The following is a 144,179-nucleotide window of genomic DNA, read 5'->3' as shown; positions in this document are numbered from 1 at the left end:
GAGTTTTTAGGGAAAAGCATAGATTTCCAACTGCAGCACTGGAATCAATCTTAGAATACCTCTCAGTCAGCCTTTATATTTTTCAGATATGAAAGCTGAGACCAAAACTTAGCAGCCTTTACTATGGTCACATAGACACACATCAGAGCTTAGAGTCCAGCTTTCTAATTCCCAAGCAGTGCCTGTGTCTAAATGAAGGAACTTTGCTGGAAAATCCTCAGAAAATTATATTGTAATTTTTGATGAACGTAAAAAATGCAACTGAAGCTATTCTCCTCCCCAAAGAAATGCTAATATTTGTTATACATCAGAGAAAAGCTTTGGAAATCTCCCCTTCCCTCTCATTCACAAAAACGTTTTCTTCTCACACGGTTCAATTGGTCCATATAGATAATCCCAGGATGAGAGGCAAACAGCAATTCGTCTTAATACAAGTAAGACAAAGGGGATGAGAGTTTCACATTTGCCTCAATAATGTTTTATTGACATCAAAATGGCTTGCTTTGGAAATTCCTGAGCCATTACTTTTTGCTATAGATGGTTTCATCAAATTTTTCGAAATTAAGAAATTGTTGACATTATATATAACGGTAAATATTTTTACAAATTAGGTCTTTCTTTAACTTTATTTTTTTTTCCATTGTTTGTCATTCCGTGGCTTTTTTTTTTTTATTGGAGGCAAATTACTTTACATTAATATATTGGTTGGTTTTGCCATACATTGACACGAATCTGCCCCGGGTGTACATGTGTTCCCCCTCTTGAACCCCACTCCCACCTCCCTCTTCCCCTTATCCTCCCTCCAGCTCATCCCCGTGCACCAGCCCCAAGCATCCTGTACCATGCGTCGAACCTGGACTGGCGATTCATTTCACATATGATAATACACATGCTACAATGCCATTCTCTCAAATCATCCCACCTTCACCCTCTCCCACAGAGTCCCAAAGACTGTTCTATACACCTATGTCTCTTTTGCTGTCTCATATACAGGGTTAAGGTTACCATGGACAAATGATAAACCAGAGCAGAAACTATCTGGAAATAGCCAGGTCTTTCAGTGAGCACATTTGGGCCCAGTGGTGGCGTACCAGTCTCTTTGTTATTCCCCTTCATTTAGCCCCAGAGACCACCAAATCTTCCTGCATAAGTCTTCTTTAACTCTTGTTCACTCTTCCCTCGAAACTTACTGTGACCTTTCTCATCTTACTGTGATCTTTCTCGTGTTTTCTTTTTTGCAGGTATCAGCATAAATCTAAGATAAGACATTGTTCAGGCACCCCACGTGTTCATATCTCATAAAACAATCATCTGAGAAAAAATCAATAGCTCACATTTATTCTGTATGTATTGATGTTATATAGACCTCACCAGACTCTACCTGTATTTTGAGTTGGATAGGAAGTGTTTATTTTAAAAAAAAGCTCCCAGTGAGTAGGTTCAACATTTTCGACCTAATTATGAAGAAAATACCTAGATCTTTCAAAAACAGTCTAAGTCTGACTCTCAGACAGAAATGCTATTGGATTAAATTTTACATTTTGGGTACAAACTCTGGAGTCTATTCACTTACTCTTCTCAATGGGATTTGCTGATACTTTCCTATGGTTCTAATGTAGCCTGGAGTCATGTCTTTAAGACAGCTTTTAAAAAATTAGACAGAGAAAGCAAAAAGTTAGCCTCAAGGATATAAGCAAACAGGCCAGATTCATCTTTTTGGCAGATTGAGAAATCTCCATTTGGCTATGGCAACAAGCCTAAAGAGAAAAAAAGCCTTTAATTGAATAAACAAAACATCACAGTTTGATCAGAGGAGGCAACACAGTCAACATTACCTTAGCCAACTTTAAGCTTTTTTTAGGAGATAATTACGCATGTTCCAATGATTTGGTTTGGTGTTACCCACCACAATCACTACCAGAAATAGAACTTCAGAGTATATGCTTCTGAATCTTTGAGCTCATCCTATACTTGGGCTTTATCTTAGAGGTGAAAGTTAACTGTGATATCTTGGTTGCATTCTATCTACATGAGGACAGACTGAAAGACAGAACTGTCCCAGGCTCCAGATTTCAGGAGATATGTAGCCTAGAACAGTCCCTTGGCTCCCCTCACCTGCTGGCTCCCATGTGCCAGTGTCTCAAAGCCCCTTGGGAAGCTGAGAACACTCCACTTTGGGTCCTGTCTTCTCTCCACTACACTATTCATGGCGGAGACAGATGATATGAGAAGCTCTGAATACTTCTATTATCTGGTCCCTAGCACAGCTGTGGTGTCTCATTGGAATCTGGCCTAATGGTTTTATGCAGTCAGATAATTAATTATTCATAGGACTTATCTTCATTGAGCACATGCTGGGGAGAAAAATAGTGGCAGGATATAGGAAATATAATCTGCCTCAAATTCAGAATTGGCTTGCAAAGATTTGATTCTGGTTCATGTTATGAAAGGAAAATGAATGGTCTGTCTTTCTTGGATATGAATGCAATTGCTGAGCCCCTCCCCATAACTTCACAACCATACAACAGAAAATGCATGAGCTCCATACTGTTTTCCAGTTATGTAGATGAATAATAGAACCATGTATATTACTGCCATTAGTCCTTGTTGAGACCAGTGTTATACATTTGGACCATGATATTGAGAGAGGGAAATCACATCCCTCTTTGAGTTTATGTGCTATGATTCCTAGGAATGTTACCTGGAATAAAGACATGCTGACCCATTGACCCCCAGTGAGCAATTTAGCAGGTTTGGTTAAGATTAGGTAGCTTGCATCCAAATTCATAAAGAAAAGCAAGATATTTTGATAGAGGAGGAAATTAAGAAAGATTTCTTAGTTCAGATCTTTTAGGTTGTAAAATAAGGGCACTATATACATACTCAGGGTGTATCACTCAAGGTCTGAGAGCCTACATGATGTTAGAAGGAAATGACTAGAAGTCCAGGAGAAGGGAAACCATAGGGAAAGTTGGGAGGGGAGGTATGATAGTGATGACAGATAAGGTAAAATGGTGCCACAGATCAATCTTAAGTGAAGCTCACCTTTGATTTGAATGCAAACTTTGAGGAATTCAAATGCCCTTAAAAAGAATAAATCTTGTTCAGATAGATTATTTGAAATTTGTATGTACACTTTTTAAAAAGTTGAATAAACTTAAAGTGACAAACATCTTGCAGTCAACTTACCTGAAGTTTTCATTTATCTTTTTCAAATGGAACAGTGAGTGGGACTATTGACCCATAAATTATCATTACACGGTCACCTGGTCTATAGGTCACTGCAAGAACTATAAGTGCTTCCCTGGTCAGTTGTTAGGGAGCCATCTTCATGAAATCATCTTCTGCTCCTCTGCTAATTCTCCATCTTGGTTGCTTCAAAATTACATCCCTGTGAATGACTTCATGCTTCAACCCAAGCCCAACTACAAAAACAAAAGCAACAATGACCTTTATACTCCAGCATTTCTTATTGCAATAATTTTCCTTTCTTCCTCAGATTGTGGCCAAATGACAGCATCTTAGCCAAAATCATTTTTAAGGCTTTTTTTTTTTAAAAATATGGACCATTTTACAAGTCTTTATTGGATTTTTGTTACAATATTGCTTCCGTTTCGCACCTTGGTTCTTTGGCCAAGAGGCATATGGGATCCCAGCTCGCTGATAGGGGAAGGAGCCCTCACCTCTGTATTGGAAGGTAAAGTCTTAAACCCTGGACCACCAGAAAAGTGCCATTAGCCAAAATTATTTGAAAAATAAAATTGATTATTTTACCTCCTGGTCCATGGATAAGGAATCAAGTTTATTAGAAAAGCCCCTTGTTTGGAGGACTATCTTTTAGATACTTGATAAAACTAAAAACATTTCACATTTATACCTTCTATTGGATGTTCAAACATATTTATCATCATAAGCCTTTTCATAGTATTGTAATGCCAGTTTTCAGAGTGACTCCAACAGCAGTAACATATGAAGTTTATTCCCAAAACAGGTGACAGTACTAAGAGTAAAATTTCTAATAATCTCAGTTTTCCTAAATCAAAGAATGTCTTCCAAGTTTCTGGTGATGACTAAAAAAGAAAATATTAAAAAATGATTGAAATTTGTTCCAAAGTCAAAATATGAGTTATAGAAGCACTCTCCATAGACACACACCATCTTAAAAATGATCTTTTAAATTATCCCAGAAAACTCAAACTTGCTGCTCTCTCTGAGTACCAGGAAGTGCTTCAAAAGAGTGAAGCAGTAGAACAGAGGTAAGGATGCAGCCGGAAGCAAGATGTGGAATAGGAAGTTTCTACACTAAGTTTCCTGAGTTTCAGGGGACGAGTTCTTCCCTGGTCTTCACACCCCACAAAACAAACCAGAGCTCCTCTCCAGTTTAAACGTCTTCAAGCAGCTTCTACCACCTTGAGTACAGATGTAGTCTAGAAGTTGTTTGCCACAATTTCATCCTTCTTTATTTTCTGATTGTATTTTCCGCCGCCTCCTCTGCCCACCTTAGTTCTTCAGTTCCAGTTATGTGAAACATACTTTAGGAAAAGTGGATTTTGAAAGGAAGAAGGGCAAAAGAAGATGGAAAGGAGGGAAGGAAGGGAAGAGGGAAGAAAGGGAGGGAAAGAGAAGGAAAGCTAAAAGAAAGAATTTGCTTGCTCACTTATATTGATGGAACGTGTTTTGGTAGCAGTTCTTGTTACCCCAAAAGGTGTTTTGCTTCGTACAGCATTTAGCATATTTCATTCAATGTGATGTTTTTAATTCAAATGTTTTGTATTCCAAAAGCCTGTCAGAAACACAGAATTTGAAAGGTATTATGTAACTGAGTCACAAAGTTGGGCTTTTAAGTGTGCCTGATCAGCTTACCTTTGGTAACCACTTCATTTGCCCAGACTGAGAATTTAAAAGATATTCAACTTGAGTTTAGGGTTTATATTAAGCTCATAGTAGAATAAAAACAAAATGCTAGCCTGAATTACTTTCAACAAAAATACTAAGCTATAGAAAATTTTTGTTGTAATTTGTGAATAACCTAGAAATCCTTATTCATAAGTAAATAGTAAACAGACAGATTTTTTTTTTAAAAACTCAGTTTTTCTTCCTCTGAGATTTCAGTTTCCGGTTGGGGTTAGTTTGCTCACTAGAGGACACTTGGAAATGTGTGGAGGAGGTTTCTGATTGGCATAATGACTGGAGACAGCCCCAGGCACTTAGTGAGTACAGGTCAGAGATGGGAAATAACTCTCAATGCATACAAGACATTCTGGGTTAATGAAGAACTGTCACATCATGATGCCAACAGTACCTCTGTTGAGAACCATTGGTGTCCTTCTTTACAGGTATGACATATGGGTGATATTTGGAAATTAGAATGGATAACACTTTCTTTTCTTTTTTTATTTTTGGGCAGAGCAGCCACAGGCAGATACAATGAACTAATTATGAAACAGAAACTTCCTCTTCCTAAAATCATAGTTAATACCCACTGTAAGCAATTGATAATTTAAATTTTCAAGAGTTATGCCAAGGGGTTTGCTGGTTTTGTATAAGGTGGTGCTGCACTGGAAACTGCTCATCTTATTATAGGAAAATAGTAAAAATATCTCAGAAAACAAAAGATTTTCTGTGATTCCAAGTGGCTCAAAATTGGGACAACTGTGAAGGTTTAATATTGTTGAACCTGAAAAATAGGATTTAAAATTAAAGTTAACCCTGTTAAGAACCCAGACATCACTGTTTACATTGATAATGGAGTAAACATGAGACCAAATTTCCATAAACATACCAAGGAGTTATGCATGACTCTTTGTGACCCCATGGACTGTAGCCCACCAGCTGTCTCTGCTCATGGGATTTTCCAGGCAGTAATACTGGAGTGATTAGGGATTGAATCCAAGTGTCTTGCAACTCCTATATTACAAGCAGATTCTTTACCACTAGCACCACCTGGGAAGCCAAAAGTAAAATAAACCATGTATTTAGTTCATTCTTGACCAAGTAAGCATTTTTATCATTAGTTTCCTTCATTAAGAACTAAGGTTGGATTCATATTTTTTTTGAATTTCATCAAATCTTTGATTTAATGGTTTTTCAAGTCAAGTAAATAAGTAACTAACTTCTTCAAGTCCAATAGAGCAGTATCCCCTAACTGAATCCCCTAAAGGCAACATCAATTTATTACCCTCTTTCTTTTTTTAAGCTTTTAAGATGCAATTTCTCACCTGTGATAGTGACCCAGAATCCAGTTCTTTATTACTGAACTAAAATTCATGAACATCTTGATTAATCTTGTTGTTTGTGTTTAGATATTGTACTTCTATCCAATAAGTCTTTATCTTTAAAACTGTTTAATGTAAATAGACCTCTGTGAGCTTTCAAAATGTTGTAAATCCTTTATGGTGAGGTTGGGTTAGTGTGTGCGCATGTGTTTAATCACTCAGTGGTGTCTGACTCTTTGTGACCTTGTGGACTGTAGCCCGCCAGGCTCCTCTGTCCTGGGATTCTCCAGGCAAGAATACTGGAGTGGGTTGCCATGCCCTCCTCCAGGGGATCTTCCCAACCCAGGGACTGAACCCAGAGATCTCCCGCATTGCAGGTGTATTCTTTACCATCTGAGCCACAGGGGAAGCCCATGAGGTTGGGTGTAGTTGTGTATTTCTCAATTGTTTGAGTTATGCTGGAAAGTAAAGTAGATAATACTTGGCTTTGAACTGCGTTTTGGCTATTTTATTACAGTAGTTGAAACATTCTTTAGTTTTGTGTTAGAAAGTTCTTTGGCATTATCTTAATCCTCACAACAACCATCTAGGTCGATGGTATTATTTCCAAGCCTCATCATTGGATGTGAAGAGCCAACTCATTGGAAAAGATCCTGAAGCTGTGAAAGAATGAAGGCAGGAGGATAAGGGGATGACAGAGGATGAGATGGGTGGATGGCATCATCGATTCAATGGACGAGTTTGAGCAAACTCTGGGAGATGGTGAAGGACAGGGAAGCCTAGCGTGCTGCAATCCATGGGTTTGCAGAGTCAGACACAACTGAGCAACCAGACAACAACATCACTGGAACACTTGAATGACTCGGTCCCAGGTCTAACATTTGGAAAGGCACAGGTCTGCCGTCAAACCTGAAGCTTTTCTTATAATTTCAAAGAAAATTCCCCACTTTCATTTAAATGCAATTACCTTATATGTTAACTAATAAAAGATTTAAATAAAAATATGAAACTACTACAATGCAGACTTGAAACTAAAAAAAAAAAAATTGAATAAGGGACAAAATCCTTATCCATTCCATGTGGAATAAAGAAATTAATAAAATTTGACTTCATAAATCTCTTTTGGACATTTAGACTCAGTAAGGCAATACAAAAATACTGGTTTTCAACTTTGTTTTCTTTTTCTTTTTAATGAAATACATTAGTGTATGTGGGAATGCTCGGTCACTTCAGTCATATCTGACTCTTTGTAACTGACATTTTGTAGCCTTCCAATCTCCTCTGTCCATGAGATTTCCCAGGCAAGAATACTGGAGTGGGTTGCCATTTCCTTCTCGAGGGACTCCTCCCGATCCAGGGATCGAATCCGTGTCTTCTGCGTCTCCTGCACTGAAGGTGGATTCTTTACTGCTGAGCACTGGGGAAGCCCTAATACATTAGTAAGAACTTTCAATCAAGATTTGGATGATACCACAAATATGTTATAGAGTGATCAGGGGAATTAAAGCAATTTAAATTTTTGCTTTTGAGGACCATCTCTCTGGTGTTTTTCTTCTTTTTTTTTCAAAATCATATCAAGTTTTATAATTCAGTGGAAGCATAGTGCTTTATAGAAAACAAAATGCTAATGTTTATGTAAAAATGTTTTCCTGTGTGAAGTTTTCAGTTTGATTAAAAAGTTTTTGTGCTGACAGTATTTTCTTTGTTATTTTCAATCATTGTATCTGTCAAAGAAGAAGAGGAGAGTAAATGATGAAAAGAGAAAAACTTGTGTAAAAACAGGTGACATCAAGTTTTGACAAAAACATAAGCAAAGTAATGGGAGGGTAGCTGGAGGTTAAAATGAGAGGGATTGCTTTATTTTGTTTTGGTTTTAAACTGGGAGAAATAAGAGTATGTATATGTGTTGATAGGAGCCATCCAACAGAGAGAGAATTTAATAATTAGTAAAAAAGAAGGTAGAGATATCAAAGGAATCTTCCCAATTAAGCAAGAGCAGGTGAAATCTGAACTTACATGGGAGAATAAACTGTTAAGACAATCAAGAGCAGTGAGGGCTGAGTATGGGCACACAGATGCAGACAGATGGGTAGAGAAGGTGGCAGCTATTTGTGGACATTCAATGCTGGTGACTTCTATTAAGATTTTCTTAGTGGTAACTCTTCCTTACAATTAAAGAAGTCTGCTCTCAGATACTTTATTTATATGAAAGTATAATTGTATGTCAGTTGCTCAGTCATGTCCGACTCTATGCCACCCCATGGATTATAGCCTGCCAGGCTCCTCTGTCCATAAGGCAAGAATACTGGAGTGGGTGGCCATTCTCTTATCCAACATGAAAGTATGCTGTTGCTGCTGCTGCTGCTAAGTCGCTCCAGTCGTGTCCGACTCTGTGCGACCCCATAGATGGCAGCCCACCAGGCTCCCCCGTCCCTGGGATTTTCCAGGCAAGAACACTGGAGTGGGTTGCCATTTCCTTCTCCAGTGCATAAACATGAAAAGTGAAAGTTGAGTTGCTCAGTCGTGTCCGACTCTAGCGACTCCATTGACTACAGCCTACCAGGCTCCTCCATACATGGGATTTTCCAGGCAAGAGTACTGGAGTGGGGTGCCATTGCCTTCTCTGAAGTATAAAACTCATTAAAAGTTGGTGAAGTATTACCTGCTGTAGTATTTGTTGGGTAAAGATGAAAGCTTTCATTTGAATTCCAGAAAGCCTATCTCATTTAGACAACCGAAAGAAAAAAAAAAATTGAAGCTGGTCTGACAGGGAAGGGGTATAGGAAACTCCACTGATACTACATCATGAGGTAACTGTTCCTTTACCCACTTGTCAAACCTGTACTGTTTTATCAAGAAATTGGTTGGCCTTCAGTTTCTCTAATAACAGCTCACAGGTGCAGAAGTTCAAGAAAAAAAGGATTGGTACGGAGTATGCTAAGATTATCAATGTCACTAGAAGCATGATATCTTAGCATAAAACCAGAAAAGCTTAATGCCAGACCATTTCAACTCAAGATTGAGAAACTCCAATGTATCACATACAGCTTCCCTGGAGAAGGAAATGGCAACCCACTCCAATATTCTTGGGAAATCCCATGGACAGAGCAGCTTGGCAGGCCACAATCCATGGGGTTGCAAAAGAGTTGGATATGACTTAGCAACTAAACAACAACAACAATAATGATAAACAGATTAGCTGCTGCCAAACCACAACATTTCATCAGCAGAGAAGCCGTCTGATTTCAGTCAGTGAAGGGGTGAGAAATGAGAGGACCTTCAGTTCAGTTCAGTTCAGTCTCTCAGTCGTGTCCGACTCTCCGCGACCCCATGAATCACAGCACGCCAGGCCTCCCTGTCCATCACCAACTCCCGGAGTTCACTCAAACTCATGTCCACAGAGTCGGTGATGCCATCCAGCCATCTCATTCTCTGTCATCCCCTTCTCCTCTCACCCCCAACCTTTCCCAGCATCAGAGTCTTCCAGTGAGTCAACTCGTCGCATGCAACGACGAGAGAGGACCTTAGCTGACTGGATAATACAGTCCAGTCTGAGGACTTTATACAACTGTCAGATTCTTAGCCCTAAATCAAATTTAACAGATTATTTCTTTTTACTGCACAGCATCCTCATGATATTAACTTTTCAAATTGATAGCATAACCCTCCTCTTCCCTTTCCATTAATGCATTTCAATTCATAGGCACAGAGACATTTTCTTCACAATGATCTTTCCTTCAGGAACTACTCCCTATACAGATAATAATCTGAAAGGATGAGCTCTTCACAGTAATGCAATCCCCCATGGGACCGTAAGTGAACTGATCAAGATGGCTACTCACATTCTCTTTTCTGGGAATTAAGACTTGGGATTTGACATTCTCTCTTCTGGGAATTAAGACTTGGGACTGCCAATCTGTCCTGGCCTTTGGGTGACTTGTATCATATGAGTTCAGTCATGGAATGCTGCCTTCCTCTTCAAAGAGTGAAGACAGGGGAAACCAGTCAGCAGACGTATGAGAACACATATAATAGCTGAACTTAGTTGCTAAGTTGTGTCGGACTCTTTGCAATCCCATAAACTATAGCCTGTCAGGCTACTTTGCCCATGGGATTTTCCAGGCAAGAATACTGGAGTGGGTTGCCATTAGAAGTGGAAATGTCCACTGGATTCATGGCTGCTGTTGATTCCATGAGAATCAATGTGCTTGTCCCATCATATGCAATTTCCTCTGAGTAACCATTGTTTCTGTTACTTGTAGACCAAAGAGTCCAACTTCCCTTCTTCCAAGAGTGTGAAATACTGAAAGTGTATCCTTTAGGATCATCTCAAAACATCGATTCTTTGTTAAGCCTAATTTCATAAGCCCCTCAAAGCACCCCTTCTCTGGAAAAATGGTGTAGGCAAACATCTGTGTGATGAAACTCTAAATGATCCCCAAATTTTCTGTAAAATTTGAAGTAATCCAGTCTTTCTATGGGCCTCCCTGATAGCTCACTCCATAAAGAATCTGCCTGCAATGCAGGAGACCCCGGTTCTGTTCCTGGGTAAGAAAGACCTGCTGGAGAAGAGATAGGCTACCCACTCCAGTATTCTTGGGCTTCCCTGGTGGCTCAACTGGGAAAGAGTCTGCCTGCAATGCAGAAGACCTGGGTTCTATCCTTGAGTTGGGAAGATCCCCTGGAGAAAGGAAGGCTACCCACTCGAGTATTCTGGCCTGGAGAATTCCATGGGACTGTATAATCCATGGAGTTGCAAAGAGTCAGGCATGACTGAGCAATTTTCTTTCATTCTTTCTATACTGTCTACTCTGTTGTAAAAGTATTCCGGGACACTGAAATGCTGTCACTGAGAATCCAAAGTAGCAGAAATTACATAAGCCCATGACAGGTCCCCTCATTGTTTACTCCCTACATAACTTTCTTTCTAGATTGCAGCTCTTAGTCAAAAATTCTTAAAAATTTAGCATTATTAAATTGAATAAAGTCTATTCCAACACTATGTTATGATTGTCTTACTAAGGGAAATTCTTAACCTTCATACTGAGCTAAAATATTCAGTGATAATCTCTGATCCATCAGACAATCATCAAATTAATTTTAAAGATGTGGTGAATGAAGTAATCAAGGTTGTCTGCTCTTGGTAGATGTATAATGAGGCTAGAGATACAGTCTATAAGTAATATCTTTTTTGTTTGTTTGTTTTAAATTTTTATTTTTATTGGAGGCTAATTATTTTACAATATTATATTGGTTGGTTTTGCCATACATTGACATGAATCCGCCCTGGGTGTACATGAGATCCCCCTCCCGGACCCCCCTCCCACCTCCCTCCTCCCCTTATCCTCCCTCTGGGTCATCCCCGCATACCAGCCCCGAGCATCCTGTAACATGCATCGACCCTGAACTGACGATTCATTTCACATATGATAATATACATGTTTCAATGCCATTCTCCCAAACCATCCCACCCTCACCCAAACTTAAGAACTGAAGCTAATAAGAAAGAGTGAAATAAAGTCATTTGCAGCAATATGAATGGATTAGAGATTACCATAATAAGTCAAGTGAGTCAGACAGAGAAAGACAAACATATGATATTACTTTAATGTGGAATCTAAAAAAATAATAGAAATGAACTTATTTACAAAACAGACTCATAGACATAGAAAAAAAATTTATGGGGAAGGGAGGGGAGGAATAAATTAGGAGTTGGGGATTAAAATGTACACACTACTATATATAAAATAGATAACTGGCAAGGACCTATTATATAGCACTGGGAACTGTACTAGTTATCTTAACCTATAATGGAAAAGAATCTAAAAAAGAATGAATATATACCTGAATCATTTCACTATATCCCTGAAAGTAATAGAACATTGCAAATCAACTATATTTCAATAAAAAATTTAAAATAAAGAAATTTAGGCTATAAATTTATGTACTTTTTCAAAAACTCTATTTTACTGGTTGAGAGAAAGAAGTCATACAGCTATTCTTTCTATTTTATGTAATATATACAGAGATTTATTTGCATGTCAAATAAAGCCAACTGTGTGAAATTTCCCCATCCTGCAATGGTTAAGGGTGATGGTGAGGGTCTATGCTTAGATAATAAAAATGTTACAAAATTCTTACACACATTGCCTTTGGGCATAGTCATCAAATATATTTTTTTCACTGCTGCATTCAATGGATTTTCACAAATCTAAAACACCGTCAAGAAGCACATCAATTTAATTACAGCTTTGGAAAAACAGCAACAATATGCTTTTAAAAACACGCGCTTTTCATTGTTGTTGTTGTTAAAGATAATAACACAGATTATTTGCACAATTACAATTACATTCAGTTTGGGGCCCAGAAGGAGTAATAGGGACTATGTGAAACAACTAAAAAACAGGCTAAATAAAACAATAGACCTTCAGATTTTGGATTCCAGGCACGGTAGGAGCATGATAACTGAGAGAGGAAAAGTAATGACGTGGGCCCAGGTTACAGCCAGGATATTCTGGCCTCAAGACAGAGAGGAAGACTTGAGTGAAGACTGGCAGTCTCCCAGAGCTCAGGAAGCAGAGTTGGGAGTCCAGAGATGTCAGGCCAGCAGAGTTCACCAGGCCCAATCTACTGCATCTGGAGCATGGGAGGGAAAACATGGTTCTAGAGGTGATTCAGTGTACTGATTCAGGCTGTTCTGGGCTTGACAGTTGAGTCTGTTCACTGCTTAATTGAGCTATTAAAGTCTCTTTAAAATAAATTGCTTTTGACTCAAATCAGCCATTGTTAGTTTCTCTAAGAGCCTGCATGTATAAACCTAATTGAATATATAACAAGTAAAATGCTTATGCCAGAGGCAAAAAGATAATATATAATATGAACCCAGAGTTTGAATTCAAAACTCAGAGGTCCCAGATTTGAAACAAAGCTCCTCCCACTCTAAGTGGGGAATTTGAGGCAAGTAATGCACCTTTTTTGAGTTTCAAGTTTCTTCAGGTATCAAGTAGAAGGAAATCATAAAAGTATAATCAGAGTAATTAAATCAACTAATGTAGTAAACCAGTCCAGATTAAGATCTTAAAGGCTATAAATATAAAAAAAATCTTTTCATATTAGGTTAAAATTATTTATGGGAAGATGATATTTCTCCCTACTAGATTATAAACTACTGTTTTAGCCAGTTTCTTCTGCAGCCAGAAACAAACACAGAACCTCGTGATTTATAGCAGTAAATATTTATTCCTCTTTCTTAGGTCTGAGAGTTGACTGTGGCTTGTCTGGACTCACCAGGGTCATCTGACTGAGTCAGAAATGCTCCATGCTCTCTTATTCTGGGGTCCAGCTAGAGGGCAGTGGTTCTCTTTGGATATAATGGATGATAAGCCTGTGTACTTTAGGTCAGTTCACATTCCACTGATGTGGGTACACAGAGTGGCCCCTGTACCTGGAGATGAAGAGATTGAGGAAAGAGGCAGATCACTCCAGATCAATAGGTGTCAGGGTTAACAAGCGAGGGAACTTAATGGGAGGCTTGTTATAGGTGGCTGCAAGATGAGTCAGTCTCCACACCTGCCCATCAGCATCTTAAGAGTTTACATAAAGGCCTTTACTGGGTTCAGTCACATATACCCGTCCAGGGGGTCTCTCAACACCAGATTGCTCCTGCAAGACTGCATCCTTGAAAATGGTTCCCACTGTGGGAACAATGTGCAGAAAGCACATTTCAGGGATGGAAAAGGAGGGTGAGGGGCCTCTGATTGCCTGGATCCTGCTCATAGATTAACTAGTGATCACATCCCCTCAGTGACCTCCTCCTGAATGGGACATGAATATGAACGGGTCAGGGAGGTATCTTCCTTATACAGAGTGGTGGAATGGGAAAGTGGGTCCACTTTTATTATTTTTATTATTATTTGCTAATTAGTAATACAATCTATCATGGCTACCAATAAATAGAGACAAGTCCTTTTACTTTTTTTTATCACAGAGTCTCGAATATAACTTGGTACAAGTTAAGTGATTAAAAGGTGTTTGCTGAGTGGAGTACCAGGGTCATTTATGGATTGACAACAACTCTAAAATAGTTCTTAGAAGTCACTTAAACTTTCCACTTAATTTTAAGGATTGGGAAGCTGAGATCCATATGTTGGTGGTTTTTCTATCAGAGAGCATAACTTTAGGTTGCCCCAAGCCTGGGGTTGAGCAGGAGTGGAAATTGCCCATTGTGGAGTGTACTGTTAAATAGGACAAAATGCCAAAAAAGCCAGATCCACATATTAAATGTTTCTGTTAACATTCAGTTTAGTTCAGTTGCTCAGTCCTGTCCGACTCTTTGCAACCCCATGAATCACAGCACGCCAGGCCTCCCTGTCCATCACCAACTCCCGGAGTTCACTCAAACTCATGTCCAGACAGTCGGTGATGCCATCCATCCATCTCATTCTCTGTCGTCCCCTTCTCCTCCTGCCCCCAATCCCTCACAGCATCAGAGTCTTTTCCAATGAGTCAGCTCTTCGCATGAGGTGGCCAAAGTATTGGAGTTTCAGCTTCAGCATCAGTCCTTCCAATGAACACCCAGGACTGATCTCCTTTAGAATGGACTGGTATTAGCCCCTGATTGAAAGTTGTTGGCTACAAGGTGAAAAAGAGATCAGCTCTGCACATGTAGCTGAATTAGTGCAAATCAAGAAAACAGGTGGCACTAGTGGTAAAGAATCTACCTGCCAATGCAGGAGATACAAGAGATATGGGTTCCATCCCTGGGTTGGGAAGATCCCCTGGAGAAGGGAATGGCTACCCACTCCAGTATTCTTGCCTGGAGAATCCTATGGACAGAGGAGCCTGGTAAGCTACAGTCCATGGGGTCACAAAAAGTCAAACATGACTAAGTGACTGAGCACACACACACACACAAAACAAAAACATTATTTGAAAAAATATGCACTCCATGTTCATAGCAGTATTATTTGCAGTAGCCAAAACATAGAAATTTTGTCATTTGCAACACCATGAATAGACCTAGAAGATATTATGCTGAATGAAACAAATCAGACAGGGAAAGAGAAATAAGTGATATCACTTACACGTTGAATCTTGAAAAAAACACACAAAGAAACAAAGCAAAATGGAAAGAAACTCATGGATAAAAATAACAAATAGGTAATTGCCATGGGAGGAGAGAGGTGAGAGGTGGGGTGAAACAGATTAAAGAAACTAAGAGGTACAAACCTCCAGTTATAAATAAATAAGCCAAGGGAGGTAATATGCAGCATAAGGAATATGGTCAATAATATTGTAATAATTTTTCATAGGAACAGATGGTTTCTAGATTTATTGTGGTGATCATTTCATAATGTATGCAAATGTCAAATCACTAGATAATACACCTGAAATTAATATAATTGTACATCAACTACATTGCATTAAAAAAAAATCAGTCAAGGTGATTCAACATTTTAATAGAATAAAGGGGAGAACACATGATCATGCTGTGATTTATGTCGGAGAGTGTTTCGCCTATGTTCTCCTCTAGGAGTTTTATAGAATCTGGTCTTACATTTAGCTCTCTAATCCATTTTGAGTTTATTTTGGTGTATGGTGTTAGGAAGTGTTCTAGTTTCATTCTTTAACAATTGGCTGACCAGTTTTCCCAGCACCACTTGTTAAAGAGACTGTCTTTTCTCCATTGTACATTCTTGCCTCCTTTGTCAAAGATAAGGTGTCCATAGGTGCGTGGATTTATCTCTGGGCTTTCTATTTTGTTCCATTGATCTATATTTCTATTTTTATGCCAGTACCATACTGTCTTGATGACTGTGGCTTTGTAGTAGAGCCTGAAGTCCGGCAGGTTAATTCCCCCAGTTCCATTCTTCTTCCTCAAGATTGCTTTGGCTATTTGAGGTTTTTTGTATTTCCATACAAACTGTGAGATTATTTGTTCTAGTTCTGTGAAAAATATCATTGGTAGCTTGATAGGGATTGCATTGAATAAATATAAATTACTTTGGGTAGTATACTCATTTTTACAATATTTATTCTTCCAATCCATGAACACGGTATATTTTTCCATCTATTAGTGTCCTCTTTGATTACTTTCACTAGTGTTTTATAGTTTTCTATGTACAAGTCTTTTGTTTCCTTAGGTAGATATATTCCTAAGTATTTAATTCTTTTTGTTGCAACAGTGAATGGAATAGTTTCCTTAATTTCTCTTTCTAATTTCTCATTATTAGTGTATAGGAATGCAAGGGATTTCTGTGTGTTGATTTTATATCCTGCAACTTTACTGTAATCATTGATTAGCTCTAGTAGTTTTCTGGTAGAGTCTTTAGGGTTTTCTTTTTTTTTTAAGTCTTAGATAATTTGTACATTTTAATAAGTTTTTAATTATGGTAAATAAGTCACCAAGAAACATGTAAAATCAAGTATTAAACATCTATAAAAGGCTGTGGAGTAGTTCATATACAAAAGTATGATAAAATGGTTTGTGAACAATACAGTCAATATCTTCATAGTATGACATGATGTAAAGCCTCCTATAACTAAGCTGGACTCTTTTCCCCAAACTTATTTTTTTTTTTTTTGATCTTTATTTATTTTTTTTTTATTTTACAATATTATATTGGTTGGTTTTGCCATACATTGACATGAATTCGCCCCAGGTGTACATGAGTTCCCCCTCCTGAACCCCCCTCTCACCTCCCTCCTCCCTTTATCCTCCCTCTTAGTCATCCCCGCACACCAGCCCCAAGTATCCTGTAACATGCATTGACCCTGAACTGCTGATTCGTTTCACATATGACAACATACATGTTTCAATGTCATTCTCTCCAATCATCCCACCCTCACCCTCTCCCACAAAGTCCCAAAGACTGTTCGATACAACTGTGTCTCTTTTGCTGTCTTGTATACAGGGTTATATTTCCATCTTTCTAAATTCCATATATATGTGTTAGTATACTGTATTGGTGCTTTTCTTTCTGTCTTACTTCACTCTGTATAATAGGTTCCAGTTTCATCCACCTCATTAGAACTGATTCAAATGCATTCTTTTTAATGGCTGAGTAATACTCCATTGTGTATATGTACCAAAGCTTTCTTATCCATTCGTCTGCAGATGGACATCTAGGTTGCTTCCATGTCCTGGCTATTATAAACAGTGCTGCGATGAACATTGGAGTACATGTGTCTCTTTCAATTCTGGTTTCCTCGGTGTGTATGCCCAGGAGTGCGATCGCTGGATCATATGGCAGTTCTATTTCCAGTTTTTTGAGGAATCTCCACACTGTTCTCCATAGTGGCTGTACTAGTTTGCATTCCCACCAACAGTGTAAGAGGGTTCCCTTCTCTCCACACCCTCTCCAGCATTTATTGCATGTAGACTTTTGGATAGCAGCCATTCTGATTGGTGTGAAATGGTATCTCATTGTGGTTTTGATTTGCATTTCTCTGATGATGAGGGATGTTGAGCATTTTTTCATGTGTTTGTTAGCCATCTGTATGTCTTCTTTGGAGAAATGTCTGTTTAGTTCTTTGGCCCATTTTTTGATTGGGTCATTTATTTTTCTGGAATTGAGCTGCAGGAGCTGCTTGTATATTTTGGAGATTAATCCTTTATCAGTTGCTTCATTTGCTATTATTTTCTCCCATTCTGAAGGCTGTCTTTTCACCTTACTTATAGTTTCCTTTGCTGTGCAGAAGCTTTTGATTTTAATTAGGTCCCATTCGTTTATTTTTGCTTTTATTTCCAATATTCTGGGAGGTGGGTCTTGGAGGATCCTGCTGTGATTTATGTCGGAGAGTGTTTTGCCTATGTTCTCCTCTAGGAGTTTTATAGAATCTGGTCTTACATTTAGCTCTCTAATCCATTTTGAGTTTATTTTGGTGTATGGTGTTAGGAAGTGTTCTAGTTTCATTCTTTTACAAGTGGCTGACCAGTTTTCCCAGCACCACTTGTTAAAGAGACTGTCTTTTCTCCATTGTACATTCTTGCCTCCTTTGTCAAAGATAAGGTGTCCATAGGTGCGTGGATTTATCTCTGGGCTTTCTATTTTGTTCCATTGATCTATATTTCTATTTTTATGCCAGTACCATACTGTCTTGATGACTGTGGCTTTGTAGTAGAGCCTGAAGTCTGGCAGGTTAATTCCCCCAGTTCCATTCTTCTTCCTCAAGATTGCTTTGGCTATTCGAGGTTTTTTGTATTTCCATACAAACTGTGAGATTATTTGTTCTAGTTCTGTGAAAAATATCATTGGTAGCTTGGTAGGGATTGCATTAAATGTATAAATTACTTTGGGTCGTATACTCATTTTTACAATATTTATTCTTCCAATCCATGAACACGGTATATTTTTCCATCTATTAGTGTCCTCTTTGATTACTTTCACTAGTGTTTTATAGCTTTCTATGTACAAGTCTTTTGTTTCCTTAGGTAGATATATTCCTAAGTATTTAATTCTTTTTGTTGCAACAGTGAATGGAATAGTTTCCATAATTTCTCTTTCTATTTTCTCATTATTAGTGTATAGGAATGCAAGGGATTTCTGTGTGTTGATTTTATATCCTGCAACTTTACTGTAATCATTGATTAGCTCTAATAGTTTTCTGGTATAATCTTTAGGGTTTTCTGTGTAGAGGATCATGTCATCAGTGAACAGTGAAAGCTTTACTTCTTCTTTTCCAATTTGTATTCCTTTTATGTCTTTTTCTGCTCTGATTGTTGTGGCCAAAACTTCCAGAACTATGTTGAAGAGTAGTGGTGAGAGTGGGCACCCTTGTCTTGTTCCTGACTTTAGGGGAAATGCTTTCAGTTTTTCACCATTGAGGATAATGTTTGCTGTGGGTTTGTCATATATAGCTTTTATTATGTTGAGGTATGTCCCTTCTATTCCCACTTTCTGGAAGGTTTTTATCATAAATGGATGTTGAATTTTGTCGAAGGCTTTCTCTGCATCTATTGAGATAATCATGTGATTTTTATTTTTCAGTTTGTGAATGTGGTGTATTACGTTGATTGATTTGCGGAAATTGAAGAATCCTTGCATTCCTGGGATAAAGCCCACTTGGTCATGATGTATGATCTTCTTAATGTGTTGTTGGATTCTGATTGCTAGAATTTTGTTAAGGATTTTTGCATCTATGTTCATCAGTGATATTGGCCTGTAGTTTTCTTTTTTTGTGGGGTCTTTACCAGGTTTTGGGATTAGGGTGATGGTGTCCTCATAGAATGAGTTTGGAAGTTTCCCTTCCTCAGCAATTTTCTGGAAGAGTTTGAGTAGACTAGGTGTTAGCTCTTCTCTAAATTTTTGGTAGAATTCAGCTGTGAAGCCGCCTGGACCTGGGCTTTTGTTTGCTGGAAGACTTCTGATTACAGCCTCTAGTTCCATGCTTGTGATGGGTCTGTACAGATTTTCTATTTCTTCCTGGTTCAGTTTTGGAAAGTTGTACTTTTCTAGGAATTTGTCCATTTCTTCCAGGTTATTCATTTTATTGCCATATAATTGCTGGTAGTATTCTCTAATAATCCTTTGTATTTCTGTGTTGTTGGTTGTGATCTCTCCATTTTCATTTCTAATTTTATTGATTTGGTTTTTCTCCCTTTGTTTCTTGATGAGTCTGGCTAGTGGTTTGTCAATTTTATTTACCTTCTCAAAGAACCAGCTTTTGGCTTTGTTGATTTTTGCTATGGTCTCTTTTGTTTCTTTTGCATTTATCTCTGCCTAATTTTTACGATTTCTTTCCTTCTACTGACCCTGGGGTTCTTCATTTCTTCCTTTTCTAGTTGCTTTAGATGTAGAGTTAGGTTATTTAGTTGACTTTTTCCTTGTTTCTTGAGGTGTGCCTGTATTGCTATGAACTTCCCCCTTAGCACTGCTTTTACAGTGTCCCAGAGGTTTGGGGTTGTTGACTCACCTCCCAGAATATTGGAAATTAAAGCAAAAATAAACAAATGGGACCTAATTAAAATCAAAAGCTTCTGCTCAACAAAGGAAACTATAAGCAAGGTGAAAAGACAGCCTTCAGAATGGGAGAAAATAATAGCAAATGAAGCAACTGATAAAGGATTAATCTCCAAAATATATAAGCAGCTCCTGTAGCTCAATTCCAGAAAAATAAATGACCCAATCAAAAAATGGGCCAAAGAACTAAACAGACATTTCTCCAAAGAAGACATACAGATGGCTAACAAACACATGAAAAAATGCTCAACATCCCTCATAATCAGAGAAATGCAAATCAAAACCACAATGAGATATCATTCCACACCAATCAGAATGGCTGCTATCCAAAAGTCTACATGCAATAAATGCTGGAGAGGGTGTGGAGAGAAGGGAACCCTCTTACACTGTTGGTGGGAATGCAAACTAGTACAGCCACTATGGAGAACAGTGTGGAGATTCCTCAAAAAACTGGAAATAGAACTGCCATATGATCCAGCAATCGCACTCCTGGGCATACACACCAAGGAAACCAGAATTGAGAGACACATGTACTCCAATGTTCATTGCAGCAATGTTTATAGTAGCCAGGACATGGAAGCAACCTAGATGTCCATCTGCAGACGAATGGATAAGAAAGCTTTGGTACATATACACAATGGAGTATTACTCAGCCATTAAAAAGAATGCATTTCAATCAGTTCTAATGAGGTGGATGAAACTGGAGCCTATTATACAGAGTGAAGTAAGCCAGAAAGAAAAACATCAATACAGTATACTAATGCATATATATGGAATTTCAGTTCAGTTCAGTTCAGTCGTTCAGTCGTGTCCAACTCTCCGCGACCCCATGAATCACAGCACGCCAGGCCTCCCTGTCCATCACCAACTCCCGGAGTTCACTCAAACTCATGTCCACAGAGTCGGTGATGCCATCCAGCCATCTCATTCTCGGTCGTCCCCTTCTCCTCCCGCCCCCAACCTTTCCTAGCATCAGAGTCTTTTCCAGTGAGTCAACTCGTCGCATGAGGTGGCCAAAGTATTGCAGTTTCAGCTTTAGCATCAGTCCTTCCAATGAACACCCAGGATTGATCTCCTTTAGAATGGACTGGTTGGATCTCCTTGCAGTCCAAGGGACTCTCAAGAGTCTTCTCCAACACCACAGTTCAAAAGCATCAATTCTTCGGCGATCAGCTTTCTTCACAGTCTAACTCTCACATCCATACATGACCATGGAAAAAACCATAGCCTTGACTAGACAGACCTTGGTTGGCAAAGTAATGTCTCTGCTTTTAAATATACTATCAAGGTTGGTCATAACTTTCCTTCCAAGGAGTAAGCATCTTTTAATTTCATGGCTGCAATCAGCATCTGCAGTGATTTTGGAGCCCAAAAAAATAAAGTCTGACACTGTTTCTACTGCTTTTCCATCTATTTCCCATGAAGTGATGGGACCAGATGCCATGATCTTTGTTTTCTGAATGTTGAGCTTCAAGCCAACCTTTTCACTCTCCTCTTTCACTTTCATCAAGAGGCTTTTGAGTTCCTCTTCACTTTCTGCCATAAGGGTAGTGTCATCTGTATATCTGAGGTTATTGATATTTCTCCCGGCAATCTTGATTCCAGCTTGTGCTTCTTCCAGCCCAGCGTTCCTCATGATGTACTCTGCATATAAGTTAAATAAGCAAGGTGACAATATACAGCCTTGACTTACTCCTTTTCCTACTTGGAACCAGTCTGTTGTTCCATGTACAGTTCTGACTGTTGCTTCCTGACCTGCATCCAGGTTTCTTAAGAGGCAGGTCAGGTGGTCTGGTATTCCCATCTCTTTCAGAATGTTCCACAGTTTATTGTGATCCACACAGTCAAAGGCTTTGGCATAGTCAATGGAGCAGAAATAGATGTTTTTCTTGAACTCTCTTGCTTTCTCCATGATACAGCGGATGTTGGCGATTTGATCTCTGGTTCCTCTGCCTTTTCTAAAAGCTGCTTGAACATCTGGGAGTTCACAGTTCACATATTGCTGAAGCCTGGCTTAGAGAATTTTGAGCATGACTTTACTAGCGTGTGAGAATTTAGAAAGATGCTAATGATAACCCTGTATACGAGACAGCAAAAGAGACACAGATGTGTAGAACAGTCTTTGGGACTCTGTGGGAGAGGGTGAGGGTGGGATGATTTGGGAGAATGGCATTGAAACATGTATGTTGTCGTATGTGAAACGAATCACCAGTTCAGGGTCGATGCATGTTACAGGATGCTCGGGGCTGGTGTGTGGGGATGACCCAGAGGGAGGATAAAGGGAGGAGGGAGGTGGGAGGGGGGTTCAGGAGGGGGAACTCATGTACACCCGGGGCGGATTCATGTCAATGTATGGCAAAAGCAACAAATATAATATTGTAAAGTAATTAGCCTCCAATTAAAAAATAAAAAAATAAACCTTTAAAAAAAAAAGAACCACCTGATCATTGCATTAGACGTAGAAAAACCTCTAAAAACAACATTAATTCATGATTAAAGCTCAGATAATAGAAACAGAAGGTAATATCCTCATATTTTTGTGTTTGCACTGGTTAAATGTTGGCAATACTAACTAAAATTTGGTATGTAGAAGAGAATTAGATTGCAGGGAAAAATCATTTGTTTGATTTCTAATATATCCGGTTTGAAGTGCTTTGGCTTTGGCTTTGCTCTCATCTAAGAAGAGAATCCAAGGGGACAGATGGTTGGTATTTCTGAAGGTTATAAACAGGTATGAATAGGACAATAATGTTGGAGTCATGGTTGACAAGAGATTATTGAGGGAATGGTTACAGATACAGTTGGTTGCACAGAGGTTTCATAGCATGGTGTTTACGAGCATGCATTTTGAAATATCACTGCTTGAGTTTTCCGACATTTAATATTATGATTCTGGGCAAGAAATTCAACTTCTCACTTTACTTCCTTTTTTAATTAATTTTTATTGGAGTGTAGTTGCTTTATATATTGTGTTAGTTTCTTGTTGTATAGCAAAGTTAATCAGCTATGTGCATACATATATCCCCTCTTTGTTGTATTTCCTTCCCATTTAGGTCACCACTGGCTTCCCTTGTGGCTCAGCTGGTAAAGAATCTGCCTGCAATGCAGGAGACCTGGGTTTGATCTCTGGGTTGGGAAGATCCCCTGGAGAAGGGAAAGGCTACCTATTCCAGTGTTCTGGCCTGGAGAATTCCATGGACTGTATAGTTCATGGCTTCACAAAGAGTTGGGCATGACTGAGCAACTTTCACTAGATCACCACAGAATATAGCTCACCACAGAACATTAAGTAGAGTTCCCTGTACTATACAGTAAGTTTTCATTTGTAATCTATTTTATATATAGTATTAATAGTGTATATATGTCAATCCCAATCTACCAGTTTATCTTACCCCCTGCCCCAATTTGTGTCCATATCTTTGTTCTCTATGCCTATATGTTAAAATAAGATCATCTATACCATTTTTCTCAGAGAAGGCAATGGCACCCCACTCCAGTACTCTTGCCTGGAAAATCCCATGGACAGAGGAGCCTGGAAGGCTGCAGTCCATGGGGTCACCAAGAGTCGGACACAACTGAGTGATTTCACTTTCACGTTTCACTTTCATGCATTGGAGAAGGAAATGGCAACCCACCCCAGTGTTCTTGCCTGGAGAATCCCAGGGACGGGGGAGCCTGGTGGGCTGCCATCTATGGAGTCACACAGAGTCGGACACGACTGAAGTGACTTAGCAGCAGCAGCAGCAGGTTGGTCATAACTTTCCTTCCAAGGAGTAAGCGTGAGACGTTGGCCCCGGCGGCGCAGGCGCAACCGACCACGCAAAGAGGCGCGGCCCAGAGGAGCTACCCAACGCCTGAGGCCAGGGCCGGCGGCCGAGAGGAGCTACCCCACGTCCAATAGGCGGTGGCTGCACGGGCGCAGGAGGGCCGACAGGAGCTACTCCACGTTCAAGGTCAGGAGGGCGGCCTTGAGGTGATACCCCTCATCCAAGGTAAGGTGCAGTGGCTGCGCTATCTTGGAGCAGCTGTGAAGAGATATCCCACACCCAAGGTAAGAGAAACCCAAATAAGATGGTAGGTATTGAGAGGGGTCATCAGAGGGCAGACACACTGAAATCATAATCACAGGAAACTAGTTGATCTGATCACATGGACCACAGCCGAATGTGGTCCACTGGAGAAGGGAATGACAAACCACTTCAGTATACTTGCCTTGAGAACCCCATGAACAGTATCAAAGGGCAAAATGATAGGATACTGAATGAGGAATTCCCCAGGTCGGTAGGTGCCCAGTATGCTACTGGAGATCAGTGCAGAAATAACTCTAGAAGGAATGAAGGGAGGGAGCAAAAGCAAAACCAATACCCAGTTGTGGATGTGACCAGTGATAGAAGCAAGGTCCGGTGCTGTAAAGAGCAATATTGCATAGGAACCTGGAATGTTAGGTCCATGAATCAAGGCAAATTGGAAGTGGTCAAACAGGAGATGGCAAGAGTGAACATAGACATTCTAGGAATCAGTGAATTAAAATGGACTGGAATGGGTGAATTTAGCTCAGATGACCGTTATATCTACTACTGTGGGCAGGAATCCCTTAGAAGAAATGGAGTAGCCATCTTGGTCAACAAAAGAGTCCAAAATGCAGTACTTGGATGCAATCATAAAAACGACAGAATGATTTCTGTTCATTTCCAAGGCAAACCATTCAACATTACAGTAATCCAGGCCTATGCCACAACCAGTAACGCTGAAGAAGCAAAGTTGAATGGTTCTATGAAGACCTACAAGACCTTTTAGAACTAACACCCAAAAAAGATGTCTTTTTCATTATAGGGGACTGGAATGCAAAAGTAAGAAGTCAAGAAACACCTGGAGTAACAGGCAAATTTGGCCTTGGAGCACGGAATGAAGCAGGGCAAAGGCTAATAGAGTTTTGTCAAGAGAACACACTGGTCATAGCAAAAACCCTCTTCCAACAACACAAGAGAAGACTCTACACATGGACATCACCAGATGGTCAACACTGAAATCAGATTGATTATATTCTTTGCAACCAAAGATGGAGAAGCTGTATACAGTTAGCAAAAACAAGACCAGGAGCTGACTGTGGCTCAGATCATAAACTCCTTATTGCCAAATTCATACTTAAATTGAAGAAAGTAGGGAAAATCACTAGATCATTCAAATATGACCTAAATCAAATCCCTTATGATTATACAGTGGAAGTGAGAAATATATTTAAGGGACTAGATCTGATACATACGGTGCGTGATGAACTCTGGACGGAGGTTCGTGACATTGTACAGGAGACAGGGACCACGACCATCCCCATGGAAAAGAAATGCAAAAAAAGCAAAATGGCTGTCTGAGGAGGCCTTACAAATAGCTGTGAAAAGAAGAGAAGTGAAAAGCAAAGGAGAAAAGGAAAGATATAAGCATCTGAATGCAGAGTTCCAAAGAATAGCAAGGAGAGATAAGAAAGCCTTCCTCAGTGATCAATGCAAAGAAATAGAGGAAAACAACAGAATAGGAAAAACAAGAGATCTCTTCAAGAAAATTAGAGATATCAAGGGAACATTTCATGCAAATATTGGCTCGATAAAGTGCAGAAATGGTAGGGACCTACAGAAGCAGAAGATATTAAGAAGAGGTGGCAAGAATACACAGAAGAACTGTACAAAAAAGATCTTCACGTCCAGGATAGTCACGATAATGTGATCACTGACCTAGAGCCAGACATCTTGGAATGTGAAGTCAAGTGGGCCTTAGGAAGCATCACTACGAACAAAGCTAGTGGAGGTGATGGAATTCCAGTTGAGCTATTTCAAATCTTGAAAGATGATGCTGTGAAAGTGATGCACTCAATATGCATGCAAATTTGGAAAACTCAGCAGTGGCCACTGGACTGGAAAAGGTCAGTCTTCATTCCAATCCCAAAGAAAGGCAATGCCAAAGAATGCTCAAACTACCACACAATTGCACTCATCTCACACGCTAGTAAAGTCATGCTCAAAATTCTCCAAGGCAGGCTTCAGCAATATGTGAACCATGAACTCCCAGATGTTCAAGCAGGTTTTAGAAAAGGCAGAGGCACCAGAGATCAAATTGCCAACATCCGCTGGATCATGGAGAAAGCAAGAGAGTTCAAGAAAAACATCTATTTCTGCTTCATTGACTATGCGAAAGCCTTTGACTGTATGGATCACAATAAACTGTGGAACATTCTGAAAGAGATGGGAATACCAGATCACCTGACCTGCCTCTTGAGAAACCTGGATGCAGGTCAGGAAGCAACAGTCAGAACTATACCTGGAACAACAGACTGGTTCCAAATAGGAAAAGGAGTACGTCAAGGTTGTATATTGTCACCTTGCTTATTTAACTTATATGCAGAGTACATCATGAGGAACGCTGGTCTGGAAGAAGCACAAGCTGGAATCAAGATTGCCGGGAGAAATATCAATAACCTCAGATATGCAGATGACACTACCCTTATGGCAGAAAGTGAAGAGGACCTCAAAAGCCTCTTGATGAAAGTGAAAGAGGAGAGTGAAAAGGTTGGCTTGAAGCTCAACATTCAGAAAACAAAGATCATGGCATCTGGTCCCATCACTTCATGGGAAATACATGGGGAAACAGTGGAAACAGTGTCAGACTTTATTTTTGGGGGCTCCAAAATCACTGCAGATGCTAATTGCAGCCATGAAATGAAAAGACGCTTACTCCTTGGAAGGAAAGTTATGACCAACCTTGATAGTATATTAAAAAGCAGAGACATTACTTTGCCAACCAAGGACCGTCTAGTCAAGGCTATGGTTTTTCCCGTGGTCATGTATGGATGTGAGAGTTGGACTGTGAAGAAGGCTGATCGCCGAAGAATTGATGCTTTTGAACTGTGGTGTTAGAGAAGACTCTTGAGAGTCCCTTGGACTGCAAGGAGATCCAACCAGTCCATTCTAAAGGAGATCAATCCTGGGTGTTTATTGGAAGGACTGATGCTAAAGCTGAAACTGCAATACTTTGGCCACCTCATGCAACGAGTTGACTCACTGGAAAAGACTCTGATGCTAGGAAAGTTTGGGGGCGGGAGGAGAAGGGGACGACTGAGATTGAGATGGCTGGATGGCATCACCGACTCTGTGGACATGAGTTTGAGTGAACTCCGGGAGTTGGTGATGGACAGGGAGGCCTGGCGTGCTCTGATTCATGGGGTCGCGGAGAGTCGGACACGATTGAGCAACTGAACTGAACTAAAGTGACCTGAATTTCCACAAGGAAGTAAGTGCACATAATTTACTTGGGAGTTGATCCCAAGAAACATTGGTAGGGCAGTTGAGAATGAAACAGAGTAAGGAATTAGGTTAATATCATCTGGACACCTTGCTACTATTGTGAACAAATGTGACTTAATTCCACCTTTGATCTCTAGAAAATAATGTGGAACACATCTTGGGATTATCCCAAATGAGAATAGAGAAATTTAGAGTATCTTTCCATCAGCTCCCCAACTGTCCAAGGTGGAGGACTACTCCAGCAGCATAAATTTTCTGGGGCATTTCTGCCTTGCCTTTCCATAGGCTGAGTTTTCCCAGGGTTAGAAAGAGCCTTCCAACAGAAAGCAGCAGAAAACTCATTAAGAAGGCTTTGGTGTGCAGAGCTAATCGGGTATGGCTGGCCCTACATAGCTATTGCTATACCCACACTCCAGATAGGAAATACTAAATAATAACTGTCTAATTCAGTAACTAGTCCTGTTATTCCCCAAAGACCTTTACAAAACAAAAAGAAGTTTTAAAATATATAAAAAGAAACTAAAGAAATTTTACTTTAAAAGCTGATGCATTATGTAGCATGGTACCAGCTTAAAAGGGCCAAGGACAAGAATTTTTTTACATAATGGATCATCAAATGAGGAGTCATTTGTAATGCCTATCATGCTACAAAAATAGAAAAACAATGTACCCTTAAACCATAAGACGTATCAACATAAAAGCCATTCCATATATTTTTCAAACAACACTTAGTCTAGCTGTTTGCCTGAATCCTAAGTAACTTCCTTGTCCATCACTCATTGATACATGGTACTCAAAGATGAGTCCTTCATATGTTTTAGGTTAAATACTTCCCATTTTAAACAAGCCCTCTTATGGCCTTAACAGCTTTGTTATCTCCTGTCCTTAAAACCAGGCTGTCTCCTGACCTTTCCCTGGTCATAGCTGCTACTCACTAACTTTCGAAGAAGGTCAGGGAATAGAACTTAATGCTTTTCTTCCTCTCCTGCTTTCCTGACTCCCTCTGTTCTTCTTCCAGATCATAACTCTTGTTCTTCTGTAAATTCTATCTCCTGTAGATTAATTCCAGCGCCAATCCCATCATTTAAGTCTCTCCTTTTCTCACCTCCTAAGGAAACGTCCCTAACTCTCTCCGCCCCTCCACTGTCGCCCTGCCCTGCACTTCTTCTTTGGCCGTTAGTGATTGCTATTAAAATTCCAAATGTATCTATTCAACTTAATTGTCAGTACTTTAGAGAGCCCGCTAAGTACTAACAACTTTCATTTTTCAAATTTGACTTTCATGATGACCAAATTTATTCCAAGTTTACAAAGGAAGAAAGTAAGGCTTGATAAGGTTAAGAAATTTGCCAGCATCACAGTTAGAAAGCCTTGAACCTGACCAGTATCAAACTCAAGTAGCATAACTCCAGAATTTGCTCTTCCCCCCCATACTCCTCCAAAGTTCTAAAGTATTTTGATTTGTTTTTTCAAGAATGTTTACTGTTTATCTTCTTGAAAAATTCTAAGCTTTGTGAAAGAAGGGATCATATCTATGTTGCCACATAGGTAAGTCATAGACCCAAGTTTGACACAAAACAGGTGTCTGGTTTATCTTTGCTGAATAAGTGAATGAACAAACTGGTCAATATCTAATTCTGTATCTTAAATAACTTAAAGAGATAGTTGAAAGGTTGGTAGTGATCAGTATTTTTATTTTCCTAGGATAAAATCAAGCATATTGACCAAAATGGAACCACAATTATAAACCACTTAGTAATTTATAGCATGTCTTTAGATTTTTCTTTTAAAAATTTTCCATTTCCATGTAAAATTGAAAGTTGCTCAGTTAACTATCTCAATTTAGACTTGTTAGAAAAAGGACAGGTTCAATTAATAAAATATCCTTAAAGAAATAAAATTTTATTACTTAAATGCTTATCGCAATAACCATGTCAATACAATTTGCTTTATGGATATTTATTGGTTCATTAATAAAGCAGTTATCATTTATTTTTCCAGTAATTTTTCAGAATATCAATACATATGCCCAAGATTATTCTAAGTGTTACAGAGACGATATAAGAAGGAGAAGACCTAAGCTTTGTTCTTAAGTACTTTTCAGTCTAGCATGATAGATGAGACAAATAGTGGACAGTTTTAAAAAATCTCTAATCAAGTGTCATTTTGTATGACACATACTGAAATGTTACAGACATTCCAAGTGGGACTTCTTCCTGAGAGCTGGAGAAGGGAGGATAGTTTAGAGGAGGAGGTGACTGTGAAAGAATGTAGGCTTTTCATTTGTAGGAGTAAGAGAATTTTAGGAAGACAGGGAAAGCTAGAGAAATTGGTCATAGGAGGTGCTCAGTCCTATCCGACTCTTTGCAGCCCCGTGGACTATAGCCTGCCAGGTTCCCCTGTCCATGGAATTCTCCAGGCAGGAACACTGGAGTGGGTTGCCATTCTCTTCTCCAGGGCTTCTTCCTGACCCAGGGATTGAACAAGTGCCTCCTGCATTGCAGGCGATGTCTTTACCATCTGAACCACCAGGAAAACATAGGAGGTAGAGGAGTAGAACAAAAAGGCAAATTGTTAGCCATAAAAGCAGTTTGTGATAGGAAAGAATTGCAATGCTCTGTTTGAAACAACAAACTGGCTGATGGAAGGCAGTGACTGCCACGCTGAGCCCTTAGACTAATGTAAGACATGACAGAGAGCCGTTGAGGATTAAGAGCAGGGTGATGAGCAAGGGTCAGTAGGAAGATCACAACAGCATTATTTGTAGAGGGATGAAGGAAGAGCAGAGACTGAAGGTAGAGAGCAGCTAAGTTGCTATCAGAGTTATTTAAACACTAGATGAAAGGGATCTGGATCACCATTAAGACAGAAGGAACTGAAAGGAATGAAGAGACGAGTCACCATGAAGGCAGAATTGAAAGGGCCTGTTGACTGAGAGAATATACAGATCTCACGAAAGGAAGAAATAAACAGTTGTATTAAAGTTCTAAGTCAGGAGAATCAGGACAAGCATGGCACCCCTATTATACATGGAAGAATTAGTTGTGAAATCAGTTGGTGGGGAAAAAATGGAGATTAATACGTTCGGATTTTAGACACACTGCTTTGGAGGTCACAGAAAGCACAATCATGAGATTTTTTTTAAAAAAGCTTTTACAAACATAAGACTGAAATGTAAAGGAAAATCTTGGCCAGAAATTTATTTGGGAATGAAAACAAAATTTACTATTTTGTATTTAAAATTTATTCCTTTAAATACATAATTTATAGAGAGATTTTTGAGAAATGACTTGTAAGGAAACATTCTCCTCAACAATGGGTGCTGATTATAGTGGAATTGAAGTTTACCTGCCAGAACTCAGAGGTACCTCAAAAATGTAACTTTATCTTCTACTAGTTCTTCCTGCCTTCCTGCCCCTTATTCAATGACTAAAGAAAAATACCCTAAACTTTTCTATTAGTAGTATTGTTTAAGGTAAGTACTCAGTAGCTTAAAATTTAAACTCCCTATCAAAACTGTTTGTGCTCTGGTCATAGGGCTTCTATTCTGCCTTTACCATTTCAAGATTCATCCAAATATTCATAGAGGTAATGGGGTGGGGTCAATGATCCAGAAACTGCCTTTCCACATCTTGCTGGCTGCCACCAGGAAACGCTTTCTCTTAGCGCGTTACTAAGCATCTTCAACAGGTATTCATCTTGAACCGATTTCCATCTGTTCTTTTGCTGCTTTACCCTAACAACCGTTAGGAAATATGTGTTCCTGTCATAGCATCTAGTCAAGGCCTCTTTTGTTCTCAGTTTTCTCAATGTTTTCTCATCACACTATATAGTCACACAGAAACTTCTGGACACCACAAACAGGCTTCAGGCATTGAGAAAATTATTCCTGGTGCATTCAGTTCCTCCAAGAACATCACTGCTTTTACTAGCATTTTTCTAATAAAATAGACTTCACTAATATCTATACCTTCTATATCTATATCTTCACTAATCACTATACTTATATAAATAACCTTGAGGTTATTTATGTGGATTGTATCTTCCCAGCTCTCCATTCAATGAAATCAGATTGGTAGCTTGAAATTTTCCATAAAGTATTTACAGAACAGAAATTGGCAAATGTAACGGTAAACATTTACTAACACGCCACTGCTCATGATTTTATCTCTTGCCATTATTCCCTTGAATTCTTCATCTCTTCTCTTTTTTTTCCAGTGGTCTTAGGGTTTTATTACTTCTGCTTCATGTGTGAAAGGCCTGCCTTTGTATTTTCCTCTTCTTCAAGGTTAAAAAAAATTTAATAATGACATTTATTATATATTTTGAAAGAAGGGCATCAGAGGACCTGGGCTTTCAAAATATTATCCTCATTGCATGACTACGAACTTGCTTTGCAAACTTTATCTTCCTAACGAATGACAGGAAAAATCTCAGCCAAGATTCCAAATCATCCCAAACCCCAAATTAATAGAGTTCCATTCAGTTCAGTTCAGTCACTCAGTCGTGTCCGACTCTTTGCGACCCCATGAATCACAGCACTCCAGGCCTCCCTGTCCATCACCAACTCCCGATGTTCACTCAAACTAGTGTCCATCGAGTCGGTGATGCCATCCAGCCATCTCATTCTCTGTCATCCCCATCTCCTCCCACCCCCAATCCCTCCCAGCATCAGACTCCTTTCCAGTGAGTCAACTCGTCGCATGAGGTGGCCAAAGTATTGGAGTTTCAGCTTTAGCATCAGTCCTGCCAATGAACACCCAGGATTGATCTCCTTTAGAATGGACTGGTTGGATCTCCTTGCAGTCCCAGGGACTCTCAAGAGTCTTCTCCAGCACCACAGTTCAAAAGCATCAATTCTTCGGCGATCAGCTTTCTTCACAGTCCAACTCTCACATCCATACATGACCACGGGAAAAACCATAGCTTTGACTAGACAGACCTTTGTTGGCAAAGTAATGTCTCTGCTTTTTAATATGCTGTCTAGGTGGGTCATAACTTTCCTTCCAAGGAGTAAGCATCTTTTAATTTCATGGCTGCAATCAGCATCTGCAGTGATTTTGGAGCCCAAAAAAATAAAGTCTGACACTGTTTCCACTGTTTCCCCATCTATTTCCCATGAAGTGATGGGACCAGATGCCATGATCTTTGTTTTCTGAATGTTGAGCTTCAAGCCAACATTTTCACTCTCCTCTTTCACTTTCATCAAGAGGCCTTTGAGTTCCTCTTCACTTTCTTCCATAAGGGTAGTGTCATCTGCATATCTGAGGTTATTGATATTTCTCCCAGCAATCTTGATTCCAGCTTGTGCTTCTTCCAGCCCAGCGTTCCTCATGATGTACTATGCATATAAATTAAATAAGCAGGGTGACAATATACAGCCTTGACGTACTCCTTTTCCTATTTGGAACCAGTCTGTTGTTTCATGTCCAGTTCTAACTGTTGCTTCCTGACCTGCATCCAGGTTTCTCAAGAGGCAGGTCAGGTGGTCTGGTATTCCCATCTCTTTCAGAATGTTCCACAGTTTATTGTGATCCACAGAGTCAAAGGCTTTCGCATAGTCAATGAAGCAGAAATAGATGTTTTTCTTGAACTCTCTTGCTTTCTCCATGATCCAGCGGATGTTGGCAATTTGATCTCTGGTTCCTCTGCCTTTCTAAAACCTGCTTGAACATCTGGAAGTTCATGGTTCACATATTGCTGCAGCCTGGCTTAGAGAATTTTGATCATGACTTTACTAGCGTGTGCTGCTGCTGCTGCTAAGTCACTTCAGTCGTGTCCGACTCTGTGTGACCCCATAGACGGAAGCCCACCAGGCTCCCCTGTCCCTGGGATTCTCCAGGCAAGAACACTGGAGTGGATTGCCATTTCCTTCTCCAATGTGTGAAAATGAAAAGTGAAAGTGAAGTCGCTCAGTCGTGTCTGACCCTTAGCGACCCCATGGGTGAGATGAGTGCAATTGTGTGGTAGTTTGAGCATTCTTGGCATTCCCTTTCTTTGGGATTGGAATGAAGACTGAGCTTTTCCAGTCCTGTGGCCACTGCTGAGTTCCATTAGTAAAGATTTATTTTAGCAACAAGTAGCAACCCACTCCAGTGTTCTTGCCTGGAGAATCCCAGGGACGGGGGAGCCTGGTGGGCTTCCGTCTATGGGGTCACACAGAGTCGGACACGACTGAAGTGACTTAGCAGCAGCAGCAACAGCAGCAATAAACTATGAGTTATTCTGAATAACTCACAAATTTAAATGTCCCTCCATATTTTACCACTTTGTCATTCTTGGTTCCTCATAACTTTCTTAATCTTCTCATGATAATCAAGCTGATTTGATTTAACTAGTAATTGATGAACATAAGTAATTGTGTTCCCTTGGCATCTTTAACAAATGGAATCACCTAGAACTACTGTCTCAGAGCAGAGGATTTTCTGTGTTTCTGTTTCCAGAAATGGAATGGAAAAGGTAAGAGATTGCTTCATTAATCACTAACAATTATTTTTTAAATTGGAGAAACCACAGACTAATGAATGTTCCCGTTTCTTGTAGCTCCTATATTCAGTCTTAGTTAATTAAGCCCTAGACTAAATCTCTATTTTCTCACTCTGTTGATTAAATGGCCACTTTGCCAGAGAGAACTTAAAAGAACAAGCTTTGGGAAAATATATTTATTGTCAAATTCTCTGATGAAATGATCCCAGTTCCCTGAGTTATGCAATATTTTCTAACCAAAGAAACAGAACAACAAAGTTTCATTCGTGGGAAAATGCTAGAATTTTTCCCTGAACACAATGAGAAAATGGAATTTCTATTTTTAAGACAAGGAATTTAGTTACTTTGGACCACATCAATATCAATACCTTGCCATTATAATATACAGTGCTTTCTACTTTACCCTTTAAAAGAAATAATGTTATGCTCACCCAGGAAGAATCATCTTTATGGAAGAGTATTCTATACTGCTTACTTGGTTTTGTAAACTCTGTCTACCAAAACCTTATCTCTATTGGTTAAATTAAGTCTATCCATCCAGGTATCATATATAGGAATACTTGAAGGTTTAATTTACTTTCAGGGATCTATCAAGAGACAGAAATATTTCTGGAAATTACTGAAGCAATGTTCAATAACATTACCACACACATCAGTTCAGTTCAGTTCAGTTCAGTCGCTCAGTCGTGTCCGACTCTTTGTGACCCCATGAATCACACCACACCAGGTCTCCCTGTCCATCACCAACTCCCAGAGTTCACTCAAACTCATGTCTATCGAGTCAGTGATGCCATCCAGCCATCTCATTCTCTGTCGTCCCCTTCTCCTCCTGCTCCCAATCCCTCCCAGCATCAGAGTCTTTTCCAGTGAGTCAACTCGTCGCATGAGGTGGCCAAAGTATTGGAGCTTCAGCTTTAGCATTAGTCCTTCCAATGAACACCCAGGACTGATCTTTAGAATGGACTGGTTGGATCTCCTTGCAGTCCAAGGGACTCTCAAGAGTCTTCTCCAGCACCACAGTTCAAAAGCATCAATTCTTTGGCAATCAGCTTTCTTCACAGTCCAACTCTCATATCCATACATGACCACTGGAAAAGCCATAGCCTTGACTAGATGGACCTTGGTTGGCAAAGTAATGTCTCTGCTTTTAAATATGTTATCTAGGTTGGTCATAACTTATCTTCCAATGAGTAAGCGTCTTTTAATTTCATGGCTGCAATCAGCATCCGCAGTGATTTTGGAGCCCCCCAAAATAAAGTCTGACACTGTTTCCACTGTTTCCCCATCTATTTCCCATGAAGTGATGGGACCAGATGCCATGATCTTAGTTTTCTGAATGCTGAGCTTCAAGCCAACCTTTTCACTCTCCTCTTTCACTGTCATCAAGAGGCTTTGGCGGTCGTGAGGAGACACCCCTCATCCAAGGTAAGGTGCAGTGGCTGCGCTTTGCTGGAGCAGCCGTGAAGAGACACCCCAGGACCAAGGTAAGAGAAACCCAAATAAGATGGTAGGTATTGCGAGACGGCGTCAGAGGGCAGACACACTGAAATCGTAATCACAGAAAGCTAGTCGATCTGATCACACGGACCACAGCCTTGTCTAACTCAGTGAAACTAAGCCATGCCGTGTGGGGCCACCCAAAACAGGCGGGTCATGATGGAGAGGTCTGACAGAACGTGGTCCACTGGAGAAGGGAATGGCAAACCACTTCAGTTTACTTGCCTTGAGAACCCCATGAACAGTATCAAAAGGCAAAATAATAGGATACTGAATGAGGAATCCCCCAGGTCAGTAGGTGCCCAATATGCTACTGGAGATCAGTGGAGAAATAACTCCATAAAGAATGAAGGGATGGAGCCAAAGCAAAACCAATACACAGATGTGGATGTGACTGGTGATAGAAGCAAGGTCTGATGCTGGAAAGAGCAATATTGCATAGGAACCTGGAATGGTAGGTCCATGAATCAAGGCAAATTGGAAGTGGTCAAACAGGAGATGATAAGAGTGAACGTAGACATTCTAGGAATCAGTGAACTAAAATGGACTGGAATGGGTGAATTTAACTCAGATGACCATTATATCTACTACTGTGGGCAGGAATCCCTTAGAAGAAATGGAGTAGCCATCATAGTCAACAAAAGAGTCTGAAATGCAGTACTTGGATGCAATCTCAAAAACGACAGAATGATCTCTGTTTGTTTCCAAGGCAAATCATTAAATATTACAGTAATCCAAGCCTATGCCCCAACCAGTAATGCTGAAGAAGTTGAACGGTTCTATGAAGAACTACAAGACCACATGCATAGTATACTGCTAATGCTGCTGCTGCTGCTTAGTCATTTCAGTTGTGTCCAACTCTGTGCAACCCTATGGACTGTAGCCTGCCAGGCTTTTCTGTCCATGAGGATTCTCCAGGCAAGAATATAGGAGTGGATTGCCATACCCTCCTCCAGGGAATCTTCCCAACCCAGGGATCAAACCCGGGTCTCCCATATTGCAGATAGATTCTTTACCACTGAGCCACCAGGGAAACCCATGCTTAGTATAACCAGAATCAAACAACAAATTAAGTTAGTGAAAAAGCTAAGTAAACTGTAAATGTATACACAGGTAAAGTTCTCATATCACCTGATGATAATCTAGCATAGCTAGACAAAATGATCTGGTCTCACCTGGATATTGCTGTTTCTTTCAAAGTGTTCTTTCAAATCTTTAAGATGGGAGAGCTCTTTTTCCTTCCCATCCTTTATTTTTAAAAATGCACTAATTTATTTTTGCTCATGCACTTACTTAGAAGCAACTGAGTATTTATCACATTTCTGCAGATGTGTTTGCCTCCCTCTAAAGTGCACTACAAAAAGTTAATTGCCTACTTTAACAAGAATAGCTCTATGCTCTTTTCTTACATTATTGGCCTGTGATACTCATCCCTCTACCATGATGTGAATGTTCTACCAGTGAAGAGCTTCTCTATCTATGATGTCAGTAGAAACAGTTATACCTTCTTTAGAGATCTGAGGTGAGCATCTCTCAAATCAGATAGTCCAGTTACAGTGGTAGCAGCAGTTTGTCATCATTGTTTAACTACTTCATATCCAGTATCTTTTATGCCACCATCTCCTTACAGATCAGTGGTTTCATTTACTTTTGACAACTATCAGAAAGAGTTATCATTTCCTTATTTAAGATGAGATAACAGCCTTAAAAATGTTAATTTACATTCCCAGGTCAAAATTGGTGACTGAGCTGGCATTAGAAGAAAATTTGCATATAGATAAGTGTTTATGATATTGTCAAATGAATTTTAAAAATATAAAAATCCAGACAAAAATTATATGCATGACAGAATATTAATTTAAAATATACACAAAAAGAAATAAGACTGGTAGAAAAGCACATTTTATTAATATCAAATATCTGCTATGTTCTAGGTGATGATAGGTACTATTTACAGAGAGGAGCAGAAATATGGTCCTTACCACATGTCCACTGATAACTGAATGAAAGACAAATTCTAATAAAATAAATATAAAAATAAATCTATGATAACACATTGTGGAAAGTGTTAACAAAGTGCTATGAATAGTATCTAATTTAATATGAATAAGGGCTGATTAGACTCTGAAGGAGTTAATCGAGGTTGCAAGCAGAAAGATGACTAGGAATTAACCAGGTGAAAATGTTGGATGATTTTTAAATTTTTCTCTTTACCTTTCTGACTTTCCAAATTTCTACAAAACATGAAGTTTACTTTGCCAGTTAGGAAATAAACATGTGTGACTTTTGATTTTCTCTCTGGCAGAGTACTTCCCATCAGATCAAACTCTTTTAAAAACAATTCTAAAAGCTAAAATTAAAAAAAGAATAAGCAAGGCAAGAAATACTTCAGCAATCAAGAAGACAGCAAGGAAATCCACTGTGGTAAAACAAATTCTCGGTCACTTTTCCTTTTAAATAATTGTCTGACATATGATATGGGCTATTGTCTTAACAAAAAGTGGGAGATCAGAGCTTTCTGGAGTCTTAGTCCTAGAGAGCCAAAAGCTAGTAGACTTCTCAGAGAGCCAGAACTCAAGGGATAGGCAATGATATGGAAGATTTTAATGCACTGCTCAGTAGTGACTTATAGGACAAGCAACCAAAATTCAGTAAAGATGTAGAAGATTTGAAGAATACTATTGGTAGGCTGCAGTCTGTGGGGCCGCTAAGAGTCAGATACGACTGAGCGACTTCCCTTTCACTTTTCACTTTCACGCATTGGAGAAGGAAATGACAACCCACTCCAGTGTACTTGCCTGGAGAATCCCAGGGACGGGGGAGCCTGGTGGGCTTCCGTCTATGGGGTTGCACAGAGTCGGACACGACTGAAGCGACTTAGCAGCAGCAGCAGCATTAATAAATTTGACTAAATTGAAATAGGTAAAAGATTACAAAAATTTTTCATATACATTTTTTCAAGTGTATGTGAAACATTTGTCACATGTTGGTAGATAAAAGCCTGGCGGGCTAAAGTCCAAGGGGTCGCAAAGGGTCAGACAGCACTGAGTGATTGAGCAGGCACACATACACGCACAATCACTTATTGGATCAAATCACAAGCCTCAAAAATTCAAAGGGGTGGAAATACATAAATATATTCTCAAACAACAATGGTATTTATCTATGCAAGTATATTCTAAAATGTTTGGAAATAAAGTGATACAGTTCTAAATTATCTATGGATGGAAGATGTAATAAAAATGGAAAATAAAATTTTAACTTGAAAAGCAAATGCAACATATCAAATCTTGTAGAATAAAATGAAATCAATGTGTAAAGGTAAATTTAAAACCTTAAATGTATGTGTTTAGGATGAAAAAACTGAAAACAAATAATACAAGTTTATTAAAACTTAAAAAAATTAAACCCAAATGAAATGAAAAGAAAATGATAAAGGGCAGAGATGATAAAACAGAAAACAAGAATGCTAAAGAGAAATTAATAAGACCAAAAACTGGAGCTTTGTAAAGACTAATACAATTGAGTAAACTTAATCAATACTGAGAGAAAATAATTATTAATAACAAAAAATATTATTCCTATTTTATTAGGAATAATAAAAGACATTATTAGAGAGCCTGCAGAATCTAAAATTATCATACAGGCATATTTTGAACAACTTTATGCCAAAAAATAGAAACAGAGAAATAGACAAATTCTTGAACACAAGAAAAGGAACAGATAATTTGCATAGTCTATTTTGATTAAATAGATATTATATTTTATTAAATTCTTTACCTTTCCAAAACTTAGGCCCATATTGGACATACTTGCAAATATTTTTAAATAACATTAATCTTAAACTCTGCCACATTATTTACAAAAAAAGTTTAACATGGCCAATATAATCTTATTAATGACATTTGACCAATACATTAGAAGAAAGGAAAATTATAGGCCAGTCTTTCTCATGAACATAAATCTTAAATATATATAAGCAAATTAAATTCAATTAATATCTTATTAAATTATTTAATAAATACAATTTATTAATCTTAAATTAATATTTAAGACATAAATCTTAAATATATATTAGCAAATTCAAACATTTCCAAAATGCACTTAGTCTCAAATGCAATGGTAGTTTGAGAGTCAGAAATCAATTTGATGTTATCTGTCTTCAGGTGTGGTACTTTTAGACAAACCCAAAGTGAGAAATATTCTAAAATTAGCTGGCCTTTATTCCTCAAATTAATTAATGCCACAAATGACAATGAAAATTTAGGCATCTCTGTTATGTTAAAAGAGGGAATGAAACTAAATGAAACAAGATTTGGGGCTGGATTCTAGGCTGGAGAGAAAAAAGGCCATAAAGGATGGTATTGAGACAATTAACAGTATTGAAATATGAAAAACGTAAACTGTTCATGTCATAAACAATGTAACAAAATTAGACAGAAGTACTGTATTAGTTACTAGCTTTTCTAAATTTTATAAATGTACTTGGATCAACAGTACACTGGATACAACTCCTAGAAGCAGAGAGGAGAAGGGTGGTTGCCAGGGACTACGGGGAGTGGGGTAATGGGAGCTCTTAGTCAAAGGGTGCAAACTTTCAGTTGTGCAAGATGAATAAATCCTAGAGATCTGCTCAACACCATAGTGCTTGTAGTTAAGAATACTGTATGCTGCTGCTGCTGCTAAGTCACTTCAGTCGTGTCTGCCTCTGTGCGACCCCATAGACGGCAGCCCTCCAGGCTCCCCCGTCCCTGGGATTCTCCAGGCAAGAACACTGGAGTGGGTTGCCATTTCCTTCTCCAATGCATGAAAGTAAAAAGTGAAAGTGAAGTTTCTCAGTTGTGTCCGACCCTCAGCGACCCCATGGACTGCAGCCCACCAGGCCCCTCCATCCATGGGATTTTCCAGGCAAGAATACTGGGGTCGGGTGCCATTGCCTTCTCCAACAATACTGTATAGTATACTTAAAAATTTTGTTAAGAGGCTAGATCTTATGTTGAGTATTCTTATAAAGAGGATGGAAAGAAACTTTTAGAAATGATGGCTGTCTATGGCATAGATTGTGGTAATAGTGTATATTTATCTCCAAACTCTTCAGGTCGTATGCATTAAATACACACAACTTTTTGTGTCAATCACAGTTCAATAAAATGTTTGTTCTTTTTTTGAAGTAGACTGGTTAAATAAACTGTGAAGTTCCTACAATGGAACTTATCTTTGTTGCCCTCTTTGTTGTCTTCTATGCATTGAAGCCTAAGGGAACACTGTTTTCATTCAAATAGACTACTTCACTTTGGGTTTCCATAGAGGCTCAATGGATAAGAATCTGACTGCAGTGCAGGAGTTCAGTTCAGTTCAGTTCAGTCTCTCAGTCATGTCCGCCGACTCTTTGCAACCCCATGAATCGCAGCATGCCAGGCCTCCCTGTCTATCACCAACTCCCGGAGTTTACCCAAACTCATGTCCATTGAGTCAGTGATGCCATCCAGCCATCTTATCCTCTGTTGTCCCTTTCTCCTCCTGCCCCCAATCCCTCCCAGAATCAGGGTCAGGAGACATTGGTTCAATTCCTTGGTTGGGAAGATCCCCCAGAGGAGGGCATGGCAACCCACTCCAGTATTCTTGCCTGGAGAACACTAGGGATAAGGATCCTGGCAGGCTCCAGTCCATAGGGTTGCAGAGAGTTGGGCATGACCGAGGCAGCTGAGCACTCCACTTCACTTTACCTGTTAGAAAAGACTGAGTCAATGCAATCATGCAAAAGATCAGTTAGGCACATTCCATGGTGCCAAGAAAACATATTCTGAGATCTCTTTTCCTGAAGGGTAGGACTATGCTTTCATATTTTTATCATATCTCTGCATCTTGAAAGTTTCACTTGGTAACCTGGCACCTGGGATTGCTCATCCACCCAGCCTGTTGTGTAGCTGTATTCCCCGTGGATCCCCATGGATCACTGGAGAGAAGAGTGGAAAAAGTATGTTTAATCAAGCACAGTTTCATTCAACCATCTAGTCACTCTAAAACAATAAAATCATCACAGTTTTGTAACTAATTCTCTGTTACTCTCTTTGTTTTCCTGCCTCACCTAACATATATCTCCCCAGTACCCAGCAGGGTAACAGTAACTGTTAATTCATAAATGTCAGCTATAGATGAAACCATAAAACGCAATGCCTTTATTTATCACAGTAGTACCTGAGGTGAGTTCAGCTTCAGGCTGAATGCAAATTTTTCCCTTTCAGTTCAGTTCAGTTCAGTTCAGTCGCTCAGTCGTGTCTGACTCTTTGCGACCCCATGAATCACAGCACGCTAGGCCTCCCTGTCCATCACCAACTCCCGAAGTTCACTCAAACTCATGCCCATTGAGTCAGTGATGCCATCCAGCCATCTCATTCTCTGTCGTCCCCTTCTCCTCCTGCCCGCAATCCCTCTCAGCATCAGAGTCTTTTCCAGTGAGTCAACCCGTCAAATTGTATTCATTATGTCTGTATTTAAAACAGATTGAAAACCTTAATTTGTGATAGAAATTCGAAAGGATTTACACATGTTAAAATTTCTTAGGATGAGGAGAACAGGGAAAGTATCTGGTTAAATTAATACGATTAAGAGATTAAATGTATTCTCATTTGAAAGGCTATGTGAAATTCTACTGAATATAGCAATTGGCCATATGGACTTACTTCATCAATTTCTCTTTATAACAGGAAAGAAACAAAATGTTGCAAATTCGAAGATGTAACATCTTAGCATCTTTTAGAAAACAAAAAAACAGATGGAAGGATAGTACCTGACTTAGAACAGAGGAAGCTATACGCTAAGAGTCACAAAGAGAAGAATTCTGAAGAGAAGACAGTCCATTTTCTGCAGAACCCTGTGGAGGAAAAGGACTAGGAAGCACCAACTCACCTCACTCAAGATATAAAACTTTAGGTTTAGAAAAACAGATCTTAACATGTGAGATGGAGAACATTGGAAATACACAAAAATAGTGGGGGGTTTTTCCTCTTAATTTCTTAAAAATATATACAATAGCTTAAATCAGTTTTCCAACCTTTGTTTTCCTTATTGCCCCTTTGAAGTCTATTTACACACTTTTTGCCTAATCATTCCCTCAACTCCTGCAATAAAATTTTAATACTTGACATATATGGTACACCTGTTTATATGTTGTACATATATCTGCTTTACGTACAAAAAGAACAATCTGAAGTTTATTCTTTTTGTTTAGTATAGTGTTTAAAATGACTAAATTTTTAAGGCAAAAATTACATTAAAAAATTTAAAAGTGACATCACGTAACCTAAATTTATAACTGCATAATTGCACACTTGCTAACTCGCTGCCCTTGTGTCCAACTCTTTGCAACCATATGAACTGTAGCTCTGCAGGCTCCTCTGTCCATAGGATTCTCCAGGCAAGAATACTGGAGTGGGTTGCAATGCTCTCCTCCAGGGGATCTTCCCGACCCAGGGATCAAACCTAGGTCTCTCCAACTCGATGGACATGAGTTTGAGCAGGTTCCGGGAGTTGGTGATGGACAGGGAAGCCTGGCATGCTGCAGACCATGGGGTCACAAAGAACTGGACACTACTGAGCGACTGAATTGAACTGAACTTGCATCTCCTACAATGGCAGAGAGGTTGTTTACTACTAGCACCACCTGAGAAATGCATCAGTTCAGTTCAGTTCAGTCGCTCAGTCGTGACCGACTCTTTGAGACCCTATGAATCACAGCACGCCAGGCCTCCTTGTCCATCACCAACTCCCAGAGTTCCCTCAAACTCATGTCCATCGAGTCGGTGATACCATCCAGCCATCTCATTCTCTGTCGTCCCCTTCTCCTCCCGCCCCCAATCCTTCCCAGCATCAGAGTCTTTTCCAGTGAGTCAACTCGTCGCATGAGGTGGCCAAAGTATTGGAGTTTCAGCTTTAGCATCATAACTGCATAATTATTGCTAAGTAAATTTTAATGTAATTTATTTAGTTCTGCAAGTTGTAAAAAAAAAAGCAAATTAGCAAAGTATATAATACATAGTAATAAGACCTTTTGAAGCAATACATTTTTTTAAAAAGTAATATAACATTACTTTGTCAACAAAGGTCCATCTAGTCAAGGCTACGGTTTTTCCAATAGTCATGTATGGATGTGAGAATTGGACTAGAAAGAAATCTGAGCACCAAAGAATTGATGCTTTTGAACTGTGGTGTTGGAGAAGACTCTTGAGAGTCCCTTGGACTGCAAGGAGATCCAACCAGTCCATCCTAAAGGAAATCAGTCCTGGGTGTTCATTGGAAGGACTGATGTTGAAGCTGAAACTCCAGTACTTTGGCCACCTGGTGCAAAGAGTGGACTCATTGGAAAAGACCCTGATGCTGGGAAAGATTGAGGGCAGGAGGAGAAGGGGACAACAGAGGATGAGATGGTTGGATGGCATCACCGACTCAATGGACATGGATTTGGGTGGACTCCGGGAGTTGGTTATGAACAGGGAGGCCTGGCGTGCTGTGGTTCATGGGGTTGCAAAGAGTCGGACATGACTGAGCAAGTGAGCTGAAGTGAACTTAAATATTAAATTTCTTAAAATTATTTTTAGTGAAATCAACTTTTAATTTTTACTTGATATGTGACAATAACTGCCAGATATTTATTTGAATATTGTTGATATTTTTTCTTTTTAGTTCTTGACATGTTAAATAACTTTTATTGAATTCAGTAAAATAAACTGAAATAATTTTTATTTAATTCTCAAGCCCAAATCATACACAGAGATACTGAGGATAAAACAATGATCCAATGGCAGCCAAAAACACGAAGATCACTTCTTGCAAATATGCCTTGAGATAAATCACATAATTGAAGAAAAGAAGCCATTTACTCACCACAGTTTCTTAGCACTCATCTTATATTTTGTATATCTTCCTCAAATCCAATGTCATTACTGCTCATGTGCTACCCAAGAAACCCAGCAAGTGAAATTAAATCCTAATGAATAAGGTTCTGTTGGGTGAATTTTTACAGACTATTGTGATAGCCAAGAATTTTTCGCCATCTTCACCAACAACCCTTTTCATCCTCTTTAGGACAATGTCATCCCTGTCATAAATGTATAATTTAAAGCAACAATTATAACAGTGTGTTACTTAGTTTACATGAGGACTATAGTATAAATGCCTGGGATTAGGATACAGGCAGTTACGTGGGTGCTAGTATTAAGAAATGCTTCCCGGATGGCTCAAGCGGTAAAGAATCCACCTGTAATGCAGGAGATATAGGTGGGGCAGGTTTGATCCTTGGGTTGGGAGGATCCCTTGGAGGAAGAAATGGCAACCCACTCCAATGTTCTTGCCTGGAAAACCCCATGGACAGAGGAACCTGGCAGTTTACATCCATGGGGTCGCAAAGGGTTGGACACTACTGAAGGGACTTAGCACACACACACATTCCTCTGACACAGCTTAGACTAAATGTTCATCCTTCATCCTTTTCCAACCTCCAAATCTAAATTCCATATCCTTTATACTTTCTCCTAGCAACTTATTATTTTTATAGCACTCTTCATGTTTAATTAAACAGTTTTAAAGTTATTATTTCAAAAGTTATACACTTTATGTGTGTGCTTATTTTTTAATATGCTTTGCCTAATATACTATAAGTAAGCTCATGACAGCAATATCTATTTTAGCCACAATTATGTTCAGGGTTGAATTCATTCACTATTATATAGGTGGCACTCCAGGGATATTTTCAAAATGAACCTGGAAACAGTTTATTTAAAATATTTCCAAATTGAATTCATTATCAACAAAATCAAATTTTAATATATTAGTAAGAAACAGTGGCTTTTATTGGGTCATAGAAAGAATAAACACAGTTAAGCGGTCAGTGTCACTTTCATAAGTGTTTGAAAAAAATCATGAAATCAAGAAACTTCTTTGTCTTTGCATCACATACTATACCATGTCAGTTAGACTGTCTTTTGTCATCATTTATTAAAAATTACAAATATCCACCAGAGTTTAGTATTTTTTAAAAGTGCAACCCTTGACAATTGCGGGGGAGGGAGGGTGTTCTTTATCTTTTTTCTGTAATGCAGGTGCCTGACTTAAGCTTTGATTGCCAAGGCATTCACTGCAGAGTCCACTTCAAACACAGCTATCACGAATAAACACAATGCAGTCATATGACTAGATAAAGAGTCAGGCCACCTTCTCCACTGAGGCTCCTTTGTTTTGGGCCACTGTTTTTCTCTTCTCAAGCTTTAAATTCCAGCTCTTATATTTTAAATTCACCAATAAAAAGTGAGCCTGGGAAACCTTAGGCCTCCACCCTTGATCCCAATAAAAGAAGAACCCCTGGGGCTTGTTCACTCACTCTTGCACTCCCTCTCTACCCAAGACTTCACTGTGTGGTTCCAGGTATGCTGTAAAATTTCCAGTTTCTGTAAGTAATAAATTTGTATTTTTTCTCAAAGTTTACTGATGGTTACTGTTAAAGGGCATTTTGCAGTCATAAAAACCACAAAGCTAGTCGCACCACAGCGCGGTAATTGATGGACTCAGACAGCTACATAACACCTCTCCAAACACTTCAATTCATTCCACTTCTTTCTTTCATCTCTACTTTTGCTGCGTTGCCCTGCTCTGGTAAAGATGCTATATATATCCTGTTCATGCCCTGTTAGACTTCCAAATACTTAACTAAAATAATTCCTCCCTGAAAGATCTTGAAGAAAATGGGTATTTATTTGTGTGATGCAAATTGTGAAGAGAGGATGTATGTGCTCTATTTCTCATTGACTTTTACTCTTAGCCTGTTGTTAAAAACTGGAGACGTTGAAGTGCTCCAACAAAACATTTCTTCCTTTGCCTTGAAACCTCAAACCTAGCCAAGACCTCACTGATCTCTTACTTGGACTTATTCTTTGTTCCATGCTTCATCTATTGCCTTAAGCCCAGAGGATCACATCAGTGATCGTTATTAATTTTTCAGTATTTTTCCACAGCCTCAGTATCAGAATAAAAATGTTCCCTTAAAGCACGTCATCAGAACTATCTCAAGGACCTCACATATCTGTTGCTTTTATTGCTTCACTCCTTAACTACTCACAACCCTGAAGATAAACAGAGTTCAATAGAGCCCACTCACCTCTTTTAACAGTCGCACTTGAACTTTGAATGGCCTTTTTTTCTTGGCCTCTTCCGTTCTGTCTTACAGGTTGATCCTAGATGGCACTACCTGAAGGAAGCTATCCAATTTATAGCTTACTCTTTCCATACAACCCTGGGGGGGTGGGGAGTAAGCCATTTTTAGCAAATATTTAGCTGATTTGTTCACTTCTACAAAGTTTAAGAAGGAAATAAATTTGGATTGGCCTTAGCAGAACAGATGCACAATACACTAATAATTCAGAATTTGGAATTGAGGGGGGAGAGTTTCAAGAAAGAAATACAATGGCAGGAGAAATTATATGACATTTTGAAGAAGAGCTAGATTTTCCAATCTAGCTGAATGATGGTATATACAAATGGAAGAAGAGAAATACGTCTAAAGAGCTAAGGTAGGGTCAAATTGCTCTGGGCTTAAAAAAATTAGGTGTTGGGACTCTAGTCCTAATCCAACATCCTTTTGGAAAAGAGCAACACTGAGATTTTGCATAGTGTTGTGCCACTGGGAGGTGAAATATAGAACTGAGCTGAGCTTCTGAACTACTCTAGCAAAGTAGTTCAAAAGGAATTACAGGAAGGGTCCTAGGGCTAGAGACAAATTAAGCCACTGATAAGGTCTTGAAGGTGTAAGTTCATCATGACTGGAGGGTAACTGTAGACCAGGTGAAGAGGTGGAAAAGATGCGAAGTGCATAGACAAGAGTGAGGTACAGGATTTAGAACCTAGCTTCATGACCCAATAATCACGGTGGTGTGATCACTCACCTAGAGCCAGACATCCTGGAATGTGAAGTCAAGTGGGCTTTAGGAAGCATCACTATAAACAAAGCTAGTGGAGGTGATGGAATTCCAGTTGAGCCATTTCAAATCCTAAAAGATGATGCTGTGAAAGTGCTATACTCAATATGCCAACAAATTTGGAAAACTCAGCAGTGGCCATAGGACTGGAAAATGTCAGTTTTCATTCCAATCCCAAAGGAAAGGATTGCCAAAGAATGCTCAAACTACCATACAATTGCACTCATCTCACACATTAGTAAAGTCATGCTCAAAATTCTCCAAGCCAGGCTTCAGCAATATGTGAACTGTGAAATTCCAGATGTTCAAGCTTATCAGGGACCAGCCTCGATATGGCCCAGGGTATCCTCAGGATGAACGGCGTCGGCGTCAGAGAGAGAGAGAGAGAGAAGGAGAGAGAGAGAGAGATAGGGGCTGATGATTCCTTGGTTTACGCAGGAAACCAATAAAACCCCAGCACGGGGTTTGCTCTGTTTACGTAGGCCGCAGGCGCCCTCTCGAATCACTGGAGGTACCCCACCAGGGCACCCCCTCGAGTGGGTCTTAGAAGCCCAGGCAGATAAGTAAACTCAGAGGGCCCAGCGCTCCAAGGATCTCAACCAGAAAAAGGAGAATAGAGAAAAGGACGGAAAAAGAGAAAGAACGACACGGGGAGACCAAGCTTCAGTGAGCAAGGCCCAAAAGTTTATTTTCCAGTGCTGTTTTTATACCCTAAGTTGTGCACATAAAAAATAGAGAAAGAGAGGTATAAAGTCACGCCAAAATCATGCGGGGTCAGCAGTCTTGACCCTTATCAGGATCAGGGCTTATTTTTCTATGTCTCGTGATATACAAAAGTTTTAGGTGGTTTACATCATCTTCTGGCCAGGTGGCCTGCTAACAGTCTATGGCCCTCTCTCTTAACAAAGGTTAGTTAGCTAGAAAAAGTCTTATATTCTTTTAAGGTGATTTTCCTAAAGTCAGGTGCTAGACATATGACAAAGTTACATTCCTATAAGGCACAGGTGTAGTGAGCTACAAGAAAGGAATTTATTAACTTAAGATCTGATGTGGTTAAATCAAAGGCTACTACTTATTTTCTCTATATGTGATTAATATATTTCCAAGGATACAATAGATAGAGGAAACTTTGCAGCAAGCATTGATTCAACAATGAAATCTTTTTTAGTACTATTCTAATGATTTTAACTTCTTCAACAAATTCCTGTATTTTAGAATATTAGGCTTTCTGTCCTCGCATGGCTGGGAGGCTGTAAACAGTCACATTCATAGTTGTAAGAGCCCGGACCAACTTGTCATGCAAGTTAGAAAGCTATCAGAGGGGCTTGGATTGGAACACTCCTATTAAGCCAAGGAGAACTTTTTAACTATAGCTCTGAATTAATGTTTTCAGAGAAAGGTGGTTGGGGGGAAGCCCCATAAGTATTAGAGGACTTGGTAAGAGGTGTAAGATAGTAAGGCAGTCAGACACCGGTTTTCTTTGGGGTAGATGCTCAGGTAAGTCCAGGGGGTCCCTCGAGTCCTGATTAGCCTTTGCCCGTCAGGCCTCTTCCCCAATTGACCTTTGCCACAGGTAGGATTTCCCTCGCTGGCTCCCGGCACAAGCTGGTTTTAGAAAAGGTAGAGGAACCAGAGATCAAATTCCCAACATCCGCTGGATCATGGAAAAAGCAAGTCCAGAAAAACATCTATTTCTGCTTTATTCACTATGCCAAAGCCTTTGACTGTGTGGATCACAATAAACTGTGTAACATTCTGAAAGAGTTGGGAATACCAGACCACCTGAGCTGCCTCTTGAGAAACCTGTATGCAGGTCAGGAAGCAACAGTTAGTACTGGACATGGAACAACAGACTGGTTCCAAATAGGAAAAGGAGTACGTCAAGGCTGTATATTGTCACCCTGCTTATTAAACTTATATGCAGAGGACATCATGAGATACGCTGGACTGGATGAAGCACAAGCAGGAATCAAGATTGCCGGGAGAAATATCAATAACCTCAGATATGCAGATGACACCACCCTTATGGAAGAAAGTGAAGAAGAACTAAAGAGCCTCTTGATGAAAGTGAAAGAGGAGAGTGAGAACACTGGCTTAAACTCAACATTCAGAAAACTAAGATCATGGCATCCGGTCCCATCACTTCATGGCAAATAGATGGGGAAACAATGGAAACAGTGGCTGACTTTATTTTGGGGGGCTCCAAAATCACTGCAGATGGTGATTGCAGTCATGAAATTAAAAGATAGTTGCTCCTTGGAATGAAAGTTATGATCAACCTAGACAGCATATTAAAACTCAGAGAGATTACTTTGCCAGCAAAGGTCCATCTAGTCAAGGCTATGGTTTTTCCAGTGGTCATGTATGGATGTGAGAGTTGGACTAGAAAGAAAGCTGAGCACTGAAGAATTGATGCTTTTGAATTGTGGTGTTGGAGAAGACTCTTGAGAGTCTCTTGGACTGCAAGGATATCCAACCAGTCCATCCTAAAGGAAATCAGTCTTGTGTGTTCATTGGAAGGACTGATGTTGAACCTGAAACTCCAATACTTTGGCCACTTGATGCGAAGAGCTGACTCATTTGAAGAGACGCTGATGTTGGGAAAGATTGAAGGCAGGAGGAAAAGGGGATGACAGAGGATGAGATGGTTGGATGGCATCACTGACTCAATGGACATGAGTTTTGGTAGGTTCCGGGAGTTGGTGATGGACAGGGAGGGCTGGCATGCTGCATTTCATGGGGTCTCAGAGTTGGACACGGCTGAGCGACTGAACTAAACTGAACTGAGAATAAAGAAAATGGAATAGAGGCTGTCATTGTTGTAATAGGATGTTCTCTTTGGATACTATTAATGAACGTTAGAATACAGATTGGTGGGCGAAAAAGCAATCAATACAAAGGGGATAGATAATGTCATGGAAGGAGATAATGGTTATTGTCGTTGTTCAGTAGCTAAGTTGTGTATGATTCATGCAACCCCATGGACTGCAGTATGCCAGGCTTCCCTGTCCCTCACCATCTCCCAAAGTTTGCCCAAGTTCATGTCCATTGAATTGATGATGCCATCCAACCATCTCTTCCTCTGCTGCTCTCTTCTCCTTTTGCCTTCAATCTTTGCCAGCATCAGGGTCTTTTACAATGAGATAGGTGTTTGCATCTGGTGGCCAGAGTATTGGAGTTTTAGCTTCAGCATCAGTCCTTCCAATGAGTACTCAGGGTTGATTTCCATTAGGATTGACTGGTTTGATCTTGCTCTCCAAAGGACTCTCAAGAGTCTTCTCCAGCACCACAATTTAAAAGCCTCAGCTCTTCAGCATTCAGCCTTCTTTTTTTTTTTTTTTGTAGTTAATTTATTTTTTATTGGAGGCAAATTATTTTACAATATTATATTGGTTGGTTTTGCCATACATTGATATGAATTTGCCCCGGGTTTACATAAGTTCCCCCTCCTAAACCCCCCTCCCACCTCCCTCCTCCCTCTATCCTCCCTCTGGGTCATCCCCGCATGCCAGCCCCGAGCATCCTATAACATGCATCGACCCTGAACTAGTGATTTGTTTCACATATGACAACATACGTGTTTCAATGCCATTCTCCCAAATCATCCCACCCTCACCCTCTCCCACAGAGTCCCAAAGACTGATATATACATCTGTGTCTCTTTTGCTGTCTCGTATACAGGGTTATCATTTGCATCTTTCTAAATTCCATATATATGTGTTAGTATACTGTATTGGTGTTTTTCTTTCTGGCTTACTTCACTCTGTATAATAGGCTCCAGTTTCATCCACCTCATTAGAACTGATTCAAATGTATTCTTTTTAATGGCTGAATAATACTCCATTGTGTATATGTACCAAAGCTTTCTTATCCATTCGTCTGCAGATGGACATCTAGGTTGCTTCCATCAGCCTTCTTTATCATCCAGTTCTCACATTTGTTCATGACTACTGAAAAGACCATAGCTTTGACTTTTAATATGCTGTCTAGATTTATCATAGCTTTCCTTTCAAGATGCAAGTGTCTTTTCATTTCATTGCTACAGTTACCATCCGTGGTGATTTTGGAGCCCAAGAAGAGAAAATCTGTCACTGCTTCCATTTTTTCCCCTTCTGTTTGCCATGAAGTGATGGGACAGGACACCGTGATCTTCATTTTTTGAATGTTGAGTTTCAAGGCAGCTTTTCCACTCTCCTCCTTCACCCTCAGCAAGAGGCTCTTTAGTTCCTCGTCACTATCTGGCATTAGAGTAGTATCATCTGTGTATCTGAGGCAGTTGATAAAATGCCTTACCAAAGAAAAGAAGCTGAATATAGAATACCAGATGGGAGTAGGAAGAGAATCATAAAAAGAGAAAAGAGAGGAATTTCCTGAGAAAAATATGTATTGTACCATGTCCAGGTACAATACAATACATCTTGTACCTGGACATGGAATGAAATGGTTGGATGGCATCACCGACTCGACGGACATGAGTTTGAGCAAGCTCTGGGAGTTGGTGATGGACAGGGAGGCCTGGCATGCTGCAGTCCATGAGATCGCAAGAGTCGGACATGACTAAGTGACTGAACTGACTGACCACATCCAGGAGCCAATAGAGAATTGAAAAGTTGTGATTCAGTTTGGCAATTAGGAAGTTGCTGATAGTCACTGTTCTTGTAGGATGGTTATATTTATGACAATTGCAAACAGTGAAGTTAATAAGGAGTAGATGGTAAGAAATTAAATGTAGTGAATTTAGACTATTCTAATAATTTTAGTAGCAAAGGGAAAGAGAAAAAGATCATAGTAGCCTGAGGTCCAAAGTAAACTTCTATTTTCTCCACTTGAGACTTTTTGTTTATGATGCTCCATGTGAAATAATTTAATTTGCATTTCACTTTATTGACTCACACATTAACTGACAAAGTACACTCTAAAGGGCCTGTGAAATAGACGGGGTCATTAGTCTTGGCGCTAATGAGAAATTACAGTATTTTTCCTATAATGATAAGTTGGCGTGTGAATATTTAACATATGAAAAAGCCTTCAGAGAGTCAGCAGCTCACACTGTTCATTATCTTATGTGTGGGGTTATTTTCTTGGCAGAAAATACCATTTGGTTGTGAATCTATCATCATTAGGAGAGGAATAAAGATTTTTAACAATACACTTTCTCCTTCTGGAAAAACGATAATTGCTCCCTCTTAAGTTTCCATGTCCTGGCTCTAAGTTCCTCCCACACCCTTCTGTTTCTCTACAATTAAAGCCTTTTTTACTGGTCAGTCAAATTTAAGCTCACCAACAAATTTCTACATTATGAAAATATGGAGCATTTTGTGCGAAAAGATATTTCATGTCACCAGCCAACACTTTATAAAGTCTGCAATTGCTTAAAAAGCTCTGGTAAACTTCACAGTATGCTTTGTTTCTCAGCAGCATAAATCCAAATATCATTTAGAGAACACTCATATTCTCACCCAGAGGCAGACCTGAACATAATTGTACACAAACATTCAGTTCCTAGCTCTGAAACAACACCCATTTATTAGATCCAAGTAACACCACTGCTACTTCTCAAAGCCAACTGGACATAGTGTTTGCATTGATCAGACTAGAGATCTTTCCCTTTGGTGTTGTAGGATTCAGAAAACTTTTTCTGTAGAGGGCCAGAGAGTAAATATTTTTGGCTTTGCAAGGTATGTAGTCTTTCTTGGGACTACTCAATCCTTCTGTTGTAGTACAAAAGCAGCCATAGACAATGACTAATTGTGTGACTTTATTCCAGTAAAACCTTATTTACAAAATAGGCATCAGGCTAGAATTGTCTCCCTGGCTTTAGTTTTCTAATCCCTGCTCTAGAAAAGGACCCTGAGTGGGATATGTCATTTAACCATCCATGAGAACACAAGATGGAGAATCCAAATACATCATTGAAAAGATGCTAAATTCTCTTTGATGCCAGGTCACTCTTGCATCATAGACATTTTCACCTTGTCGCAAGAATTCCTCTATACAGCCTTCAGTTCTTTCAACCTGTGTTTTTCCTGTACCATGACACACAATATTTTTACTTCTCTATTTTTATTATAACACACATTAATTAATAGCTCTATCTAGCCTCATTCTATTGGGTCTGGACTCTTACCTCTCCAGGGTCTGACTTTTAGCATTTTCCCTTAAGTCCCAACACAATACCTTAGGGAAAATGCATTTAATTTTAGGCCCTCAAAGAACCAACTAGAAAAAGAAGTACTCACACACAAAGGATATATTTTCTTACCCAGGCATAAAATATTTTCTCTCTTGTTCATTGTCTCAGATCCTCGTGGTTGAAATTGCTACACTAGCCCCAAGTGTCCTCAACACTGGTGTGCAGTGCACCACTTTTCCTTCCTTCTTAGCTTGAATTTTCAGTCTTTAAAGTCTCAATACAATATAGGGGAAAGGAGACAGACTTGTATTCTGGGTCAACTTGCTTTGGTCTTGGGTAAGTTATTAGAATGCATGTGGAAGCATGATATCTTGGAGTACTGGCTCTCTGCTGTGCTCCTATGAATCTTTACACTACTGAGGTAATCACTCCCACCACTTGGTGAAAATTTAATTTTTCTGAAGAATATTTGTTTTAGATAATTTCCATATTGAGGATATAATTGGTATTTTAAAAGACATTTTATACTGTTTTAAAAAAATTTAGAAAAACATTTATTTTACAAATGAGGAAACAGCTTCAATGAAGTAAAGTAATTTGTTAAAAATCACCTAGCTGGTGATTGCCAGAATGGAGTGAAGTGAAGTCACTCAGTCGAGTCTGACTCTTTACGACCCCATGGAATGTAGCCTACCAGGCTCCTCCATCCATGGGATTCTCCAGGCAAGAATACTGGAGTGGGTTGCCATTTCCTTCTCCAGGGGATCTTCCCAACCCAGGGATTGAACCCGAGTCTCCCGCATTGCGGGCAGACGTTTTAATCTCTGAGCCATATATCTCCATATTTTTTCTCTCCATTAGTTTTCTTTTTTCCTATTATACTACTTTGTTTCACTTCATCTTAGCAAATACTCATATTAGCAAATATCAAGCTATTAATATATTGTGAAACTTTCAGAGAATTTAATTTTCATTAGATGTAAAGAACCCACTTGACCATTGTTATTTTAAATCTTTCCAGATTAAATATTTGCTTTGTTTTGCTGGGATATGGAGAAGGCAATGGCAAGCCACTCCAGTACTCTTGCCTGGAAAATCCCATGGATGGAGGAGCCTGGTGGGCTGCAGTCCATGGGGTCGCTAGGAGTCGGACACAACTGAGCGACTTCACTTTCACTTTTCACTTTCACACATTGGAGAAGGAAATGTCAACCCACTCCAGTGTTCTTGCCTGGAGAATCCCAGGGACAGGGGAGCCTGGTGGACTTCGGTCTATGGGGTCACACAGAGTCGGACACGACTGAAGTGACTTAGCAGCAGCAGCAGCAGCAGCAGCAGCTGGGATATAGAAATATTTTTTTGATAATAAACTTGTATCCAGTAAGCTTACTAAATTCATTTATTAATTCTAATCTATATCTGTAACTCCTTTTGGATTTTCTATGTACACTATCATTCAGTCTATAATTTGATTTATTTTACTTTCTTTACAATGTGATACTTTTTTTTTCTTTCCTGATTGCACTGGATAAGATCTCCAGTGCAGTACAGAATAAAAATGGTGATAACAGGCATCTTGTCTCTTTTCTGGTCTTAGGAATAAAAAGTTCAATATTTTTGCACTAGTTATGATATTAGCAACAAGGTTTTTATTTTTGTTTCATTTACTTTATTCTACCTCATACCATTTATAAAAACATAGTGTGCCTGTAGAGAACTAAGGAGAATATCTAAAATATCAAACTATAGGATTCTGAAGAAAATTTAGGACTATATCTATGACTTCAGATTTCTTAAAATAATTTCTTAAAAGAAAAACTATCCAAAGCAAAAATTATCAGAGGAAAATAGACAAATTAGATGACATTATAATTAAAAGTCTCTCATCAATCAAAAATACCATAGATAAAACTAATAGATAAGTGACAGACTGAGAGATCTGTAAAATCCATATTTTACAAGACACTAATATCTAGAATGTATGGGGCTCACCAGAACAGATGGAAAGCCAGAATGTCGGGTGAGAATGGAATGCTGAAGTTCACTATTGATCACCGAGATGCTACTTAAACAACACTTAACAAACAAAACATGCTAGTAAGAAGTCTTCATAGGCTGCTAGTAAGAGTTTAAACATGTATAGTTTTTCTGAAGAGCAACCTGGAAGTCTCTTGGAATTTTTCTCAAAGGATCACAAGGAAAGAGTACATTGTGTTTATAGTTACTGGGAGATGAAGGCAACAAAAGTGCTAAGAGAGTGGGTAAATAAAATGTAGTCCATACAATGAACATCTGTGTTCCAGTAGACATACGCTGCATAAGGCTCAGAAGCATAAAGTTGAATGAAGAAAGTAAGAAATCAAATAAAACTTTTAGCAAAATACCATTTGTGTAAATTACAAAACTACTCATAGAAAATGAGACTTTGTGTTTTTAGGGTATAAACACATATATCTAAATAACCATATGTAAGGACAACCATGAAATGTACTAATATATAACTAATCTGGGAAAACATGAAACAAAATCATGGGGGAAGATAGTGAAATTAAAAGATCTTGCACAGACCAATGATGATATGGTTCTGTAAATCATGGAATATGATTAATTCTGTGCCATTTAAATCTTTTTAAAAATGTGTACTGTCACAAAATTATATATGTATGCTTTATATATATATGCTTTTTTGCATATGTATATGTTGAGAGACACATATATGTATCTGACTGAACATTATATGACTGAAGTACATTATATATGGAGTATGTACTCCAACTATGAATAGTTTTATCTGTTTATGAAAAATGATTTTGCTTTTCCTCTTCATGCTTTTCACATTTTCTAAATCTTTCTCAATAAATATTACATAATCAGAAAAAATCTATTATTTTTTTAATTAAATGGACACATTGCTAAAGGAGAAGGCAATTTTAAGCAATTTATTCTGACAGTTTTTTAAAAATGGAGTCAGAGATTTCTTTTATCTTCAGTAGCAATACCCAATACAATAGTCCTTCAATGGGAAAATCATTGAAAAAGCAGGACCCTGTGTAATATCTCACTCTTAAGAGATACAGGGTTGTTGCAGAATTGCTTCAATGCTACTCTCTCAATTCATCCCACCCTGTCTTTCCCCTACTGTGTCCACAAGTTTGTTCTCTATGTCTGTATCTCTATTCCTGCCCTGCAAATAGGTTCATCAGTACTATTTTTCTAGATTTCATATATATGTGTTAATATATGATATTTGTTTTTCTCTTTCTGACTTACTTCACTCTGTATAACAAGCTCTAGGTTAATCCACCTCAACAGAAGTAACTCAAATTAATTCCTTTTTATGGCTGAGTGATATTCCACACATTACCATATGCAAAATAGACAGCAGGAGATAGTGGCAAATTGCTGTATAACACAGGGAACTCAACCCAGTACTCTGTGACAACCTAGAAGGGCAGGAGGAGTTAGAGGGTGAGAGGGAGGTTCGAGAGGGTGGGGGCATATGTGTACTTATACTAATTCATGTCATTGTATGACAGAAGTCAACACTACGTTGTAAAGTGATTTTCCTCCATATAAAAATAAATTTTAAAAAACGTAACAAGGAGAAAAAAGTTGCAGGATTACTGTTGATTGAAGGAATCATTTCCAAAGTCCAGAGTTCCCACGGAATGTTTGTTCTGACAGTGCTCTATGCGTTGTTAGATCTCTGGGACATGACCTTGTGTCAGCTAGCAAAGGGGAAAAAAGACTTGTTTGGATTATCCTATAAACCCTTTTCACTGTGAGTACCTATTGTTTCCTTAGCCATCTGCAGATTAGTTCTCTGGATACCACGAACTGGATACCACAATCTTTGATTAAGGTAAGTGACATAATGATTTCATTTGTAATTTTAAGATTTCAAAATCGTAGATCATGCTTCCAACAAACTTGCCCTTTCATGCATGAAAATACATAACAGATTACAGTCCTTTACTTTCTTTTTAAAATAAAATATAACTATTTTGCTGAAACCTCAAAAGAACCAAAAGGTTCATATTTCTTAAAGAAGTGTCCTTCCAGAGACCTGCCTTGGTGAATCAAGTTTTTCTATGAGATAAAGTACATTTAAAAGTAAAGCGAACATACCTTTTAGCCAAAGACTAGTCATGTGCCTGGGCTCCCCAGACAGCACTAGCAGTGGTAAATACAATATCTTGAGCTTCTAGGGCATGCTCAGAAGGAAATAATAAAAAATAAGAGATTCAAGATATTTACAAGAAGATGGAAAGGAAGAACTTGAACTTAGGGTTGGATTAGAACACCCTCTGAACCTGTCAGGTAAGATGTGCTGAACGGCCTTAGGAACAAATCGTTCATGTGAGTCAAGGACATGGGAAGGTGATAGATCAGAATAAAATGAATTTCACTCTATAATAGAATTCTCCAAATGCTCACATAGCCATCTTCAATGGTTCAATGGAACCACTCATTTTTAGAGTTCAAGAGGGTTGGCAATGAGAAAACTTGCAAGAACTGCTGCTCTTCTACTGCTGCTGCTGCTGCTGCTAAGTCACTTCAGTCGTGTCTGACTCTGTGTGACCCCATAGACGGAAGCCCTCCAGGCTCCCCGGTCCCTGGGATTCTCCAGGCAAGAACACTGGAGTGGGTTGCCATTTCCTTCTCCAATGTGTAAAAGTGAAGTTGCTCAGTCGTGTCCGACCCCTAGCGACCCCACGGACTGCAGCCCACCAGGCTCCTCCATCCATGGGATTTTCTAGACAAGAGTACAGGAGTGGCTTGCCATTGCCTTCTCCATCTACTATGCTACTGCAGTGGAAAATTTTTCTTAGCTATATTTTTCTATTCATTGAAAATTCTTTTTGTTCTATGTTTATATGAAAATTGTGTGGTAAGGCATAATGCCTGCATGAAATTTTAGACATCTCCAAAATGTCTAAAGATGTTACAAATCGATAAATAAGGAATGATTTGATATTAGATGCTGGGCTATGATAATAAAAAAATAAAAGAAATAATTATCTTTATGTGAATGAAAATTATTATTTTAACATAAGACAATTTTTCCTTATAACAATAAAATGTTATAAAAGGAGAAGCTACCCGATTAACTATTTATTAGCATCTCCTCAAATAAGAATCTTTGGCATTATCATCTTCATTTACAGCATTTTCCAAATTGTCTCAGAATAGTATAACCAAAGATGAGATTAGAATATTTTACATGGATTCTGTTATTGCAGTTTTTTATGACAAGTGGAATAAAATCCACCTATACTTTTCAAGCTTTTGGAAGTTAAAACAGAGTGTCTGCTGAGAATTGTGAACTAGTAATCTCTTGTAGTTCAATTTTGCCCGATCATTTACATACTGATCCCACAAAATAAGAATTTATTTTCTTTACAACTGAATTATTCTGGAACATATCTATCTCTTCAAAATTTAATAAGAAAAAGATCAAATAAATAAACAACAGGAAAAACCCCTCTGTTTAGGTCTCCCTCCTTGCTGAAAAGGTTCCTGCTTGAGAAGGTCCCAATTTGGGGGTGAGGGATGGGATGGTGGTCTGTCTAGTGATTAATAAGAAAACTTCATACTGTTTAGAAGCCTCAGCTACCAAGGGTCCTAAAACCAGTAGAAAATCATTGAATCTCGGCTTGGGTCTGATGTGTAGTATATAGAACTCATACTATGTATGGTTTGAACCCAACCTAATTTCTGGACACTCTTATCCCAAAGTCTATGGTTCTCTATTGCTGAAGAAAACAGGAAAAGGTGAGTTAAATACCAGTGAACTAAAATTGGGCTTCCCTAGTGGCTCAGATTAGGTAAAGAATCCCCCTGCGATGTGGGAGACCTGAATTCCATCCCTGGGTTGGGAAGATCCCCTGGAGGAGGACATGATAACCCACGCCAGTACTCTTGCCTGGAGAATCCCCATGGACAGAGGAACCTGAAGGACTATAGTCCATGAGGTCGCAAAGAGTTGGACATGACTGAGAGAACTAAAATTGCCAGGCAAGTGCAGTGGTCTTTAAAGAAATCTCTTTGTTTTTATGATTGAAACAGCCTATGGCTGTAGCAACTTACATGTATCCCATGGCTGATTCATGTTGACGTATGGCAGAAATCAGGTCAATACTGTAAAGTAACTATCCTCCAATTAAAAATAACTTTTTTAAAAAGTTTGGATAAAAATTATGAAAAACATCTTCAGTTTCTGTCTACCCTTCCCAGACAGTGATAATGAATTCTATTTCTTTATATCTCACTCAATGAATACTCAAATATGTGTCAATTCCATTTTAAATTAAAGGACGTATTCAGCCACATGTCAGTGGATTTTGTTGCTTTTATTCTAGCATTTTTCTCTGAGCCTGTAGGATAATTTGAAAATGTTTACTCACTGACATACTAAGTGATGTAAGTTAGAAAGACAAATGCCATATGATTTGTGTAATATAAAATATGATACAAGTGAACTTATTTACAGGACAGACTCATAGACATAGAAAGAAAATTTATGGTTACCCAAAGGGAAAGGGGGTAGGAAAGGGATTAATTAAGTGTTTGGAGTTAGCAGATACAAACTACTATATATAAAGGAAATAAACAAGATCCTACTTCATAGCACAGGGAACTATACATCCAGTTTATATATATGTATATATATCCAGTTTATATATATATAAGCTATGAGGGCTTCCCTCATAACTAAGTCAGTAAAGAATCTGCTTGCAATGCAGGAGATCCAGGTTCTATTCCTGGGTTAGAAAGATCCTCTGGAGTAGGAAATGGCAGCCTACTCCAGTATTCTTGCCTGGAGAAACCCATGAACAGAAGAGCCTGGCAGGCAATAGTCCATGGGGTTGTAGAGTCAGACACAACTTAGTGTCTAAACCAGCACCAGCATATACGTGTGTGTGTATATATATATATATATATAGCATTTTATAGCATAAAATAAATGTATATATATAATATGTATATAGCATATATATGTATATATATATAGCATTTCATATATAAGCTATTATATATATATATATATATATATATATATAACTGAATCACTTTGCTATATATTGGAAAATGTTGTTGTTTTTCAATCCCTCAGTCATGTCTGGCTCTTGGCAACCCCAAGGACTACACAGCACGCCAGGTTTCCCTCTCTTTCAGCGACCACCGGTTTGCTCAAACTCATGTCCATTGAGTCGATGATGCCATCCAATCATCTCATCCTCTGTTACCCTCTTTTCCTCCCACCCTCAATCTTTCCCAGGATCAGGGTCTTTTCCAATGAGTCAGCTCTTCTCATCAAGTCGCCAAAGAATTGGAGCTTCAGTTTCAGCTGAATATTCATCAGTCCTTCCAATGAATATCAGGACTGATTTCCTTTAGGACTGACTGGTTGGCTCTCTTTGTAGTCCAAGGGACTCTCAAGAGTCTTCTTTAGCACCACAGGTCAAGAGCATCAATTCTTCAGCACTCAGCCTTCTTTATGGTACAACTCTCACATTGGTACCTGTCTACTGAAAAAGCCATAGCTTTGACTAAATAGACATTTGTCAGCAAAGTAATGTCTCTGCTTTAACCTAACACTGTCTAGGTTAGTCACAGTTTTTCTTCCAAGGAGTAAGCATCTTTTAATTTCATGGCTTCAGTCAACATCCACAGTGACTTGGAGCCCAAGAAAATAAAGCCTGTCACTGTTTCCATTTTTTTCCCCAATCTATTTGCCATGAGGTTAATGGGACTAGATGCCATGATCTTAGTTTTCTGAATGTTGAGCTTTAAGCCAGTTCTTTTACTCTCCTCTTTCACCTTCATCAAGAGGCTCTTTAGTTCCTCTTCATTTTCTGTCATTAGAGTGGTGTCATATAACCTACATATCTGAGTTGATTGATATTTCTCCCAGCAATCTTGATTCCAGCTTCCAACCTGAGCTTCATCCAGCCTGGCATTTTGCATGATGTACTCTGCATAGAAGTTAAATAAACAGGGTGACAATATACAACCTTGACACACTCCTTTTCCTATTTGGAACCAGTCTGTTGTTCCATGTCCAGTTTTAACTGTTGCTTCTTAATCTACAGATAGGTTTCTCAGGAGGCAGGTAAGGTGATCTGGTATTCCCATCTCTAAGAATTTTCCACACAATTTGTTGTGATCCACACAGTCCATGGCTTTAGCATAGTCAGAGAAATAGAAGTATATGTTTTTATTGAATTCTCTTGCTTTTTCTGTGATACAATGGATGTTGGCAATTCGATCTCTGGTTTCTCTGCTTTTTCTAAATCTAGCTTGTACATCTGGAAGTTCTTGGTTCATGTACAGTTGAAGAGATGGGAATAACAGACCACCTGACCTGCCTCTTGAGAAATATGTATGCAGGTCAAGAAGCAACAGACTGGTTCCAAATAGGAAAAGAAGTACATCAAGGCTGTATATTGTCACCCTGATTATTTAACTTATATGCAGAGTACATCATGAGAAACGCTGGGCTGGATGAAGCTCAAGCTGGAATCAAGATTTCCAGGAGAAATATCAATAACCTCAGATATGCAGATGACACCACCCTTATGGCAGAAAGTGAAGAAGAACTAAAGGGCCTCTTGATGAAAGTGAAAGAGGAGAGTGAAAAAGTTGGCTTGAAGCTCAACATTCAGAAAACTAAGATTGTGGCATCTGGTCCCATCACTTCATGGCAAATAGATGGGGATACAGTGGAAACCGTGTCAGACTATTTTGGGGGACTCCAAAATCACTGCAGATGGTGACTGCAGCCATGAAATTAAAAGACATTTGCTCCTTGAAAGAAAAGCTATGACCAACCTAGATAGCATATTAAAATGCAGAAACATTACTTTGCCAACAAAGGTCCATCTAGTCAAAGCTATGGTTTCTCCAGTAGTCACGTATGGATGTGGGAATTGGACTATAAAGACAGCTTAGCACTGAAGAATTGATGCTTTTGAACTGTGGTGTTGGAGAAGACTCTTAAGAGTCCCTTAGCCTGCAAGGAGATCCAACCAGTCCATCCTAAAGGAAATCAGTCCTGAATATTCATTGGAAGGACTGATGTTGAAGCTGAAACTCCAATACTTTGGCCACCTGATGGAAAGAACTGACTCACTGGAAAAGACTCTGATGCTGGGAAAGGTTGGGGGCGGGAGGAGAAGGGGATGACAGAGGATGAGATGGTTGGATGGCATCACTGACTCAGTGGACATGAGTTTGGTAGGTCCCGGGAATTGGTGATGGACAGGGAGGCCTGGGGTGCTGCAGTCCATGGGTTTGCAAAGAGTCAGACATGACTGAGCAACTGAACTGATACTGATAACTGTTGACACCTAGCTTGGAGAATTTTGAGCATTACCTTGCTAGCGTGTGACATGAGTGCAATTGTGTTGTAGTTTGGACATTCTTTGACATTGTTCTTCTTGGGATTGGAATGAGAATTGATCTTTTCCAGTCCTATGGCCACTGCTGAGTTTTCCAAATTTGCTGGCATATTGAGTGCACGTTTTGTTAGAGATACGAAAATCAAAATGGCAGTATTGGGGGGAAAATATGGTTTTGCTAATTCCATCCAATAACTCACAGATCCTCAAGGCTTCACAGAACATGGGGAACCACTGGTCCAAGTTTTCTCTGGCATTTAGCCACATCTGAGCAAACCCTCTTATGGTCTGGGTGGTGAAGTTCCAAGCATGTAGAATAGTATTAGTAGAAATTGAATGAAGGGATACATCTCATCTAAGAATGAGGAATCTTGGGCTAACTTGTCAGGTAGCTTCAACCTTATTTTACTTGCTAAAGCCTCAGCCTCATCATCCTTAAAATGAGGGAGTTTAACCTAAAGGTTTCAAAGACACTTTCCAGCTCTAACTTCTCTGACTCTAGAAGTAGACATAATGGGACAATGAACTCTTTAGCAGGCTATTAATACCAAGATGCCAGGAAACTAAACAGAGCTTCAGAAAGAAAGGTTCCAAAGTCCTTCCCCAGTCCCAGAAAAGTATGAAAAACTGAAAAGAAGTACTAGGTAATACCTGAGGGCACTGTCTGCACAAAATAAGCAGTTATCTCAAAAAGTGTAAGATCATATAAAAAACTCCATTTTGGAATGGAATGAGATTCAAATATTTACTACACACTTTGTCTTGCAGTCTATCACTCACAGTTCAGAGAAACTTAACTAGTACTGGGATTTTGAACTATGGGAATGTCTACCCTAAAAATTTTTAGAAATGGGATTTATACTCATAAGCCTGTGAATTTATAGGTGTTGACTTAAGGAAGGCAAGATGCTTTCAAAGATCATATTTGAGGCTGTAACTGAGAATGATTTGTTAAGTTTTACCCCATGAATGTTTGATATGTATTACATCATTTCTTTTCAGGATCTGGAGGCCCTCCAGGCATGGCCAGACACTCCGTCTTGTATTTTATCCTGCTGAGTGCTCTGATTGACAAGAGCCAAGCCTGTTTCTGTGATCATTACCCATGGACTCAGTGGTCCAGCTGCTCAAAAACCTGCAATTCTGGAACCCAGACCAGAGAGAGGTGGGTGTGGGCTTTGTAGCTTTTCTTTGTGCCCTGGGAAACCTCAAGGACAGAATTAGCAAAATCAAAAAGTGCCACACTAAGCAATGAGAAAGAAAATATATCTGCAAGTATAATTTTTGCAGAGTACAATCTGCAATTTTTTTTTTAATTTTAAAAAGAACTCATGAATTTGGATGGAATTTGATATCTTTTCTACATAAGGTTAAAGTGGAGTTTGCGTTTGTTCTATCCATAAAATTGAAGCATTTTAAAGAAATTCAATTAATAATCTGTGCAATATTTTCAGTTGACTAATTTACTTAGAATCACTACTTGGGCTTTTTTTTTTTTTTCTTTCCGTCAGCACATAACTCTGCTTGCCTACAGTTAGTGAGTTAATTATAGAGAATTTTCTACTCATTAAACTGAGTCTAACAGGACCTCAATTGAGCAGCACTGCTAGCTATTAGCTCGATTGTTGGCATGGACCAAAGCTAAGAAAACTGTGTTTTACTTGATAACATTTAATAATTCAGTCTTTTCATTAATTCAGATTATTCCTCCCCCACAGTTTCTTAAATCTGTTAGATATTTCTGTTCCATGAAGATGCTCATGTGACTTGGAGGAAAAAAGGCATATATTTAATGTGTTTTAACTGTTATGGCACTTTTTAGAGATCTATTTTAGAAAACTATTTTTACATATGTAGTGTGAGTCTCATTAAAATCACCACCTGATGGCCTCAATAAACCATCCATTCTGGATATAAGAACAGATTTGTTCATAATACTTCCCTATTCAAGAGTCCCTTCAGTTCAGTTCAGTTCAGTCACTCAGTCATGTCTGACTCTTTGCGACCCCATGAATCACAGCATGCCAGGCCTCCCTGTCCATCACCAACTCCCGGAGTTCATTCAAACTCACCTCCATCAAGTCAGTGATGCCATCCAGCCATCTCATTCTCTGTCGTCCCCTTCTCCTCCTGCCCCCAATCCCTCCCAGTATCAGGGTCTTTTCCAGTGAGTCAACTATTCACATGAGGTGGCCAAAGTATTGGAGTTTCAGCTTTAGCATCAGTCCTTCCAATGAACACCCAGGATTGATCTCCTTTAGAATGGACTGGTTGGATCTCCTTGCAGTCCAAGGGACTCTCAAGAGTCTTCTCCAACACCGTTCAAAAGCATCAATTCTTTGGCGATCAGCTTTCTTCACAGTCCGACTCTCACATCCATATATGACCACTAGAAAAACCATAGCCTTGACTAGACGGACCTTGGTTAGCAAAGTAACGTCTCTGCTTTTTAATATGCTATCTAGGTTGGTCATAACTTTCCTTCCAAGGAGTAAGCGTCTTTTAATTTCATGGCTGCAATCAGCATCCACAGTGATTTGGAGCCCCCAAAAATAAAGTCTGACACTGTTTCCACTGTTTCCCCATCTATTTCCCATGAAGTGATGGGACCAGATGCCATGATCTTAGTTTTCTGAATGTTGAGCTTCAAGCCAACTTTTTCACTCTCCTCTTTCACTTTCACCAAGAGGCTTTTTAGTTCCTCTTCATTTTCTGCCATAAGGGTGGTGTCATCTGCATATCTGAGGTTATTGATATTTCCCCTGGCAATCTTGATTCCAGTTTGTGCTTCAACCAGCCCAGCATTTCTTATGATGTACTCTGCATATAAGTTAAATAAGCAGGGTGACAATATACAGCCTTGACATTCTCCTTTTCCTGTTTGGAACCAGTCTGTTGTTTCATGTCCAGTTCTAACTGTTGCTTCCTGACCTAGCTCACTGCTGCCTACCAAATAAAGTACCATAATAAAAACCCATCCCTCTCAATTATGCTCTTCTCAGGTCCATCGCAAATGGCAACCCACTCCAGTGTTCTTGCCTGGAGAATCCCAGGGATGGGACAGCTGGTGGGCTGCCATCTATGGGGTCGCACAGAGTCAGACACGACTGAAGCGACTTAGCAGCAGCAGCAGCAGCAGCAGGTCCATCGCACAAGCTCCTCCATGGATATGTCATACTCCTTCACTGCTAATCTGTGCAGAAACTGTTCCCTCTGAACATCCTTCCCTTTGTTGCCTGGAAAACTCACATGAATTTTTCAAAATGTATATCTCATGTCACTTTCTCCTTTCATCTTTAGCCCCACAGAGCTCTGGCTCTATCTCAATCATTGTACTTGCCACATTGTATTGTCATCTTTTAAGCAATTTGCAGAAACTTTCTTCTTTCTTTTTCTTCCAGTCCCTCCCAGGAATTCCATCAGGGCCGGCTTCATAGATGTGTAGCCTCTGCAGTCACACAGGATCCCACTCAGAGAAGGGCTGTGGTTTGGCTTCATGCTCTGCCTCCTCTCTTTGGAAATTCTTAAGGATTTTTGAATATGTGTTGCTGTTCAGTCGCTCAATCGTGTCTGACTCTTTGCAACTCTATGAACAGTAGCCCACCAGGTCTCCCTGTGCTTCACTATCTCCCAGAGTTTGCTCAAACTCATGTCCATTGAGTCAGTGATGCCATCCAAACATCTCATCCTCTGTCATCCCCTTCTTCTCCTGCCTTCAGTCTTTCCCAGCATCGGAGTCTTTTCCAACGAGTTGGCTTTTCACATTAGGTGGCCAAAGTATTGGAGCTTCACTTTCAGCCTCAGTCCTTCTAATGAATATTCAGGATTGATATCCTTTAGGATTGACTGGTTTGATCTCTTTGCAATCCAAGGGACTCTTAAGAGTTCTCTAGCACCACAATTTGAAAGCATCAATTCTTTGGTGCTTAGCCTTCTTTGAACATGTGGAACCCCCACTTTCATTTTGCACTGTGCCCTACAAATTATAGACCCAGTCCTGAGTTCCATTAAGCGGTAAAAACTGTACACATGGTGGACTGCTTGATTTTCCATGAAAATCTCTTTCCTTTTATTCACTGTAATTGATGCTCAGTGAATATTTTCCTTATGGGGCTGGAGCCACAGTGAAGACACTCATTCTAAGCAGCTTTCTCCTCTTTATTATAGACAGATTGTTAGAGATCAGTACTATTTTGAAAACTTTTGTGGCCAGCTTTGTACCAAGCAGGAGTCCAGAGAGTGTAACTGGCAAACTTGCCCTATCAATTGCCACCTGGGAGATTATGGACCCTGGTCAGACTGCGACCCTTGTGTTCAAAAACGGGTAAGTGAAATGTGGGTATATTCAGGAAATCAGAATCACAGTTAAGTTCTCGAATTCCCTGACAAACTCAACAATCATAGAAATGATGAATTACTTTAATTTCTGAAAATAAATTGTCCCAGCTTCCACTGAGGGAAATATTTTAGGGGGAGGCAGGATTCATTTGACATGTTTTATTGGCATGTGAATACCAAAAATAAGTTCTGCTTGCCACTCCCCCCCACCCCCAAGGGTTGGTATTGCACTCACCCAGCTCTTCTTTCCACTGCCTCTGCCCTGTGAGAGCTCACAAAGCAAAAACAGGTGCTAAAAAATGGGCAACCCAGTTCAAGGTTTAAAATCAGACAGAAATGAGGTGTATTAATTAAAATGACTCCTTGCCCTTTCTTTAACTGCCCCTGATAAGGGAAAGTCCCTTGATTTGTTTATTGTTCCCAGGTGCAATATTTACCTATCTCAAGTTCATTCCAGGTAGGGCACTGGCCCACGTGAATCCCAGTCAGGGTAGGTGCTAAGCATTCAGACATTAGGGAAGTAAAAGGAATTCACCCAGTACAAGGAAAGCACCCACTATCTCAGAGAGAGAGTTTAGGTTCCTTTGCACACATCATCTTATTCAAACTTCACATCACATTGTTTTTCTACCCATTTTATAGATGAGGAAGTTATAGCTCATTAGGGGTTAAGTAATTTACCCAACCACGCATCACTAATGAATAGAAAACTACATATTGAACTTGGATTTTTCTGACTTTAAAGTCAGTACTTTTGAATCCTATTTTATTTCTATCCTTCCCTGACTCTGATTTACTACTGACCATTTAAAACCTTTCAAAGTGTGGGAAATGTGCCAGCCTTGGTTTCCACAGTGACTTCCTCCTACAAAAGCCCGCCCCCCAATCCTTTCACATTTATCACTTCACGCTATCTTTGAGGAATAAAAGGGCTACTGTTATGATCTGGAAGATTTATTGCACTCAGGACATGCTCAGTAAATATTTGTGCATTTGATTTCAGTTAGAAATCTTCAGAAATTTGTGGTCCCACTTTCTCATTTTACAGGTTGGAAAAATGAGACCCCCAAAATATTGACTTTCCTATGAAAACACAATAACGGAATTGGAAAAAAATCATTAGTAATTTAGGAAATGCCACTATAGGAAAAATCACGACTGTGGCTGAGAATCCCAGTTTTCTTAGATACTTTCTGGCTTTGACCCAGCCTCAGCGTTATTCACCTTTCTCTCCTTTCCTTTTAGTTTAAGCTTAGGTCCATCCTGCACCCCAGTCAGTTTGGAGGACAACCATGTTCAGAGCCTCTCATGACCTTTCAGCCATGCACTCCATCCAAGCTCTGCAAAATTGAAGAGATTGACTGCAAGAATAAATTCCGCTGTGACAGTGGTAATGTACTTTTGAAAAATGTTCAGTCTTCACTAAAAATGACTAAAGTTATTCCAATTGACTCCCAGTGAAAGTCATGATAGAAAAGTCCCACCATATTTTAAGCCTAGGAAGACAGGGATGTTATGCTACCAGTTACACACTATTCATGTGTAAAATTACAGCTTTCAGGATATAATCCTCTTGACCACTTACCTGATTCCTTTGCTCATCAAGTACAGGTTCCTAGGTTCCTACTGTTATACAACAGGAGGAAGAGAGTGAGGAGGAGAAAACAGAGGAGGAAGCAGATACTTTTAAAAATTGGCTATTAATAAGCACAACTGTAGACTCAGAATAAGCAATTGGAAAGGAGTGATGTATTTTAAAATTTTAATATGGTTTATTAAGATAAGGATGTTAATGATAAGATATTATGTAAAGGGGATGGTTAGAGATGATGTAACAAATTTTCTGGTATGGTCCATTGAATGACTCCAAAGATAATCACAAAAGAGGAGACTGCAAATGATTTAAACAATGACAACATTCCCTTCAAGTCCAATTCTCATACACTCAGAACACTCATTGTCTCAGAGCACTGGCTTTGAGTGCCCTGCTTCATGCATCGAACTTGCACTGGTCATCTGTTTTACATATGGTAATATACATGTTTCAATGCTATTCTCTCAAATTATCCCTTTAATGTATACATGGATCTTTGAGAAGTACCCATGAGGCAAATCCCCATGCACTATGCCAACTCCTTTCAAAGTCCTAACTTTAACAGAGATGAGAATTTGCAACTGGTTATAAAAATAATATACCATGTAGTAACACAAATCAATTCAAGTAAATAGGAAAATCATATATAATTCTAAATGACTAAATAATTCCAGGTGTAAATATATATATGCTTGTGTTAGCTAAAGCATGCTGACTTCTACAAATCCTGTACTATTGAAATGTCCCTTCACCTCTGCCATTCCTTCTTTGGTATAGGATGTATTTGTGGCTTGCAAATCTTTCCCCTTCCTATTCCATTGTGTTTCCATGACCTGGAACCATTCTCAACTGTGTCCCATCAGTCCTATTTCACACTGCCACCCATTCCTAAACATCACTCAAGATAAGTCCTCTTGCTTTCATCCCAACCCTTGCTAATGTTGTTGCTGTTTAGTCACTAAGTCGTGTCCAACTCTTTTCAACCTGTGAACTACAGCCTGCCAGGCTCTTCTGTCTGTAGGATTTTCCCAGCAAGAATGCAGGAGTGAGTTGCCATTTCCTTCTGCAGGAGATCTTCCCAATCCACAGATCAAACCTGAGTCTCCTGAATTGGCAGGTGAATTCTTTATCACTGAGCCACCAGGAAAGCCCACCCTTGTTAATACAGACTCTATAATATCCCTAAAATTGTTAGCACAAGTTCACATGAAGTCAAACAAACCAAAATGTCAGAGTTTGGAACAGAGAAAGGTTAACTGCAGAGCCATACAAGGAGATGGGTGGTTCAAGCCCTCAAAACCCCCGAGCTCCCTGAAACATTTCAGTAAAGCATTTTTAAAAGCCAGGTGAGGGAAGGGGGTCACAGGATATGTGATCAGCTTATGCACAGTTCTCTGACTGGCTGGTATTGAGGTAACAGGGTTGTGTCACAGAGGTTAACTTTGTCAGTCCTTAGGCTCCAGGAGGCCTGGGGCTATGTGCTCATGGTCATCAAGAGGTTAACATCTTCCATTTGGTGGGGTGTTTTCACACCTGTGAAACAACTCAGGATAAGCATCAAATGTGTATATATATATATATATATGTATATATATATATATATGTATATATATATTCAGTAGGTACTTCAGAGGGGAAATAAAGCAGAGGATATGGGAGAAGGTCAGTCCTGGGAAAGCCCCACAAGGTCCTGCTCCATTACAGAAGTATCAAATGAGTAGACTTTCTTACATATCTGGTACCCTGATCACAAACCTAGGTTACATGTGTATCCCTAACTCCATCTGATAAAATGGGAGTTTTAGTGTAAAATATAAAAAATCAGCTTTTGCTCAAAATTGCGAGTACTAGGTTCAAAACTTTTAAAAACTGTAAGATGTGTCCTTTTTTTCTCCTTTAGGTAAAGCATTTCTATTTCAAACTAAATTACCCATTCTGCACTGCTCTAAGAAAAGCAAACAAGAAAAACCAGAGATGTGTTATTTTTAAAAACAGGGTATCTTTCAGGTTATGTCTTAGGACTGACAGGAATTCAATTCCCTTTATATTTTCAGTCTTGTGTGATTATGATGCTCAGACCTATAATAAGTGTCTTGATATACATTTTTGAATAATCAAAGGATGATTTAATTACTTTCATTACATTCCACCTTCTTACTGAAGATTCTTCAGTTTAGTTCTGTTGCTCAGTCGTGTCCGACTCTTCGTGATCCCATGGATTGCAGCACGCCAGGCCTCCCTGTCCATCACCAACTCCCAGAGCTTGCTCAAACTCATGTCCATCGAGTCAGTGACGCCATCCAACCATCTCATCCTCTGTTGTCCCCTTCTCCTCCCGCCTTCAATCTTTCCCAGCATCAGGGTCTTTTCCAATGCGTCAATTCTTCGCGTCAGGTAGCCAAAATATTAGAGTTTCAGCTTCAACATCAGTCCTTCCAATGAATATTCAGGGCTGATTTTCTTTAGGATGGATTGGTTTGATCTCCTTGCAGTCCAAGGGACTCCCAAGTCTTCTCCGATACCACAGTTCAAAAGCATCAATTCTCTGGTGCTCAGCTTTCTTTATAGTCCAACTCTCACATCCATACATGACTACTGGAAAAACCATAGCTTTGACTAGACAGACCTTTGTTGGCAAAGTAATGTCTCTGTTTTTGAATATGCTGTCTAGGTTGGTCATAGCTTTTCTTCCAAGGAGCAAATGTCTTTTAATTTCATGGCTGTAGTCACCATCTGCAGTGACTTTGGAGTCAAAGAAAATAAAGTCTGTCACTGTTTCCATTGTTTCCCCATCTATTTGCCATGAAGTGATGGGACTGGATGCCATGATCTTAGTTTTTTGAATGTTGAGTTTTAAGCCAGCTTTTTCACTCTCCTCTTTCACTTTCATCAAGAGGCTCTTTAGTTCCTCTTCACTTTCTGCCATAAGGGTGGTATATCATCTGTGTATCTGAGGTTATGGTTATTCCTCCTGGCAATCTTTATCCCAGCTTGTGCTTCATCCAGTCCGGCATTTTGCATGATGTACTCTTCATATAAGTTAAATAAGTAAGGTAACAATATACAGCCTGGATGCACTCCTTTCCCAATTTGGAACCAGTCTGTTGTTCCATGTCCAGTTCTAACTGTTGCTTCTTGACCTGGCTACAGATTTCTCAGGAGGCAGGTAAGGTGGTCTGGTATTCTCATCTCTTGAAGAATTTTCCACAGTTTGTTGTGATCTACACAGTCAAAGGCTTTGGCCTAAACAATAAAGCAGAAGCAGATGCATTTTTCTGGAATCCTCTTGCTTTTTCTATGATCCATTAAGATTATTAACCCCCCAAAAGTTGAAACTAAGTGCTTTCTGGGGAACTCTTTATTAGTTAAAAAAAAAAAAAATCAATTCAACAAAATACCCAATTTCCTCAAGCATTTCAGTTGATCAAAATAGTCACTCATAGCTGTATTGAAATGTTGATCACAATTTAAGATAGGTAACGAGATGTGTGTGTGTGTATGCGTGAGGGTGCTCAGTCGCTCAGTCATGTCTGACTCGTTGCAACCCTATGGACTGTATAGCCCACCAGGCTCTTCTGTCAATGGAATTTTCCAGACAAGATAGTCCTGAGTAAAACATTCAATCACTGTTGATGAGACTTGTACATAATGGTACAGATGCCAACAATCCTGATTATACACAAGAGACCGAGGAGCAGGAGACAAGCTATCTGTCATTGTAGACAGAGTGTTCAATTTCAGTAATATACAGGCACACACTGTTTCCTAGGATCATTATGAAATTCAGCAAGTTTTAAAAGAAAGGGAATTATGTGAGTTGGTACTATTTTCTAAATTCACTCACACAAATTGCTATCTAACACTGTGGTATCTAGGCATTTAATGTGTCCATAAAACAGATATAGTAAATTGTATGTAGTGAAACTCTTATTAATGGTAATTATAACAGTAATCATATATAGTGAATATCTACAATAAAATATTTAATTATGTATAGTAAAGTGGGCCTGGAAAATCCCATGGATGGAGGAGTCTGGTCAGCTGCAGTCCATGGGGTTGCTGAGAGTCAGACACGACTGAGCAACTTCACTTTCACTTTTCACTTTCATGCATTGGAGAAGGAAATGGCAACCTGCTCCAGTGTTCTTGCCTTGAGAATTCCAGGGATGGGGGAGCCTGGTGGGCTGCCGTCTATGGGGTTGCACAGAATCAGACATGACTGAAGCGACTTAGCAGTAGCAGCAGCAGCAGCAGTAAAGTGGGGGCTTCCCTGGTGACTCAGACAGTAAAGAATCTGCCTGAAATGCAGGAGACAGACACAGGTTCTATCCCTGGATCAGGAATAACCACTGGAGAAGGGAATGGTAACACACTCCAGTATTCTTGGCTAGAAAACTCCAGAGGAGCATAGAGGGCTACAGTCTGTGGAGCTGCAAAGAGTCAGATACAACTTAGTGACTTACACTTTCACTTTTTTTTCGCTTTTCAAAATAGTTATATATAGTAAAATATACTGATAGTAAGTGTGCAATTTTTATTTTGACAAATATATACCCTCATGTAAACAACCCCCAATCAAGGTACAGAAACTCTCCATAAACCCGAAAAGTTCCTTGTTTCCTGTTTCTAGTTAATCCTTCTTGTTCTTGAACATGAGATAAAAAACTCAGATGGCATGACTTGTCTGTGTCCAGCTTCTTTCTCTCAATATAAAATTTTAGACATTAAGTCACATTGTTATGTGTACCAGTAGACATGTGTGTGTGAAATTATAGTTTTTTAAAAATAAAAGCAGTGACCTTGAGTCTATTATCCTGAATTAAAACAAAATTCTGAGCCTATTGCTAATTTTCTCCTACAGAATATGATTTCTGTAGCAAGTTCACTGTAGTGGGAATGGGATTCTAGAGTTATTTCTTTGATTTAAGACAATCAGCTCGAGTGACTAAATAATTCTATCCAGACTCTTGTAATCCTAAACAATAAGAGAAAATATCAGTTTATTATTCCATTTCCTTATTTCCTATCATAAGCAATGAAAATTGGCCCTCTAAGTTCCCTTAAAGTAATCATGTTTCAAATCAATAAATACTCTCTTAAATGACCATTTGTTGTCAATATTACTATTTCTTGACCAGGTCGCTGCATTGCCAGGAGGTTGGAATGCAATGGAGAAAATGATTGTGGAGACAATTCGGATGAAAGGAATTGTGGGAGAAAAAAAACAGTATGTTCACGGAGCTATAATCCCATCCCTAGTGTACAGTTGATGGGCATGGGGTACGTAACATCTTTTTATCCTTTGGGAAGTCACACCATCTCAAAACCAGAGTTGGAAGCAGCAATGAAGCAGTAAGACCCACCACTGTCCACATTCTTCATTAACCTCTTACTCCTCCCACTAGTCCTATCTGTCCCTGATACTCGGCTGCCAGGCTTAATGATAAAAATGATTATTTTTAATTTTTAGCAATTTAATAAATTAAATGATAATTTCAATTTAGCATTTTCACATTTAGTGCTTAGTAGACAGTGCTATGCTGCAGCAGCAGCAGCAGACAATGCTATGAGTACTTCATAAACATTGTTTAAAGTCTTATGGCAGCTATTCTTTCCTTCCTGAGTTCCCTCAGGGCTCACCACTTCACCATTGGTGGTAGCTGCAATTGCTGATGACGGTGACAACCTTTGTTTACTGATACAGCAGGAAATATTCCATTTCTCAAATGGTTTTTAAGCAGCATTCAATGACTGGTATTTTAAAAATCACCACTGTGTTTTGATCTTCTAAAACTTATTCACAATATTTCCCTATTACAATCCTATTTAAAAAAAAGAAAGCAAGCAAAAAAAGAAAAGAAAACAAGAGCTAAGCCTTATTTGAAAGCATAAGAAAAAACAGTAAAGGTAATTTCTTGTACTCTCCTATTCTCATGATAAAGAATTCTCTGTTTCAGTTTTTGGCCAGAAAGCAAATAGTATTATACAGGTTTTTATTGCTTTGTAGTGAGATTTTTAAAGTCTTTACTTGTACTGCCCGACTTGCATAAAAAGAAACCTTGAGGCACCAAAGACAAACAGCAGCAGTTGCAAATACAACCTCATTTGATTAGAATGAAAACTAGCAGCTGTAGAACCAAACTCAAGTACAGCAGTAAAGTGGAACAGCCATTAATCTGGAAGTAAGAGGAGCCCTGTTCTAGACCTGAAAGTGTTAGTCACTCCATTGTGTCCTGACTCTTTACAACTCCATGGACTTTAGCCCACCAGGCTCCTCTGTCCATGGGATTCTCCAGGCAAGAATACTGGAGTGGGTAGCCATTCCCTTCTCCAGGGGATCTTCCTGACCCAGGGATCGAATCCAGGTCTCCCAGATCGCAGGCAGATTCTTTACCATCTGAGTCACCACCTATTTCTGCATTAATTCACAACATCATGACCAAGTAAGTGAACATCTCTCAGCTGTAATTTCCCCATCTCTAAGTTGGATGGCTACAAACTGATTTGAGGTTTTCCTGAGAACTCCTAATTAGAGTTATTTCAACAACAGTGTTTCACAGCATCTTCTTATTAAGGTACAGAAATGGTTTCCTTTTTTTCTTTTCTTTGGAAGAAAATCTCAGCCAAAAACTCCCACTGATAATCCCATTTTCCAATGTTCTGATTGATTCTGGGTAACATTACAAACTCACCTCTTGTTCAGTTGATCTAGACTCTCGAGTTACAGATGGGAAAGACCACATGCTATGTGTACTTTGGCAGAAGGACCATGTGGGACTCTGCCAACCAGAGCTGTTGTCCCAAGGATTCTCAGAAATGAGCAAAACCCGCTGGCTCAGGTACAGCCTGTCCTCTCCTCGCCTCCCCAGGGATTGAGAGTTCTGAGAGCTGCTTACTGGAATCTCTAATTTTCTGGCCTTAAAATCTCTGCTTCTCTCCAACACATTTCTACCCAAAAAAAGAAGCTTCCTGAGTGACTGTCCTTCACTTTTAAATGGCATCTTTCCAATAAAGAATTTAACAAGACATTCCAACATTGCTACTTTGTCAACATCTGTCACCAGGTCTGAAATCTGAAGCAAGAATCAGGCAATAATAGTGTGCTGTTTGTTTTCTCTCAGGCTCAGACAAGGTACAAATGCATATACACAGATGCGCACACACACACATGCATAGAAATAAATACACAAACACACGTGCATATTTATATACAGAAATTCTAATGAAATTCAAAAAGTTATAAAATATAACATTAAAGTCAAATTAGATAAAATACTTTAGAAACCTAACATATTAAAAGCCACAATGTGTTTGAGACACCAAAATATTTAAAATCAACTTAAATGCCACAGAAGCGAGTAGAGAAAATAGAGCTGAAAACTGCTACGTAGCTGACTTCACTTCTAAAAGTCTCCTTGGGGTGCCCTAACAGAGCCACCTCCACAAAAGTCCTATCTTCAGCCTCTCTGCCAGCAGTGACTACCATGAGAAAGATTCCTCATGACCTGCGAGCCATTTTTCTCAAGCCCTTTCTTGTCTGTGATGAAATTATAAGTATACTGTATAAGGCCATATAAGATCATCAGTTGTTTTTTCCTCATTGACCCCTCTTAACTCAGAAAATGAGTCCTAAACACCTGAGTTAGTCATGCTAACTTAAGTACTTTGAAAAGTTTTTCCCAGACCTGCTCCTCTTACTTCCTCCCTCAAATGCCCACTGATACAAACTCAAATATGGATGAGAATTTGACTATGAGATTTATCTTACAGGAAAGGTAAGAATCATTCTTTTTTTATCAGTTTTACTGAGATCTGATTGACATGTGGGTCTTCCTATTATGTACATCTTTTATTCTCACACCACTGCCACACCACAACACTTTTGATGCCAGACATAGGCAGGGGGTTCCCACCACCAAGCAATTGTCTGTGACACCAGCTGACTGCCCTACGATTTCATTGACTTTTGACCTTAGCTACCTGAAGATAGTATTAGATCCCCTAGGTTAAGGGCTCAGTCCTGCAAGACTGCCGCCACTCCCCCAGAATGCCAGATACTGATTACAAGTTCAGGTTCACATGAGTGCTTCTGTCACATCAAAGATTCCCATAAACTCCTCCTTGGGTTTGATTAATTTGCAAGAGCTACTCATAGAAATCAGTAAAACAATTTACTTAAATTCACCAGTTTGCTATGAAAGAATATGATAAAGGATACAGATGAACATCCTGTTGGGAGAGATAGGTGCGGCAAGGATGTGGAAGGGGCATGAGCTTCCATACCTTGCTTAGGTACCACTCACCTGCACCTCCGTGTGCTCACTGACCTGGAAGCCTTCTGAACCCCATCCTTTGGGGATGTTTATGGAGGCTTCATTACATAGGCGTAATCAATCATTACCTCTATTTTCAGCCCCTTTCCCCTCTCTGAAGAATGGAAGTTAGGGCTAAAAATTCTAAGCTTTGAATCATGGCATGATCTTTCATGACCAGCACCCATCCAGGAGCCCACAAAGAATCACCTCATTGGAACAAAAGGCACTTCTATCACTCAAGAAATTCCAAGGGGTTAGAAGCCTTGTGTCAAAAACCGGGGTTAAAGACCAAACATTAGAACAAAAGATGCTCTTAGTGCTCTTACTATGTAAATTACATGGGTTTGGGAAGCTCTGTGCCAAGAAATGGGCAGCAGACACCATTATATGTATTTTCTATTATCTCGTCATTGGTTTCCCTGGTGGCTCAGTGGTAAAGAATCCACCTGCAAGGCAGGGGATGCAGATGTGGGTTCAATCCCTGGGTTGAGAAGATCCCTTGGAGGAGGGCATGGTAACCCATGCCAATATTCTTGCCTGGAGAATCCCATGCGAAGAGGAGCCTGGTGGGCTACAGTCTATAGGGTCGCAAAGAGTCAGACATGACTGAAGCAACTGAGCATGCACGCATTATCTCATCATATGTGATTCAGCAATACTAAATTTTTGACAAAAAACTTTTTTAACAGAATTAATTTAACAGATATTAATATCTATAAGAACTTGGAAAACAGCATTCTGGGAAGTTCTTATCTACCACAAAACAGTTTCTTAAATACTTGATTTGTACTAAGCTAATTAATCTCTTTGTGCTTCAATTTCCTCCTTTGTAAAATGGGTATAATAATTGTACCTATATCACATGGTTGTCATAAATATTAAGTAAATATAATATTAATATCAAATACAGATCAAATAGAACTAGACACAGTAAACATTATGTAAGCATTTGTTAAACAGATTTTAAATATCTTTATAGTTATTAGTAAAAACAATAATAATATGATCACAATTCTATTAAAATATTGCTATTACTATTTCATTATTAGCTCTTTATAAGAATTCTTTCACTATATGATAGTAAAGAGAGTGGACCCAGAATGGCATAAATTATGTAGTAATTTATTTCATAATCTGCTTCCAAAGTCTGTGTTGGATTTGTAAGTCATGAATTAATTATAAGCCTAAATTTTATTTCATAGTGAAAGCTTGGAACAATTCAATAAGTGGACTAGAGAGAATCTAACAGAGCCAGAGGGGTTGAGTTTTGACTTCCAGACCTTTTTGGATACTTTGCCATAAACTGGAAAACATGGGCTTTCCTTCAAGCCATTTGTCAAGAGTCAAAAAATGCCTAAGAGAAGAATTTCTTTCATATAAATACAGTAAGTTTTATAGACTGCTTTACATCTATTGAATTCTTAAAAACTACTCTGTTTCTAGGTTTCATTTCCTGGCAGGAGAGCCCAGAGGAGAAGTCCTTGATAACTCTTTCACTGGAGGAGTGTGTAGAACTGTCAAAAGCAGTAGAGCCAGTAATCCATACCGTGTTCCGACCAATCTAGAAAATGTCAACTTTGAGGTATGACAACCTATCTTGGGGGCATTCCAAATGCCAATGGTGATTATAAGCTAAATTTCAATGAGAAAAGAGTCATGAAGGAAGGGACAGAATAAAAAGGTAATGAACATTCTTCATCACTATCATGTGCTGGCATCTTCATCACTATCATGTGCTAACATTTATTCCTTCCACAGCTCAGTAATGTCAGTGTTTTCATCATCAAATCACAGATGGAAAACAAGGAAACTAATTTGCCCAAAGTTAAAACATCTATCAAGTAGTTGGGTTCAAGATTAAGCTCAGCTTTTCCAAATTCCAGAGTCCATGCTTTCTCCCAAATAGCTATAATAATAGCTATTTGTACAAATAGATATAATAGGTCCCCACTCAGATAAATGACTTGGTATATTCAGAATCCTCTACCATAGTTCTCTCATATAACCACAAAATTTAGACATAAAACACATCTAAAAAATCCAGATGAATTTAAGCATAATGGGGGTAATTCTGCTTACCTTCCATCCCATTTTACTAGTCGGTTTGGTTTTCTTTTCATTTTTCTGAGTGATAAGGAGCAGTGTACTATATATTCTTAGAATCTAGCCCAGTGCCTTACACATGATAAGTACTCCATACTTGCCAAACTAAAGTAAACAGTTTGTTTCTTCTCATTTATGATAAGGCAAACAGGAAAGACATGACTTTAATTGTTGTATCCATGCATACAAATTTGACATGCTAGAGAGAATTTCAGAAAATCTAATGATTTCTGAGACCACTTTTCAGATAGTGTGCATTCAGCAAGACATTCAATCCTTTAAAAAAAAAAAGATTCTATTCATATAAATACAGGCATTTTCCAACTTGACAAACTCAACTTAAAAACCATCTAATACATATTAATGGGCGTGGAGAAATATCCTTGGAATCCAACTGCCAAGTTCAGACTCCTTTGGGGAGACTTACCTTGAGAACTCCCACCTCTGTCTGGAAGTAAATGTGACAAGAGTAACAAGTGACCCTGACCAGGTAAAGAAAATGCTCGCTCTCTCGCCACAGAGCCACAGGATGCCAACCCCAGAGGATTCACTACCACCAAGGAAGGTAGAGAAGGTCTTGCTGGAATGCTGAAAAAGAACTCAGAAGAGACATATTTCCAAAGAAAAGATAGCATCAAACATTCTGTCAATGATGGAAGATGTATTCTATTCTGAAGATGTAGGTTTTGTAGACGGAGCTAAAACCCAAACGTTTATGTACATTATTGTTATGTTGAAGGAAGGTTTCTAGCTCCTAAACAACCAATCCATTAGCTTACTTTCAAAATAAATAACTTCCCCAAAAAATACTGCCTATACTCTCAGAAAGCATCTCTTTTATACAGTTTTACAAGTAAAAAATCTTTGCTCAACATATGATAGCAAATATGGTCAGAGTTAACACTTTACTCTCAAATAATGCTATGAGTTTTACTCAAGTGCCATAACAACCTTCCCAGAAAGAGAAATTTATTTTATGTTCCTCTTATTAATAATAGGAGATTTAAGACCATTGAAGTTAGAAACTTTCTCAGAGTAATGCAGCAAGTAAATGGCACAGTGGAATTAGAATTTGTGCTGGATGAGACCTTGGTAGTAAAGTATCAAGAAAGATATTAATGACTCTGCAACAAGTGGCAGGTCTGAGTACCTGTCAAAAACTCTCATTTAAAAGGTATTACCTGTGAAGTTCACCGATGATGTGCTAGAGCCAGCTTTTCCAGCTTACAAAAGCCAACTGTTAAAATTTCAGGACTTTTGTAAACCTGTAAACATGACCATTATTAGATATTAAATATATGATCTTAAATTAAGATTAAATGAAGATATTAAATTTAAATAAAGATATTGAAAACACAGATGATAATTACTCAAGATATATCACTTCTCAATTATTTTGGCACATTTGACCATGAATCTATGCTCTTGAAGTTATTTGCATTTATTGTATCATAAAAGTACTATGTAATAATTTGCAGGATACAACACTTAACCATCAAAGCCAATTGGCAGTCCTTGCTAATTATTATAAACCATTAGTTTCCCTACCACCCCCACAAAAAAATAATAATTCGCTACTGTGCATATTTTTCCAAGTTTGAATTCAGGAGTATCACATAGGTAGTTAGCTTGAAATCAGCATAGTAGGAATATATACAGCATGAGAAAGGCAAATGCTGTAGTATTAAATCACAGGGTTGTTTTGTCTTTTTATTCCCTCTCAGACAATTGGTTGTTAAATATTTACCAGCAGAACACTGGATCTACCCATGTGATTTAGTAACCCAAGCCTGCATGCCAAGTTTCATCAGGAAATATAGCCTGAAATTCCTCATTCAGAAGGAAGTAGATTCTTTTCGTTATCCATGTAGTTCTGAAACTCATTCAACATTAAGAAGCTGTCTGAGTTGGTCTCTATCGATATGTCACTGAGTTTTAGATAATATTCAACTGCTGAGGAAGGTCATGGTGATATTTCTTCAAAGATTAGGAAATGACTAGAGCCGAGGTCACTTACTTTCCTTGCAGTACCTTACTTTCCACTGATCCCTGTATTACTTTGTTCATGCCATTAACAGGCATCTGTGCAAATCTAAGCTATCCCTCACTGAAAACAGCAGAGGATGAGAAATTCAGCAGGCATCTGACTTCCATTCTTCTAAAGTATCAGAGCATATTGAGACAATGGAAATCATGAGCTGGCTGTTATACAAAGATCAGAGAAGGCTGCTGAATGGGAGGCAGTTGGACAGGAAGTGAGAATGGAAGACGGTAGGAAGAATCCTGCCCCTCAGGGATCTCCCAAGTGCTAAATGCAGAGCTCTGTCACGGTAGGACCCCTGCACCAGTCCCCAGAGTTCTATCACTATCTCAGGACACCTCATCTCTTTTCTTAGGAGCTGCTGCTTGCTACTGGCTGGACACTAAGTACTTGCTGTCACCAGCAAAGTACAGAGCTCGGTTATCACTAGTCTTTTTGATTCTTACCAATATACTGACCTACCTAGATAACATTTCTTGCTGCATGCTAAAGCCTGAAAGACTTCAAAGGTCTGCAGTGCCCCCAAAGCCTCTCTGAATCCCTTGTGAAATTCAGAACTTTAGGTTCTGTGTCTAACCCTCACATCACAAGCAACCAAGTGTCACCCATCCTGTCCATTCCCTCAACATCTCTCAACTGTTTTCTACCCCTCCCTACAAACCCAGCTCCTTTCTTCAGACACAAAAGTGAAAATGTCAGCACATGTCAAGCTCTAGGAGGTCATCAGCCCACAAGATCCACAAGTAGTCAGGATGGGCTAGAAATAAGATGTAAAGTGGGGATTAAAACCTTTTTCCCAGAGTTTGCTTAACATCTCTTTCTGGGAAAAGCTAGGAAGATGAAGCTAATCAGAGCTCATCATCAGCTGTTTTTACACATCATGAAAAGAACTCATCTTCCTTCTTTCTAAATTGTCTTGGATTTCCATATTCCTGTTCATGGAACAGCATTCCCATTCATTAATTCTCTCTCTTCCCACCCCAGCCCCCCCCACACACACACATGCACATGAACACACACACATATACCTCTACTTGGTCAACAACTTCTGTTGATTTACCCCCTGAATATCTTTCAAATCCACCACTTTCTCTCTCCCCAACCAATGTTGCCCTTGACCTGGCCATTCTTCCATCTCAACTGACTTTTTTGCAACAGTTTTTTAAACTGCTCTCCTTGCCTCTACTTTAGCTATAGTTAACATGATCTTTGCAAAACAATCTGTGGCATCCCCAGTTTTTCAATCCTTCAATTAATATAGTTAAAGAACTTATTAGATGCAAAATCTTGCCTTTAGAAGTCAATTCAAATGCTTTATCAGAACATATTAGGCCTGACCCCAGTTTCCCAGTTCAATTTTTCAGCATTCAGTTCAGTTCAGTTCAGTCGCTCAGTCGTGACCGACTCTTTGCGACCCCATTAATCACAGCACGCCAGGCCTCCCTGTCCATCACCAACTCCCGGAGTTCACTCAAACTCATGTCCATCGAGTCGGTGATGCCATCCAGCCATCTCATTCTCTGTCGTCCCCGTCTCCTCCCACCCCCAATCCTTCCCAGCATCAGAGTCTTTGCCAGTGAGTCAACTCGTAGCATGAGGTGACCAAAGTATTGCTCAGTGATAATCTTGCCTTCTCACCAAGCTAACATACATGGTCAGATTTTCTCTGAGCTTCTTCCCAGGATACCCAATGTCCTTACTTTACATGGAAATATATTTTTTCTTTAAGTCAACACATCTTTTCTTACATGAGAGTTAATTTATAAAACTAAATATTTGTAGTCGAGCTTTTTAAACAAATTTTAAAGAAATGTCAGCAACTACATTTAATTATGGTTGTATTGCTTTGTTGTTAATGGATGCGCTTCATTTGTGGACATTTTAAAAAGCTAACTAGCATGCACTGCAATGTCTCAAAGGAATACTGAACTTTTGACTGTATTTTACTGTTGAGCAAGATTCTCTTGCAGCTGGGTTATTTCTTCCCTTGAATAATTGTGCAAGCTATTTAACTATGACATGTGGTTTGCCTCACAGTGCATTTTAATATTGAATAATTTAAACAACAGTTTTTTCATTACCAACAAAACAAGCATTTTTAACATAAAGAGGTACTCTCCAATCAATTAACTTTGCAACTTTTAAAAATTTGTCCATTGTTCTCTTCTTACTAGCATAACCATAGCAAGGGTTTACCTTGTGCTTGGAAAATTCATCAAGAACTCAAAATTCAAGTTTCACTGGTTGCTTTTTCTCTTCTTCCCAGACCCGGTCAAATGAAAACTGATCATCACCTACCAGACAGAACCAATGGATTATTGGTGATTTGTTCTCTGTCTTGCAGACTTGGCCAGTGAAGTGCTAATGCCCAGTATATGAATAAGGCTGAGGGGTTCAGGATGGAGCCAGAGCAGAGTAGGACAAGATCTGCCCTCCACTTTTCTAGGTCTCAATTTTCTGAAAGATACCTTCCATTAGCTTGCAAAGAGCATCAAATTCACAGGCAGACTAAACTTAGGTCTGTATTCTTGTCACCTCACTAAAACTCAGTTTTGGAGTCATTTCCTTGATGATAACTTCGCTAGTATTGCCTCTCTGAATTTTATAGTTATTTGTGGCAATCCCCTTGGCAACATCATGCTACCCTCATTGAGTGTCTGATTATCTCTCTCCCTCACTAAACTATTAACTTCCTGAAGACACGGACTAATACTATTCCTTGTTCTCTAGGAAAATGGGTCCACAATAACTGTTTATTGAATGCATCAGTGAATGAATGATCATTGTATTAGGTGTTCACAAATAGCTGTAATTTCCTAAATTACGTTTTATTTCTTGTGGATTTTCCTCCAGGTGCAAATGAAAGAAGATGATTTGGAAACAGATTTCTACGACGATTTAATTGCTCTTGAAGATAATAAAGATCAACAAGCCTTAGGTTCTGGCCTAGCAACGAGCTCTTTTCGTGTACCTATTTTCTATTCCTCAAAGAGAAGGCAAAGCAGCTCCCATAGTTCTTCCTTCAAACAAGCCATTCAAGCCTCCCACAAAAAGGTAATAAAAGTGGTTCTTGATCTTTTTAATTTTTCCTGAAATATAACACCAATTCCAGCAATCGTGCAAGGAGAGGGAGATCATTTTAATATCAAATAGTAGGATTTCTAACATAGATTTAAGTAGACTTACTTTTTTGTTGTTATAGCCCACTTCAAAAGTTATAGAAATAATAAGTATAATAATGCCTTTTTTGCAAGCATTTGGCTGTTTGTGGTTGTGTTCTTGCTATTTTAACTTTTGTCTTATTATTTTAAGTGCATTTCTTATAAACCACATGTAACATAATGTTGCTTTTTTTTAACATAATCTGACAGTCTAGGTAGGGTCTTTGCTGGAGAGATTCAGTCACCTTCTATTTAGCATCTTTTCTGAAATACTTAATCATGCTCCCTCCCTCTTTAATGCATCTCACTCATTAAACTTTGTTGCTAGTTTCTTGTTTCTTTACTTTTTTGGTCACATTTCTCCATACTTTTTTTGGTAATTTTGGAAGTTCTACTAAACTTTTAAATTCTACTGGTACTTACCTTTCTCTGGTTAATGCACATAATTAAACCAGTGGTTTTCTTTTATTCCATGAAGTAATATATAGCCTCCACCAAAGGATTAATCATTTTTCTACTCCCTGCATTCCATTCCCTCGATCTCCTAGAAAACATATTTGCTTCTTTGTTTTCCCACCACTACCACCACAAGCCTCCAAAGCCTCCAGTTTTATTGAGATAGTTCAAAATGATTGTATTCCAAGCTATTCCTAGGGATTGTTTTGTATTCTTTTTCTACATTATCTATGTTCATTAGTAATTTATTCTGGATCCCATCTTCCCTATTAACAATTCCTCACATTAATACTGATAAATTCCAGTTCAGAATATGTATTTTGTTTTTGTATATTTCTATGTATGTGTGTATGTGTATATACATTGCTGCTGCTGCTGCTGCTAAGTCGCTTCAGTCGTGTCCGACTCTGTGCGACCCCACAGACGGAAGCCCACCAGGCTCCCCCGTCCCTGGGATTCTCCAGGCAAGAACAGTGGAGTGGGTTGCCATTTCCTTCTCCAGTATATACATTACATGGGTCTATATTCCATATACATGCTCATCACCACTTCTTTCATCTTCCCTTTCTTGAGATCCTATTCTCATTCAATTGCCATATTTTCAGTGTTTTCTTTAGGTAGGATACATGCAAAGTATATTTCCTAAATCCTTATATATCTACAAATGTCTACCTTTTCATTGAGTAATAAAGATGCAAAATATCTTGACCGGATAAAGGAATCTTGGAACACAGTCATTTTTTCTTGATAGCTGGTGGATGCTATTCTACTATCTTCTAATTTCTATTGTTCCATACGAAAAATTACATGTAAGCTGATCTTCTTTCTTTTGTTCTCTCTCTCTAGAAATTTGCAATTTTTAACACTCTAAGCATTGGACTTTATCTACTAGTCTTGCCAGGAACTAATGGAACTTTTCAATACATAAAACTGCATCTTCATTGGTTAATCTTTCCTCATATGTTCCTTTTTCCTTTGTTTGCTTGTAAAATCTTCTAGATATGTATTCCAACTCTTAAATGATTTAGGGGATAGATTTCTGTTAGGCATTTTTAGACATTTACAAGTGTCTTTTAAAATAGTATCCATTTCTCATTACAACCACTACTCTAAGTAGGATTTGTTCTTTCCAAAGAGACATGTGGGGAGATTGAGTCCTGAATCCTAGAGCCTGATGGAGATGTGAAAAGAATAGGCTGAAGTACCAGTGTCAGAACCAGCGGGACCAGCATTGGAGGGCACCATTTTATTGCTCTTTCTGTTTCTACCATAGAGCCCCTCATATTTTTTATCCATTCATTCATATACTTGTGTGAATATGAGTGCTTATAATACTTTACAGATCATTTTCCCAAGCATTTCATTTGTCTTCAAAAGAACCCTAAGAGGTAATGTTGTCGTGTTCACTCAGTCACGTCCAGCTCTTTGCGACCCCGCGGACTGCAGCACGCCAGGCTTCCCTGTCCATCACCATCTGCTGGAGCTTGCTGAAAGTCATGTCCATCGAATCGGTGATGCCATCTGACCATCTCATCCTCTGTCTTCCCCTTCTCCTCCCGTCTTCAATCTTTTCCAGCATCAGGGTCTTTTCCAATGAGTCGGCTCTTCACACTAGGTGGCCACAGTATTGGAGTTTCAGCATCGGTCCTTCCAGTGAATATTCAGGGTTGATTTCTTTTAGGATTGACTGGTTTGATCTCCTTCTGTCCAAGGGACTCTCAAAAGTCTTTTCCAACACCGCAGTTCAAAAGTATCAATTCTTTGGCACTCAGCCTTCTTTACTATTTAACAGGTAATGGTAGATATTTAACATCATTTTGCAGATAAGTAGATTGAAGTCCATATATTTATTTTTAATTCAACTGACATCCGTCACATACCTACCCTGCATCAGGCACTGTACTCAAGTACAAGAAGCGAAGTGACTCTCGTGATCATAAAATGAGTAAATGCCAGCGTTGGGAATTGAAATCAGTTTTCTAATTTTTGCCCACTATTCACATCTACCACATTCTATTTCAAGCTTCTTGCTTATTCTCATCAAACTCCGAAAACAGTATAGCTGTAGTGATATGAGCATGTAAAAAAAATAAAACAGATTCCTTTTATAACACAAATTGTTACCCCACTTTAAAGTTTTTTTATTTATTTATTTTTGACTGTGCTGGGTCTTCGCTGTGACACAGGCTTTCCTCGAGTAGTAGCAAGTGGGGGCTACTCTCTATTCACAGTGTGCAGGCTTCTCATTACAGTGGCTTCTCTTGTTGAGGAGCATGGACTTGGGCACACAGGCTTAGTTGATCCACGGCATGTGGGATCTCCCCAGATTAGGGATCAAACCCATTTCTCCTGTATTGTCAGGCAGATTTTTTACCACTGAGCCACCAGGGAAGCCCCTGTTAGTTCAATTCTGAGTGGATTATGGGTTATATCATGGATTGCATGAATGGGTTATATCATACCCCTGACACTTAACCAAATTATATTCTTAAGACAAGTTAGTGTCCTTGGAAAGAAAGTTATGACCAACCTTGATAGTATATTAAAAACCAGAGACATTACTTTGCCAACAAAGGTCCGTCTGGTCAAGGCTATGGTTTTTCCTGTGGTCATGTATGGATGTGAGATTTGGAAAGTGAAGAAAGCTGATCGCCGAAGAATTGATGCTTTTGAACTGTGGTGTTGGAGAAGACTCTTGAGAGTCCCTTGTACTGCAAGGAGATCCAACCAGTCCATTCTAAAGGAGATCAATCCTGGGTGTTCATTGGAAGGACTGATGCTAAAGCTGAAACAGCAATACTTTGGCCACCTCATGCGACAAGTTGACTCACTGGAAAAGACTCTGATGCTGGGGAAGGTTGGGGGCAGGAGGAGAAGGGGACGACCGAGAATGAGATAGCTGGATGGCATCATTGACTCTGTGGACATGAGTTTGAGTGAACTCTGGGAGTTGGTGATGGACAGGGAGGCCTGGAATGCTGTGATTCATGGGGTCGCGGAGAGTCGGACACGACTGAGCGACTGAACTGAACTGAACTGAACTGAAAAATACATCTCCCCAGGTCCTTCTTTTAATTTACTGATTCAGACTATCTGGGATTGGGCAAAATCCCAAAAAGCAGTGATTCTGGCTTTTTTTTTTTTTAAGTCCTCCAGCTTGCTCCAATATCATATCCAGGATTGGAAATGACTGCCCAAAAATATAATCAAAGATGAGGAGAGAAATGGAGGTGTTGAAATATATATGTGTGTGTGTGTGTGTTGTGTTGTAGTCACTCAATCATGTCCAACTCTTTGTGATCCCATGGACTGTAGCCCACTGGGCTCCTCTGTTCATGGAATTTGCCAGGCAAGAATACTGGAGTGGATATTCATTCCTTTCTCCAAAGAATCTTCCAAACCCAGGGATTGAACTTGGGTCTCCTGCATTGCAGGCAGGTTTCTTTTATTGAATGAGCCACACACACAAACATGCCCAGACAGACAGATATATACAGAGACATATATATATATATATATATATATATATATATATATATATATACACAGACACATATATACACCAGCTTCCCTGGTGGCTCAGAGGGTAAAGCATCTGCCCGCAATGCAGGAGACTTGGTTCGATCCCTGGGTCAGGAAGATACCCTGGAGAAGGAAAAGGTAAGTACTCTTGCCTGAAAAATCCCATGGACAGAGAAGCCTGGTAACCTACAGTCCATATGGTTGCAAAGAGTCAGACATGACTGAGCGACTTCACTTTCACTTTCAATATTAAGATTTGCTTCTCAGAATTGGTTTCTAAACGTCTCAAACATGCTAGAGAATACTTACAAAACTCTTATCTGTAGGTAAACAGCTTTTATTTGAGCCTCTAATATCTGCCTCAAAGTGGAAACATTTCAGACTATTCACAGTATCAGGTTCAAACATAAGAAATCGCTGATATTCAACCATTTTTGACTTACAGGATGGGCAACTTGGTATGGTTCAACCCAACATCTTTGATTAGATCTGAATGGAATCAGGATATCTCAGATTAAATAGAAAATGCTTCTGCAACCTCTCTTAATCTTCAAATACTGAAAACAAGGTCCCACCAGCTTGAAAATCATTTTAAGCCCTTCAGTAGCTCTCAATGCTTTATTTTGTCAAGCACAGATCTGACTAAATGTTGGTTGGTCAGATAGTCTGTTTCAAAGTCAAAATACCAGTTACCTCAGTAGGATTCAGTGCATTTTTTAATTGCTTTACAAAACTGAACCAACAAAAAGATGGTTAAAATAATGCAAGATCTCACAAAATGTTGAAATAGACCGTACATAGTTAATAACTTGCTGTCATGTAATTTTTTATTCCAAAACAGCCAGTTCTAGCCATCAGAAACTGACAAATGGAGCACCAGGGAGATGTTTGCCCTAAGTCGAGTTACCAAAATTTCGCTTGTAATTTCCACAATTTCGTTTTTATAGTGATCTGAAATTTTTGAACAGCCTATTTCAATGCGCGTAACCAAACAGGCATTTCAGATATTCAGAGAGTAAGAGTGCTTCTTCCTCAGAGGACAATGACCCGCTACCTTTCCAAAGCCACACCTCCATGACAAAATTCAAGTATTAAACTTACAGTTAATGGACACTTAAAATGTAAGCTCCACAAAGGCAAGAATTTTTTCTGCCTTGTTCACATTTGTGTCCACTGCCTCTGAGATAGCCGAGAGAAACATGTATTGAAGGAAAGAAGGGAGCAAGGAGGAAGGGAGGGGAGGAGGGAGGAGGAGCAAGAGGAAAACAGAGAGGGCGGGGAATGAATGTTGTCTCTTCCTCAGTCGTTGTGGTGTTTTTTTTCCCTTCTGTGTTAATAGTCATTTTGTGCCATAATTATAGCACATGGGAAAATAGCTGTTTAATAATTTGCAGCCATAATAATAATAATAGGTTTAACAATTTAACTAATGCAGATTTTTGGCTAAAATATGCCCCTCTCTTTTTATTACTTAAACATGATAATTTGCTAAAACTAAGAAATCAGTTAAAACAACAGTATATGTGGATATACTCATAAAACTCAGTGTCTATGGAAAAGGACAATTTAATGGAATGAAATTTGGGGCAGCTACCAACCACATAATCCTAAATTAACCTGACATAACAAGAGATGATTAAAGAAAAAAAGAACCTCCAAACAAATAGTTCTGTTTGTGGATGCAGAACAGAGAATACAAACAACTTTGCTTAATTTTACTGCCTAAGTAATTTTGAGTCATAGCATCTTGGAGTTAAAAGGAGTGTGAAGTGTCACAGATGAAGGCTGTGCACAAGTGACTTTTCCCAGAAAACTGAGGCCCAGAGAATTGACATGCTTTCCCCAGCTGGTGGACAAAGCTATGACTTGAATCTCATTGTGTAACTTCCAGCTGAAAATGTATACAATATTTTTTGCATTATTAATGCAATAATTATTTGCATTAGCAAGACTTTCTAAATAAAAATGCAGTAGGGGTGCACCCATGATTGACCATCAAGAAAGAAAGATTGACTTTTTGATGCTTGATTTCTTTTTGGTAGACAGCATATCCCTCTGTCACACAATTTACATGATTGAAGTCATCTTGTCTGTTTAGCATTTTGAATATCTAAGGAAATTGAACTGAAGGAAAAGGTACTGGAAAAATAAGGTGAAAATGATAATTTTGTTTGTGGGAACATTTAATGGACAGTTAACAGTTATAATGCTAGGGGTACAATGAAGTTGATGATAAACATTTAATGTTTGATAACTCAAGCTTTCATTACCTTTAATCATCTTTTTTTTTCACTTCTTTCTTCTTTTCCATTTAGGCTTCCAGTTTTATTAGGATCCATAAAGTCATAAAAGTCTTAAACTTCACAATGAAAAGTAAAGATTTGCAGCTTTCTGATGTCTTCTTGAAAGCACTTAACCATCTGCCTCTAGAATACAACTCTGCTTTATACAGCCGGATATTTGATGACTTCGGGACTCACTATTTCACCTCTGGCTCCCTGGGAGGCGTGTATGACCTCCTTTATCAGTTCAGCAAGGAGGAACTAAAGAACTCAGGTTCAATTTCTTCAACACTTATTTTTAACTGATAAGATACTGTGTATTGCATTTTTCTCTTACTCTATCCTTTTAGTTCTTTATTGACTTTATTTCAACCGTGCTTTATTTCCAAAATGATATGAAGAACAACCAAAATGCACATACTCAAGAAAATAAAAATAGAAAATTCATGCCAAAAGAAGAAGGAGAAATAAATAGGCTTAACCTCTTTGGGCATCAGATTTGTCCCAGAATTTCCTGACATTTAAGAACATCATAAACTGCCTAGTAGTGGTAAACTAAAGAGAGATGCATGCTATCACCTAGGAAAACAAAATTTGTCTTGGAACTAAACTCTAAAAAATACTTATAGAATTTTTACAGGAGATAATAATTTTATAAAATTGTAATTACAACAAATCCACTGACACTTTTTTTTTTTTTTTTTTTTGCCACATGGCTTGTGGGATTTCAGTTCCCCAAACAGAGATTGAACCTGGGCCCCTAGGCAAAGAAAGCACTGAGTCCTAAAGACTGGAGCTAGTCCTTTTCTTTTAATGATTTTAACTAAAAGCCAAGGGCAAAAGATGAAAAGCAATTAATAACTTGACAAGGGACTAAGTTAATATGAGCCAGACATGCCCCTACTGGGGGCGAAACTTGAAACCAGATGGGAGGCACTTTTCTTTGAGGAAAAGTTGCAGTTTTACATCTGGGGATATAATCTGTGATATTTTCTGCTTATATATAAAATAATAATATAAATATTGGTTTAAAAAATAACTTTTGATTTCTTAACTATTATGTTGCTGCTGCTGCTGCTAAGTCACTTCAGTCATGTCCGACTCTGTGAGACCCCATAGATGGATGGCAGCCCACCAGGCTTCCCTGTCCCTGGGATTCTCCAGCCAAGAACACTGAAGTGGGTTGCCATTTTCTTCTTCAATGCGTGAAAGTGAAAAGGGAAAGTGAAGTCGTTCAGTCACCAATATTCATTTCTATTAGAGCTTAAGAACCTTTTTATAAATTTGTTTTCAGGCTTCAGTGTGAAATGACACAGCATCCTTGTGATGTTTCTGTCTTGAAAACATGATTAGGAAATTGTGTAATAACCAGAACCAAAGTGTCAAATTCTCCTAAATAAATCAGAATTCTTGATCATTTGACTCTTATACAAAAGACATCAGGAATTTATTTTAAAAGACACCAAGCCAACCCTGGAGTCAGCAGAATTTCAATTCCTCCATTCTTATATCTCATTATGGCAAATAGTTATATTTAATGTGGACTCCCTGAGTCTTTCCTAACTTTAAATGAGCAGATGTCCATCATGATCTGCTTTTTAAGAGAGGAGATGGGATATATGTCTTTGAAAAGGATTTTCAGTAAGAAGGTCTTCAAAATTTTTTGCCTGACAGAGTTAACTGAAATCCCAGAGATTTACATTGTGATGGGCTTTCCATATTGCCTCTTACATGTCATTACAGTTATCCTTTCCACTGGAGTAATGTTTGCTCGCTGAATTTGAGGTCTTTGCCATTGAGAACAGCATCAGCATTAAAGCTCAGCAAAAATGAGTGGGGGAAGTCTCTGGCCCTTGTCTTGGTTTCGTCTCACCTTAGGGATGAAATTATTCTGGTCACTGCTGCTGTAGCCCAGAGAATAACTTCTCATTCAATAAGCTATACTCATCATGCATTTACAGCAAAGCTGCTAGAGGCTTAGAGTTCAGGTCAGTTAAAGAACTACGTGAATCTTTAATCAACCATCCAGGATTTTAATAGTTGAAGCCCCATTAACTAAAACGAAGAGTGATGATTTGTACTTTCTTCCCGAAATAGTCTCACTTTCCATCTCTTTCTCTTTAAATAAAGGTAGAGGCTTTATTTATTTTTGTTTTTAATAGAAATTTTATTTTTATTTATTTTTTTATTGGAGGCTAATTACTTTACAATATTATATTGGTTGGTTTTGCCATACATTGACATGAATCCGCCCTGGGTGTACATGTGTTCCCCTTCTTGAACCCCCCTCCCACCTCCCTCCTCCCCTTATCCTCCCTCTGGGTCATCCCCGTGCACCAGCCCCAAGCATCCCGTATCATGCGTCGAACCTGGACTGGTGATTCGTTTCACGTATGATAATATACATGTTTCAATGCCATTCTCCCAAATCATCCCACCCTCACCCACTCCCACAGAGTTCCGAAGACTGTTCTATACACCTGTGTATCTTTTGCTGTCTTGTATACAGGGTTATCGTTACCATCTTTCTAACTTCCATATATATGCGTTAGTATACTGTATTGATGTTTTTCTTTCTGGCTTACTTCACTCTGTATAATAGGCTCCAGTTTCATCCACCTCATTAGAACTGATTCAAATGTATTCTTTTTAATGGCTGAGTAATACTCCATTGTGTATATGTATCAAAGCTTTCTTATCCATTCGTCTGCAGACAGACATCTAGGTTGCTTCTATATCCTCACTATTATAAACAGTGTTCCAATGAACATTGGAGTACACGTGTCTCTTTCAATTCTGGTTTCCTCAGTGTGTATGCCCAGGAGTGCGATTGCTGCATCATATGGCAGTTCTATTTCCAGTTTTTTGAGGAATCTCCACACTGTTCTCCATAGTGGCTGTACTAGTTTGCATTCCCACCAACAGTGTAAGAGGGTTCCCTTTTCTCCACACCCTCTGCAGCATTTATTGCTTGTAGACTTTTGGATAGCAGCCATTCTGGCTGGTGTGAAATGGTATCTCATTATGGTTTTTATTTGCATTTTTCTGATTATGAGGGATGTTGAGCATTTTTTCATGTGTTTGTTCGCCATCTGTATATCTTCTTTGGAGAAATGTCTGTTTAGTTCTTTGGCCCATTTTTTGATTGGGTCATTTATTTTTCTGGAATTGAGCTGCAGGAGCTGCTTGTATATTTTGGAGATTAATTCTTTGTCAGTTGTTTAATTTGCTATTATTTTCTCCCATTCTGAAGGCTGTCTTTTCACCTTGCTTATAGTTTAGACACACAGATATACATAATAAGAGAAAGAAAGGGAGTCTGAGGTGTCATATAAAACTGGAAACATATAACCATACACACCTATGTACACATAAAAACACTACACATATATACCTAGCATTTATATATATATGCATATAAGACATATTCTCTTATATGTAATATATAATCTTATAGTCATGAAATATGTGCATATATGTGTGTGTGTGTATATATATATATATATATATACTTCTCTGAGTCACAGAATAATATTGGCACTCAATTTTAACTGTGGTTTAAGATGAAACACACTTAGAAAAAAACTCATTAAAATGGAATTCTCTAGTGGGTGTGCTTATCTGTTTTTGCCCACTCTCTAGATGAATCCATATTTCTGCCTCCTCTCTTTCCCCCTTTTTAGTTCTTTTCCCCTTTCTTTGCCACAATGTAGAGCTAGAGTTTAGGCTTAGTTTTATTTTCTTTATTCAATAAGAGTTATATCCCTTGTCATTAATTTAAAAAAAAATGACTCGAATACCTCAGAGTACTTTCTCTAGTGCAAGAAGAATAAACCAAAATTAAATTGCTTTTTATTTGCATCTCTTGATGTATTCCTCTATTCTGCAGTGTTCCATAGTCAATTTAAAACCTTGAATAAAAAGTTGACCTTGCTACAGTGTGCAAGGTAAAAAGAACTTCAGGGACACCAAGGAAACAGTAAACAATTAAAATATCATGTTATACAACATGGTAATTTTAAATTCCTTTTGCTGGGAAGTCATGTTCTGCTCTGATTGAAGAAGAAAAACTATTCACCCCACTGTTTATCAGTATGACATTTTTGATTGACACTGTTGATCTTTGCCCAGTCAGAGTAGCTGAGGACATTTCCGGAATACTCATTCCTATGCCACATCAAACTCAGGTTTGAGACTGCAAGTGCTTCAGCATCAAGCAACTCCTTTGTCAGTGTGGATAGGGTCAGATGTAAGCTACAGGGCATCTTGTGGGGAAGAAAAGGCCAGTACAGAAATTCACTGATAACGCCTTGACATTTTCAACACCACGTGACCAATACCACGGTTCATAAGAGAGATTCATCATTCAAATCTTGAAGGATTCCCCTGTAACCCTCAGAAACTGGGATGGGGGAGCCTGGTGGGCTTCCATCTATGGGGTCACACAGAGTCGGACACGACTGAAGTGACTTAGCAGCAGCAGCAGCATAGTTCATTAATTAGTATAGTTAATGAATTGGTCACATGCAATTTAATTTTCACTTATAGATCATAGAAGCTAGGGACTTGCCTGGTGGTCCAGTGGTTAAGATTCTGCCTGCCAATGCAGAGGATACAGGTTTGATCTCTGGTCAGGGAGCTAAGATCCTACATGCCTCAAGGCCAGAAAACCAAAGCAAAACAAAAACCCAGAAGCAACACTGTAACAAATTCAAAAAAGACATTAAAAATTGTCCACTTCAAAAGAGCATTTAAAATAAACCATAGAAATCTAATGAAAGAATAAGAAAGAGTTAGGAAGCCATTAAATTCCTCGCACAGCCCAAACATTTGACTGACCCATTTATAAGAACAATGCCACCGGAAGAAAAATGAGTCATATTTATTCAGTCTAATCAAAACAGCCATCTTTTTTGTTAGAGATTAAAATGCCAGGTACACATGAGGGCCTCAAACCCTTTTTTTCTTACTTTTCTTTTTTTTACTCCCAATCTTTGATTCATCTCTTTGAATGTGTCAAACTATTGAAAAAGCTACAAAGTAGGAAGCCTCATCTGCATCTACTCAGCTTCATTCCTTGGTGAGCTGCACACTCAGGTTTATGTAGTAGCATCACACACTCACACGGTGCCTCTGGCTCTGATAACACTCTTCCCTGCTTCTTGTAACCTGCAACCCTAAGAATCAGTATTTGATAAACTACTTTGCTTTAAGGTACTTAATAGTTCATATAACAGCTCTATCTTTTATGTGCTTGTATTTTGCAAGGCAATTTTAAACTAAACAGCAAAAAAATTGGATTCTAATTTTGGTGTTTTGTGTACTAGGTCAGGTGACTTGGGAAGCTGTTAAAAAAAAAAAAGGAAACGCTTCTCAAACTACCTCAGAGAGGCAGTACCCAGTCAGCCTCCAAACAGCCAGACTTGGCTGCCTCTGTTCCACTCAATCCCTGACATCCCCCACCGATTCTGAAGTCCTTAAGAATAATGGACCAGCATTAGGGTGGGAAAGACTCATTGAGATACCAAAATCTTCAACAAACGAGGAAGTTTGGCAAAAGATCAGAACAATGAGTTCCAAAGGTATTAGAACTGGATGCTCTGAGTCTTACAGCATGAGGATTTTTACAAGATTTATGCAACTGCGTTGTGTCATCCTGTGCAAGCAGTCCTGGGAAACTAGGAAGGTATCAAGCCCAGCTCCCACTCCTAAAGAGACTGGGAACCAGGCAGCATCAACCTCCCTTGAAGACAACAAGGAAAACGTATCAAGTATGGGCTTGAATTAAGATAAGGAGAAAGAGTGAACAGTCCCGGAGGACACTGGAGGGTTCATGAGTCAGGAAGTCAGAGTTTCTGAGAGCAAAACAAAAGGGTTTTGGAGGCAGAGGTAGAGTGAATGGCCAAGTCAGGGAGAGGAAGCTTAGATGAGTATGGGAATGAGTGTTCATATTCAGGGAAGGAGAGGTGACCGATGAGATTTGCATTTGAGGTGGTGAACAGAGCAAGAAGTGAGACAGACTAAGTCCTCACAGAATCAGCTGTGGCCCCCAAAGAACGGGGCCCCCTGACAATGGGGCACCAAACAGAGCAGATGTGCATCTCTTGATTTGCTACAGGGGCAGTGGCCAATAGCATGGGCAAGCTTAGTGGTTTATTGTGTGCAGGCAACATGGAGAGGCCAACATGATCCCCACAGGGAAGATGGCAGGGACTCATAAATACCTCTACTCTTCAGGATATCCCATGGCCTGTGAAGAACCGCCTTTGTAGTAAAAGCCATCAATCATTCGAGCTCACGGGAAGCAGAGGAGCTGGGTGCTGGTACAGAGTACCTGTAGCTTCCCGAGTGCTCAGAGTCTCATGCTCTTCTCTGAACTCTCCAGGGTGCAGTCTCAGGTTTTTTTTCTTGTACTTTATTTCCCAGGTTTAACAAAGGAAGAAGCCAAAAATTGTATCCGGATTGAAACAAAGAAACGCGTCCTTTTTGTTAAAAAAACAAAAGTGGAACACCGGTGCACCACTAACCAACTGTCAGAGAAATACGAAGGTAATAGTACTCTCTTAGCAGCTTACCTAGTGGGTTCTGACTGGCAATAACTTACGTACCATATTGCACTTGCCTGTGACTGCACTATTTTTCTATTTCATTAGTTTCATTTATCTGCCTCAGAGTCCTATGTGTGGTACGGAGGAAGCAAACCAAATATCAGTATTACTCAAAACGGGACATGGTTAGGATTTTCTGTATCTCCTATTTAGGTTGTCTGAATGAACATTTATTGATTCTTCGTATGGGCCAAACCCGGTACTAGACATTGTAAAGTAAGGATGGACATGCACTAGGTCTTCCATTCAAGGACTTGACAAAGTAAGGATACTTATAGACAACCACTAAAAATACAGAAGATGTAGTACACATATACAATGAAATACTACTCAGCCACAAAAAAGACTGAAATAATGCCACTTGCTTCAACATGGATGGCCCTAGAGGTTATCATACTAAGTAAAGTCAGACAAAGACCAAGAACGTATGATATCATTTATATGTGGAATCTAAAATAAGATCCAAATGGACTTATTTACAAAACAGAAACAGACTCATGGACATAGAAAACAGACTTATGATTATCAAATGGGAAGTGGAGGTAGGAATAAATTAGGAGTTTTGGATTAGAAGATGCAAACTAGTCTATGTGTCCATGTATGCCTAGTCACTCAGTTGTGTCTGACTCTTTTTGACTCAACTGACGGTAACTCCTCTGTCCAACAGACTCCTCTGCCCTTGGGATTCTCCAGGCAAGAATACTAGAGTGGCTTGCCATTTTCTCCTCCAGGAGCTCTTCCCAACTCAGGGATCAAACATGGGTCTCCTGCATTTCAGGTGGACTCTTTACCATCTGAGCCACCAGGAAAGACCTAAACTACCATATATAAAATAGCTAAACAACAAGGTCCTACTGTATAGCACAAGAAACTGCATTCAGTATCTTATAGTAAACCATAATGGGAAAGACTATGAAAAATAAACATATATATTTACATATGCGTGCTTAGTTGATGCTAAGGGTCAGACACGACTGAGAGACTTCACTTTCACTTTTCACTTTCACACATTGGAGAAGGAAATGGCAACCCACTCCAGTGTTCTTGCCTGGAGAATCCCAGGGACGGGGGAGCCTGGTGGGCTTCCGTCTATGGGGTCACACAGAGTCAGACATGACTGAAGTGACTTAGCAGCAGCAGCAGCAGCAGCTCAGTTGTGTCTGATTGTTTGCGACCGCATGGACTGTAGCCCACCAGGCTCCTTTGTCCATGGAATTTTCTAGGCAAAAATACTGGAGTGGGTTGCCATTTCCTACTCTAATATTTACATATATATATATAAATGTATATATATATATTTAACATATATATAAAACAGAATGATTTTGTTGTACACTAGAAACTAACACAAAATTGTATATCAACTATACTTCAATTAAAAAAAAACAAACCGATAAGTTCTAAGAGGGGGGATTCCCAGACAGCTCAGTGGTAAAAAAATCTGCCTGCCAATGCAAGAGACACAGGTTTGATCCCTGGGTCAGGGACCTCCTATGGGGGAGGAAATGGCAACCCACTCCAGAATTCTTGCCTGGGAAAGCCCATGGACAGAGGAGCCTAGCAGGCTACAGTTCATGAGGTTGCAGAATCATTCGCATGCACGGAAGCTCTAAAAGTCGTACATTAAAAACGCTCAGACAGCCAAGTGAGAAGCCTGAGTGCTGTCTTTGATTTCTCCCTCCCTCTTTCTTGCCTCTACATGAAGTAAGCAGTCATTCCTCCTTATTAATATTTCTCCCAGTTCTCCCCAGTTCCTCATTTCCATGCACGTGCCTTCCATTCATCATTTCCAACTTGGATAACCACAGAGGCCTCCCAACTGGTCCCCTTGCCTCTGGTCTTGCCTTACTCTACACATTTTCTGTGACAGGAATATTCTCCAAGGCAAATCTTATCATGAAACACTCAGGCCTTAAACATGTCATGGCTTCACATAGCCTTGAAGACAAGTTCCTGCCTCACTTTCTGCCTAGCTAAGTTTCTGCCTCTCTTTCCTAAATAAGTCATGCTCTCAACTGTGCCTTGTCATTATAAATAACTCCTTCTCTGTGTAAAATTCTCTTATTCCCTTATTTTTCCTGACTGATTACTACTTCTGCTCAGAACAGAGGGAATCACAGAAACTCCCAAAATATGAAGCTTATATTATCACTGGGGGACAGCCAAGGTCCCCCAGTATGAGAGTTGGACTGTGAAGAAAGCTGATCGCCGAAGAATTGATGTTTTTGAATTGTGGTGTTGGAGAAGACTCTTGAGAGTCCCTTGGACTACAAGGAGATCCAACCAGTCCATTCTAAAGGAGATCAGTCCTGGGTGTTCATTGGAAGGACTGACGCTGAAGCTGAAACTCCAATATTCTGGCCACCTCATGCGACGAGTTGACTCACTGGAAAAGAGTCTGATGCTGGGAGGGACTGGAGGTGGGAGGAGACGGGGACGACAGAGAATAAGATGGCTGGATGGCATCACCGACTCGATGGACGTGAGTTTGAGTGAACTCCGGGAGTTGGTGATGGACAGGGAGGCCTGGCGTGCTGTGATTCATAGGGTCGCAAAGAGTCGGATACAACTGAGTGACTGAACTGAACTGAACTGAAGCTACTTATAATAATAAGTAGATAGTTTTAAGTATCAGAGGCTATTGATGGTTTACATGTGTATGCCCATGTTGAGTATAAGCAAAATGAGAGCTGATTTGATAACTACACATTTGTATTACAGCCAAAAAAAGAGCAATATGCAATCAACCTAGTAATGTAAACCATAGGACATACAGATTCTATACCAGTTTGTCTTGCAATAGAATAATTTAATAAAAATGAGAATTCAATAAATCAAGAGCTCAGAATTTGAAAAGATTAAATATAAGAATTAACTGAAAAAGAAGATTTCAAAACTAAGGTACAAGGACACAAATATTGAAAAGAATCACCATTATAGTTATAAATAGACACTGCAAATTCAAGATATAATTGTCTGAAAGTAAAATTAATAAAAGAAAGATCTAAAGTAATTCATAATAAATGCAGAAAAATTCAGATATTAACCATTATTAAAGGTTATCTAATGGAAATAGAATGACAAATATAATTTAATATATGGGAATTAGTGTTCCTGAAATAGAGAGCCCAAGAAATGAAAGAGAAAAACCATTTTAATAAATAAGTAAATATATGAACGTGTCCCTGAAAGAAAGGATGAAATTTGTCTTGATTATTTGTATCAGAAATATGGTTCAAATATACAATTTCAAGGCAAATTCTAGCTAATTAACTAAATTCAAAGATTTTTTAAATGAATTCAAGTACCTTAGCTAAAAAAATAATTTCCCTATAGAATGACAACAAAATCTGGCTGGCATCAGACTTATTCACAAAATGCAATGCTAAGACAATAGAGGAATGTTCACAAACTTCTAAAACAGAAAAGAAAATGTCTTCATATGTAAACATAACAGAAACATATCTCAAAACCTGAGAGCATTCTGGAAATGTTCATTCTTGAGTACTCAATGAATAAAAACTACTCAAGTGCAAAATCCATCCAACATAGAGATGAGAAAATGTCCAAAATGAACTCATAGCATGAAGACACTGCAAAACCAGAGACTACTGCAGTAGTATCCAAACCGATTAATCAACCCAACCATCCATCCTACCCAGCTTACACATGGCTAATATTCCTGAATTGTGTCAACTCTCCAACCCAAGTTTTTAGTGCCTGGTTTATAGAACATTGTCAACTAACATTTATCAATCACAATGACAATTTGCCTAAAAACAAAGACGCATTTATGTTGTTTTCTAAAAGCACACTTAAGACTATAGATATGTCTATTTCTAACCCTGAGCTAGTTTCAAAAGATAGTCTATATAAAATAGAATTTTTCATTATCTTGCTCATCATAGTTGTCACTGAGTCTCTCAGTCAAGTCTAACTCTTCTGTGACCCCATGGACTGTAGCCCGCCAGGTTCCTCTGTCTATGGGATTTTCCAGGCAAGAATACTTGAGTGGGTTGCCATTTCCTTCTCCAGGGAATCTTTCCAACCCAGGAATCGAACCCGACTATCCTGCATTGCAGAGTACTCTTTACCTCTGAATCACTAGGAAACCCCTGTTTTTGATATCATATCATAGTGATAATACTTCATAAAACTCCTTGAAACTTTTGATATGTTTTGAGGCAGCTTTGGTGTCAAACTCATGTTGTGACAATGAGAAGCTTGCACAAGAAAGAGAAGTATCTGTTCTTCCTTCTACTAGTTGTTTTGCTTATGTTTGTGCTATAGGTATCATCTTCAGTCTGAATTTTCTTTCTGGAATCTTTTTAAGCCATTTATTCACTTGTAAGCGTTCTGTTCATAGTAGTTAATATAATAATAAATAGACTTAACTCTAGTTCTTTCCTCAAGATCCCAAGCTTATCATATATAACTCTTACCATAGTGTCATTCCACTTATGACATATATGATATCAGTATAGCAAGTCAGAATCACTGTCAATACGTATATGATATATTGGCAAATAATGATTTCTCTTGTATTTCACATGAAAAATAAATGCAAAAAAAAAAAAACCTTCGAAAATGTTCTTCCTATATCCCTCTTAAGCAGTTCACTTTGAAAAAGATCATAGTTTTTTCATAGACTGAGTATTTCATCAGTTGTTTTAATCATCGTAGTCTCTCTCACTGCAGAATTTCTACATAGGGGCATGGCTGAACCTTATCATCCAGCTGGGCTTCCCAGGTGGTGTAGTGGTAAAAAATCCACATGCCAATGCAGGAGCCTCAGAAGACCCAGGTTTGATCCCCTGGAGAAGGAAATGGCAACCCACTCCAGTATTCTTGACTGGAAAATTCCATCGACAGAAGAGCCTGGCAGGCTAGAGTCCATGGGGTCGCAAAGAGTCAGACACGACTGAGCATGCACACACACTCATATTAAAGACATTATTAGTTAATAGGAATTGTCCTGAAAATGTATGTAAAAGATCTTTGCTATATGCAGTAAATGAATTACCTCTAAAGCAATATTGTGCCAACTCTTATGTTTAATTTTTCCCTTTGGTTAGCTGTACTTTTACTCCTATCTTTAAGCTTCAAAGCATTCTATCACCTTTTTCTGTGATTGTAGTCAATTATGGCATGGTGGTCCACTGAATGGGTGCCAGAAACCATGTGGTTTATGTTATTCTGGGGCCCAAGACATATGCTTATATAAGTCAAAAGTGGGAGGTTTGGCATCAAAGAGCAGGAGGCAGTCTTCAGGCCTTAGGTTACATCTGTACCCTCTCTCCTTAGTAACCACGTGTTCCAGGCCAAATTACTTCTAGCTTCAAAGTCCATGTTTATTCTAACACCTACTTCTCAGGATTGTCATGAGAATTACATGAATAATGAGAGTAGACTGCCCGGGGGACACGAGTTGCTTAATAAATGGTGGCTGTTAGCACTATGGTTATCATTTCTATCATTGAACTCCCTCTAGGGACAGGAGGTGTGTTCCAGAGCTTTCACTTAACTGAACTTAATGGAGCTACAAGGTTCTGCCATCTGCTTCTTTCTCCTGTGCAAATAGGCTTTACTTTCAAGTCTGAATTTGCAATAAAATTAAACAAGTCATTTTCTTGAAATACCTTGCAGGTTCCTTTATGCAGGGATCAGAGAAATCCATATCGCTGGTTCAGGGCGGGAGGAGTGAGTATGCCGCAGCTTTGGCTTGGGAGAAAGGGAGCTCCGGTCTGGAAGAGAGGATATTTTCTGACTGGTTAGAATCAGTGAAGGAAAATCCTTCTGTGATCGACTTTGCGGTAAGATTGAAAAGCATTATGGGTAAGAGCTAAAGCTGTTGTCTGGCAGCCCAAACTATGCATCACACAATTCCTTTTCCATTTTCTTCTCAGATGATAAAAGAAATGTGTTTCCTTGGTGTGCATGCACAATATACCTTTTTAAGAAACATTGAATTACACATCTCTGGTTTTTGCTGTTCAAACCAGCATTCTGTAGTAAGGCATTTAGAATTCCAAGCATACATAAAATACCAAAAGAGGGAATTTGATGCATAAAACTGCCTAAACTTGCCTAGAGTAGTGCTCTTTATCTTCTCATGTATATAATAAATTTGATTTCTGTATTTTCCTTGCAATTCTTTAGTTGATGAGCACTCCTAAATCTTCATTTATAGCTCTGTGGGAAAAAATGAGATTTTAGATCCATTTGAAATTCTGTTTCTATCACCATTGATTAAATTTACCAGTCTTATATTTGTTGTAATTACATTAAAGGGTGTTTTTTATTATGTCTGAAATACTTTGTCCACAAATCAGTCATATGCCACTTAAACCAGTTTTGCCTGGAACATAACACATTTTTAAAAGCCCCTGAAGGAGCTATTCTGCTCATTTCATTCAAATGAAAATAAAGGAATTCAATCATCATGAAAGTAGGATGATTTACATGCAGTGTGAAGATATTTGGAATTCTACAGGTTATGGTAGGAAAATGTGGTCCAGCTATCCATCTGGGCACTTGTGAGTGATACACTGCATAGAGAGTCATTCCTCTGGGGTTTTAAAATGTTGATGAGCCTTGATTTTCGTGTTAGCCCCCATATTTGTTATTGTAATTCTTCTACTGATTCTACCAGCAAGTTCATTTCTCTGTTTTCTCTCTCCACATTTTTTTCACCTGGTTCACTAAAAGCCAATTGTCCCTGGAGAAACAAAGAACACAGAAAGCCTCTCTTCACTCTTCCCAGATCTTTCTCCTTGAATCAAACTTGTTGACGTTTCAGCAAAACATTCCTGAGCTGCCTCTTAGTCACTTATCTCCAGATGTTGTGCTTAATAAGTAAGATGATGTAAATTCTTATAAGTGACACCTCACCTGAGGCTTCCTCCATAGTAGAAGCGCAGGGAAAGTAAACTCCATGTACATTACACCTGCTGTACTTTAAGGACAGTGGAAGTCAGCTAATCTTGAAGACAGCTGGTCTACCCAGGATAGAAGGGAAGAAGCTCCCTGCCCTCCCCTTCCCTGATGGAGAGGGCTTTTCTCTACTGGTGCAATAGACAGATACGCTGTATTCTACAAAAATCCCTTTGGAGCATACGATTGTCCAGGTCTTGCCTCTGATTCCACGAGAACTGGGTGGTGATGTCAACATATGCCAAAGGGATGTGACTCTGACTGGACCTCCCCCCTTCCCACCTGCTCTTAGCTTGCTCCCATCACGGACCTGGTCAGAAACATCCCCTGTGCAGTGACAAGACGGAACAACCTCAGGAGAGCTTTTCAAGAGTATGCAGCCAAGTTTGACCCTTGCCAGTGTGCTCGATGCCCTAACAATGGCCGCCCCGTGCTTTCAGGGACCGAGTGTCTGTGCGTTTGCCAGAGCGGCACCTATGGCGAGAACTGTGAGAGTCGCTCCCCGGATTACAAATCTAGTAAGTGTCGATAACTTACTAGGAGGCAGGAAGCTTTCCCCTCCCAAAGGTATTCTGGGTTGGTTGATGAAAACAGCAAAACAAAACTTGTCCTTGCAATTTCTACCTTATGCAAATTCACGAGAAAATTAGACTTAAAAGTCAAACAGTTTGATGTCAGTCTCAGCTGTAACCTATCAGCTGTGTGACCTTGGAAAAGTCACCTAACTTCTCTGTGCCTCAATCCGTTTTCCATAAAATGGGGATAAGGCCACCATACACTCGAAAGTTATATATGTGTGTTTATGTATATGGGCTTCCCAGGTGATGCTACTGGTAAAGAACCCACCTGGCAATGCAGGAGACATAAGAGAAGTAGGTTTGATCCTTGAGTCAGGAAAATCCCCCGGAGAAGGAAATGGCAACCCATTCCAGTATTCTTGCCTGGAGAATCCCATGGACAGAGGAGCCTGGCAGGCTACAGTTCCTCAGGTCACACAGAATCAGGCACAATTGAAGTGACTGAACAGCAACAACAAATGTATATGAAATAAACAGCACAATGCCTATAACACAAGAAAAATAAAATAAAAAACGTACTGTAAAGTAAACTATATGATACTGATGTTACGAGTCTCTTATGCATCATAATGTAGAATAAGGATGGCTTGTAATAAAGGGTAAATGAAGCCACAATCAAAATTTTCATACTGGACTAAGATATATTCATGGCGACCTCTAATCCTCTTTAGAAAGAGGATGTGTCGTGGGAGTAAGAATATAGTCTATTATCTTTAGAAGTGTATTTTAATATATATATATTAGATAGATATCCTTTTCAGAAGATGCTAATATGTATACACAGATGTGTCCATATATGTACTGTGTGACACATTGCTGATAGTTGAAAATCATTCAGAGCTGTTGCCATTTTATTCTTCCTGTGGGAACAGGAAAGTAAAAACAGATGATGGATCAGCCACTTTACACAGAGAGTTTCTTCTAATCCTGACAACAACTCTGTGATATGCTGCAAAGGATCCCACAGCTAAACTGCGAGGCAACCAAGTTGGCCAGTTCTCTGGGCTGCACTGAGATCGGTGGGTGGATGTCCCTGTCTTCCAGATGCTGTGGACGGGAACTGGGGCTGCTGGTCCTCCTGGAGCTCATGCGGTGCTACTTACAGGAGATCGAGAACCCGCGAATGCAACCACCCTGCCCCTCAGCAAGGAGGAAAACGCTGTGAGGGGGAAAGACGGCAAGAGGAGCACTGCACGTTCTCCATAATGCAGAACCAGTAAGGGTGGAAAGACGGTACCGGAGAGAGTGGGCATCCCCACCCTGCTACTAGAGGCTTACAATACTTCTTTCCTTATCGCCAAGTAAAGAAATACTTAGAATTTTGCCTATTCCAACATATCAGTGAGGTGTTAGATATGCTACCACCCCCTTTCCTCTCTAATATTTTCTCTCTTTTGTATCTGTTTTATATACATATAAATATGGGCTTCCCAAGTGGCACTAGTGGCAAAGAACCCACCTACCAATGCAGGAGACATAAAAAGACACAAGTTCTATCTCTGGGTCAGGAAGATCCCCTGGAGGAAGTCATGGAAACCCACCCCAGTGTTCTTGCCTGGGAAATCCCATGGACTGAGGAGCCAGGTGGGCTACAGTCCGTGGGGTCGCAAAGAGTCAGACACAACTAAAGCAACTTAGCATTCTCTAAAGTATATATACACACACACACACGTACATAATGTGTATATATATATATATATATACATCCATATATATACCTACATAGACATTTAAGTATGTGTACATATTTATTTTATTATACACGTGTTTTTTTTCCCCCTTCTAGTGGACAACCATGCATCAGTGATGATGAAGCCGTGAAAGAAACTGATCTCCCTGAATTAGAATCAGATTCAGGGTGTCCTCAACCAGTCCCTCCAGAAAATGGATTTATTCGGGTAAGCATCCTGACCTTCACTTTAGGTTTGGAATCCAAAAAGTAGAACTTAGGAAGCATGCATTTTCTTTTATGTGGAGTTATTTTTTTCTTAGATTAATAACCTATTGACTTGAAAGGTAAAAAAGGTAATATTTAGAAAGGCTCCACCACTTCCCCTCTTGAATTCCCTGAACACGTCCTCATACCTAGTTGTTAGATCAAAGGATGGCAGGGTCTTTTGTGCTCCTTGGCACTAACTCATGTGCTGATGACACATTTATGTGAGTGGAGAATGGTTTGGATGACTTCTCCAAGAGTCTACAGCTAAGATCTGACTGTTTATTTCTGAATCTGAACAAACTAACCCCTATCTAAGGCACATTATAAGGGAAACAAACTAATTTGACTATAACATAGGCGGTGTTGAGCCTATAATGATTTATTAGGCTAAATCCCTATAGAACTCTTAAGCAATCAAAGTTTTATTACCTTTTATCTTTTATCTTTAAACCACTGTATGTTTCTATGATTAAAAACAACTTTTTTGTTAGACAGTTCTGTGACTTTAGATATAAATTTTCAGGAGATACATAATACTTAAAATTGATCACAGGAGGCATGTGCCTTAATCAATTTTACATTTTTAAAAGAAATTTTACCTTTCTTAAACCCAATAAAGCCTTTAATCTGTTTCCAGCTGTATCATATTTATGATTAAAGAGCAATAACCTTCGATTCTCCAAAGCCAGCAAATAAATAGCCACAGAACAGTGTCTGCACTAATATATCTTCCCTGTTCATTCATCTTCTGTTCATATATAAGGTGCTAGGCCTAGAGGTATGAAGGGGGAGAAATATTTTGTAGCGCAGTAATGTCTTTGGCCACCTGATGTGAAGAGCTAAATTATTAGAAAAGACCCTGATGATGGAAAAAATTGAAGGCAGGAGGAGAAGGGGATGGCATCACCAACTCGATGGACATGAGTTTGAGCAAGCTCCAGGAGTTGGTGATGGACAGGGAAGCCTGGCATGCTGCAGTCCATGGGGTCACAAAGAGTTGGACATGACTGAGCAACTGAACTGAACTGAACTGAATGTTCATTAGTCCTTACTGGAGAACCAGAGATTCTCAAACTCCAAAGTCTTGAGCAAGGCCCAGAAACTTCCATAACAAGCAAGATTTCGTGTAATACTGGTGCTGCTAGTTGGAAAGCCACACTTTGGGAACAAATCTGTTAGGACAGGGATCAGCAAACTATGCCCACTGGCCAAATCTAGCCTGCCCTCTCTCTGTTTTTCTTCTTCTTTTCTTTTTTCAGTTCAGTTCAGTTCAGTTGCTCAGTCGTGTCCTACTCTTTGCGACCCCATGAATTGCAGCACACCAGGCCTCCCTGTCCATCACCAACTCCCAGAGTTCACTCAAACTCATATGCATTGAGTCAGTGATGCCATCCAGCCATCTCATCCTCTGTCGTCCCCTTCTCTTCCTGCCCCAATCCCTCCCAGCATCAGAGGCTTTTCCAATGAGTCAACTCTTTGCATGAGGTGGCCAAAGTATTAGAGTTTCAGCTTCAACATCAGTCCTTCCAATGAACACCCAGAACTGATCTCCTTTAGAATGGACTGGTTGGATCTCCTTGCAGTCCAAGGGACTCTCAAGAGTCTTCTCCAACACCACAGTTCAAAAGCATCAATTCTTCGGCGCTCAGCTTTCTTTACAGTCCAACTCTCACATCCATACATGACCACTGGAAAAACTATAGCTTTCTTTTTTAGTATTTATTTATTCATGTGTGGCCGTGCTGAGTCTTTGTTGCTGCTCCATTTTTTTCTCTAGTTGCAGCAAGCAGGGCCTGTTCTTCGTGTGGTGAACGGGCTTCTCATTGCCATGGTGTCTCTTGTTGAGACCCAAGCTCTAGAGTGAGCAGGTTTCAGTAGTTGTGGCTTCCAGGCTTTAGGGCTCAGGCTCAATAGTTGTGATGCGCAGGCTTAGTTGCTCCAGGGCATGCGGGATCTTCCTGGACCAGGGGTCAAACCGTGTCCCTTCCATCGGCAGGTGGATTCTTTACCACTGAGCCACCAGAGAGGCCCTTTTCTTCCTTTTTCAAGTGAAGTTTTCTGGAACACAACTACATTCCTTTGTTTACATAATGACTACGACTCTTTTGTGCAACAGTGGCACAAGGTGACAGATGCCACCTGGCCTGTAATTGACTCTCAAGGCCCTTTACAGAAATAGTTTGCCAATCCCTGCCCTTTTCAACATTATCCTCAAAATTACACTTTGTCACATCCAGATTTCTAAACAATTTTTAATCTGTTTGCGTCAGTTGCTTACATAAAGTGTTAAAATGATTGACATTCTAATTTTAAAAACACACAAAAGGTTTAAACAGTGATTCATTATTCTAATGACTGTTCACAAAATTAGAATATATGTTTCCATTTCTATGAATAAGTTCACTCCTTGTTTCCATTTACTCTTTATTAAAAGCCTAATTCCTAACAATAGTTTTTGCTCAAAAGTAAGACAATTTTGACTTTCCTAATGAGCACCTTTTAGAATTCCTAGTAGCAAAATGCCCCTTTTATGGAGTCAAAGGCAGATATGCCTCATTCCAGGCTAGAGCAATCATGCCACTGCATGTGAAGATACCTGTTTAGTGACCAAAGGCACTTACCCCAGAGGCAAGTGACAGTGACTTTGGGTAAAGGCCCTTGCTAAGTTGGTCTAGCAGGTGTGTTGAGCAAAGCTTGATGGCTGGAGCATATACTTATAGGTTATAGCTTCATAAGAGGAATGAAGCAGAAGCTTGTGACAATAACTTATTTCAGAATGATTGTGAGGGAAAATGTGAAGCCTTTGAATAAAAAATCCAGATCATTAATACTACTCATCATGCCATTCCCCTTGAAAACACAGCCATATCCATAATAACCAATGATGGTATGTGAATTCACTCAGTCGTGTCCGACTCTTTGTGATCCCATGGACTGTAGCCTACCAGGCTTCTCCGTCCATGGGATTTTTCCAGGCAAGGGTACTGGAGTGGGTTGCCATTTCCTTCTCCAGGGAATCTTCCTGACCCAGGAATTGAACCCAGGTCTTCTGCATTGCTGGCAGACGCTTTACCCTCTGAGCTTTTTGTATTCAGAAAATTAATCATCTTCTGGGAGACAAGTTGAGTCACATGGCCACGTAGTAACAAAGGTTGATAATTGAACTTTCACCTCCCTCAAAATTCCCATCTTCAATTCTCAGAGAATATCTTCCTAGTCAGTTCTTTGTACTTGACTCCCATTCAGTAAGGAGAGACTGTTACATTACTGTCTTCCTAAGAAGGAGAGTGTTTTTCATTTTATTCAGCATAGTTATCAAGCCCTGTGTAAGGCTCAGGTGGTAAAGAATCTGCTTCCAATGCAGGAGACCGGGGTTCAATCCCTGGGTCAGGAAGATATCCTGGAGGAGGGAATGACAATTTATGCCAGTATTCTTGCCTGGAGAATCCCATAGACAGAGGGGCTTGGCGGGCTACAGTCCATGGGGTTGCAAAGAGTCAGTCTCAGCTGAGTAACTAACACACACATAAAGATTTGTGAGGCAGAGATCTGGTAGAAGAAATACCACTCAGGCACAGGCGTGGGGCTGATAAATGTGATAAACATGAAATAGAGCTTGTACAAGTTTAAGCGTGGGGGTGGGGCTGATAAATGTGATAAACATGAAATAGAACTCTGTGCAAGTTTCTCCCCAAAACCGAAAGGATGATACATGTGATGAAACTGGTAAATGAAAGAGATTTCCCACACAGGAAATTCTACTTGAGTTGGCTCTCGGGACAATGGAAGAGAGATGTTGAGGATAGAGGAAACAGCTAATAAAGATATGGAGGCATGAACGAGAATATTATGTGCAAAGAATGGTAGATACCTAGATGCCTTTGTTTTCCTAGAGCATAGATTCTATGGGAAGAATGGCAAGAGGTGAGGATGGGGAAGTGGGTTAAGTTTCATATTCCAAGTTAAGAATATAAAATCCACTTTATCTTAAAATCTTTTAGTGAACTCCCACATGCCAATAGTTGCACTTTAATTACACACTAACTGGGAAAATATGTAATGCCCAATAGGTTATTAGGAACATTTTCAAATGATTTTTAGTCAATTTGTTACCATAGCAATTGCATATATTTGCTGCATATGTAGAATACATTACTTATTCAGTTTATAGCCACTACAGGATATGTATATAGTTTTCTTATTCTTGCAATAGTAAGCTATCACATATACAGAGGGGAGTAAGTTATTAAGTATATATATATATATATTCTAATCAATTTAAAGTAGTAATATGGAAGAAGGATTAGAAGAGGGACTAGTTAGTTGTTAGATGGGTAGATAGTGTGGTAAGAGATAGTACGTACCATGAGCAAAGGCAGTGATGATGGCAAAGGAAAGGAGTGAACTTTGAAAGATATTTAGAAGTATAAATTTAGCAGGCTGGGTAGATACAGGAATGAAGGAACAAAAAATATCTAGGAGGGCCCAGAGGTGTTTCAAGATATTATTCATAACATTAGTAATGTGCTGATTTCGGTTTTAATTCTAGAATGAAAAGAAACAGTACTCAGTTGGAGAAGAAGTTGAAATTTTATGCTTTACTGGATTCAAAGCTGTTGGATACCAGTACTTCAGATGCTTACCAGACAGGACCTGGAGGCAAGGAGATGTGGAATGCCAACGTGAGAACTGGGCAGACCCTCGGTGGGACTCTGCTAAAGAATGAACGTGCCCAAAATAAAGCAAAGTTATACCCTTAGATTAGTACATTTTACCATTTTTCAGTAACTCTGGTGAAAAGATTTAGAGAAACAGAAAATAGGATTCATCAGCTAAAATTAGATTTCAAACTGTCTTCATATTTTAGTTCTCACCCCTGTGTGTTAGCCGGACTGTGAGGCTTGTGCTTAAAAAAAATCGGGGACTTCTGCTAACTGCATCCAACCATAGACATCAGCCTGGCCCAATATACAAAGAGATGCAAGCTAATGGGTCCCAGGGAAATTATGCTTAACTCTTTACATGTCAGAGATGGCATGTCATGTGAATTGCAGTTAGCACATTGGCATCCTTTGCTGGAAAAGAGAGCAAGGGTTTGTAGGCTCCACACATACCCATGCTTCATCGGAGTCAAAATGTGATTCAAACAAGGCTCAGATGGGGACTCCAAAGAGTTATTATGGAATACCATGACACAAAGTTGAGACCAGTGTCAGTTAGAATATCCTGCCTCTGTGTCACCCACAGTGTAGTCACCTGCTTTTGGGAAAACTCACTGGGGAGAAGAGTGAAAAAGATTATTTCTTGAAAATGTCCCAATGATGTAGTGAAAGTTACGAGTATCTGAAATAATTTCCTTAGCAAGTTCTTCCGTTAATAGAACTAAAGGCCGTTTCTCAGTGGAAGCCTGGGATCCTCAACCCCCCATTTTTCTGCTCAAAAGGCAGCATTAACGCTCAACCAATATGGTCAATCACATTAAAATCATTTCTTGGAATGCACAAAATCTGCCTGTATCCCTTGAGTGTTCTGTTCTACCGAATGCATCTGAAATGTTTCTCTCTCTGCAGGGACAGAGTGCCTCAAGCCAACAGTACCGGAAGGACTGACGCTGTCACCGTTTCAGACATTATATAAAATTGGTGACTCCATTGAGCTAACCTGTCCCAGAGGTTTGGTTGTCAATGGGCCATCAAGGTACACATGCAGTGGGGATTCCTGGACACCACCCATTTTGGACTCACTTAGCTGTGAAAAAGGTAACAGCTCAGGATCCTGGGGTCTGCTAAGGTGGGGTCCTTTGAGATAATCTGTGTAGCATCCACAGAGATGCTATTGCTTGTGATGGGCTGAGTTGAATTTCACCTTGTGTCGATGACGAGCTCAGGCAACACATAACTAGCTATTGGTCAAGTGGATACTTTCAAATATTGGAGAGTGAGGTCAATTTTATTTTCCAATCTAATACTTTAATATTTTGATAGAGCACAAGTGCTCTCATATAAGAAGATCAGAATTGAGGGTTAACTGAAATTTTAGCTCAAGTGGAGAGTGACAAAAAAGTAATACACACTGCTTTTTGATTAATTAAACATTTCATTTTCATTTATTTGCTTGTTTAGTGAGTCACTTCAGTCCTATCTGACTTTGTGCGACTCCCTGGACTGTAGCCCGCCAGGCTCCTCTGTCCATGGGATTCTCCAAGCAAGAAGACTGGAGTGGGTTTCCATTTCCTCCTCCAGGGGATCTTCTCGACCCAGGGATCCAACCCACATCTCCTGCAGTCCCTGCATTGCAGGTGGATTCTTTACTGCTGAGCCACTGGGAGCCTATTGTTTTTAATTTAGAACATAGAAATACATAAACATTCACAAATTTTCTAACATAGGACCAACCTCTTATTTCCTAAAGGGTCTCCTTATTTGAGTTCCAAGATTTCTTACTTGAATAAAACAAATACCTAATTCATCATTTGCTATCCCATAGATAGCAATTTTACTATCTATGGGATGGATAGAATTTGCTATCCCATATCAATTTCTCTAAAACAATAGGTTTTTAAACTCCAAGTAGGGCACTTCTTTAAAAAACACCTCTGCTTAAGTCCCTTTCCCTGATTCTGATGTTGTTGAGGTAGGAGGGCCGGTATTTGTGTTTATATAAAATATTTTCCAGTTAATCTGGATACTGCCAAAAGTGAGAATTATTGTTTTGAAGAGTGATGAAGGCTTAAAGGCAACTTTTGCAGCAAATTTGACTAGAAAATGCTTTTAAAATTTTATATGTATTTTTTTCCTTTATGTTTTACTGTAGTTTCATCCACAATTAATTCAGAGAAACATTTTTGCAAACCATTTTAAATTATTTAATGTTTTTGACTTAGTTTTTATAAAAATAATTTTTCCTCCTTTATCAGTTGATATATTTATCAACTTATATGTAAGTTTGATATATTATGTAAGTTGATATATTTAATTAACTTACACAATTACAATAGGAATTGACATAAATAGACTTGGAAACAAATAAAACTGACTCTTGGTAAGTCTATAACTGGACTAGTGGGTGCAGAAGAGTGAAGCTGTGAAAGAGAGGAACATATAAACCTGGAAGTTCAGTTTCTGACAGGCAGCTGGCAGGAGGAGCTGAGAACTCCCATTAGTCTGGCGTGTTGGCTACTTGGAGGAAAAAGAAGGGAGCTTCAACTATTTCATATCTTCCAAATTTATCAACATGCTTGTTCAAGTTATGTCTCATTTTTAATCAGAGAATCCTATAGGGTTTATCTGAGCTCAGGTATGATTGGGCCTATTTTGCCTATGAAAAAACTAAAGGCAAAGAGAGGCTAAATTAGACCCCAAACCAGACAGTTTGGGTCAAACAAGCGGCTCTGCTAATTCCTCAAGCTCTCTGCTACCTTGCCTTCTTTGTCCTGTTCTGTGCTTTTATAATGTCTGAAGGAAAAGGGGAAACTTAATCTGTTACATGGGTTTCCCTGGTGGCTCAGACAGTGAAGAATCTGCCTGCAATGCAAGAGACCTGGGTTCAGTCCCTGGGTTGGGAAGATCCCATGGAGAAGGAAATGGCAACCCACTCCAGTATTCTTGCCTGGAGAATCCCATGGACAGAGGAGCCTGGTGGGCAACAGTCCATGGAGTCACAAAGAGTTGAACACGACTGAGTGACTTTCACTTTTCAACTGTTATATAACCTTAAAACTATTGATAAAGAGATCATATGGAAATCTGTGATAACTGCAGGTTGGTATTGTGGCTTAGCTTCACTTGATTCTTGATCATATACATCAGAGAGATGAATGTGTTTGGGGACCACACAGTTTACAAAATTAAGATTCTCTGGGCATCTTAGGTAGATCCTTCTCTTTATGCAAATAACAGCATATGTATACACACACACACACCCCTCCAGGTTTTTAAAAGGAATTGCAATTATAATTCAAACTGAGAGATAACGAAATGCTCTACATCGAGATAAAAGAAATACTCCATCTCATCTACTTTCTCTCCGACAACGTTGGCAGAAAGATCAATGAAAAGAGTCACAGAAAAAGAAAGTCATCAATAAAACTGAACCTCTTTCCTCTCAACGTGGCGGGAGACGTGTGATATAGAGATGTCCAGGTCATTGGTTGGCCAGAGAGACTTTTAATTCTTTTAATGTGAGCAAGAATTTTGCTTCCTGAAGAAATGAGATGCCGTACACCTCCCCTGTCATTTTTATCCCTTCCTCTAAGAAATTAACACCTCGAAAGATCCCCTTGCCCTCATCACTCTTTAAAGATTGCAGTGTTTTCATTTCCGTGTTGCTCACAAATTGTGCAGGGCAGAAAGTGTGAGCAGCTGAGGACCAGTTCTGGTTTCCACCTGACACTTAGTGAGGGAGCAAAGAATCCTTGTATGTGGTCACTGATGACGTCAAACTGGTAGGCAGGGAGCAAAGCTCTGTGTGCTTGAAAACTGATGCTCTTTGGAAATGTATAGCTTAGAGTCCCTCCTTGACCTGAGTAAGTGTGGATTTATTTACAAAAGCCAAAGAGGCATAGCCACACAAGTCAGCAAAGAAAAACAAGCCCATGTCAATGGAAATCTTAGTATCTGAGAACTTAGCAGCAGTTATAGGTCTCCATGTTCATGAAAGCTCTGAGCCAAATTTCACCAGATAGAATGAGGATCCTAACAGAGAATAGTAGGGAACGGAAATGCGTAGCAGCAAACAAGAAAATGTACCAATTTTTTAAATCTTTATTTTTGCCTCTAACATAAACCTCACTGGAAAAGAGTCTGATGCTAGGAAGGATTGGGGGCGGGAGGAGACGGGGACGATAGAGAATGAGATGGCTGGATGGCATCACCGACTCGATGGACATGAGTTTGAGTGAACTCCGGGAGTTGGTGATGGACAGGGAGGCCTGGCGTGCTGTGATTCATGGGGTCTCAAAGAGTCAGACACGACTGAGCGACTGAACTGAACATAAACCTGCCTCCCTACCAAACCTCCGGCCTGATATACCTTTCTACTTCCCTCCTTTGTCAGTTACTTGCTTACAGAGGCCACTGTGCCATATAGGTGCCTGATTAGTCAGATCCAGTCTAGGGACGTGTGTTTCATCCAGGAGGCTCGGGATGTCAGCTCCATGTTTAATTCAATCAGTCTAAAGCTTCTTTGGATGAGCCTCAACATAAGCAAAGATAAAAAAGATTTCCCTTTCCATATAGTATACCTACTGCAACATGGGGGTATATAATTCACATGGAATGTGGAAGACCTGGGTTCGATCCCTGGGTTGGGAAGTTCCCCTGGAGGAGGGCATGGCAACCCATTCCAGTATCCTGGAGAATCACCATGGACAGAGGAGACTAGTAAGCTACAGTCCATGGGGTTGAAAAGAGCTGGACATGACTGAGCAACTCAGCACAGCATTCAGCACATAATATACCCATGTTCTTCATTCTATTTTAATCTCCCTTCCTCATATTCAGTATTCAATTGCTCATCTTAGCACAAGCATCATTTCCTTATAAATCTTCCTTACCTTTCTCAGTTTTTGTTTTTGTTTTATGCTGATATGGTCTCCTGAAATCATATTTCTTCCAAATACCTAGCTCAGCTTTTAATTATAAACTCATCACTATGATTATTTGATTAATGTCTCTTTTTCCACTATTGCTTAGATTCATGGGAAAAGAGGATAACTGCTGTTTTCATTTTTCTACTTCTTTTTTTCCCACCATAACATCCTAGTACCTAAAATATTGGGCAAGGATAAATATCTACATTTGGGAGCTGTCCATTTATCCACTGATTATTCTTATAAGAAAAAATCTGGCTTTTCATTATCCCCTAAAATCCATTTGCACAGTTGTTGACATTGACATCCATATTGCTAAACCTAATGGACAATATTTTGGTCCTCATCTGCTTTGGTCTCTCAGCAACATTCGACAGAGCTGGTCTTCTTCTGCAGATGCATTCTTTCCCTGTTTCCAACACACAATGCCATAGCTTCTACCTCTCTGGCTGCTGCCCTGCATCTTTAGCAGACGCCTGCCTGTGCATGGACTTTAAATGCTGGAGTTCCTCAAGACTCAGATCTGTGCCCTAACCTCATGCTACAGTCTCCTGCTGGGGAATCGCACCCGTACCCAGAGCATCAGTGATCCCTCCAGAGGCTAATAACAAATTTAAATCTTTCCCACAGACTTCTCCACTGAGCTTTAGGCCTGAGTATCCAAATTCCTATACATCTGTTTTGTTTGGCTATCTTAAAGAGATCACAGATTCAGCATTTGCAGAGAGGAATTCCTGAGTCATCACCCTTGCCTCCCTACAACTAACTTTTTCTAATATTTACTATTTCAGTTTAGGCACCAACATCTATTCTCTTATGCAAACCAGAAATCTAAGAATTATACTTGAAAGTTCTCATAACCTACCCACAACATGCAACCTCATGCATTTTACATGCTTGAAATGTCTCAGGTTCATCCACGTCTCTACATTTCCACCTCTGGCACTTTGATCCCAGTGACCATTCTCTTCCACCCAAACTACTATAGTGAAAATGAAAGCTGCTCAGTCATGTCAGACTCTTTTCGACCCCATGGACTGTACAGTCCATGGAATTCTCCAGGCCAGCATTCTGGAGTGGGTAGCCTCTTCCCTTCTCTAGAGGATCTTCCCAATAATAACCTCATAAATTGTCTACTCTCTTGACCACCATGCCTCTCCAAATGCATTCTCTATGCAGAAGCCAGAGTTAAATTCTTTTCCAAATCCAGACCTGATTTTGTCACATCAGTTCAGTTCAGTTCAGTTCAGTCGCTCAGTCGTGTCCGACTCTCCGCGACCCCATGAATCACAGCACGCCAGGCCATCCAGCCATCTCATTCTCTGTCGTCCCCCTCTCCTCCTGCCCCCAATCCTTCCCAGCATCAGAGTCTTTGCCAGTGAGTCAACTCGTCGCATGAGGTGGCCAAAGTATTGGAGTTACATCAGCCCCTGCTAAAACCTTTCAAAGATTTACCACTGCTTATAAAATAAGACAAAAATCCTTCAAAAGCCCTTTATGATCCCACACAGTCCACCGCACAGCTCTCTAGCCATTTCTTGCTGCTTGCCCTTGTTTCCCTGGCTTTCTTTCAATTCCAAGAAAGTCATGTTATCTCTCTTTTGAGCACTTTTGTGTCTGCTATTTCCTTTGCTTCCATCATATTCCCTTTTCTCTTCCAATTTTACCGTTCATAACCTTTCTAGCTACATCAATTTTCTTGATTATATGCTTTCTCTTTAATAGCACTAATAACAGCAGAAATTCTATGTGTAGAGTGTGTTTGTTTGATTAATGTCTCTCTGCCCACAAGACTAGAATTTCTGTGAGCATGGGATCTGGGTCAGATTTTGCTCAACTCACTATCCCCAGAATCTACCACAGTGCTGCTAAATCATAGTCATTCAATAAATATTTGAAAAATGAACAAAAATTTCACCGATTTCATTTTCTTGAACTTAATAGCTGTTTTAGGTTGGAAATGTGATAGCTCACAAGGGCTTTCAGGACTTTTCAGATGGACTATTTCATAGCAACGGATTTGAAAAAGCTCCAATGAGTGCTCTAACTCTAGGGGATAAGTGAGAACTTTCACCATAGCCTTTTCTCCTAACTTCAAACTTTCCACTTGAAATCCATGCTGTGCATTGTTCTTTTCTTCATTTTCTTTTGTTTCAGATATCCTGACGGGCTTAAGGGGTCACTGTCAACCAGGACAAAAACAGGTGGGATCTGAATGCGTTTGCATGTCTCCAGAAGAAGACTGTGGGTAAGAGATACTCTCCGGACTGTGCTTAGGAACTGAGAAAACCAGTCAAGTACAACCAACTTCATGAAGGAGCCAGGCTTCATAAAGCATGAATACAAAGCATATTAAATTTTAGTATAACTGATACCCCCTGTGCTCTGTTGAATTCTTCCTTCCCCACTGAGTAGCAAGCATTCTTAATTATCTCTCAGCCTTGTTCCCTAAGTTTGCATAGCTTCTGTACCAAAACAGTCTCATTCTGGTGATAAAGACATTTCTATCCTATTTAAAGCATCAGACTCAATTATTTCAAAGCCTTCTTCTTCCCCCTAAGTATAGGGGCAAAGTTGTGACTCCAAGAGGTTGGAGTAGACAGAGGTGTGAGCATGGACTTCACACACACATGAACACACACATACACACACATCTCTTTGATAGTTTATTCTTTCACATGGTGACAGAGAGCATAAAGAAAAACGATATATCCTTATATGGCTGCCATGACTGTCTGTTGTTATAACTGCCTTTTTCTACATAAACAAACCCAGGAGTGTTAAGAGTACTTATTAATTTCAGGACTACTTCCATGGGAGTAAAATCCAAAGTAAGACTCGCTTAAGGCAAAATGTTTTTCTCTAACTTAACAAAATAAGTGCAGGGGGAAGGCAGTCTAGGGATGGTCTGGTGATTCTCTTTCAGATAGGACTGGAGCTCCTTCCTGCTGTCTGTTCTGCTATGCGTTTTTTTAATCTAATATTCATACTTTATTTTTTGTTGAGGTATAGCTGATACTTTATTTCTCTTTATTAAAATAAAGTTCTCTGTTCTTGAAGTTATATCATGGTCCAAGATTTTTCTGCTGGAGTACAAAAGAAGGAAGACCAGAAATGGACACATGTTCTCTTTTTAAGGAGAGTTCCTGGGGGATTCATCGCAGCTTCTATTTCATTACTGTTCTCCTCTTCACATGGCCATGTGGCCCTGCAAGGGAGGCTATGAAATGCCTAGAAGCAAAAGCATTTTTTCAATAAAATTCAGTTCAGTTCAGTACAGTCATTCAGTCGTGTCCGACTTTTTGCAACCCCATGAACCACAGCATGCCAGGCCTCCCTGTCTATCACCAACTCCAGGAGTTTACTCAAACTCATGTCCATCGAGTCGGTGATGCCATCCAACCATCTCATCCTCTGCCGTCCCCTTCTCCTCCTGCCCTCAATCTTTCCCAGCATCAGGGTCTTTTCCAGTGAGTCAGCTCTTAGCATCAGGTGGCCAAAATATTCAAGTTTCAGCTACAACATCAATCCTTCCAATGAACACCCAGGATTGATCTCCTTTAGGATTGACTGGTTGGATCTCCTTGCAGTCCAAGGGACTCTCAAGAGTCTTCTCCAACACCACAGTTCAAAAGCATCAATTCTTTGGCTCTCAGCTTTCTTTCTAGTCCAACTCTCACATCCACACATGACTACTGGAAAAGCCATAGTCTTGACTAGACGGACATTTGTTGACAAAGTAATGTCTCTGCTTTTTAATATGCTATCTAGGTTGGTCATAACTTTCCTTCCAAGGAGTAAGCGTCTTTTAATTTTATGGCTGCAATCACCATCTGCAGTGATTTTGGAGCCAAGAAAAATAAAGTCAGCCATTGTTTCCACTGTTTCCCCATCTATTTGCCATGAAGTGATGGGACCAGATGACATGATCTTAGTTTTCTGAATGCTGCTTTAAGCCAACTTTTTCACTCTCCTCTTTCACTTTCTTCAAGAGGCTCTTTAGTTCTTCTTCACTTTCTGCCTTAACGGTGGTGTCATCTGCATATCTGAGGTTATTGATATTTCTCCTGTCAATCTTGATTCCAGCTTGTGCTTCATCCAGCCCAGCATTTCTCATGATGTCTTCTGTATATAAGTTAAATAAGCAGAGTGACAATATACAGTCTTGACATACTCCTTTTCCAGTCTGTTTTTCCATGTCCAGTTCTAACTGTTGCTTCCTGACCTGCATACGTATTTCTCAAGAGGCAGGTCAGATGGTCTGGTATTCCCATCTCTTTCAGAATTTTCCACAGTTTGTTGTGGTCAATACAGTCAAAGGCTTTGGCATAGTCAATAAAGCAGAAGTAGACGTTTTTCTGGAACTCTCTTGCTTTTCGATGATCCAGTGGATGTTGGCAATTTGATCTCTGGTTCCTCTGCCTTTTCTAAAACCACCTTAAATATCTGGAAGTTCACAGTTCATGTATTGCTGAAGCCTGGCTTGGAGAATTTTGAGCATTATTTTACTAGAGTATAGGATAAGTGCAATTGTGTGGTGTTTAAGCATTCTTTGCCATTTCCTTTCTTTGGAATTGGAATGAAAACTGACCTTTTCCAGTCCTGTGGACACTGCTGAGTTTTCTAAATTTGCTGGCATATTGACTGCAGCACTTTCACAGCATCATCTTTTAGGATTTGAAATAGCTGAACTGGAATTCCTTATCTCCCCTATCTTTGTTCCTAGTAATGCTTCCTAATGCCCACTTGATTTTACATTCCAGGATGTCTGACTCTAGGTGAGTGATCACACCATTGTGATTATCTGGGTCATGAAGACTTTTTTGTACACTCTTTGTGTATTCTTGCCACTTCTTCTTAATATCTTCTACTTCTGATAGGTCCATAACATTTCTGTCCTTTATTGAGCCCATCTTTGCATGAAAGTTTCCCTTGGAATCTCTAATCATCTTGAAGAGATCTCTAGTCTTTGCCATTCTATTATTTTCTTCTATTTCTTTGCACTGATCACTGAGGAAGACTTTCTTATCTCTCCTTGCTATTCTTTGGAAATCTGCCTTCAGATGGGTTTATCTTTCCTTCTCTCCTTTGCTTTTTGCTTCTCTTCTCTTTACAGCTATTTGTAAGGCCTCTTCAGATAGCCATTTTGCTTTTTTGCATTTATTTTTCTTGGGGATGGTCTTGATCCCTGTCTCCTGTACAATGTCACGAACCTCCATCCATAGTTCATCAGGCACTCTGTCTATCAGATCTAGTCCCTTAAATCTATTTCTCACTTCCACTGTATAATCATGAGGGATTTGATTGAGGTCATATCTGTATGGTCTAGTGGTTTTCCCTACTTTCTTCAATTTAAGTCTGAATTTGGCAATAAAGAGTGCATGGTCTGAGCCATAGTCAGCTCCTGGTCTTGTTTTTGCTGACTATATACAGCTTCTCCATCTTTGGCTGCAAAGAATATAACCAGTCTGATTTCAGTGTTGGCTATCTGGTGATGTCCATGTGTAGATTCTTCTCTTGTGTTGTTGGAGGAGGGTGTTTGCTATGACCAGTGCATTCTTTTGGCAAAACTTCATTAGCCTTTGCCCTGCTTCATTCTGTACTCCAAGGCCAAATTTGCCTGTTACTCCAGGTGTTTCCTTACTTCCTACTTTTTCATTCCAATCCCCTTTAATGAAAAGGACATCTTTTTTGGGTGTTAGTTCTAAAAGGTCTTGTAGGTCTTCATAGAACCATTCAACTTTGGCTTCTTCAGCATTACTGGTCCGGGCATAGACTTGGATTACCATGATATTGAATGGTTTGCCTTGGAAATGAACAGAGATCATTCTGTCATTTTTGATATTGTATCCAAGTACTGCATTTCGAACTCTTTTGTTGACCATGATGGCTGCTCCATTTCTTCTAAGGGATTCCTGCCCACAGTAGTAGACATAATGGTCATCTGAGTTAAATTCACCTATTCCAGTCTGTTTTAGTTCGCTGATTCCTAGAACATCAACATTCACTTTTGCCATCTCCTGTTTGACCACTTCCAATTTGCCTTGATTCATGGACCTAACATTCCAGGTTCCTATGCAATATTGCTCTTTACAACATTGGAGCTTGCTTCTATCACCAGTCACATCCACAACTGGGTGTTGTTTTTGCTTTGGCTCCACCCCTTCATTCTTTCTGGAGTTATTTCTCCACTGATCTCCAGTAGCATATTGCACACCCATCTTTCAATTTCCTATCTTTTTGCCTTTTCATGCTGTTCATGGGGTTCTCAAGGCAAGAATACTGAAGTGATTTGCCATTCCTTTCTCCAGTGGACCACATTTTGTCAGACCTCTCCACCAAGACCTCTGTCTTGGGTGGTCCTACACAGTGAATAAAACTAGAGTTAGGTTACTGAGGAGGAGAATGAATACATGGTGAAATGGAAGTCAGCAGACTGTGTCCAGTTGTGGTATTTCACTTTTTGTATATTTTAAACAATGCAGGCTGTTCTAGGGCAATTCTCATCTTTAAAACCACATGTACATAATTGTTGGGGCTTCCCAGGTGGCTCAGTGATAAAGAATTCGCCTGCCAATGCAGGAGGCACAGGTTCAATCCCTGGGTCAAGAAGATCCCCTGAAGTGGGGAATGGCAACCCACTCCAGTATTCTTGCCTGGAAAATCCCATGGACAAGGAGCCTGCTGGGCTACAGTTCATGGAGTCACAAAGGGTCAGACACAACTTGGTGACTAAACAGCAGCAGCAGTAGTTCATAATTGCTACTTTTGAATTTTTCTTCTATTTCTTTGCACCAAGGTATTTTTTCAGCTTTAACAGTGATTGCCTCTCACGTTCTTCAGAGTTCCCAGTAAACAAACACTTGTAGGGACACTTTGTTTGTTTATTTGTTTATGAGAACACTACAGGGACTTTTTCTGTAACATTCCACTGTTGTGATTCAGCCCAAAGATGGATCTGTCTACCTTCCTAAGAATCGACCACAAGTGGTCCACCTTATATGAGCTACCTGCTGCTGGGGTCTCCTCTCCCAGAAGATGGCCTTCTAGGGAGAACTCACAACATTCACATTGTCCATGTAACCCAGAGGGAACGTCTTTCTTTGTCTTTGCAATACCAGACTATGAGAATACACACTGTCCTCTAGAATTGTCTGAATTTCAGCTCAGCCCTCCCTCTCCAGCTTCTTCCTATACTCCTCAGTCCTCTTTGATATGGCATCGGAGGTGTTTGTGAGAGTGACTGGCCCCACAGCTTAAGTTCTCTAAACTTAGAAAGTGGCTTTTTGTTCTCTCTCTGGGTTTCAGTTCCTGGAAACAAATTTACACAGTGGTGCACTGATTTTTAACTCTAAAGTTGACATCAGAGAAGAAACTCAGGTTTGGAGTAATCAAGTTCTTGTCCTCTCAGCAAGAGAAAGACTATGGCTATCTTCTTGTTAGCAGGACCCAGCCCTTTACCTAGATTTAGTGAGTTATTCAGAGATCAACTTAAAAACGCATGCTCTTAGTCACATTACAAACACACTTGCAATGCTATATAATTATATATAAGACTTTGGTGTTGCAAATGAGTTCAGGGAAAGTGCAGACCAAAATAGTCTAGGTTGATCAGGATTAGCTTCAAAATGTAGCCAAGAATTGATCTGGACATAGACAGCCGGAGAGGGGAGACAGTGCAACATGAATTGAGCAGGGCATGGGATGGTAGCAAAGGAAGAATAATCTTGTCAGTCTAGAAAATGTTCAATATAATTGTCAGGTGATAAAAAGGGATTAAGGAAGATGGGAAACTGATTCTAGAAAAGAAAGTTGATTAGATGAATTCAAAATATGGAAGATTTTGATTATCATAATTAATGAATTCAGACTTTAATTTGAAGGCAATTGTGAGTAGTAACAAGCTTAAAATGAAATTTTTTTAGGAAGATGAATCCCAGAGCATGCAAGATTAAATGAGGGACTGAAAGAAGAGAAACTGGGGGGAAGAAAGTAGGGGGTACAGAACTAGGTGGTAAGTTAACATATGAGTTGGCTACACACCATCTTTTCTAGTCTTCATGTATAAATGCTTGCTTTTCTCTCCCGAACAGCCATTATTCAGAAGAAATCTGTGTGCTTGATACAACATCCAGCCATCACTTTACTTCATCTGCTTGTAAGCTTTTGGCCGAGAAATGTTTAAATAATCAGCAACTCCATTTTCTACATATTGGTTCATGCGAAGAGGGTCCACAGTTAAAATGGAGTCTGGAAAGGATAAAACTTTCATTCAGTAGCACAAAGAATGAATCCTGTGGCTATGACACCTGCTACAACTGGGAAAAATGTTCAGGTAAGCTCCAGTGGTAACTGACACTAGAAAAGCTATCACTTAACCTTCATCTCAGCTGGTACATCTTATTTGTATTTATACATCGTTTCTTATAAATAACCTTTCCCTAATCAAAACTAATTCTTTTTCATTGTAAAAAATGTTACGAAATGATTTAAATAGAAGGGAAAATTAGAACCGAACCTAGCCACAGTTAGAAATAATTACTTTAGCAACTTCGGTGTAAATCTTTGCAGTCTTTTTCTGCACACACATAATCAGACCCATCCTTCATCCCCAAGTAAGAACCCCATCCTGATCTCATGCTTCAGTGCCCCTCTTCCCCACCCTTTGGAGGGCCTTTATCAAATTGTCTAAGTTTCCTCTGGCAGATGGAACCAGCTAGGGCCAGCATAGGTAGAGTACCCTGAGCCTGGACTGGATTCCTCATCAATACCAATTACCAGAAGTATCTGCCTCAAGGATTTTGAAGTCCCCTTGTAGTGCCTGGGATCAGCCCATGCTGGCAGGGTTCCACAGGCAGGATGCCTTGAACCCACATGAGGTCCCTTGTGAGCCCAAGCCCTGTTCCTCCCTTGTGGGACATTCTTCTACCCTCTACTGCTTCTTTCCTCATTAGGCGTGATGTCCCAAGAAGCTCTGGGACTCTACCTACAGAGACCTCCCTGGCTCAGAGTTAGACCCTCATTCCCAGAGAGCAGCCTGATGAGCCACTGGCCAGTAGTGTAGTCTTTCTCAAAATTGCTTGAGATCGGAATGCTAGTATGGAGTTGACACTAATTTAAAATGACCTTAATCGTTTATGTAAAAGAAACACCCCATTAAAAAATTCCCTGGAGCCTCACACACCTCAGGGATGGCATTGATTATATTACATGTTTGAAAACAATAGGATCATATATTACATCTTCTTTTACATATTGCTGTTTTTTTCACTTTGATATATCATGAAACTATTTCCATATTATTATATATTGTTCTGCTACATAATTTTCAGTGTCTGCAAAAGCTTATATGGGCATTTTGTGATTTTACTTAATCAATCTTCAATTTGATATTTAGATTTTTTCCAAGATTTTGCTGTTAGAAACGGTGCTGTGATAGACAAATCTATCACAGGTAAATCTATAAGATTCTATCCTTAGATTATACTTAAATGGAATGTTTCTAGATAAATACTATTTTAAAATAGAAAGTCTTTGTTGATGCAATGTATCAACTTGCTTTCTAGAAATGTCTTTATCATATTATATTCATATTTACAGTGTGTGATAAAGACTGCCTTCCACACCCTCACCAAACCTTGGAGCTATTACCCATTTATATCTCTGCCTATTTGATACTTAAAAAGTAGTATTACATTTCTATTTTCTGTAAGTGTATTGCCTGTTGGCATTTCATTTGTGAATTGCTTAAAAGCAGAAACTTCATAGCAGTGGCATTTGCGCTAAGGTGAAATTGGAACCGGAAATAGTTCAGCTGAGCTTCATATAATATATAAATATGGGTTGAAGATTAGGACTTAATAGAACTCAAATAGGCAGCTAGATTTCCCCTTCGCCCATCTTCAAAAAGTCATCTGAAATCAAGGCATAAAGTAAGCAACGGGAACTTACTGAATTGTTAACATCTACCTTTTGCTGAAGCCACTTTAGTTTTGGAAAAACAAAGATAAAAACGCTATTATTACCCTTGACTTCTCTTTCACTTTTCAACCCAGTTCTTTGAGTCAGTCCTGGAAAAAGGGGGAGGCCTTATAATCCAAATCCAGGCTTTTCCTGATCCACTTAAAGCTGATTATCAAGGTCCAGCTTCCTTGTCAGTTGGCAGGATGGAATCCATGACAGAGGGTCACCATGACGGGCACAGCCAACAGGCCATCTGATGGTGGCTACTCAGCAGGACAGTCTCTGGGGCTTCTCACCTTGTGCCCCGAATAAGGCAATTTCACATCAATTCAGTTCAGTCACTTAGTCATGTCTGACTCTTTGCAACTGCATGGACCACAGCACGCCAGGCCTCCCTGTCCTCCACCAACTCCCGGAGTTTACCCAAACTCATGTCCATTGAGTTGGTGATGCCATCAAAGCATCTCATCTTCCATCCACTTTTCCTCCTGCCTTCAATCTTTCCCAGCATCAGGGTCTTTTCAAATGAGTCAACTGTTCGTATCAGATGGCCAAAATATTGGAGCTTCAGCCCCAACATCAGTCCCTCTGATGAACACCCAAGACCGATTTCCTTTAGGATGGTCTGTTTGGATCTCCTTGCAGTCCAAGGGACTCTCAAGCATCTTCTCCAACACCACAGTTCAAAAGCATCAATTCTTTGGCACTCAGCCTTCTTTACAGTCCAACTCTCACATCCATACGTGACTACTGGAAAAGCCATAGCCTTGACTTGAAAATAGTTCTAACTCTTGCTTCTTGACCTGCATATAGGTTTCTCAAAAGGCAGTTCAGGTGGTCTGGTATTCCCATCTCTTTCAGAATTTTCCACAGTTTATTGTGATCCACACAGTCAAAGGCTTTGTCATAGCCAATAAAGGATAAATAGATGTTTTTCTAGAATTCTCTTGCTTTTTCAATGATCCAGCAAATGTTGGTAATTTGATCTCTGGTTCCTCTGCCTTTTCTAAAACCAGCTTGAACATCTGGAAGTTCACATATTGCTGAAGCCTGGCTTGGAGAATTTTGAGTATTACTTTACTAGCGTGTGAGATGAGTGCAATTAGTTTGAGCATTCCAATTTCACATAGGAGATGGAAAACCAGGCCTAAATACTTACATTGCTTGACTCTAGTCATTGTTCAATTATCATGTAAGTAAACACTACTATTCCTTTTTTTGTTGTCTGACCAACACCATTACCTAACTGACATCTCTCTCAGAGACAATAATTTGTGGTAGACAAGAGCTGAAAGTACTATACAACTATGTATTTATTTAAATTTTGGATTTAAAACATAAACTTTTTCTCTAAAAATTATAAGAACATTACTGTCAAAAATACATAAAAGGGACTTGGACAGCAGGAAGGACAAATGGTGCCTGCCTGTACCGCAGTAGGTAGCACAGGTATTTGGGGATGTGTTTAGTGTTATCATCTATTTTCCTTGTTTATAGAAAGGTCTTCATGGAACTCCTCTGTTTCAATGAGTTTCTTTTTTTTTTTTTTTTTTCCTTTTCCCACAAATTATTCTTTCCAAATTTGGCTGAGTGACAATACATGACTTATGATTTAGTCAAAATCTATCTTTACTATTAGCTCTTTGCTTAGTGTGTGTGTGCTTAGCCCCTAGGTTAGGTCCGACCCTTTGTGACCCCTGCTGCTGCTGCTAAGTCGCTCCAGTCATGTCCGACTCTGTGCGACCCCATAGACGGCAGTCCACCAGGCTCCCCCATCCCTGGGACTCTCCAGGCAAGAACACTGGAGTGGGTTGCCATTTCCTTCTCCAATGCATGAAAGTGAAAAGTGAAAGTGAAGTCGCTCAGTCGTGTCCGACTCTGTGCGACCCCATGGACTGCAGCCTACCAGGCTCCTCCATCCATGGGATTTTCCAGGCAAGAGTACTGTAGTGGGTTGCCATTGACTTCTCCGTTGTGACCCCTATGTATATCTAAATCCCATAGTTGCCAGGATCCTAAATTTGTCTTTGAAAAAGAACAGTCAACTAAAAATATAGTCCCAACCTGAAATTAAAAGTGTTAATTTTTATTTGGTGGGAACATCTAGGACTATGAGTCTGAGCCCAGGAGACGGGATCTCAGTAGCTCTGAGAAAACTGCTCCAAGGATGTGGGAGGGGGAGTCAGGTTATATACAAGTTTGCAACAAAGGGAGCAGGCTGTCTGAACATCAAAGATCAGATATCAAGTTAAGGAATTTAGCATTCTTTGTATGGGAAGATTCAAGCTTTTCAGCTCACTGAACTCATTCCTTTCATATGCATCTCAGCTGCTGCTGCTACTAAGTCGCTTCAGTTGTGTCCGACTCTGTGCGACCCCATAGACCGCAGCCCTTCAGGCTCCCCCGTCCCTGGGATTCTCCAGGCAAGAACACTGGAGTGGGTTGCCATTTCCTTCTCCAATGCATGAAAGTGAAAAGTGAAAGTGAAGGTGCTCAGTCCTGTCTGACTCCTAGCGACCCCATGGACTGCAGCCTTCCAGGTTCCTCCGTTCACGGGATTTTCCAGGCGAGTGTACTGGAGTGGGTTGCCATTGCCTTCTCCAATGCACCTCAGCTATCTGGAGCCAATCCTGTTTCCTTGTTCACCTTAAGGAGTGGCAGATGGCTGCTTCTTGCATTTCCCCAGCTCCTCAGCAATCACCACAGGTGGTGGCAGCATCTGCTAGATCTCAGTTTTGGGAGCCCTCATTCACATTTGGAAGCCAGAAATTGCTGATGGCTGTGACTGTGCTTAAGTCACTCAGTCGTGTCCAACTCTTTGCGACCCCATGGACTGTAGCCTACCAGGCTCCTCTGTCCATGGGGATTCTCCAGGCAAGAATACTGAAGTGGGTTGCCAAGCCCTCCTTCAGGGGAACTTCCCAACCCAGGGATCAAACTCAGGTCTCCTGCATTGCAAGTGGATTCTTTACCGGCTGAGCCACCAGGAAAGCCCAATGGCTGTGACATTTCTTGTTTATTGATATGCAGGAGATATTTTCATTTCACAGAACATATAAAGTTTGAATACTTAACAAGTATTGGTCAAGTTAGCAGAATGTCTTGGGGAAGTAAAAATAAAGCATGAACATTACTTAATAAGAGAGTTAAGTCATTTAAAATATCCTTTGATCCTACACACAGTCCAAAAACTGAAAGAATTTTCCCCCTAAAGATATGGTCTGCCTGTGCCAGCCTTCTTTAGCTGGTGAGCAAAAGTCAGTGTCACAGTGTCACAGAGATCTGTTCATGTGGCACTCCAGAACAAAAGTATGAACCACAGCATTTATGAAAAGAGAAGACTAAAATGTATTTCATACTCAATCTACTCATGGCAGACTGGGGTATTAATTTTGAGTTGAATTCAATGTCATCTTGATTAAATTGTGTTCTTGATTACACTGTGTACTTTGTTACCCTTTTCCTTCTCTATCTAAAATGAAATGAGAAAAAGTTTAAAATGAAACTTCAAAGTAACATGAAATTCACTTTTCAAAAGTTGGAACACAAGAGCCTTCCCAAGGAGCCTAATTTTGTGGCTATTAAATGTTTTATCTAAATTTCAAAAATATTCACCAACAAGAGGGGAAAATGTAGTCAATAAACATCCATTTAGTATCCAGTATGCTAAAGGAGATCAGTCCTAGGTGTTCATTGGAAAGACTGATGCTAAAGCTGAAACTCCAGTACTTTGGCCACCTCATGCGAAGAGTTGACTCACTGGAAAAGACTGTGATGCTGGGAGGGGTTGGGGGCGGGAGGAGAAGGAGACGACAGAGAATGAGATGGCTGGATGGCATCACCGACTCTGTGGACATGAGTTTGAGTGAACTCCGGGAGTTGGTGATGGACAGGGAGGCCTGGCGTGCTGTGATTCATGGGGTCGCAAAGAGTCGGACATGACTGAGTGACTGAACTGAACTGATGCTAAAGTCACTGTTCAAAGTAAGGTGAGGGGTATGATAAGGATCTTTATATCCTCAAATTGTTCACAGTTGGAGTAACATTCCATAGTGTTGTTGTTAAGTCACCAAGTTGTGTCCAACTTTTTATGACCCCATGGACTGTAGCCCACCAGGCTCCTCTGTCCATGGGATTTCCCAGGCAAGAATACTGGAGTAGGTTGCCATTTCCTTCTCCAGGGGATCTTCCCAACCCAGGGATCAAACTCACTTATCATGTGGATTCTTACCACTAAGCCACCAGGGAAGCCCCAAAGTTTCACAATAATTACATGAATAACTTTAATGCAAGACAGTATGTGATAAGAGCTATAAGAGAGATAAATATCTTCTTGCTTGGAAGGGTTTCATAAGGATGGAAGCATGAAAACTGACTGTTGGAGATGGAAGGAAGGGCCTTTTCATGCTGGTAATCTGAAAATCATCTTGCTAAGAGTACTTAGGTTATAACCGTACTGCAGGAGTGGTGACCATGGCCTTTCCACAAACCTGGGGACCTGATATCCTCTCTAGAGGCAGAGCTGTCTCCTGTTCTTTGCCAAATCCTAGTGTTTCCAACAACAAACAAGACTGTCCCCAACTAAAATCTTCTCTAGCTGGTTCACAAAGAAGGTTAAAGGGAAATTCATGCCTTTTCCAGAAATGCTTCCTACTCTGGACAGGAAGTTTATGTGCTTATGAAATCTCCCCATTTCCTTTTGCTGCTTTCTCCCATCAGTTGAGATACATGATAAAGAGTTGATATTTGCCCAAAAGAAGCTACAGACTGTTTCTCAGTCTGACTCAGATATTTTGGCAACATAAATTATCCCAAATCCATCAGATACTTTTCTTTTTGAATACTTATACCTGCACCCCAAATTCAGAATTGAAACCAATTGATGAAGCAGAATTAATTGAGCACCTTGTTAGGAGCTTGTTGGGACAAACAGATGATTGAGTCATGATTACTGCTGTCTCAAAAAGCAGTTGTAACAGTATTGGGAGAAAGACATATGAAAAGCTAGCTTTCTCCAGGGGAATCTACCCAATCCAGAGATTGAACCCCAGTCTCCCACATTGCAGGCAGATTCTTTAGCATCCAAGCCACCAGGGAAGCTAATTAACAAAAAAGTATAAAAATGTCAGCTGTAGTACTGAGAAATTTACACCATTAAAATTTAGTTATAGAAGACCTTGGTGGGGGATATATGGCTATATAATGCTTCATGGAGGAGGTAAATCTTATAGACATTGGACATGTGCAGGAATATTGGAAAGAGCATACCAGTCTGGCAAAAGAAGAGAATAGGATGGGCAATGAACAAAAACTGGACCACCCTTGGGGTCCTTATTGGGAAACAGAGAGAGAGTCACTCTATCTGGGATGAAGAAAGCAGAGAATATCTGCTACAAAGGGATATTGAGGCCAAATGGTGGAAGGCCTTGAACTTTGATTAAATGAGCCTATATTCCTTTACTTTAAATTGATTTAATGTACTTGGCTTTGGTCATATCTGAATGGTCTAGTGGTTTTCCCTACTTTCTTCAATTTCAGTCTGAATTTGGCAATAAGGAGTTCATGATCTGAGCCACAGTCAGCTCCTGGTCTTGTTTTCGCTAACTGTATACAGCTTCTCCATCTTTGGTTGCAAAGAATATAATCAATCTGATTTCGGTGTTGACCATCTGGTGAAGTCCATGTGTAGAGTCTTCTCTCGTGTTATTGGAAGAGGGTGTTTGCTATGACCAGTGCATTCTCTTGACAAAACTCTATTAGCCTTTGCCCAGCTTCATTCCGTGCTCCAAGGCCAAATTTGCCTGTTACTCCAGGTGTTTCTTGACTTCCTACTTTTGCATTCCAGTCCCCTATAATGAAAAGGACATCTTTTTTTGGTGTTAGTTCTAAAAGGTCTTGTAGGTCTTCATAGAACCAATTAACTTCGGCTTCTTCAGCATTACTGGTTGGGGTATAGGCCTGGATTACTGTAATATTGAATGGTTTGCCTTGGAAAAGAACAGAAATCATTCTGTCATTTTTAAGATTGCATCCAAGTACTGCATTTTGGACTCTTTTGTTGACCATGATGGCTACTCCATTTCTTCTAAGGGATTCCTGCCCACAGTAGTAGATATAATGGTCATCCAAGTTAAATTCACCCATTCCAGTCCATTTTAATTCACTGATTCCTAGAATGTCGACGTTCACTCTTGCCATCTCCTGTTTGACCACTTCCAATTTGCCTTGATTCATGGACCTAACATTCCAGGTTCCTATGCAATGTTGCTCTTTACAGCACCGGACCTTGTTTCTATCACTAGTCACATCCACAACTGGGTATTGGTTTTGCTTTTGCTCCATCCCTTTATTCCTTCTCTAGTTATTTCTCCACTGAGCTCCAGTAGCATACTGGGCACCTACCGACCCGGGGAATTCCTCATTCAGTATCCTATCATTTTGCCCTTTGTTACTGTTCATGGGGTTCTCAAGGCAAGTATACTGAAGTGGTTTGCCATTCCCTTCTCCAGTGGACCACATTTGGCTGTGGTCCATGTGATCAGATCAGCTAGTTTCCTGTGGTTATGATTTCAGTTTGTCTGCCCTCTGATGCAGTGGAAGTGAGAAATAGATTTAAGGGACTAGATCTGATTGATAGAGTGCCTGATGAACTCTGGACGGAGGTTCGTGACATTGTACAGGAGACAGGGACCAAGACCATCCCCATGGAAAAGAAATGCAAAAGAGCGAAATGGCTGTCTGAGGAGGCCTTACAAATAGCTGTGAAAAGAAGAGAGGCAAAAAGCAAAGGAGAAAAGGAAAGATATAAGCATCTGAATGCAGAGTTCCAAAGAATAGCAAGGAGAGATAAGAAAGACTTCCTCAGTGATTGATGCAAAGAAATAGAGGAAAACAACAGAATAGAAAAAACAAGAGACCTCTTCAAGAAAATTAGAGATTCCAAGGGAATATTTCATGCAAAGATGGGCTCGATAAAGGACAGAAATGGTATGGACCTAACAGAAGCAGAAGATATTAAGAAGAGGTGGCAGGAATACACAGAAGAACTGTACAAAAAAGATCTTCACGACCAAGATAGTCACAATAATGTGATCACTGACCTAGAGCCAGACATCTTGGAATGTGAAGTCAAGTGGGCCTTAGAAAGCATCACTACTAACAAAGCTAGTGGAGGTGATGGAATTCCAGTTGAGCTATTTCAAATCTTGAAAGATGATGCTGTGAAAGTGCTGCACTCAATATGCCAGCAGATTTGGAAAACTCAGCAGTGGCCACAGGACAGGAAGAGGTCAGTCTTCATTCCAATCCCAAAGAAAGGCAATGCCAAAGAATGCTCAAACTACCGCACAGTTGAACTCATCTCACACACTAGTAAAGTCATGCTCAAAATTCTCCAAGCCAGACTTCAGCAGTATGTAAACCGTGAACTCCCAGATGTTCAAGCAGGTTTTAGAAAAGGCAGAGGAACCAGAGATCAAATTGCCAACATCCGCTGGATCATGGAGAAAGCAAGAGAGTTTCAGAAAAACATCTATTTCTGCTTCATTGACTATGACAAAGCCTTTGACTGTGTGGATCACAATAAACTGTGGAACATTCTGAAAGAGATGGGAATCCCAGACCACCTGACCTGCCTCTTGAGAAACCTGTATGCAGGTCAGGAAGCAACAGTTAGAACTGGACATGGAACAACAGACTGGTTCCAAATAGGAAAAGGTGTACGTCAAGGTTGTATATTGTCACCTTGCTTATTTAACTTATATGCAGAGTACATCATGAGGAACGCTGGGCAGGAAGAAGCACAAGCTGGAATCAAGATTGCTGGGAGAAATATCAATAACCTCAGATATGCAGATGACACTACCCTTATGGCAGAAAGTGAAGAGGAACTCAAAAGCCTCTTGATGAAAGTGAAAGAGGAGAGTGAAAAGGTTGGCTTGAAGCTCAACATTCAGAAAACAAAGATCATGGCATCTGGTCCCATCACTTCATGGGAAATAGATGGAAAAACAGTGGAAACAGTGTCAGACTTTATTTTTGGGGGCTCCAAAATCACTGCAGATGCTGATTGCAGCCATGAAATTAAAAGACGCTTGCTCCTTGGAAGGAAAGTTATGACCAACCTTGATAGTATATTAAAAAGCAGAGACATTACTTTGCCAACCAAGGTCCATCTAGTCAAGGCAATGGTTTTTCCCGTGGTTATGTATGGATGTGAGAGTTGGACTGTGAAGAAAGCTGATCGCCGAAGAATCGATGCTTTTGAACTGTGGTGTTGGAGAAGACTCTTGAGAGTCCCTTATACTGCAAGGAGATCCAACCAGTCCATTCTAAAGGAGATCAATCCTAGATGTTCACTGGAGGGACTGATGCTGAAGCTGAAACTGCAATACTTTGGCCACCTCATGCGGCGAGTTGACTCACTGGAAAAGACTCTGATGCTGGGAAAGGTTGGGGGCGGGAGGAGAAGGGGACGACAGAGAATGAGATGGCTGGATGGCATCACCGACTCTGTGGACATGAGTTTGAGTGTACTCCGGGAGTTGGTGATGGACAGGGAGGCCTGGCGTGCTGTGATTCATGGGGTCGCGGAGAGTCGGACACGACTGAGCGACTGAACTGAACTGAACTGACTGAACTGACTTGGCTTTGGTAACTTTACTTCAAATGGTCATTTTAAAACTCTTTCATGAATATAAGAGTTATAAGAATTATGAAGTGATGGGGTGGTTTTGAAGCCAAGCCTGAGAAAAGTGTCACCCAATTTCACTGCTCATTAAAATCCAGATTCGCAGTCATAACCTAGGAATATTCTAGGAAGAAATAAAAAATGTGGTACAGAATTCTAAGAAGGCAGCCCTATAAGGCATTTCTGATTTAAAACCTGCCTCTACCACTTACTAAATTGTGGGACCATGGGCAAATCACTTAATCTCTCTTAGCTGACTTCGTTTGTAGAGTTAGTATGATACCTTGTAGTTCATATGTTTATTGTGAGGGTTAAATGAAATAAAGCATGCAAAGTACTTGGTATATTGTGTGGTTTCATCATGCATGCTCAATAAGTGATATAAGTGTTCTAAGGTGGTGCCAATGAGAAAAGAACATGAAGGACAGATTGAAGACATTGTGGAAATGGATTGACAGGAGGTAGCCGCTTTCACACATTGGAGAAGGAAATGGCAGCCCGCTCCTGTGTTCTTGCCTGGGGAGCCTGGTGGGCTTCTGTCTATGGGGTCACACAGAGTCGGACACGACTGAAGTGACTTAGCAGCAGCAGCAGCCGCTGATTTGATGTGGTGAGGGAGAGGGAGGTGTCAAAGGCATCCCGGCTCCTACATCTTACTCACTCACCAGCAGCCTCTCCTCTCTTACATCCAGATGACTCCATTCAGCCAGAGCTGGGTCTTTTGAGTCAGTGCCTTTGTGCCTGCAGTCTCACTCCTTGCCACCAAAGTGCTGGCTGCGCTGGGGAGGAGTCCGTTCCGTTCCGTTCAGTCGCTCAGTCGTGTCCGACTCTTTGCGACCCCGTGGACTGTAGCCTACCAGGCTTCTCCGTCCATGGGATTCTCCAGGCAAGAATACTGGAGTGGGTTACCATTTCCTTCTCCAGGGGATCTTCCCGACCCAGGGATCGAACCCGGGTCTCCCACATTGGAGGCAGACGCTTTAACCTCTGAGCCACTAGGGAAGCCCTGGGGAGGAGTCAGGTTGTATCAAATCCTAAAGCACTGTAGAGTCACACTGTCTCTCTCCTTGCAGCCACCACCTCCAAGTGCGTCTGCCTGTTACCCTCCCAGTGCACCAAGGGTGGAGACCAACTCTTCTGCGTCAAAATAGGATCGTCGTTGAGCGGGAAAACAATGAACATATGTGAAGTAGGAGCTGTAAAATGTGCCAAAAGGGAAATGGAAATACTGCATTCTGGGAGGTGTTAGACCTAACACAATTACCCATAAACAGAGTTCAGTTCAGTTCAGTTCAGTCGCTCAGTCGTGTCCGACTCTCCGCGACCCCATGAATCACAGCACGCCTGCCCCCCAAATAACCCCTACAAAAGGACACTGTTGAATAAACAGCAGACTGGCACTTTCAGGAGTTACCAACAAAAATCCTTAGGTGTTAGTTTCACACAATAATTCTCCTTGCCTCTCGCGTCTTCTCCCTCATCCAGTTCCCATCCGTGCAGCTCTATAGCATATCTCTAGGTAATAACTTCCACATCAATCTAGTTAATTCTTCAGTTCATGTCACACTAAAATGATTCTACTTCTGAAGACCTTATGATGCCTGCGGTATTAAGCATACTGACAAGTAGAAATCAGAATAAAAACCATAATTTTCAACAATGAATCAATAAACATAGAAATCTAAACAACTTGTCCAACACATTCTTGAAACCCAACTTTCATGCACTCATTCAATAAATAATTGGGAATGTCTGTAATAAACCTAGCACTATTTAGGGCACTGGGGAACCATCGCTGAATAAAACAGACAAAAGCCCTGGTCTTCATGAAGCTCAGATTCTTGTGGAGGAAGACATACAGAACATAATAGAAGCATACAAAATATATAGTATCTTTGATGGCGATAATTCTTATGCAGAAGACAATGCAGGGAAGAGTGAGTCCCATCCTTAAACCTCATCTTATGTGAGGAAATATTCCATAGTTAAGAAGCATCATAGTAAGGACAACTGAATTCAAGTGGAAATTGCCTTGCTTGAAGTAGTTAAATTCCTGAAGTTTCCTCCTTCTTAGGAGACTCTTTTTGCTTCAGCTAAAGTGCATCAGAAAGCTTTTAAGCTAAAAGTGTGTGATGGATGGAAAAATCATCAGAAAATTTCAAAAGAATAATTCTTAAGGTAAGTTATATCTATCATATTAGGCCCTACCAAGTAGACACCAATTTCTTAGAGAGGCTGCTGCTGCTAAGTCGTTTCAGTCATGTCCGACTCTGTGAGACCCCATAGACGGCAGCCCACCAGGCTCCCCCATCCCTGGGATTCTCCAGGCAAGAACACTGGAGTGGGTTGCCATTTCCTTCTCCAATGTGTGAAAGTGAAAAGCGAAAGTGACGTCACTCAGTCGTGTCCGACCCTTAGCGACCCCACAGACTGAAGCCTACCAGGCTCCTCCATCCATGGGATTTTCTAGGCAAGAATACTGGAGTGGCTTGCCATTGCCTTCTCCATCTTAGAGAGGCTAGGGTGTCATTTTGAATTGGAGAAGAGAAACATCTTTGGAGCAGTGGTTCTCCAGTATGAGTGTGCATTGGAGTCACTTGGAGCACTTTTTAATGCAGATGCCTGCAATCCACCCCCAGTTCCTGGTTCAATAGGTCTAGGGGGGCCTGAGAATCTGTATTCCTACCAACTTTCCAGGTGAGACTGTTGATGATGATCACATTTTTGAGAACTTTCAGTCTAGAAGTGGAGCCATCAAGCAGCTAATCCAATTACTAAAGAAATTGATCCCAATTTGAGCCAGTCAGTCTCCAAGCAGGTGAGTGGAAGCAGATTCCCCTCCTCTAAATCTCACTGGGATGCTCACCTAACGGAAGGGGATATGAGTCACAGCCATTCAGCAGCACTCTTATTAGGCTTATATATTTAACGTCACTCCTCCTCCATCTTATTAAGATCTCAGCCAAAATCTAAAATGAAATCTAAAACTACCAAAGTGGCATGGGCTACTCCTGTAAGTTTTGTGCTCTCAGCACTCCCAAGATGCCAAAATGAAGGCAAAGTTTAGGCATTAAATTGTCCCACATTCAAAGGACAGGCACCGACAACTGAGTCCGGAAACTTTGCTCAGGACTGACTTGGCTCTGCTCTACCAGCTCTCACACCAGCACCACACCTTTCCAGGCTGTACAGCAGGACTGGGGGTGACAGGGAGGCTATGGGGCTCTGCGGGCACAGGGAGGCAGTGCTCATAGTGAAGATCCTATTACCTCCCCAAAGTCCTTTTCTTCCCCTTGGTGAGGAGGAGGGAGATGGTCTAAGTATCCCCTGAAGCCAAAGCCTTGAGAGAATCACTTGTCAGGGCACCCATTTCCAGGATATATGGTGCCACCCTCACTGGCCAGAGGCCATGGAATCTTAGAACAACCACTGGTGAGCAGGTTGCTGGAGGAGGTATGGATTCACACCAGAGGAATTCTCTCTTAAATGAACCCAAGACCTCTTGCTGCACAGGGCATGTGGGAGACTGGGGAAAAAGATGGCTGCAGCCCTTTCTCTACCTCAATCCCAAGGCATAGAGAAGGAATGGAGGACTTTGGTGGGTCACATGGCTCCATAGGAAAGAGCACAGAGAAGAAAAAAGGCAGGCACTCTGAGGCCACTCTGTGTCTTGGACATGAAGCTATTGGGAACACCAAAAGGAAGGATAGCTGCCTCTCTCACAGAAAGTTCTGGGAGACAGCATGAGTAAGAGTAAAGCAAAACACCACCCCAAGGAAACACAGGGGCCACCAATATCGTAGAGTCAGATTTAGTAAGAACAAGTCCAGAGGGCATGCCCCATCACTGACTTGTATCAAGCAGCTTCTGCCATCTCTCCAAGTCCACCTCCTTCCGACAGCAGAGAACCAGATCCAACAGATGCAAGGAAAAAGGGTGTCTTAGAATGAGACATGCCTCTGCCCATCACTTCTAGGAGGGCTGGAAATTTGCAAGAACCATCCTCATCCCTTCCCTACTCCAAGTCCTCTGACCAACAGACCTGGCTGATATTGGAGGCAGGGAAGGAGATGAGATATAAATTGGATCTGAGATTAGAAACATAAACTGAACTGACTTTTAAAAATAGTAACTGACCAGAAATCTATGAGATCTGTCTCAGACTTAATTGAGGCAAGAGAAGAATGGGGTTTGGCAGAGCATAGAGGAAAACTGTGACTATTACTAGCTTGCTGGAGCTACCATAACAAAGTACTGCAAACTGGGTGGCTTCAGTTCAGTTCAGTTCAGTCGCTCAGTCGTGTCCGACTCTCCGCGACCCCATGAACCACAGCACGCCAGGCCTCCCTGTCCATCACCAACTCCCGGAGTTCACTCAAACTCATGTCCATCGAGTCAGTGATGCCATCCAGCCACCTCATTCTCTGTCGTCCCCTTCTCTCCTTCCCCCAATCGCTCCCAGCGTCAGTCTTTTCCAGTGAGTCAACTCGTCGCATGAGGTGGACAAAGTATTGGAGTTTCAGCTTCAGCATCAGTCCTTCCAATGAACACCCAGGATTGATCTCTAGAATGGACTGGTTGGATCTCCTTGCAGTCCAAGGGACTCTCAAGAGTCTTCTCCAACAACAGAAATACATTGTCTCACAGATTGAGGGGGCTAGAAACCCAAAATCAGTCTGTCCACCGGACCATGTTCCTTCTGAAGCTTATGGGAGAGAATTCTTCCCTGCGTCCTCTGGCTTTTGGTGTTTGCCAGAAATGCTGCCCATTCCTCGGTTTGTAGATGCATCACTCTAGTCTTTGCTTCCATCATCTCATGGCCCTCTTCATTGCCTTCCTTCTGTGCATATCTGTCTGCGTAAATGTGCATTACCATATGAGGACAGCAAGCTTGTTGGATTAGGCCCCCTCTACTGGAAAAGACTCTGATGCTGGGAGGGATTGGGGGCAGGAGGAGAAGGGGACGACAGAGAATGAGATGGCTGGATGGCATCACCGACTCTATGGACATGAGTTTGAGTGAACTCCGGGAGTTGGTGATGGACAGGGAGGCCTGGCGTGCTATGATTCATGGGGTCACAAAAAGTCGGACACGACTGAGCGACTGAACTGAATGACCTCACCTTAACTGTATTACATCTATGAAGACCCTATTTCTAAATAAGGTTATGTTTGCAGGCCCTAGGTGTCTGGACTTCAACTTGTCTTTTACTGCAGACACAATTCAATCCAGAGCACCCTGACTGGGGAAAAAATAAATGTTTTCTGTTTACACCCCATAATATAATCAAAGGTTTATACCAGCTATTACATTCATATTGTTTGATTAAAATCAGTCAAACTTGCTTGCTTCAAAGTATTTTGTTCTTATACTTGTAGTAATATTCCCTTTTAATGATGATTAGTTGGTCTTTTTATCACTTTAGTTACCTTTGTTTCAAAGGATTTTTTGAGTGCATGAATCCATTAAAGTTTGCATTAGGCTAATTTGCATACCACTTACCAGTTGAATTTTTCACACCCTGACATTAATATTAATATAGCAATTTAGTACAAGTGTTAAAAGCTAGTGAAAAAATTGTCACCGTGAAGCAGAGAGCAAAACTGAGACATATTAAATACCTGGAGTTTGGACCTAGTATCTCCAGTGCTGTCCTAGAAGATTAAATAAATTCTAGATCAAAGGTAAAAGCTTTATCCTCCTAGGCTAGAGACAAATGTTAAGCATTCATGCCGGTAGCTTAAGTAACTGGAAACCTACTCAAGTCCATTTTTTATATGGATTTTAATTTTTTGTTGATTCTACAAAATAAATGGGACCCCAGTTTAAAGAATTTTATAAATAGACATGCTATAAATCTCAAATGTCTTAGAAGCAGAGTTCTAAGACTATGATTTTTTCCAGTCCTCTGGTGTGGTGACATTCAAGCTTAACCAAATATTTCCTCTTTTTGGCGGTCTTAAGTAAAGCTCACTAAATTTTAGACTACATTGTTACTCTTTCTACAAAAGCCTGCAACTCCCACAACCAACATTCCTTAGAGTTAAAATTTAAACTATTCTGTTTTTCCTCCTGAAGAGTACCCACAAGCTAAACCGAACCCATATCCCTTCCTACATTCTAATTCTGAGTAACAAGGATCTAACAGATCATGCTGGGTCTGGTCGGTGCCGGGCACCAAATATCCTGAGGCTGGATTAATTGGATTCTGGATGACTGGCTGTCTCCAAGGTCACCTTCATTCTTTAGGGATACATTGTGTATGGAATCAATGAAGCATCTAGCTGTTAGCCAAATAAATGGTCTGCAGAATTATGGTTGTAACCATTTTATTTTATGAGCGTGAGACAGGCCACTGATACACTATTTGTCTTCTTGACAAGTTCTAGCTACACAGCTTCAGCCCCACATGTCGAGTATCAGTTAGTAGAGGTGTGTGTCACCAATCAAGGGACTCCAAGGGAAGGATGGTGCACTGAAAATCATGCTCACCAAGATTTATATAGAAAGATGTTCATCACAACATTATTTATAATCACAAAAAAATTGACAGAGCCTAAATCTCCAATAATAAATTATGCACCTTCCATATGATAGAACAGCATGAGACCACTGACAAGCATCTTTTAAAAAGATTTTAAAGGACATAACAAAGTGAAAAGTCAGGCTGCAATACTATGTATGCTTACAGTTGTGCAAATTTTGTGTGTCCACATGCCCTTTGAAACAATGATTGAGAGAACAAATCTCTGGAATTTGGAGTTATTTTTATTTTCCTATTTATAACGTTCAGCATTTCCTAGATTTTCTAGAATCAGCATGTATTTTTTAATCTTTTTTTCTTTTTATTCCAATCATGAAAGTAGCACAAGCTTATTGCAAATGTTTAGAAAATATAGTACAAATAATTTACACTTAATAAATTATTTTCATATTGATCTGTTCTTATGCTCACGTTTGAAGCTATTATTCATTAAATACATTACTCAGCATGAATTTTTATATATGATCAATCATGAGACTTGTTCTTAAAATGTTCTTTTCAACTTAAGTAGAAAAAACAGATAACTGATTCTGCTTGTATAGAAAACTGATAGCAAATTGGCCTTGGAGGTCAGACAGCTCATCTGGTCTAGATTTACATACATGATAGTCTTCAGCTAGGCTAGACATGTGAGCCTCACACGGATGCATTCATTCATTCATAAGCATTGTCTTAATACCTGCCAAGTCATAAGGGTTAGACCTATAATTGTGCAAAGATTTTGGAGGTACTTACAGTACCCTGGGGAGATTTTAAAGGTGCATTCAAATCAGCATTATATAATATAGAAAGCTATTTTAAAATTAGAAATAAGGATAACATCTTCAGGGAATTAAAAAAAAAACTGGACAGTCAATAAAATAAAATCTAAATTCCAAAGTTTTATTATGGTTGGAGACACTAAACAGCTGTTTGAACTTGAACAAATATCTAAGACTGTTTCCTCATATAAAAACAGGAAAATACCAGGCAACTCTCTATTTGTTCTGAGAACAGGCTAGAATACGTAATACACACAACTACTCAAGAGCCTAGAATGCAATGTGCATTCAACTATTCAAACACTAGTATTGTTAGCATTTAATGCCAGTGGATAAGAGTGGCTGGACTTCTCCCTTTATTTCCTGCCATATGAGACCCTTCATCTATTGCCATTCTTTCCACTGAATTGTGATTTATGAAAGAGCCCATTGGCTTACTTAGATTGTTCAGGGGAGGGAAATGGGTAGAATTCTCCCACTAAGTATTCAGACTAAGCTGATGAAATGTGCTTGTTCACTGTGTTCATGCAGGCATGACCACAATGAGCAACACCAGCAGTAAAGGTTTTTTTAAGTTCTCTTTAGAATGAATCATCCTTCATACTATATAAGTGGAGAGGGCTCAATGTTTGAAGTCAAAAACCTAACAATCTATGATATCAAAAGCAATGTGGACAGAAGACCCATGATTAGAAAGTGAAGAGGAAGTTAGACTTGGCAACTGGAAATACCCTCCAAGATTATTTGCTTGATACCACCCTACCAGTATGCAGTGACAGGGTAGATTTTGAAAAAGGCTACATTTTACCTAAAATATGACCCTTAATGTAAGGGAGAAGCCATACCACAGTTCCAGTTCATGAGGTAAGATTCTGTTGTCCTTTATGAATCTGTATTTGTAGTAACACTAGGGGATGAGATGGCTAGATGGCATCACCGACTCGATGCATATGAGTCTGGGTGAACTCCGGGAGTTGCTGATGGACAGGGAGCCCTGGTGTGCTGTGATTCATGAGGTCGCAAAGAGTCAGACACGACTGAGTGACTGAACTGAACTGAACTGAGGGTACAGAGCACACCCTAATTGAAGCATTTCCATTTTGGTTATAACAACTGAAGACTAATTGTTCCTTTAGGGCATGTCTCCCCTTCTACTGAAAAGTAATGATTCACACTGGTACATCTTTGCCATTGTCAAAAATACTGCTCACCATTTTTGCTGGCTTTCCATCTCCCAGGGACCTGGTAGGAACATATTTCTTAGCCCCCATGGGTTGGGGTGCCATGTAATTGATTCTGACCAATAAAATGTGACCAGAAGTATATGTGTAGCTTCTGGGCAAAATAAGGAATTGCTGGCATGAAGATCTCCCAACACTCCTTTGTGGCACATTTGAAACGGTAGCTTCTCTATCAGCCTGATTCACGAACATGAGCAGAGTCCTCTATATGCCGTCAAACTTCTGTGGGGATATGGCTTGAGTGAAATATAAACCTTTCTTAGATGTGGGGGTGGTATACTTCTTACATTGTTATTTAGCCTACCTGTCTGATCCTAACTATAACAGATGACATGATGATGTAGGAAGCTGATCTCTTTCACATGCCCAGATTATATCTAGAACACTCAGTTTCCTATGGGCATTACTGAGTAAATAGGAATTGCTTTTGGTCTGAACAGGGCCTATAGTCACTAGTATGATTGGAAAAAAAAATACAGAACAAATTAAAATTCGTGAAGAGTAGTGATTATGCTTAGTTCTTAAATACATTCATAATTGCATCCCTCATTTTATAGAGAAATGGAT

At 39.7% G+C, this 144,179-nt stretch overlaps 1 protein-coding gene across 1 annotated transcript; it reads left to right on the top strand.

Moving 5' to 3' along the window:
* The first annotated feature begins 55,563 nt into the window (after positions 1 to 55,563).
* Positions 55,564 to 136,717, top strand: C6 (complement C6). The gene is made up of 20 exons (XM_088827584.1): positions 55,564 to 55,570; positions 57,235 to 57,331; positions 57,791 to 57,870; positions 63,957 to 64,119; positions 67,122 to 67,278; positions 68,538 to 68,682; positions 74,025 to 74,166; positions 78,645 to 78,783; positions 84,199 to 84,399; positions 90,800 to 91,040; positions 97,193 to 97,315; positions 103,021 to 103,187; positions 104,600 to 104,825; positions 105,930 to 106,101; positions 106,672 to 106,783; positions 111,374 to 111,506; positions 112,395 to 112,583; positions 118,571 to 118,661; positions 124,507 to 124,748; positions 136,139 to 136,717. Exons 1-20 carry the CDS (start codon positions 55,564 to 55,566, stop codon positions 136,312 to 136,314), a joined length of 3,003 nt encoding a protein of 1,000 aa, XP_088683710.1. The 3' UTR covers positions 136,315 to 136,717.
* Positions 136,718 to 144,179: the final 7,462 nt, after the last annotated feature.

Source organism: Moschus berezovskii, chromosome 18 (assembly GCF_049115385.1).
Source record: "Moschus berezovskii isolate FMDL1 chromosome 18, NW_MosBer_1.0, whole genome shotgun sequence".
NCBI classification, from domain to species: domain Eukaryota; kingdom Metazoa; phylum Chordata; class Mammalia; order Artiodactyla; family Moschidae; genus Moschus; species Moschus berezovskii.
The sequence above is the reverse complement of the archived record's forward strand: the minus strand, read 5'-3'. Positions and strand labels throughout refer to the sequence as shown.

What these genes read in the sequence shown, in the direction of transcription:
- C6 (XM_088827584.1), top strand. An exon ending in ACTGTCAGAGAAATACGAAG is followed by an intron (nt 97,316 to 103,020) that starts GTAATAGTACTC and finishes AATACCTTGCAG; the next exon opens with GTTCCTTTATGCAGGGATCA. An exon ending in CTCCCCGGATTACAAATCTA is followed by an intron (nt 104,826 to 105,929) that starts GTAAGTGTCGAT and finishes CCTGTCTTCCAG; the next exon opens with ATGCTGTGGACGGGAACTGG.